Source organism: Fundulus heteroclitus, chromosome 18 (assembly GCF_011125445.2).
Source record: "Fundulus heteroclitus isolate FHET01 chromosome 18, MU-UCD_Fhet_4.1, whole genome shotgun sequence".
NCBI lineage: Eukaryota > Metazoa > Chordata > Actinopteri > Cyprinodontiformes > Fundulidae > Fundulus > Fundulus heteroclitus.
In genome coordinates this window covers 3,916,065-4,056,080 of record NC_046378.1, presented here as the reverse complement: position 1 = coordinate 4,056,080, position 140,016 = coordinate 3,916,065, and the positions used below count along the sequence as shown (strand labels likewise).

The 140,016-nt window shown below is 41.2% G+C and overlaps 6 protein-coding genes across 12 annotated transcripts; 4 read left to right on the top strand and 2 right to left on the bottom strand.

Annotated features, from left to right (window-relative positions):
* Positions 1-4,838: 4,838 nt before the first annotated feature.
* On the bottom strand, positions 4,839-9,452 carry LOC105926777 (E3 ubiquitin-protein ligase RNF182). Its single transcript, XM_012863231.3, has one exon. It carries the CDS (start codon positions 8,903-8,905, stop codon positions 8,144-8,146), a length of 762 nt encoding a protein of 253 aa, XP_012718685.1. The 5' UTR covers positions 8,906-9,452; the 3' UTR covers positions 4,839-8,143.
* A 16,565-nt stretch (positions 9,453-26,017) lies between these two features.
* sgpp2 (sphingosine-1-phosphate phosphatase 2) lies at positions 26,018-39,311 on the top strand. 6 transcript variants are annotated; one of them, XM_036150071.1, is made up of 6 exons: positions 26,018-26,402; positions 28,852-29,013; positions 32,635-32,692; positions 36,062-36,241; positions 37,858-37,947; positions 38,621-38,996. In XM_036150071.1, exons 1-6 carry the CDS (start codon positions 26,076-26,078, stop codon positions 38,875-38,877), a joined length of 1,074 nt encoding a protein of 357 aa, XP_036005964.1. In that variant the 5' UTR covers positions 26,018-26,075; the 3' UTR covers positions 38,878-38,996. The 6 variants fall into 6 exon arrangements, with proteins under 6 accessions (XP_036005964.1, XP_021172528.2, XP_012718686.2 ...); XM_012863232.3 differs by lacking the exon at positions 32,635-32,692 and having other exon boundaries at positions 26,026-26,402; positions 38,621-39,311; XM_021316853.2 differs by lacking the exons at positions 28,852-29,013; positions 32,635-32,692 and having other exon boundaries at positions 26,024-26,402; positions 38,621-39,311.
* Positions 39,312-41,416: 2,105 nt separating this feature from the next.
* On the bottom strand, positions 41,417-60,519 carry farsb (phenylalanyl-tRNA synthetase subunit beta). Its single transcript, XM_012863222.3, has 18 exons — positions 60,381-60,519; positions 59,929-59,984; positions 56,745-56,899; positions 56,528-56,600; positions 56,311-56,426; positions 55,073-55,223; positions 54,869-54,977; positions 54,712-54,782; positions 54,576-54,637; positions 52,967-53,018; positions 52,820-52,881; positions 52,456-52,663; positions 52,277-52,357; positions 52,094-52,186; positions 50,530-50,647; positions 50,195-50,347; positions 42,671-42,818; positions 41,417-42,337 (listed from the first exon to the last, which is right to left on the bottom strand). The coding sequence occupies exons 1-18, from the start codon at positions 60,436-60,438 to the stop codon at positions 41,566-41,568; spliced, it is 2,538 nt and encodes an 845-aa protein (XP_012718676.2). The 5' UTR covers positions 60,439-60,519; the 3' UTR covers positions 41,417-41,565.
* Positions 60,520-71,550: 11,031 nt separating this feature from the next.
* On the top strand, positions 71,551-73,860 carry LOC118566753. Its single transcript, XM_036150121.1, has 3 exons — positions 71,551-72,177; positions 72,270-73,574; positions 73,835-73,860. The coding sequence occupies exons 2-3, from the start codon at positions 72,443-72,445 to the stop codon at positions 73,858-73,860; spliced, it is 1,158 nt and encodes a 385-aa protein (XP_036006014.1). The 5' UTR covers positions 71,551-72,177; positions 72,270-72,442.
* A 7,810-nt stretch (positions 73,861-81,670) lies between these two features.
* On the top strand, positions 81,671-124,617 carry acsl3a (acyl-CoA synthetase long chain family member 3a). 2 transcript variants are annotated; one of them, XM_012863226.3, is made up of 15 exons: positions 81,671-81,935; positions 93,231-93,733; positions 97,867-98,044; positions 104,094-104,203; positions 104,589-104,727; positions 110,598-110,748; positions 111,694-111,817; positions 113,420-113,491; positions 117,947-118,086; positions 118,182-118,354; positions 120,708-120,782; positions 121,197-121,388; positions 121,705-121,819; positions 123,618-123,775; positions 123,863-124,617. In XM_012863226.3, exons 2-15 carry the CDS (start codon positions 93,359-93,361, stop codon positions 124,018-124,020), a joined length of 2,160 nt encoding a protein of 719 aa, XP_012718680.2. In that variant the 5' UTR covers positions 81,671-81,935; positions 93,231-93,358; the 3' UTR covers positions 124,021-124,617. The 2 variants fall into 2 exon arrangements, with proteins under 2 accessions (XP_012718680.2, XP_036005825.1); XM_036149932.1 differs by lacking the exon at positions 81,671-81,935 and adding an exon at positions 89,905-89,915.
* A 4,921-nt stretch (positions 124,618-129,538) lies between these two features.
* LOC105926745 (potassium voltage-gated channel, Isk-related family, member 4) lies at positions 129,539-132,164 on the top strand. The gene is made up of 2 exons (XM_012863181.3): positions 129,539-129,618; positions 130,237-132,164. The coding sequence occupies exon 2, from the start codon at positions 130,263-130,265 to the stop codon at positions 130,821-130,823; it is 561 nt and encodes a 186-aa protein (XP_012718635.2). The 5' UTR covers positions 129,539-129,618; positions 130,237-130,262; the 3' UTR covers positions 130,824-132,164.
* Positions 132,165-140,016: the final 7,852 nt, after the last annotated feature.

Sequence of the window (140,016 nt, the reverse complement as noted above, 5' to 3'; positions counted from 1 at the left end):
ATAACTCATAAGTATATGTGTGTGTGGTGTGGGGTGTGGTGCACATACATACGTAGATGTATAGATATAGATATGAATGATAGAGATATAGATAGATATAGTAGAGGATAGAGATATAGATACAGATATAGCAGATAGAGATATAGATATATATATATATATATATAGATATAGTATATATTATATATATATATATATATATATATATATATATATATATATATCAACTCATAGGTTCCAATAAATCTGGGACATCACAGAGTTTCGGGAGATCTGTCAGGACCTTGATAGAGGTAGTTTGGGCCAGTAATGTAATGTACTTAAATGTTGTAAGCTGTGAAGGACATAAAGATGACAATAAAAATAAATTCGTTAATACATAATTTTCCAGATCATTAAAACATGTGATGTCTTCTTCTGAAGGGATCTTATACTTCAAATACTGTCTGACTAAGAGGAGGGCTAAGAAGCTGTTGCCCCTTGGCCCCCTCCCCGTCCCACTCGGCGACGCCCCTGCTTATATTTAGGGGATTGCACCCTCTAGAAAAATTGAAGTTAATTACAGCCATTACTTTATTCAAAGGCACTCTGTCCTGACTACATTGAATCATTTACATTTTTAAAATAAAGGTTGACCAGTTCTAATTTTGCAGGATTTCCACTAATGTCTGTACATCACACAGGAAAAAAGACTTTTTAAAAAACTAATTGTGTGAAAATGTGTGTAATTTTGAAGGCTCCTTGTTGGATTTAGGGCGCTACGTGGCTGCTTGGTTCGCGCACAGGCATGGGTCGGATCAGGATCTCCCTGATCAGCTGCTCTTTTGGTAAAAAGGATTCGTTTGAGCTAAAAATCACTCAAACGTCAGTCTGTAGTAGACTTGTATTTGTGTGGAAAATATTGTCTTGAACCGGCATGCGCATCATATCTTGGGTGTTCCCGGAAAAAAAAAAAAAAAAACCTCGGACTCCTTTTTGTATCTTTAACATCTCCGTCCGCTCACCTGTGGGGTGTGTGGAGGACAGCGGGAGGCCCCTGTCACTCACCATCATTTAGCTACCCAAGGAAGAGGGCATCAATGGTGTCTGTTAGACTCCCCTTTTTTTTTTTTTTTTTTTGGATAGAGAAGACTTTCAGATGTTGCGTTGCTGTCAAAAAGGTGACTTCAAACTAAGCTGGACTAACGGGGGGCTTTCACCTGCCAAAGAGGGTCTTTTAGCCTTTTATTATAATGCAAGGAGTGGAAGCTTATTTTGAATTTCACGTTTAATGTGACAAACATTACGGCCATGCGTATTTTGATTGTGGGCTGTTAGACGAACGATTAAACGTGGATTTTAAAGGTCAAATGTTAATAACGGTTTAATAAAAAAAAAAAAAAAAAAGAAATATTAGAAATGATGGTAAACTTACAAAATGGAGACGTAAAAACTAAACTAGATGTTTTACCAACAGAAAGACGCGTAGCTTCCTTATACACGCAGGGGACAAATAGAAAACAGAGATTGAGGCTTGATGCTCAAACCTCGATCCTTTTTTTTTTTTCTTTCTTTCTTTCAAACGGGGAAACTGAATCCCCGTGTCCAATCCATTACCGGGGGGACGAAACTCAAAGTCAGAAATCTCTCCTGATGAGAAATAAATAAGTTGCATCACATGCTCTGCGTGGAGGAGGACATTCAAAGAGCGCTTATTGGTTAAATGAATTTCTTTTACGCAGGCTAATTCACAGAAGAGCCAGGAAACGGATGTCGTTTTTGCGTAAAAGTGTAACTTCTCAAAGTTTTGCCAAAGCGCTTCTTCTCTCTTAGAGCACAACGTTTGTGGATTTTTCGGACTTTTAACATATTTTCTATGGCCCGTGAATACTGGTCATGCAAAGTGCTCTTATTTTTAAAGGGGGAAAAAAACAATGACATCCACCCATACTGGCCTAAAATCAAAGCAGATCACCCAGGGTATAATGAAATGCATGATGCATTTAGATCAACTCATTAAAACTCGTTCAAGTTAGCTGTTTGTTCTGGCCGTCTCATATTTTATTCTGCCACAAAATAGATATATAAACCGAAGCCTGTGAGAAACAACGCAAACCCATAACTGTGGTTGTTTTATACAAAGGTAAATGTTTGAAAAGTTTATTTGTTGCCAGATGTTGAAATCACTCACCGCTGTCGACAGTGACGTCATAGTGTGAGGCATATACTTTGTTAGCCAAAGTAAGCTGTGGAAACGGGGTAACTTTTCCTTTCTATTGGACACACACACACACACACACACATACATACATACATACATACATATATATATATATATATATATATATATATATATATATATATATATATATATATATATATATATATATATATATATATATATATATATATATATATATATATATATATATGTATGATAAATACAAAAAGGAAAGTCAAGCCAAATTGGAATTTCTGTTCATCCTTCTTTGACCATTGTACATAGGAACAATTAGCATTTTAACTATTTTGTCCCAAATACAAATCACTTTTTCGTTTGTGTAGTTTTTCTGGTTTCTGAGGACAAAATCCATTGATTAAAATTAATTGACTTTCAATTAATTCTTAGTATAAATAGGCTTAAGATTACTACAATTACTACAGGTTCTGTGCAGGCATAGCATTGTTTCATGTATTTTTTCTGCATGAGTCAACAACTTTTTGTTCAAGTCATGTATACGTGTGTTAAAACGTTATAACCTTAAAATTACTCATTTGTACCAACATTGCAATGTTATTCGTATTTCTTATCATTAAATGCACATCTTAGTAGCTCAGTGTAATGTACTCAGCAGCTTTAATGATATGTACCTGGCTCGCACTATGACTGTAGGGGGCGCTATTTCCTCTATATACCTCAAATGTGTTGTCTTTTGACCACACAAAAAAATAAAAGAAATATAAACAGATTAAAAGGAACACATAAAACAACCACATACAGGGAATTTTGATATTGGAAGAGAATAAATACATGCCATTTAAAAAAAAAAAATGGGTCATTTGACATTGCATGGTAAATCCCCTCATCCCTACCATATGGGTTGTGATGTCACGTGGTGAAGCCTATCCTTTGCCAGCACAAGTTAAGATGTGGAACATGTCAGAACATGGGATGACAGGCATGCTTTTCATTTGCCTTTGGTGGTGATTTTATACTTCATTTTTATACTATAATTTTAAATACTAAAAAAAGATCTTACCAAATGTAAGTCTCTTTTCCTTTATTGACCAATAAAAAGAATAACATCTCATATTTCAATTTAATATTTTGGTTTCAATTAGTGGTTTAAGATGAGGATATCCAATTACGAAAACACACAGGTACCAGACGCAGCTGTTTTGTGTGAAGATGGTGTTGGAGTACGATGCAGGAAAGCCAATGTCATAAATTTGCTTTTTAGCTTGCTAAAATACAGGTTGTCTAGGTCTATCTCCTGCTTTTGTTGGACATTTTAATACCACACATCCCCAAAACAGGTGGTTTAATTTGTTATAAATAAATGTAAAAAGAAATGGCTTGGAGCAAAGGTGAAATTTTTCATTCAAATTTATGCAAATTTCTAGTTTATTTTCCTTTTTCACAATTTTATAAAATAGACTCCATATACTGGAAACGGGTAGAGTGCCTTCTTTAGGTCAGGGAAGATGTCCTGCTCCAAGTGGAGGAGTTTAATCTCAGGGTCTTCACAGATCAGGAGAAAATGGAGTGAGAGATTGATAGGTAGATTGGTGCTGCGTCTGCAGTGAGGTGGATGCTGTACTGGTATGTCGTGGTGAAGAGAGAGCTCTCCATGCCGGTTCCTTCATCTATGGTAATGATCTTTGTGCCTGAAAAGTCAAACTGGTTTTATTATCAATTAGTAGGATAGGGAGCTTATCAAAGACTGGCCCAAGACCAGCGCTTTTACTATAGCTTTTGGTGTATCAATATAAAATATCAGTAATCTTGAACTACTTATTGTCTAGCTTTGTTTGGAATAATAACTCCAAATGATTGCTCATTTGTTTTCTATTTTTCTTGTAAGTAGCTTGCACCAAACTTTTTCTTTTGCATATTTCGCTAAAACAGCAGCCCCAGTTGGACCAGTTTGAACACTATACACAGTACACTATATTCTGTGTAACATACCTGGATACAACTGTACTCAGTTCCAGTAAGTACAGACTTTTTTTTTTTTTTAAATAAACTGTTGACATACCACGAAGGCAGAGTAGGCCTGTAAGTTATGCGACATCTTTAATAAATGCGTCATGCTGGTTATGGAACCTTATGGTCAAGCACGTGATCTGACGCACGCTTGCATCCGCAGTTAGCTTGTGAATGGTCCACTCTGGTTTTTTATCTGTCCTGCTCCTGAAAAGCTTGTTTTATTTCAGCCAACAGGGAGCCCTTGTACGAACAGGTATGACTAATCTCTGAGATATTAACGGAACATCGGCATTTACCTGACGGGGGGAAAAAAAAAATCTGTTTACTTTTCATCAGGTTTGCACCGCCAGAAGTTTACACTGCAAGGCCTCCGTGTGAGAAATGCAGCCACCCTGCTGCCTGACACTGGTGGGAAGGGATTTCCTGTTTTTTTTTTGTGTGTGTGTAGTAGCATGCAATGTCCTTGGTCATCCAGTAGGGGGCACGTTTGATGCACAGCAGGGAGTAATGTGTCAACTTGGATTATACTCAGTTTATTGTGAGCCATATTATGTAAGAGCTAACACGAGGGGGGGGGGAGAGCCGAAGTAGCAGGCCTCTTCATCAGCTGTTGTTTTCATCCCGCACAGAGACAAATGAAACCAATGCGACTGGTATGCATGTTTGCTTTATTACTGAAATGTGTTTATGCATGTAAAACAGCACATAAAGAACATTTCTCTGTGCAAATACATTTGGTACTCGAACAACAACCACAGAGCCTCATTAAAAACCGACGTTTTTCTAGGTCCTGGGAAATAAATACATTATGCTTACATTGGTCAAAGGTTTACCCCATTACTCGTGTCAAATAAGAGGGCGAAAGTGCATCGTACGTGTTGGGGAAAAGGTCGAGCAGGGTGATTGAAGCAATCGGATCGGCAGGGCTCAAGCTCAATAACCATCAATAGCCACGGTAAACTGGGCTTGCTGTTTCCCCCCCTTCACTACAGCCCGGGACACTTTTAAAGAAAAAGATCTGGAGAAAAACAATACGCTCACACCCTTTGTCAGTGTGAGACTAATACAATTCACGACATAACAGGCATTGACAATTTTTTTGCAAAAGATTTAGGACTGAAGCAACAGAACTGTACAGTCACAGCAGTACACCCTCCATTTTAAGCCACTTCCCTCACATTTCACATCGTCTGATCCTGGTTTCTGTCGGTTTTGCTGTATTCCATGCAGACCTGACGTGTATTCCAGAGTGCAAACATTTAAGGTGGAAATGTTTTTTTATTCCAACATCTGCAGGGTGTTAGTGTAGTTGCTGGAAAACACCAGCTTTCAACACCCATGATTTTAATGGATCTGTCCAACCTCAGCCCCATACACTGTAAAAATAAGTTTGGAGGGTATTAAATATTAGCCAATAAAACTCTCTTAAAGTTTAATCAAGTATATTAGTCTGTAAATGTGATGTTCAGTGAAGGTAAAATGCTAGCAACATTAGCTACTTTATTTTGGTAACAAATCCTACCTGGTCATTTAAAAGATGATTTTTAATGGAAGGTGTTGTTTCAGGTAACCAGTATTCTCCTTCACCTGGTGTGGCATCGAGAGGATGAGAGTGATAAGGGGTTGCGTTGTCAGTGAACATATCAGCTTAGTAAACGCTAAGGATTGTTATAAGACTTGCAGTTATGACAGTTTTTGTGCTGGAGCAAGAATTAAAGTTGGTACTCAGTTCTGACTAGTTTAGCTTTGCCGCTAAAGCTAAAGATCGGCTTGCTAGCTAGCTAGCTAGCTAGCTAGCTGAACATCTTAGCGTTGACTCAGCACAATGAGCTGTTGAAATGGAAAAGGTTTACATGGGACTCTGTTAGAATACATTTTAAATGATTTAAAAAATGTATTACTATTTCACTAACCGTTTCTTTTTTCTTTTTTTTTTTCTTTTTTTTGTTTACTAGCTAAGCTTCTTGTTCACATGGAGACCAAGAAAGATGAGCAAAATGATTTTAATAAATGGTCAGAATATAATTTATTTAGTTAAGTAACGTCATCTTCAATCATAGGATTTCTGCTCAGAAATATTGATTAACAGCTACTTTTAAAAAGTTCTGCCAAAGTTTTGCTGGTAAAATTTGAAAAGCCATATGCGTTCTCTAAAGCAGAGAACAGTAAGGCTGATATGTGTTGAATTACGAATGACTATATCAACTTAGTAGCTAACAGTGTAGGACGGTTGACTTGTGGTTCAGGAAGTTTTTGTGCTGGAACAAGAATTAAAGATTGCATCTTTATCTAGATTAGCAACAAGCATTTATAGCAGCTACCAAGCTGAGTTTCGTAACCCCAAGGCTGTCTATGTTCGTAAACTTCACAGTTTAGCCTTCGGGATTGAGGGGAATTTTTACGTCATCTTAGAATGGATTAGAAATGTGCATTACCATTTTGGTAATGTCCTATGCCTTAATAGAAATGATAAATTGTATTGTTTGTTTCATATTAGCAAGAATGACAAACCAGAAGAGCAAAATGATCTCAGCACATTTTTGAAATGGCTGGAATTTCAGTTTTCACGCAAGAAATTCATTCTAACATTCTAAGCCTCAATTTTACACATTTAAGTGTCTCTTAACTCTATTCCAATACATTTTATTCAACATAGTACACCAGTTTCATTCAGTTTGTTTTATGATTATAGTTAATTGGGCTCTTTGAGTGAGCAGACCTAATCATCACTCATGAGGAGCTCAAATGGGCCAGCTTGACAGTAAATTAACCCATTTAAAACCTATTCCCTGCACCTGTAAAGGTGATTGAATCCTTAATTATGGCTTTGAAGGAAGCAGAGAGGGGAACTTGGAAACAGCTGCACCTGCACGTTTCTCTCCTTCTCCAAAGCAACATGGAAAAGCTTTTACATTAATCTTACCTACAAAAAAAGGTGCTATACCTTGGGAAACCCTGTCTTTGTCTTTCGGTGTGAATAAATGGTGAGAGCAGATAAGGGAATCCTCACTTACACCCAAGCTTAGATGCTGCCTGATTCTGATTATGACAGAAGTGAAGTTTAACTCACTTTAGAAACACGGTGAGGCACAAAAGTCATGAGACAAACTGTCTCTTTCATTATAAAGTAAAGAGAGGAATAGAATGACCTCACATGCACAAGAGTAGCAAAACACGGGTTCAAAATCACAAGCTGTCTCTTTGTATCCTTTTATACTTGGAAGAGGTGGACAGTTAAAAACAGTGCTGTCCTGCAAGATAAAGGTAAAGCACAAAGGAAGGTCTCTAAAAAAAAAAAAAAGGCGGATCACACTAAATGTCACCCAGCAGTTCTCCATTCTTGTGACCTATTTACATGATTCCATTGTGGACACGGCTTAGCTGAGATCTGATTTAAAGATTCACTGCATAAACACACAGTAAGCCTCCATCAAAGCCAAACCCTTTCAACCAAAACTCAGACGTGAGCGTATCTGTACAAAAACACTGGTGCTTTTTTTTTTGGAGATATGAGTGGATCACCGTGGACAGTTATCATACAGTGAGTGACATAGTGGGGGTTAATGCATATTATATAGCTAAACGGTGAGGGAAAGGGTATCAGACCCAGATCTAAGCACTTCATGTTCAAATACGCCCCAACAAGGGAGTCAAAGTATACGGAGTTCACTCATCAACCAACAGTCAGCTCCCACCTCAAAGTCAAGTGCATATGTTTAGGAAAAGATTATCCAGGATCAAGGTGGCCTATATTGCTCCAAACAACATGAAGGCCTTTGGGTGTTTGCTAAAAGGCCATTTTGGGCGAGATTTATTCCCTAAAAAAAAAGTAAAGGGAGGAGGAGAATCGGTTGCCAGAAGGCTTCTATGTACACGATCTCTCTCTCACTCTCACACACACACACACACACATACACACACACAGAGCACCGGCACATCAGAGCCAGCAACCAATCAGGCATTCCTCCTGGAGTTACTGGTGGCGGACGCGCGGCCCGTCTCGTGGTCAGGTCTGTATTTGAGCCAGCAGATGAGCCACGTGACGACCACCGAGAACATGGCCAGGATGCTGGCCACCGACAGGCAGATGGGTCCGGCCGGGGAGGGCGGGATGCTGTGGCTGTGCACAAAGATCAGGCCCATGAACAGCAGCACCAGCATGGACAGGAAGGAGAAAATCACGCACACGCAGCCGGTGGTCAGCGCCACCCTCTTGCAGCTTTGGCAGCTGTCGTAGCGCACCGAGTCCTGAGAGAGGGTCGTGGCCGTGGACACCGTGGTGGACGGGGTCGCCTGGCTGGCGCCGGACGCCTCCTCCCGGCGCAGGGCGACGAGAGCCGGGTGCAGCGGCGGGGGGTACGGCGGCAGCGCGTCCTGCGGCAGGGGGTCCGAGTCGATGTAGAGCGGGAAGTCCTCCGTCACCTTGGTGTTGTTGGGCAGGTTCTGGATCCGGTAGTCCGGGACGGGCGTCCGGTGGCGGCACACGGGGCAGCTGATGCGCCATGGCCGCTCCTCCCGGAGGTGAAGCGTGTTCAGGCACTCCTCGCAAAACGTGTGCAAACATTCCAGGATCTTCGGAGCCCTCCGGTCAAGGTCGAAGTAATTGTAACAGATCTTGCATTCGTACTCCTCGTAGGGGAAGGCCGGGGAGGCTTCGCCGGGGGGCTCCGCTGCGCTTGACGGCAAGTCTACCTCTGCCATGTCATCTCTCGCCATTCGCGTTCTCCGGTGAAAACAAAGGGAGCTGGCGGACAGATGCTGATGACGGCGCACGTCTCTCCTGCTCTCCCCCTCCCCTCCGCTGAGCTCATTGAAACGCCGTCGCCATCGCGTGCTTTGATAGCCCTCCGCTCCTCGGTCCACACGGCCGGAATCCCGGTTAACGGCGATCAAACGCGTCTAGTGTGATGAGGGGGAAAGAAATGACGTAATGGCGGTGAATCCTGCGGAGCGTGGGGCGCATCATCCACCGGGTCCCAGCAGCATCCCTCAGTCAGTCCCGACTGCGCGTTGTTGTTCTCGGCGCTCCGGCAGCCAGAGCACGTAGACGCTGCGTACAGTGGGATGCGCTCATTTGGACCACCGGGGGCGGCACTTCATTGTTTCCCGGAACAAAAGAGCGTCGAAGCTCACCGACTGGGTGGCAGCAGGACGTCGGATGGGCCCAGCTGTTTCTCTGACACATTTCTCTTTGTCTGACCTTTGACAGCCAGCCTGCCGGTGTTTAATGTTTTGACTTGCTTTCATCGCCTCTTGGTGCTGATTTCAGAGTCAGACTTTATAATAATTTGGCTAAATTCTTTTTATTATTATATTATATTTATTTATTTTTTTTGGGACAAACTCTGTGGTGGATAAGTCTGATCCAAAACATGAGTAGAAAAAAATACAATTAGAAACCGAAAACGAACTATCAATCATAGCTAAACGTGCTTCGATTATTTCGTTCAAATAACTAATTAATTCATTTAAAAGCCAATTCTACCATTGACCGGGTGAACATCCCAACTTATGGGACCATAAATCTAAATATAATATGCAGAACCTTGCATCTTAATACCTTTGAGGATTTCACATACTGTAAGGTGGAAGAACAACAATAAAGGGTTTTTTAAGCATAAATCTAAAAAAAAAAAATATGTCATGCATTTCTAATAATTCTGGTCCAATATGTATGTAGAGCTGAACACTGTTTTTTTATAAACGTTTTTTTTGACAAAAAACTGATTTATTGCAGTTTACTATTTTGTTTAGTTCAATATCTACATAGAAACTCCACAACAGAATTAGACCAAAGGGATAATAAACACAGGTTTTGTTCTGTCATTTGTTTTTTTATTATCCTTTTTTCTTTATTTTCCATAAACATGGGATTTTACGTTCATCTTATCAACTGAAATGAAATTTAATGTTAAACTTAAACAAGAAAAACAACATTGCGTTGAATCTTGGATTTAAATGAACGTAACAGAGATGAATAGAAACATCCTTTTTTGTCTCACAGTGGAGACATTCAGGTGTGCAGCAGCAAAGTGATGCACAAATGGGCCACATGTGGGTTTAGCAGGCCAAAAAGCTCACTTTTGGTCTCCTCTGACCAGGGGACATCCGTCCACATGCTCCCAGTATCCCTTTCAAGGCTATTGGAAAACTGCAAATGGGAGTTCTTTACGCATTCTAACCACAATGCCTTTTTGTCTCTTTCCACAACTGAATAAAGGCCAGATTTGTGACACACACACACACACACACACACACACACACACACACACACACACACACAAGTTGTTGCCAAGTTGTTGGTCCTTCAGTTAATACAGGCCTGGCTGCTTCTCCGTTTAATGCTGCCCTTACCCAGCCTCTCAGTTCAGGTGGATGGCCACGTCTTGGCAGGTTCTAAGTTAATGGAAACTTTCCACTTTTGACTAACTTATTGAACTTTGCTCCATGAGATTGTCAAAGCTTGAGACTATTGATTTCCAACCAAACCCCGCTTTAATCTTCTCCCCAACTTCACCCCCGACCTGCCTGCTGTGTTCGTGGCTGTAAGCTGAAGAACTGTGTCAAAGTTTAAGGGCATGACAAATTTTGCAAAGCACCGTGTAGCTTACAACAGCACTGGACCCGCTGGGGTTAACCGACGCAGTGACAAACGGGCGGATGCAGCCAGACGAATTTGTGTCTGTTTAGGGACGGAAGAAATACAGACGAGCAGAACAGAAAGGACAGATGGATATTGACTCAAAAGAAACACAGCAGCCATTTCAGAAGCTACAGGAACTGAATATTCTACAGTGTCTGGGTTTGTGATCTGATCCGATGATTAAACTATCTTCCTCCAAAATAATATTGAACTATAATTTATGTTGTGGTAGACAGCTGTATATACTGTGCAATAGACGTCAGCTCTTCATGCTAGACGTCTATTACTGGGCACAGCTGAGACATTGAGGTATAAATAGCTCTTACTTCCTGATAAGATGCTTCATTCACACGCTGCGGTTAAAGTTCTTTGCTGATGTAACATCTGGAGAGCATCATCCCTTGTTCTTAACACATGTCAGAGAAACAATTATGGGTCAAGACTTAATTTTTAATATGAAGCCACCGAATGGCTCATCAAGCCGATAATCAGAGTGGTTCTGCTGCTGCTGCTGCTGATTGTTAAGATGATGATGGTAAATTCATCTTGGAACGGAAATCATTATCATTCAGCAAACGTATTAACCTTGGAACTCATGCAGGAAGTTATTTTGCTATTTGACATATTGTTACAGTAAAACAATAAACTAACACCACCAAGTGCATTTTTTTCAGCTCAGAAAAAGAGCGGGTGTCCAATTTTGTATGTGTGAAAATGAAAATGTACCTGATCAAATGAATTTATTGCCCCCTAATAGTTTGCTAAATAGTACGCAGCATGTTAATGCAGAAGCACAAATATTACAAAACACAAAACAGAGACAACGTTGAAATAAGTGTAACAATTAAATAGTGCATGATACTGACAGTGGCTCTGCTGTTTAACAGCTTAAAGTCTAAAACCTGTGCTGCAATCTGCCGGTTCTTCTTTGTATTTCTCTGTACTGTTTACCTGATGGTAGCAGTTCAGAAAGTTCACGGAAAGCCTGTGAGGGGTCTTAGATGGAATAGATGATGGAAAGAGGGTAGAGCCATGCCAATGACTTTCTCAGCTCCCCTCAGTTTTCTCTATAGGGCCTTCTTGCTGGAAATAGGGCACTGAGAGACAGTACGTTAACACATTTTCACCTACAGCTCTGTAGAATCTGTGAGGATGCTAGAACATAGGGGCTTGTTGCGGTTTCAATAGAAAGTACTGTCCTCTTTCAGCCCGTTTCAGTATCATTCTTCAATGTGGTGGGTTCTGCCGCTTCAAGGATTGTGTTGCTATCATCCACCTTGCACTACCAGTAGTTGATGTTGAGGGGTGTGTTCTAATAACCTGACTCCGCCAGATGGATTTGCTCCGCATATCCATCTGGAAACCTTCCTGTTGTGCCAGTTCAGACGTGACAGAAAGCGGTAACGGACTACGTTACCCACGATGCAATGTGGTCAAAATGGCCACCAACTCATGTGGTCAAAATGGCCACCAACTCCCATCACGCAACACGGCAAAATGGCCGCCGATCAAGGAAACAGCATCAATTCGGGACGTAACGGACTGCGTTACCCATGATGCAATGTGGTCAAAATGGCCACCAACTCCCATCACGCAACACGGCAAAATGGCCGCCGATCAAGATAAGGTTGCTATGATGATGGCTATAAAAGCCGATCACACACGATGAGCTTCCTTCTTCCCTGGCTTTAGCCAACCCGAGAAGACACGCACACACACAGCTGTTTCCGTTGGGGTGATCCCACAACACGTGCTCGAATTCCTCGCTGGACCGAGAGTTTTTCGAAGCCAAACTATTCCCTGTGCAGACAGGAGGTCGACTAAAATAAGTACTTTTAAATTCCCTCTGATCAAAAGACTGAGAGACGCCATATCTCCCAGTGATCGAAGAGGACCCCGCTTTGTCTGGCCAACAAAGCGACTGTGGACCCGGAGGAAGAAACGAAGCAGCTTCTTCCCATCCCGGTCCCGCTGCAGCCTGCGGATAACTACGCTCGTCAAGACGCATCCAGAAAGCCGCAACACTCGGGAGCGCTCCGGACCAGCCCCGAGGCATCTCAAAGTAACGGACTCTCCCCTTTTATTTCTGTCTCACCAACAGGGTGTTTAGAAGTGCCTGGGCAGGCGTAGAACTTTGTAGGTGTTGGTTAATGCTTTTATTCCACGACGAAGTTGGAATTATTTTGCTGAACATTTTCTTTGTCTGTGCATGTATTTTACAATTGATTTTGCTGTGTTGATTTGTGATTCATCAATAACCCCGCCGTGGGTTACCGCCTTATTTCTTTGCATCTTTTCCCTGCTCCCCCCCCCCTCTCTCTTTTCGCTTCTCCTTATCAGTTTAATCTCTTTGTCCGAGCAAGTCGCGGGCTTTGCTTTAAACTCCCAGTTAGCTACGCCCCTCGAAGCGAGGCATTACCCCATCAGCGTAAGCGTGGTTACGTCATTAGGACCTCCCCTCATACGTCATCGTAGCAGCCATCTTGGGAGGGTCACGTGTATCTGAACTGTAGGTAGCTTAGCTGAATTAGCTTTCGTAAGATATCAAAGCGTCCAGTGAGATTCCCGAAGCTGTTCTGTCTATCAAGGCTGATACGTGAAATGCCGGTGTTTCGAGGGCGGTGTTAAACAACTTTGAGTTAAGTTAAGATCTGCTAACCGCTCATTTTAATCCATTGTTTATTTTGTTTTGTTCTTTATTTCCACATATATATTTTGCATGTTTTAGTTTAGTAATGAGTAAGAATTCCAAAGTTGTTTGAATCAGAGAATTACTGTAACAGGGAATTGCTTTTGGTTCAATAAAACCAACCACTGCGGAATAGACATTGTTTTGTGTTCAGTCCAATTCACAGTTGCCTGGGTATTCAGAAATCAGAGCTAACCTCCTTTGGAGTTAACATCTGACATTAATACAGAGACAATATCATTGGATGGTGATAAGGAATAAGGATTTAAACTCTAATTGCAGTTACATTGGGGTTCTCACAGCCTGCTGGATAAACCTGGTCGGTGAACAGTCCGACCTGATCATTTATTCCAGCATAAATGAGTTCATAACAGCAAGTTAACTAATGCATTAGTGGTATAAATACTTATAAGCTTATAGCTAACATCACCACCATTTGAACTATATTTGTTATAGCGAAATTTTGAGTTGAATGATTTATTATTTAAATTATAATACCAAATTATAATTAATAATAATAATAAGCATATTCAACCAGCTTATGGCATAGCATAAATTGGCGTTTCCCTGGGTGGGCGAGTCTACTTATTGGCGTTCCTTTAGACTAAATCGAATAACCAGCAACTTATGAATTTAATGAACACAATCCATATTCCAGCATTTTGACTGCTCACCTTGCCAAAAGGACTATTCAGTCATAATTGATTAAGGAGGTATCATTACTAAATATATACGTGTTTGTGGTGGTTTGAGGTTGTTAACCTGAGGTTTGAATATTGATTTCTGGACTGGAAGTCAGCTAGATTGAAATACACAGCAGCCAGCGTCTGCTACTTGTCAATCAGAGTCTGTGTCGTGTTCTGCTTTGAAAAGAGAGACCCTGCCTCCATCTGGTGGCCAGGATAGGTAGTTGCAGTCACGGTTTTAAAGACAGCTTAGATCGCTCAGTGTCCCGGAAGGACAGTTTTGAAAGTCAGTTTCTTTAAACTTACCTTACGGTTACGCCCTTTTTGTTTTTTTTTTTTTTTTATTTTATTTTATTCATATTTTTTTTTTTTACTTATTATCATATCTTAATTTTTTTTTTTCCTTTTTGAATTTTTATTTTATTTTACTTTTACTATTATTTTATTTTGAACATTTTTCTTTTTTTTTTTTTCCTCCTTTATCCCCTTCTGCTCATCATAAGTGGTCAAAATTGAGCTGTGATTTTGAAACTAAGGTTGCAATTTAGCGGTTTTTAACTGTCATTCTTTGCCACCTCTGAAGCTCCAAAACACTTTGCTATTTTCCACACATGTGTAGAGCACCTGTTCTTAAATAACTTACATCACAAACAAAGCCACAGCTTTATCACTTAATTACTGGCCGAAAGGTTAGTGGTCCATGTCACTCAAAGTTAATTTTCTCAAAGTTAAACAAGCATATTAACCGTTCCTAAAACTAAGGAGTTGTAAGTCGCAGGGTTGATTTTCCCCTGCGCAGCCTAATTAAACGCACGTATTTGAATCCACTTACTGCAGTTAAAGTGAGTCATAGTGCGTGTTTGCTGTTAACAGTTAAAGTGAAGCCACTTAACAGTTGTTGTTAGCAGTTGTTGTTTAGCGCCGAGCTAAATTAAAGTGTATGCGTTGTTACCTAGTGCTAAGCTAGAATACAGCGTTGTTATTTGTTGTCTGTTGTTTAGCGCTGAGCTAAACTACAGGTTGTTACCTGTTGTGTTGTTATCCATAGCTGACAAAGAATGGATAGTAGCGGTTCTTCAGCTGAAGGAGCTGAAGGTCCAAACCATTCCATTGGAATGGAGGCCCAGGATGTCATTAGCTCACTGCTTAAAATGACACCGGACGAACAAACCCGTCTGAATCAGTTTAGCATAGAAGACTGTGAGAGGAGAATTCAGGAATTGGTGGAGGAGGTCCAGAGCAAACCTAAACATAGATTGGTAGCAGATGTTTTGGGTGAATTAACTGCGTTATACCACCGAAGGTTAACGCTAGAGACCAATCTGTGTAACAGAGAGGTTGAGAGGCGTGCTTTAGCTGAGGAAAGAATCAGGGAGCTAGAACAGAGAAGTGTTCAGGGCAGCTGTCATCCCACAGAGGAGCGAGAGGAGGATCGCATTAGCTTGCAGACAGAAGGATCTGAGTGTGAGAACTCCAAAGGAAAACATGGAGATCACACCTGGAGGACATTGGATGAACTGGGCCCTCAGACACCTTCTGAGCGAAGGGTAAGCGAAGGTCAGGACAGATATAGCAGTGTGATACAGAAAGAAATGCCTAAAAAACTTACGGTGGCAATCAGGACTGATCCACATGATGTAAATCATGGGAAAACACCTGCTTCCCACCTGACCCCTGACACGGCTCGCTATGATCTTTTCCCCCCACCAGGGCGACGAGAGCACCGTTCCTGGGACACAGGTGAACCCCACTCCTCTGAACTGCGTCCACAGACAAGAGTTCATGACAGGGATGGTCCCCCTGAGTCCCACGAACGGCCGCCGATGCCAGGTAGGTGGTCAGAACTGGAGCCTCCCTCCCACCGTGGTTACCACAGGCAAGAGTCGTCAGGAGAGGACTCAGATGGACCAGCTCCGATCCCTGAACAGGGACTGCGGATGCGTCAACTTGAGTCCCTGGCCCGAGACATAGAGCGTTTTGATCCTAGCAATACAGAATCCACCATTGATGACTATCTCAGAGAGGTAGAGCGCTGTCTGCTAGACTTATATAGCCCCTCAGCTCGAGAAAAGTTGAAGCTTATCTGGAAAACCACGTCCAGAAGTGTCCATGTTTTCATAGAAAGCCTCCCTCCAGCTACACGTGACCGTTATTCAGCTCTTTGTCAGGCTTTAAGAGAAGAATATTCTGTGTTTACAGACCCAGCTTCTGCAACTCTTGGAGCTTTTGCAATTCAGCAAAAGAGAACTGAAGCACCAAAAGCGTACTACCGTCGCTTGCGGGCTGCTTACCTTCAGGGACGAAATGCTCCCGGCTTGGAGGAAGACCACACTTTCAAATCTTTGTTCCTCCATAATCTTCATGAAAGCGTGCGTTATGAGGTTACCATGCATTGTAGAACCAAGAAACTTACCATGCAGGAAATCAGGAAATACGCGCAGGTGGCATGGGAAACACGTGTCCGGCCCAACAAAGGAGCCGATAGTGATAAAAAGGTTCTGCAGATTCGAGCCAAACCAGAAAAGAGTTTAGGTCTGGAGGGACATGAGATGCCTCCCTTCAAACCTAAAACTAGATTTGGTCCTAAGAAGCAACATGGTTTTGAGCCGCAGCAGAAGAAAGCTTCTCAGGATAGGAGAGGTCAGCATGGCAGCATGGAAGGTGAGAGGTTTCAAAAATGGCACAGGCCGGATCCAGCTCGATACGGTAAGCAAGCTGACAGGCCGGAAAGGTCGAAAAGCACACATGACCACAAAGGCTGGAACCTGTGCATAGAGGAGTCAATGAGAAAGGAGATGGAGGAGACTTTTCGCAGGTCGCTCGCCGAAACAGTGCGTCAGATCGCGCCGCAGCCGTCCCAGCCATCATCCAATCCTGCCGACCCTCCAGGTAAGCCAGGCCCAAAACCCCAGCCAGCATGACTAGGCGTGGAACAGGCTTCCCCTTCTAACAGAGTTTATCTGATTAAGGGGGGGGACCAACCGAAAAATCACCAACAACCCTCTAAGATCCCATCAGCAGGTGATCAGAAAGCCCCTTTTCTAAGGTTTCTAGGTGAGCTAAACCATCATGAAAATGCACACCGCTTATACTGCTCGACAGTTATCGGAGGATGTGTAACTGCAAATGCTCTTTTAGACACGGGTTCCGAGATCAGTCTAATGTGCTCAGATTTGTTTGATGAGGTGACCAGAGCTATGGTGTCTCTTGGGAAACCGTTCCAGGTGGAGACCTGTGACGTGGGCATCACCAGCTACACTCAGGATCAGTCATGCATCACCAAACGGGCGTGGTTAGACATCACTTTCCGTGACATGACCCTGGTGCACCCCATCTACATATGTACTTTGGACACAGAACCTTTTCTTGTGGGTCAGGACCTGTTGAACAGGTTAGCCCCACTCATTGACTGCTATCATGGTCATCTTTGGGCCCAAGTGGGGACTCCCAAGCCCCTCACTTCTGGAAGTGGACTGTCCGTCCCTATCAACCAGGTGACATGCTCCGAGGAGCCCAAAGAACTTTTAGCACCATTTCTGCCTTCCACAGAGCCGATTTCCAAATCCTCTGACACACCCCTGCTTGAGCTGAACAACCGCTCAGCTTACCTTTTAGTGGAGAATCCAACTCGCATGCCGATCCAAGTGGTGGCGAAGAAACCTCTTGGGGTGCTCATCGAAAGCTCTTTCCACAACTTTGAGCTGAGCATTCCCGTCATCGGAGACCTGCCCTTATCCTTGACCGGCAGACAGGACTCTCCAGACACCGTGTTTACTTTTCCTTCCAACATGATCCAAATCAGGCGACATGAAGCTTTGCCTGCTGGATCTATTTGTGGTGCAACGCTTGAAGCTGAAGGAAATCTGTTGGGGTATGCGACAGCAACCGACCCAACAGAACCAGCACCGAATCAACCAGAGAACCGGGACTCACCCACTGAGCCCTGCCCTGGCTTTGAAACAGAAATCATGCAACAGCTGGAAAAAGCTGATGCACTGACCACTGAAACGGAGGAAACAGCACTTAAGGAGCTGTTTTATGAGTTTCAGCCCATTCAGCCCAAAGATTCAAACGAACTTGGGATCACACTGACACACGTCCATGACTCACCAGTAGGAGAACACAGAAGCTGCAAAGCTAATCTGAAAACTCCCCAACAGGTGATGTCCCGGCCTTCAGCGGCCCAGGACACCCAGGAGTATGTACGAGGCTGCTTAACCTGCAGCCAGTTACAACCCACACGGCCACTAGACCGAGCCCTGCTTCAGCAAAGGGGGGTTATATTTCCGTGGTCACATTTGCAGACTGACTGGATCGGTCCAGTCCCCGAATCGTTAAGAGATAACAAATATCTTTTGACAATAACAGGCAGTTTCACAGAATGGGTCGAATGTTTGCCGGCACCGAATGACACCGCTGTCACCACAGCAGCCCTGCTGCCAAATCACATTTTCAGCCGGTGGGGCCTTCCCCTGTCCATTGACTCGGACAGAGGAACGCATTTCACGTCAAACATTCTGACCGTGCTTTCTGACATGTTGGGCGTGGAAGTTAAATTCCACATTCCCTACCGCCCACAGTCATCCGGACAGGTGGAGCAAATGAACTGCACCGTGGCCAGCATGTCAAAGGAACATGCCAGCAGCCATGACAGGGACCGGGATACAAAGCTTCCCCTGGTCCTAATGCTAGTCCGCTCTACCTCACCATGCTCCACAGGGGTGACACTTTTCCAGATGATGACAGGAAGACAAAGGACACTTCCCCTGAATCTCATCTACCAGCTCAAAGACGTCAGTGTGACAACCGTCTACACTGCACACCAGTGCGTCACTGACTTAAAAGACCGTCTCCGAACGACTTTCGCGTGGCCTCGAAAGAACCTAGAAGCCAGCGTGCAAAGTCCAGAGTACACATGGGTTCAGGCGAACCAAACTAAACCGTCCACTAAACTCTCCTCACAGGGAACGGAGCCTAACTCCGCCCCCGCCGAAGAGAACAATGCATAGCATTAAATAGGACAGGTGCACGTTTAATTAGGACATTTTAAACATGCACTAACAAAGCAAATGTCCATACATAACTTCACGTCTATAATTTCACACTCAGCCATAACACCATGCATTGCTTTGGAAACGCTCACAGAAGTGGTAAAGAATGACATGATGTATACTCAGGTTGTTAGAGATTTAATGCAGGACCTCACTCGAGAGGTTAGCTCATCCATAAATAGCCTTGCTGAAGGACGGATTCCTCCGTACCTGGTACCAGTAGATTTGGTTGAAAAGGTTCTCAAATCTGCCTCTAGTGAAACACTGCAACCACCACAAATACACCTGGCGTACAGCCTAGGTAGTGCAATTCCGATATTTGTAAATCCTGACAACTTGGAGATAGGATTTATGCTAAACCTTCCCATCATTGAAAGAGCTAATGTGTATAGGCTTAAATCAGTATTGAATGTCGGTTTTTGGCAAGGTGAGACCCACGTACACCTACAAACTCCCTCAATATTGGCCTATCATGATGCTGACCCCAAACTTTATTTAGTCCCTAATTTGGATTTGTGTACCAAAACCAAAGACATCCACTGGGTATGCCCAAGCAACCCATTTATCAGAGACGTTACCAATTACCTGTGTGGTCTAATGAATCTCCTGAACAAAACTGTCAGGCTAGAATGACCCTTAAAGATGCAGGTGTGGAAACCAAAATTGAGCGGGCAGGTAACCGCTGGCTCGTTAGCACCCCAGAGGCAGAAGCCCTGTTATCCTACGAGCAGCATGACACAGTTACTAGACTAAAACTGCCCAACCAAACCATTTTCTGTTCCCCACCTCAAGGTGCTCCAGTCCACATTGGAAACATGGTTCTGCATCACCTTGACGTTGATAAATATGACTCAGAGATTGAAATAATAGATGTCTTTAAGGGATACAATTTCAGCATTGATGTCGGCATTGAAAGACAGCTTCTACTTGCAGGCACCCAGCTGATTAAATTCAGTCTCACTCCATCAGAGTTGAGCTCGGTCCCTCTGCTTCGCTTCCCCAGAGCTACAGAGCCGACCGACACTCACATTATGACCATTATTGTGGTTCTCCTTGTATTTGGATGGGCCATCACTACCGCGATGGCGTATGCAGCATACAAACAGATCAAACAGTTGCAAACCAGGATTGACGCCCTCACCTTTGTCGCTCCCAGGTTCGTAGCACCAGCTCCTTGAAGGCCATAAGCTGATTAAAGTACGAACCGCTGTCTCTTTCCTTTCCCTTTTTCCCTCTCTCCTTTCTTTGGTTCAAAGTTCAAACCTGATGACCAATGAATGTATTGACAATGGTGATTGTGAAGTTTGCATTTCTTTTTTTTTATTACTTTATTGTTGCCTAATTAGCCAATAGAAATGACTAGCTATAGCTTAGTCCTGCCCAGGCTAGGTCACTGACCCAGGCACAATGAATGCTTTGTTTTTCCTCCTCTTGGATGATGAACTGAACTGCATGAATCCCAATGGACTACTAGAAAGACTATTAGGTTGTTCCACTCATGCACAACGGATTTTCGTCACGCCAGAATGGACTTGGTTGTAGCTTTAAAGACTGTGACCAGCATCCCACTCTTCAAAGCTAAAGGGGGGTATGTTGTGCCAGTTCAGACGTGACAGAAAGCGGTAACGGACTACGTTACCCACGATGCAATGTGGTCAAAATGGCCACCAACTCATGTGGTCAAAATGGCCACCAACTCCCATCACGCAACACGGCAAAATGGCCGCCGATCAAGGAAACAGCATCAATTCGGGACGTAACGGACTGCGTTACCCATGATGCAATGTGGTCAAAATGGCCACCAACTCCCATCACGCAACACGGCAAAATGGCCGCCGATCAAGATAAGGTTGCTATGATGATGGCTATAAAAGCCGATCACACACGATGAGCTTCCTTCTTCCCTGGCTTTAGCCAACCCGAGAAGACACGCACACACACAGCTGTTTCCGTTGGGGTGATCCCACAACACGTGCTCGAATTCCTCGCTGGACCGAGAGTTTTTCGAAGCCAAACTATTCCCTGTGCAGACAGGAGGTCGACTAAAATAAGTACTTTTAAATTCCCTCTGATCAAAAGACTGAGAGACGCCATATCTCCCAGTGATCGAAGAGGACCCCGCTTTGTCTGGCCAACAAAGCGACTGTGGACCCGGAGGAAGAAACGAAGCAGCTTCTTCCCATCCCGGTCCCGCTGCAGCCTGCGGATAACTACGCTCGTCAAGACGCATCCAGAAAGCCGCAACACTCGGGAGCGCTCCGGACCAGCCCCGAGGCATCTCAAAGTAACGGACTCTCCCCTTTTATTTCTGTCTCACCAACAGGGTGTTTAGAAGTGCCTGGGCAGGCGTAGAACTTTGTAGGTGTTGGTTAATGCTTTTATTCCACGACGAAGTTGGAATTATTTTGCTGAACATTTTCTTTGTCTGTGCATGTATTTTACAATTGATTTTGCTGTGTTGATTTGTGATTCATCAATAACCCCGCCGTGGGTTACCGCCTTATTTCTTTGCATCTTTTCCCTGCTCCCCCCCCCTCTCTCTTTTCGCTTCTCCTTATCAGTTTAATCTCTTTGTCCGAGCAAGTCGCGGGCTTTGCTTTAAACTCCCAGTTAGCTACGCCCCTCGAAGCGAGGCATTACCCCATCAGCGTAAGCGTGGTTACGTCATTAGGACCTCCCCTCATACGTCATCGTAGCAGCCATCTTGGGAGGGTCACGTGTATCTGAACTGTAGGTAGCTTAGCTGAATTAGCTTTCGTAAGATATCAAAGCGTCCAGTGAGATTCCCGAAGCTGTTCTGTCTATCAAGGCTGATACGTGAAATGCCGGTGTTTCGAGGGCGGTGTTAAACAACTTTGAGTTAAGTTAAGATCTGCTAACCGCTCATTTTAATCCATTGTTTATTTTGTTTTGTTCTTTATTTCCACATATATATTTTGCATGTTTTAGTTTAGTAATGAGTAAGAATTCCAAAGTTGTTTGAATCAGAGAATTACTGTAACAGGGAATTGCTTTTGGTTCAATAAAACCAACCACTGCGGAATAGACATTGTTTTGTGTTCAGTCCAATTCACAGTTGCCTGGGTATTCAGAAATCAGAGCTAACCTCCTTTGGAGTTAACATCTGACATTAATACAGAGACAATATCATTGGATGGTGATAAGGAATAAGGATTTAAACTCTAATTGCAGTTACATTGGGGTTCTCACAGCCTGCTGGATAAACCTGGTCGGTGAACAGTCCGACCTGATCATTTATTCCAGCATAAATGAGTTCATAACAGCAAGTTAACTAATGCATTAGTGGTATAAATACTTATAAGCTTATAGCTAACATCACCACCATTTGAACTATATTTGTTATAGCGAAATTTTGAGTTGAATGATTTATTATTTAAATTATAATACCAAATTATAATTAATAATAATAATAAGCATATTCAACCAGCTTATGGCATAGCATTCCGTTGAAGTAATTTTGGGAAGGGGTGAAAATACTGGTTAGCTGATTGGCCTATGTTGGTGATAGACGGGCCAAATGAACCAATCAGATCAACGAAGCATATGACGTACTCGTCAACATGCTTAACGGAAAGTAGCCAGACTGATCTGCGAGTGAAACCTTGAAAGCTCGCGAGATCAGGATGGTCTCACGAGGCTAGTGTTCTAAGGTCCATGACTTCCAGAAGTTGATTTTTTTTTTTTTGTCCTCACCTACCAGTTTATTATCTCTGCACCAGTCCTCCAGCTGTTTGAACTCCTTACTTGATTCATCCTTCCCGTCAATGAGTCCCACTGCTGCGGTCTTAGCCATAAATTTAATGATCAGGTTTTTCCCATGTGTGGATGCACAGCTGTGTGTTAACAGAGTGAACAGCAGTGGGCTGAGTAGCCAACCTTGAGGGACTCCAGTGCTCATCGGATGGTGTTGGAGGTGTGTCCTCCTGATGGCTGCTGTTTTATGGTTCTCCAGTGACACTTTGAACTAAAGAAACACATCAACCTGTAACAAGGTTTTATTCTGTGGCATAATATTCTTTGAAAATAAAAGCTTTTAACTGAGAACATCTTAACAAAGTAAACAGCCACTGAACGCAGGGTTTAAGCCAGATTTAGCTTTTATATGTTGTGGTTTGCTGTACTGAAGGAAGATTAACCAAACAGCTAAAGAATCAAATTGTCTACCGTAGGAGATTCAGGGTGTTGGGATCAGCTTTAACTGATTCAACTCTAACCCTTTTTACCTGTGGTTTTCTGGCCACTCCTACAGTTTGTAAAGGTAGACTGTGAGTTTTCAGTTATCCGGCTCCTCTCCTGTGGAACCATATTTTTAAGACCAGGGTAAATTCTATTATTTTAGATCAATTATTTTAGATCAATGCAAAGCTATCTCTGTATTCCATTTGCTGTAGGCATACAGTAGGTTGCTGAAGAACACACTGGTCTCATTGCCTCAATCTGCTCTCTTCACTTGTGATGTATGGATTTGGAATTATTATAGTAATTAACTTTGTTGCTGTTGTTTATCTTTCCATAGAAGCAAACTTGGCCCCAGTTCTTCTGTATCTCGCTCCTATCCTCTCGACGCCCAGCTAATCGAGGCAGATGAACAATTATCCCCAGCCCGGTTCTGCTGGAAGTGTTTTTATGTTAAAGGGAGCGGTTCCTCCTCCCTGCCACCCCATTAATAGCTTTAGTGGAGGGACGACAGCCAAGTAAAGATTAGATGCCATTGCTGGTTTCCAGATAAACAACTTTTTTTTAACTAATGGTACGATGTAATGAACCTGACTAAATTTGACTGTATTGTGTTATAACTCTATGAACAGAACTCCGTCTGTATTAGATTACGCCATATTGCTGTTCATTTGTTTTATACAAAAAGATTATAGATCGATTATACAGTGGCTTGCAAAGGTATTCATATTAATTGAAATTTGTTACATTTTGTTACATTACAGCTTCAAACTACAATGAATTTTCTTGTGATTTGATGTGTAGACGTGCATAGTAAGGGAGTGTAAAACAATTTATAGTTTTAAATGTGTATCCTCTAGTACATTTGTCTCTCTAGTATTCTGTCCTCTTTAATCCGATTCCCTTAATTAAAAATGGGCAACCTATTGCTGTTTGAAGTCACCTGATTAGTAAATAGCTTCCATCTGTGTGCAGTTTCATCTCAGCACAAATGCAGCAGTTTTCTGAAGACCTTAGAGGTTTGTCAGAGAACATTAGAGAGCAAACAACCTCACAAAGACCAAGACACTCAGCAGACATGGTCAGGGAGAACATTACAGAGGGGTTTAGAGCAGAGGGAAAAACAAGGGGGAAAACAATATGCTAAGCTACAGACATCTCACAGAGCTCTGGTTAGGCCATCATTGGAAAATGCAGAGTATGACACAACTGTAAACCTACCAATACATGACCGTCCACCCAAACTGACAGGCTGGGCAGCTAAAGTGGAAATACTGCAGGGATCCAAAATGTCTGCCCAAAGGACAACCATTGGTTACACACACAACAAATCTGGCCTTTCTGGAAGTGTAGCAAGAAGGAAGCAATGTTGAGAGGAAAGTTTAAGAAGTCCTGTTCAAAGTTGAAGCCAGCCTCTGGTCACCTGTTCACCGGCCTACATAGACCTGCCTCAGCCAACTCATCCCTACCAGAACGCCTCTTCTCTTCTTGTCCAGTGTGATGTGTCCTGCCATTACCAGATCCTGTGTGCTCAGCCAGCTGGACTCTTCTATTAAGGTCACCTGTGTCTGAATGCTGCAGTTCTGCCTGTTTCCTCCATGAGTCCCAGCTGCTTGTTCTGCCCGTTCTGGTGGTGTAATGGTCTACATTGCCTGTTCTGGTCTTTCACTACCTACATCCTCTGGTCTCCTGCTCATCCCTGACTGCCTTCACCTTCAGCCATAATTCATCTGCCTGGTCTGGTCCTGTTTCTCTGCCTCACCTGTCATTATTCATCTTCTTCACAATAAACCTTTTAAACGTACCTCTGTGTCCGGCTGAATATCGGGTTCACCAGCAGTAATCATTACAAGGGACAAGGGAGCTGTTTAAGAGGAGATTGGAAGCTGGAAGGATCTAAATACAGAGCAATCATATTAGAGGCCCCAAAAGACTTGAGACTGGGTTGGAGGCGCACCTTCCAGCAGGACAACCCAGAACACACAGCCAGAGCTACGATGGGGTGATTTAAGCAAACACAGGTTTATGTCTTAAAACGGCACAGTCAAAGTTCAGACCTAAATCCAATTAAGAATTTGTAGCAAAACTTGCAGGAATGCAGTCCTCAGCCACTCTCCACCCAGTCTGACAGAGCTCGAGATGTCATGAAAAGAAGAATGCAGAGAACCTTTAAGGTCCAATGTGGGTGGAGACGTGTTCCAAACACATACCCACCCACCGCATGTAAGATATTAACTGCTTACAACCTTTTAACAGAACATTACTTCAAAGACTCTGAGTTAGCTGCAGTTATTCTCTCTCTCTCTCTCTCTCTCTCTCTCTCTCTCTCTCTCTCTCTCTCTCTCTCTCTCTCTCTCTCTCTCTCCCACACCCACACACACGCTGGTGCACTGAGAGTGAGTTTATCGAACGGAGCCGGTATCCCCCTGCAATCCTGTATTGGCAAATAAATGCTTCCCACTTGCTATAAATACTTTATGACAGCACCTGAACAGTTCTGGTATAAAGGTCGCACAAACACCTGCCGCCACCGAGCCGCAACAATCGACTGCTCCCTCTGTTGTAGCCCCGCCCCCACCGAGCTCACCTGGGACACACGCCGCGGCCGCACCTGGCCAGGATGCGGCCCCGCCTGCCGGAGCAACAGCGTTACGCTCTCATTTTCCGTGACCTCCTCCACAGCAGGCTGCCGCAGATCATCCCCATCGCTCACCGACGCTTCCTGCTCCGCTTACCTGACATGCAGGACCTACTGGCTTACCTGCAGGACCCGGAGCTCGTGGCCCGCTTCCAGAGACGATGCGGGCTGTACCTGATGGAGGGGTCGAACCGCGGCTCCGGCAGGATCACCGGGGAGAAACCACGTGGGCAGCAGGAGGGAAGCTGGGACCATCAGGACAGAAACTCCAACTATGAATACAAGGAGAATCCCGCAGGTCCTGTTCAGGTAGGTCTGTAAATGTCTCTAGATTTGTAGACATGTGTCTTCTTTTCTAATTAAAGGATCTGTTGTATGTATGTATGTTTGTGTGCAGGTAGTTCCTACTTTAGGATAATAGGGAATCAATATAAAGTATCTGTGCATTAATCTCCACGTTACGTAGACAACTGTTTGGCACCAGCCAGATTACAAAACATGCCTAAACAAAGCTTGAGATTTATTCAGGGGTTTTGCAAGCCAAAGTGGGACTGGCTTTTCTCGTTTGTCAGGTGTTTGTCAGATCCTCCTAGACTGACAAGCTGTGCGCAGGAGTTTGTCTCCCTTCTCTTTCAGTTGACTGTGAACATGGTGAAGATACGTCAGGAATTAAAAGGTTTTTTTTAGATTAGCTTGAGTTTTTATTCAGAGAGATCATTTGCTGCTGCATTGCTTCCAGGTTTCTGATATGAATGATTATATGGCCTGTATTATTCGTATGGAGCCTACTTTTTAAATTGAAAGTATGAAAAGTAGGAAGTTCATGTCGTAGGCGGATATACAGGTGTATTTTATTTGGGCAGGTTCTGTCAGGTTATCTGATTAGACATCAACAGCTAACAAACACCCACATGAATGATTTTTTTTTAAATCTACTGACTAACCAAAACCAGTTACGTTTCCAAAAATGGTCAGATCATTTGAATAGAAATAATTAAACCAGTAATTAGATAAGCTAGTTGGATACTTAAACCTTACAGACAGCAACATTTGTCCATTCATATTTTCTAAATCAAATGGAGATAGAAACTATCTGCTACAAATGAACAGTTAATAAACAGCAAAATATTACAGATTTCTCAATGCGGGATAATCTTGCTTAAGATATATTTAAACTCAGCTTCGTCCAACCAACCACACCTTTATTAACAACTAGATGGCTTCACAGCGGTTGTCAGGCAGGTTATCTGGATGCAGAGCAGAACCTCTCACAGCAGATAACGCTGCTCGGGCCTCTATGGCTGTACAGCAAGCCCTGCCCTTGTTTTTACGTCATATCATCTGGTTTGAAATTAGCTTGTGATTAAAGCTCACGGTACGTTTAAACGTACCGTAAATGGGCGGTACGAGGTTCTCATGGTGTGACAACTGCAAGAAAAAATGGCACTGTCTTACAGAATCGCTGTTTAGCTAAGATTGCATAACACATTAATTACTACACTTGCAATGGTATATATAAAATGTTATTTTCATTTGGATACATTTACATAGGCAAAAATATTAAATATACATCTGCTAAATATAGTAAACGTTTTCAAGTTCAGCCCTTTTTTTGTCCAATTTAACCAATATGCTACTCGTAGCTTGCCAGCTGTACTTGTAAGACATGCTACGACGGGTCATTTAACTGTTTGCAACAGGTGATATGTGATGCTCCTATATTCTCCAGAAGTATTTCCTAACACCCAAGAGAAAAGCCTTCTTCCAGCCAGCTGACTGACAAAGAAAAGCAAGGGAACATATTCTGATACATGTGGCATAAAACTAACAGCATTTAAAGCCTTAAACAGGTAATTATGAAGAAACTTCACGTTTAAAAAAAATATTTTTGGATTGATTTAAAAATATAAATAAATAAAACGTCAGGCTTTGAAATCTTCTTTGTGTTGTAGCTGTCCAAATTACATTTTACTCATGTTTTCTGCATTTATATATAGGGTGTGTAAAATATATTCATTAGTATGTTTTATATTGTATGATCAGAAAAACACTGACCTTGTTGAAGAGGTAGAGGTCTCAGAAATATTTGTATCAAAAATGAGACATTTGGAGTTATAGGGTTATGGAAAAAAACACTGTGACAGTCAAACATGGTGGTGGTGGTATGATGGTCTGGGGTTACTTCTTCTAGACCCAGACGCCTTGCTGTATTTGATGGAACCATGAATTCTGGTCTCCACCAGAAAAGAAGAATCTAAGAAGAACATCCAGCCAACAGTTTGGACCTTAAGCTCAAGCACACATGGGTTATGCAATGGGAATTTTTTTCTAAAGAACACCAGAAAGTCTATCTATGAATGAAACAAACTTAAAATTCAGAATTATGGAGTGAAATCTGTTTGAGATGATATGCAATGACTTTAGTCGGGACGGTATCATGCAAACAACTGCTAACATATCTGAATAAAAAGTATTTTGTAAACAAGTGTGTGCCAAAATACCTTCAAGGGATGCTAATAAATAAAATGGTCATTTTAAGCTACACTTAGCAAGGTTACGCAGGTTATCTTTGTCTCATATTAAACATTCTTTGAGGATCTGCAATAATAAAATGGGACCAAAAAAAGTTACATTTGTGAGGGGGCAAATATGCATTATCTACTGGGAGTTAGTGGTCTCTAAGCTTCAGCTGTATAAACTCATATTATACCCGGAAGTGGTAACCAACCCAAACCAAATGTGTGTCTACTCTGTGTAGGACTGCAGGAAGCCTCGGTATGAGGTAAGGAACTGGCTGCTCCACTTCCTCTTCCTGTTGTCGGCCGGTCTAGGGCACGAAGTCTTTTACATCACCTGCCTGCCCTGCATACACTGGAACCTGGATCCGTTCCTCTGCCGCCGCCTCGTCAATATGTGGGCCGTAAGTTTCATCTGAGCAGACATCACCTCTGGGCGTGCGTCACAGTGAGTTCACCTCGGCGAGCCTAAACGCCAGCCTTCAGGACGATGTCCCTCTCCTTCATAATGCCGCCTTTCTTCTCGCTTGTTGCTCAGTCTCCCTTCCCTTCACCTTTCAACCTCCTCTCTATCCTTACCCGTGACCTGTCTCTGACACCACCATATATCCTCAGGCCTGTAGGCAGCGACACAGAGGCCAGCCTGGCCAGGGCCCCTGACATGGTGAGAGGCCACGTACGAGGACTGCTGAGGGACCGCTGTTAGATGTTTATTCTGACACAGTCCAGCCCTGTATGACAAGAGACCCTGAAAACATGCCACATGCGACCACTGAAGCAGCCTACATGACATTTCCAGTGACACACATGCAGCCATGCCCCCTCACTCCCTCAGTGTGTGTGATGGGCAGTGTGTTTTTGTGCCCTTTATGTCTCTGCCCCAAGCGCTTGGTGGGTGCCCTGTGTCTGAACCTCTTGTTTGCATCCCCCCACCCCCCACCCCCCGGGGGGAAGAGATACCATTCTTCTGGCATCCTGGGTGCACCATGGCCCCCGTGTGAACCCCTTTCAAACGCACACATAAACCCCAACACACACATGCCTGCAATCTCTGTGTCGCCCTGCTAAACACACTCATGGCCCTCCCTTTAGTTAGACATTACCAGCGTCCCTCTGTAGAGCGTTTTATTGGCCCCATCAGCGTTTGAGCAGTCTCTCTCTCTCTCTCTGGAGCGGCCATTTGGTCAGTCGGCCCCCGGGGTGCATCACCCGGCACCTCTCACTTCTTCCAGCGCCCTACCATTGTGATGCTGGAGTTAGCTAAGGTCAAGGCTGAGTGACAGGACACACACACACACACAAATACACACATGCTAAACTTGTGTCCTTGGCTGTTCTTTCTTGGTTTCCATTGCGTGTCGACCTTGGTCGACTTAGAAAACAATAGTCGTCATGAACCATATGGTCAGGAATTATATTATAGTCTCATCATATTCCAGCATAATGCTATGCAAATCATGGGCCTACTTAGCCAGGCATTATATTTCGAAGTATAGTTAAAGGGTTGTTGAGTCAGTTTGCGATTCTGGTAAATTAAGTATTAAGAAAATATTTTTAAAATATCTGAGGGGCTTAAGAAGTCTGATTTACAGGTATCGTATTTGTTTTAACGGATTGGTATGATTAATAAAGCCCATGAATGTGGCGCCTCAACATGCGAAGGAAGCAAAAGGAGCAGGACATAGAAACAAGTAAAGTTGGCAATGTATTTCAAAAAAACAAAAAACAAAATTTAAAGGTTGATTAGGTTGATCAAAACCCAAAGTCCTCCCAAAACTCCCAAAACTTAAGGGGTGAATAATGGACCCAGGGAGGAGTGGCTCCTCCATTCATGTGGTTTAGACATGCGTGATGAGTTTCCAGTTGCTTCAGGGAACATTACTGCATTTGGTGAACATTGCTTGGTAAGCGGCTCTCACAATGAGGAACTGACGCTGGTTTTGAATGTGATTTCGATCCAACACAGGACGTCATTCTCTGGGATCTGTGTCGTTTGTCTGTTGTTTGAGTTTAAATGTCAGATGGCTGTCGTGAACTGGGTCGCCGGTAAAGAGGGATCCCCGCTGCAACATTCCAACGTAGCTAGCAGTCGTTTGCCCACATCCTGTAAAACAATTCTTTATTTTATTTAATTTTCTCGTTGTCGAATAAAACTTTTCACCATCTTCTGGTGTAGGGGGCGATTGTGGTTCAGTGGGTAGCGTCTCATAATCAGAAGTCGATGTACCGCTGGTTGGCAAGTTGCCCATCGATCTGCATCAGTATCGATGTGTGAATGTGTGCACATTAGTGAGTGCGAATAGGTGAATGTAGCTTTAGTGTAAAGCGTTTTGAGCGGCTGGTATGACTAGAAAAATGCTATATAGTTTCAGTCCAGTTACCATTGTTGGTTAATAGGCTGCGGCTTGACATTAGTTAGGGCCCCATGTGAGTCGGGGATGTGCCTGTGCCTTCATGGATGGTTAACTAGACTTCTGATCAGCACAGGTGAATATTTTATTGGCCTTACCTCATCAGGGTTGTATTTGTATTCGTAGCTGTCTTGCTGACATGATCTGAACCCCAGATTAGTTTTGTTTTTTTAGGGCTGTGGTTGTAGACTTTTGATAAGATGAAATGCCTGTTAGAGTTTCAGGTGCAGTTTTCCATTATTTGCCTATCCTGTTTGTTTTGTTTGTTTTCCTCGTTGCATTTTATGACTTACAATCTACTTACAATCAAGTTCTGAGGCCCCAACACTCCACATGAATACTTGTCATTTCTTCCCCAGTCGATTTTGAGCGGTGTTGATCTGTCTGTAGAAAACTCACCAACCAGTCCTACACAGGTCATATTATCGCTATCAAACATTGCTATCCCCTGGGCAGCACGCCACGCTCAAAATCTGTCCCATCTGATAATCATACTTTGCTCTTGGACGTATTTTCCGCCCTCGTGTTTTCAGTCGACTTCAGCTGAAGCTTAATGAAGATTTATTTTCTGTTCTGAACTTCTACCTTCAGCATGTGAAATATTACTATCACTGCCTTTTTTTTGTGCTAATACACATACAGTAGATGGACTGACTAGAGTTCCAACATTTTACCAGTGTAATCCTTTTGCCTTGACAACGCTTCATAAACCTAAAAATTCGTAACAAACCCATTTATTAATTTGTCACGTCACTGTGGAACAACAACACACATCACACCTGCTCAGTGACTCATCTTGTCTCAATAGACGCACAGCAACGGTCTTATCCGCGCGCGGAAGGATCAAAGTCCGGAGCGGCTTTCGGCTCGATCAATACGCTCATTCAAAAGGTCAGACAGCCTTTAACTCTTCCCATAATGCGAGGAGACTGTCTGTGGGTCAGGCCTTTTGATGCGAATGTCACAGAGCCACCCCTGAGGCGGCTCAGTGGGATGTTTGCGTAGAAGATGGGGGTGTCGTATCACTCTAGCTCTCGAGGAGGCTGGTAGACTCGGTGTGTGAGGGAGGCGGCGTCCGCACATTATGGTATATCCAAGGGTGGAAATTCAATCGCATTGTTTTGAAGGGACAATAAACAGAGAGATTTCTGTGGGTGGGCACCAGAGATACAGAGATTTTGTGTGCTTTGGGTGTTTTTCGCTCTGCTCTCTGCTTTCCCTCCCTTCAGCCTCAGCTCTCTCACGCGCCACGTGGCGCTCAGCTTCCTCCCGTCTGAAACTCTTCTGAAAAACGTGTGTCTTTGAAAAAAAATATTGCTCAGCGGCTTAAATGTTATACAAATATTTGTCACAATCAAAAAAATTTAAAATCTATCCAATGGATTTTAGCTAGTTGAGCTAGCTTTTATTTCCATGGCGTTACAACTGCAGTGTGTCGCAAGATTTAAGCAAAGTAATGAGGGGAACAAAATACGGTCTAATTCATTCACTGTTGAGAGGTGGTAGTAGAAAGTATGTGCGATATGTGTTTTGCTTCCGGCTTCTACTTCCTGGAGCTTAGTTATTTGTTCTTTATAGACGCTGCTCCTATGTTCTGCTGCTGTCTGTTTGCAGGTGTTAGCTGTTGCTATAATGGACCAAACCATTGTACCCACAATGGGGGGCAGGCAAGGTAAAAATGCATTGTTTTGTCTAGATTAATAGCACATTTGCTGTTTCGCATCTTAACTTTTAGATTATAAAAAAATATAGGTTCCTCTAATGATTTATTGGCAGGGGCAAATCTGCATTTCCCTCAGAAGGTAGGGGTCCTGAAGATCCTGTCCTCGTTGATTTCTGCCTATGAGATTATTGTGCCGCCAACTGTTACTGTTGGCCGCATTAAAATCAGTTTTACTAGAGATCTTATGTAAGAGTGTGATTTTCTGACACTCAATGTGTGATAGATCTGTCTAATATATAAGATTTATTTTGTGAAATGAGACTTTCCCTTTTTCACAGTATTCAGGTTTTTTTACCCGTATATTTAGCTAAAAGGCCGGGCCAAGAGTCTCCCCGGTTTCACTTCCCTGTATTCTGTGGGTCAGAAGGTGAAATACTTGGGACGCAGTGGGATAAATAAGGAGTAGCTATAGATGTAAAAAGAAATGAAAGACCTAAATACTATACATACTGTCAACCTACATTCAAGAGTATATGTGTGCTTGATTTAAATACATTTAAAACTAAACAAATTAGCTTTTTACTACTGAGTGGTGCAACATTGGCACAGAGGTTAGGGAGTTTGTCCTGCAATTAGCGGGTTGCCGGTTAGATCCCCTGCTTTGACTGTCTCAGTCGTTGTGTCCTTGGGCAAGACATTTCACCCGCATTGCCTGCTGGCAGTGGTCAGAGGGCCCGGTAGCGCCGGTGTATGGCAGCCTCGCTTCTGTCAGTCTGCCCCAGGGCAGCTGTGGCTGCTAACATAGCTCACCACCGTCAGGGTGTGAATGTGTGAATGACTGATTGTAGTTTGAAGTACTTTGGGGTTATCAGACTGGTTAAAAGTGCTAAACAAGCACAAGCCATTTACCATTGAGATGAGTTCTGGATTGTTTCTAATCTCCAAAGATAGTCCAGGTAGTTACTTTTCTTTGCTTCCTATCTTTAACCAAGTTCTAGTTTTTTTCCCCCATACTTATTTCATCACTGGGCTAAGATCAACATGTTTTAGTAAACAGGTGATTTTTGTTTTTATTAATCAGAATTGTAAAACTCAGGCGTAAATCAAACACACACTGTGTTCAGTTTACAGCTCCGGCAGAAAAGATTTTGATAGCTATAGAAGAAGCAGATTGGCCTTTAAAAAAATAAAGTAAAATCTCGCTGCAGTCCCATCTACTATTTATGTGAGGAGCCAAGATGAAGAGTGTGTGATTTTTTTCAGGTCTTGTTTCCGACGGTCACCGATTACCCTCAATAACGCTTTTGTGGCTAAAACAGAGTGAATCTCTGCACCCTGGTTACATCCTTTTCATTTTCTGCCTGAAGTCCTAAAAGATCAGTGTGTCTCCACATCTGTGTCTCTTGGGTTTATGGCAGAAACAATGAATCAGTAGAGGGTTCTTCACGTCTCACTCACCATGGCAACAAAGTCTTGCTGATTGCAGTGTCAATGAGGATCCTGATAACAACCTCTGTTCTTCTCCTTAAACACATACATTAGCAGCCCGCTGCCTCTGCTCGCTGCCTCCCTCCTTCGCCCTGAGACAACCATTCATTAAATATACAAGGCCTGGCTTTAAATAAACCTGGAGGCCGGTCGATCCACGCGCTACTGGGATCTGAAGAAAAAGAATATATAGCAGTAAATCTGGACACACACACTCACACACACACACATACACTATATGCCGCCACACAGGAACACACCTTGGGTGGGTTCTTGTCAGGTGAAGAGCCCGGTCTCACCCAAAGATGCTGAAGACGACATGTCAGCAAAGTCTGCTGTCTTCGACACTCTTTCTTATAATAGATTTGGTTACTGCACGCCTGCAGCATCGGCACTTTATGCTGTGTGGGATCTGCACTTTTGTGCAGCTGTTTGTTTTTTGTTGTTTTTTGTCTGAGTCAGATGTTGATTAGATATTTATGAGAGCCTGAGGTTAATTTTAAAGCAAATGCTAATCAGGATTTTTACTTCTTTCTTTCTTTCTTTCTTTCTTTCTTTCTTTCTTTCTTTCTGTTTTCTTTTACCCCATTTGTTGTATTTCGTTGTTAAAAGTGGAGGTCTAAGTGATTATTCTGTACTGTGTGAACAAGGCAGTAGTTGATTACTGGTATCAAGGTATACCAAGCTTTTAAAAACACATGGTTTCACGCCACGTAAGGTTTTCCATCGCACCATCACCGTCACCGTGGCCCAGCTTTACGGATCACAGAGTAGCGACACGCTCCCCGTCCATCCACCTCCTGCTGTGCAATGGTGGTGAGCTGGCTGAGAGAGGTCTGATGATTAACCAGCTAGCTTTCCTCACAAGTTGATAAGGAGTAGAAAGGTTAAAAGGGTTAATGTAAAATTCTTTGGAAGAAGAAAGTTTACTTGAAGATCACTGAAAAGTAAGTTTATTCAATGTACGTGATGTAGTCTATGCAATGAAATCAGAATAAGAAAAAAATATTCTAATCATAGAAGCTCTGTGGTAAGCTTTGCCGTGCTTCATAAGGCAAACTTCAAAGGCAGCGCTGGACAGTGGTTGAACTTTTTTTTTTTTACGAATGCTCATATTTTCCTCGAGCAGCCTCTGACCCAACTCACGACAGGATACACCCTGGCACGATCTTTCAGGCAAACGTTTGCCTGTCCCTCGGATGTCCCACGCATGTCCTTTAAAATCATCGGTACCAAGAGGCCGCTGCAGTCCCTTGATGTCATTTTAGGGATTTTGGAGACTTCTTTTAGCATGTTGCGGTCCGCTCTCCCTGCTTGGACAGCCAGACCTGGCTAGTTGTTTTGAATTCCCCCACACTTGTATTTTTTGTTGTATAGTGGAGTGGCTGATTTCAGAGTCTCTTTCAATTTCTCACCAGACTCCTAAGCTGATACAATCTTCTTCCCGAAGACCTCTGTCCGCTCTTACAGTCTTTCCATGGTCTCCACTCTCAGTTCAACAGTCTGATGTTTGACTCCTGCTGTGATACACGATGTGTTTGATTTTAGCCATTTTACTTAGGAGTAAATGTTGAGATGTTCTAATTTTTCCCTTACCACAAACATCATTTTCTTTACAGTTTCTAAGAACATTTAAATAGGTATCCCTCTGACTTTTGTTGCCAAAAAGGATTATAAGAGATCCAAACAGTAAGCATAGAAGGGTAAAAACTGGAATGGCTGTTGCGGCTGTTTGTGTTGTCCTCGTTTGTCTCGTTAGGATGGCTCGGACCTCAGCCAGCAACAGATGGGATTACAGGTGTCTGCCAACATTTTCTGTGGTTGAAACGTAGGTGAGCTGCTGTCGCAGAGCGCTAATAAAAAACACTTTAAAATCTCTCCCTGCTCCAGTTGGTGATGTACATCGGCCAGGCGATGAAGGACCTGCTGAAGCTTCCTCGCCCTCCCTCGCCGCCTGTGGTCAAGCTGGAGATGCGCGTGGACGCGGAGTACGGACTGCCGTCCACCCACGCCATGGCCGCCACCGCCATCTCCTTCACGCTTCTGCTCAGCGCTCCCTCCAGAGTACAGGTGAGCAGGAGAGGGTGGGCTTAGATCATCTTCCAGATGTCGGTAAATGGAATCCAGTTCAATGCGTTCAGATTGCACCAATTGACAGCACAACTGAAGGTGCTTTCGAAGAAAAAGAGGGCTCTCTTAGTTTCAGCTCTACAAGACACATCAGACATCCAATTCAATACAGTCCGCTGGGCTGTATCGTTTTATCATTATCGGGAAGAAATTCTTGTCACGATATCTTGACGATCCAAGTTTTTTTGTTGCTTCAAAAAATATATATGCTGTACATCATTTTGGAAAGTGTAAACGGTATTTTAATTAGCATATAATTAGCATATTATACAAAAAAAAAACATAATTAAACAACAATAACAGTGATTGCTGCTGATACCAGTGATGAAATAATGTTGACTTCTTACTGGAGCTGTCGTCAGTAGTTTTATCTACTGCTTAATTAGCTTCTTTAATTAGCAAGAGCAGAGGTTGGGGTTAAATTAGTGCAGCCAAATCGCCGTCCTCCCAGACAGATGCTTTGGATTTGAGACACGCGGGATACGAGGCTGAAACGGAGGGAGTGGCCGCGCTGTCCGTCACCAGCCGTCCTGCCTGGTGGACAATAGGCCGTGAAGGACAGCAGCAGCGGTCGCCATCAGTCACAAACCAGCCACACCCTTTGAGCTGCTGCTCCATCCTCTGATAGACTGCAACGAGTCAATGACTGTCAGACCACTTCTCCGCCTCCCTCCCTCTTCCTCCTCTTCCCTCTTTCTCCCTTTATCTCCGCGACTCGACTGCCAAGTCAATAAAACACTCAGAGGCTCAATCATTAGCCGTCTTAATCAAGCGCTATGTTGTCGCGAGGACGAGCACGGATGAGGAACGGCCTCAGCTGGCAAGTTTTTTTTTTTCCAGGCTCCGGAGCCGTCAGACTGATTTGTGGTCGGATCATTTCCACTTGATCTCTGTTCCCAGGGTCAGAGAAATTGGATCAAGAACTGAGACACCAAAGTACAGTAGAGCGCTCGACTCTGCCCTAAAATTCCTCCAGGAATCCCCCGACAGAGGAGAGCACGCACATAGGCGGGAAGCGGGCCGCTACAGAGGACCTTGAAAAGCCCTCAAGTCCTCGGGGCAACTCAGCCTTTTCCCCCAAGCAGGTCGGAGGTCACGGCAGTCAATCACTGACTGCCCCCCCGTCTCTGGCATCCTTTGTGGTCATTCAGGAAAAATCCTTCTCTTCATGAACTACCACTGAATAGGCCTCCAGCTGCAAAGGACAGGAAAGAAAATAGGGACAGTGGGGTTTGGAGGGGGGGGGGGCTAACAGGGCGGCGGAGCTGGGTGAATGCACGAGGGTTCTCTTCTCACTGTTATTTAAATGGAGGGGGAGCAGAAGCTGCTGCCATAGGTAGGAGCAGGAGGGGGAGAACGCGGAGAGACAGTGGCGAGATGAAGGAGCAGCGAGGTGATGTCAGGCAGGCACGCCGGCAGGGAGAGGAGTTACACATCCCCGATGTGTAAGGGTTGATTCAAACCGGAAAAGTTTGTATTTAATTATTGATTTGTTTTTTGTATTTGGGAGAAGTAACTGTGGTGGCTAGTGGTAAATGTGTGTTTTTGTGTCCCAGTTCTGCTTCCAGACGGGTCTGCTGATCGCTGCGACGCTGTCATCTATGGTGTCTCTGAGCCGGCTCTATACTGGCATGCACTCAGTTCTGGTGAGCAGGTCGCCACACACACACACACACACACACACACACACACACACACACACACTGCGAAAAGGGAATTAAAATAAGTACAAAAAATTGTTAAATGATTGTCCTTGATTTGAGCAGGTAAATAAGATGATCTGCCAGTGAAATATGATTTTTGCACTTTAAAGAGAAACAACTCGTCTCCATCATCTTATTTCAAGTGCAGTATATCTAATCTTCTTATTGTAGGGGTCAAAATACTCATTGAATTTACCTGCTCAAATCAAGGACAAATCCACAAATTTCAAGAAAAAAAATCCTTATTCTTAGTTCAGCTTTTGCAGCGCACACACATCACATCAAAGGGGGAAATTTTACTTTGAAAATATTAACTAGGATCTCCCATTGTTCTGTCTTAAAAACCTAGCTTTTTATAAAGCACTTTTTAGATCTACTCCTCCTTATCTTTACCAACAGTGTTTTGTACTGTATATCAGAAAGTAGCATGAATGAGCAACCCTTGATTTTCCCTAAAATGATCCCCGTCACAGCAAACGTTAGCAGCAGAACATGGTCTCCATGTTATGTCGCACGTCTTTGTTTTCGGTGCTGGATGCAGGGATTCTGGCCTCTAACCATTTGACACCACGCCACCTGGCATGCTGACTAAACGCTGTCATCGCTGTGCTTTCAGGACGTGGTCTGTGGCATTTTGATCACCGCGGTCCTGATTCTGCTCACCTACCCTTGGTGGGAATCCTTCGACAGCTTCCAGCTCTACAGCCCCCTGTCCCCCATCGTTGCTCTGTCGCTGCTGCTCCTCCTGAGCTACACGTACCCAGAGCTGGACCATTACAGCACCACACGGGGGGACACCACCACCATTCTCGGCGCGTGCGCCGGCTCCTCGGTGGGATACTGGCTGAACGCCCAGCTGGGCAACACGTTTGACCTCCAGGGGTCGTTGCCCGTCCCTCTGCCCGCACTGACAGCGCAGGCCGTGGCCAGAGGTGCCGCACGCAGCCTGGTTGGAGTCGTTGCCCTGGTGGGGACTCGGCAGGTAGTGAGAACGCTGAGCCTGGACGCGTTATATTCTTGGTACAAGCTTCCGAAAACGGATAAAGAAGCCAGGAGGAGGAAGGAGATCGAGGTGCCGTCCAAGTTCGTCACATACACAGCTGTTGGACTGGTTAACACTATAGTAGTCAACAGAGTCTTTGTTTTACTCGGGCTTCTATGACCATGTGGCATCTGATGCATCAGACTGATGTGTGTTTATGTTAACAGCAAACCTCATATTTATCCGATTGTACATTACTGATCTTTTTTACACTGGAAAAGGGCCGAATGTGTGACACAGAAATAAAGCTTTTATTGCGTTCTAAGTTTGATTGTTTGAACCCGAGGCTAGAGGTGTGCAGTACGGTGCAGCCATTTATGTTTCAAACTGAAGCAAATTCACTTTACTTCTTTACCTGCAAAAAGTTTTCATACCCTTGAACTTCCTTTACATTTTGCCACCTAACCACACACCTTTATTACATGACAGAGCAACACAAAGGGCTTTGGGAGAAAAAGGGATGCAACGTTCTCCAAATGTTTTACTAAGTGTGAATATATATGCCGAGCATTCGTATTCAATCCGAAACCCCTGAACAAGATCCAGTGCAAGCTAGGGCTCAAGTCGTGGAATTAGTGATTGACGCCCATGTGGAGAGATTATTGCTCAGTAGGAAAAATCTGTAGACAGGATAACTATTAAATGTGCACTTCACATATCCGACTGAAGAGGGGCAAGACGGTTGGACCAAAACTGAACATGTTGGCCTACAGAAGTAAGACTACGCCATCATCCTGAAACATGGTGGTGGCAGCCAGGGGTGGATTTAGGAAATTTGGTGCCCTAGGCAAATAAAGGCATGGGACCCTCTGAATTGTGAAGACAACACATAAAACAGACCCATTATATACAGATACAAAAATTTTAATAGAATAGACATACATTATTTTCTCTACCTTTTGTCCCTCTCTAATCCCTTTTCTTGTTGTTTTCCTCTATGTTTTCATTTGTGCCTTTTTCTAGTAGACAAGCCATGATCTACTTATCTGTTCTCTATTTTTTGTATTTGAATGAAATAATAGCTGGAAGTAAATCTGCGCCCGTCTCCATTTCTTGGCAAGATCCTGTTCTTCACCTGGAGCGGTCCTCTCAGTACTATAGAGCAGCGTGGATGATCAGACAGCTGATTGGTCAGAGCTGGGTCATCTTCAGGAAGTACACTGTGCTGACTGCTTACCAGCAGAGTGGATGATGCTGGACTCTCTGTCTGGTGGAACAACATCATTATCAAAGCCTGGCTGGATAATCAGGGCCCCCAGGAACTTGGGGGCCCTAGGCAACTGCCTAGTTTCGCCTAATGGTAAATCCGTCCCTGGTGGCAGCATCATGCTATGGAGACACTTGTCTTTTGGCAGGTAAAGGGAAGCCAGCCAAAGTTAATGGGAGGATGGATCCAGATGCTGTTTCATCCCAAAATACGCCATTGCCCGGGTGGATTTAGCAATTGCAGGAACTACAAATCATATGCATATTAGGCCTCCAGCGGAAAAACAGGAACCACCAGCTAATGATGTTTAGCTCAACTGCAACTGAAGGAAAACGCTAGAAAGGTTAGCATTTACCTTCAGTTACTCTGCAACACATAAGAAACTCCTAGGAGAGCATCCACTTATACCCACTCGTCCTTGCAGTGGGGCTGATGCACATCTCCAGCAATCAACGGCGCTAGGCGTGGTACATCCTGGACAGGTTGCCACGGCAACACAACAACACACGGCACTCACTCCTTGGGAAACTTTAGGGAGACGGAATAACCTTACACTGCCATTGTTAAACTGAGGGAGGAAGCCAGAGTACCCGGAGAGAACGAACACACACACACACACACAGGGAATCCCTCCAAACTCCATGCAGAAAGACCTCAGGCCAGGATGAGGAAATCTAATAGGGAAATCATTTAAACATTTCCTTATCCACTTGCATTTGAGCTCCAAACTATCCATAACTGAAGATTTAGATTTAAATGTGGTTTTATTTAAGCAAAGACCTTTTCTGAATGTGAATGAGGACCTGCATCTGTCAAAGGACAAAAGAATATGAAAGTACAGTCAATTATTAAAAACAATAAATGAAAACATTTAAGAATCCTTTCTGAATGCTTAAACCCCTCATCCATATGCAGGAGTGGACTGGCCATGTGTTTGCCTGCGTGTTGAGCGCTGTGTCAGGCTGGGCAGCAGTACAGTTTGAAGGAATGCCGGCACACCTGCCAGACTTCCTTTACTAGACGGATTGCTTTCTGCACAGTCGGCTTTAATATGACACTTCACCGACTCCAAGTTTCCCTTGGAACAGCCACTAACGCATCGACAGAATCAGTGCAAACGCCGCATTAGGCCGGATAAACAGATGCACTCAGGAGAAAGCTCAAACCGAACACAACGCTTTTATTTGAAGTTTCAAACAACGGAGGTTTTATACTTGTGTCAAAGAATAAGGGGTCTCTGGTCAGTGGCGCCCCCTGAGTGTCTGTGGAGAGCCCCTGCACGGACTCACATGAGGTAATCCCGCTCTGTGATTCAGATCTTATTGAAGGCTGCCACGTCCACAGATTGAACATATTCCTCGAAGGCAGTGATGGCTTCCTCCAGCAGATCCGTGCCCACTTTCTCGTCCTCCACCACGCAGCCGATCTGCAGCTTCCTGATGCCGTAGCCCACTGGCACCAGCTTGGCCTGCCCCCACAGCAGGCCCTCCATGACCACGCTGCGCACGCACTCCTCCAGCTTGGCCATGTCGGTCTCGTCGTCCCAGGGCTTGACATCCAGCAGGATGGAGGACTTGGCGACCAGCGCCGGCTTCTTGGACTTCTTGGCGGCGTAGTCGGCGAGGCGCTGCTCCCGGATCCTCGCCGCCTCCGTGCTCTCCTCCTCGTCGTCGGAGCCGAAGAGGTCCACGTCGTCTTCGCCGGCGTCGCTTGCGGGGGGAGCGGGTGGGAGGACGAACTGACTCTTGGCTGGCGGGAGACGCGCTCTCTCCGTCTGGAAGGACTTGATGTGGCTCCACCAGCGCCGGAGGTGGCAGAAGGCCGGCGGGGGAGGAGAGGGGATGGCGTCGAACACCGCCGCGTCAGCTTGGGACGCCGTGAAGCCCTCCACGTAGCTCCTGTCGGCCAGGAAGCCGTCGAGCGCTTCGAGGCCCGCCTGCGAGCTCATGTCACCAAACACCGTTTTGGTGGTGGGCGGGCGAGACGGCAGGGCTGGCCGGGATTGGCTGCGAGCTGGAAACTGGTGCTTAAAGGTTTCCTGCATGGGAACGTCATGTGTGAGGAGGACTTCAGCGGTGAAGCCACTGAAAGAATCAAAACAACACACAGGTCACTGAGTTTATTCACCGTGCACGGACCAAGGCATGAGCATGCACGCGCAGATCCACACACACAGACTCACAAACACAAAGAACTCTTGTTCATTTTTAATTTAGTATAAACGGCCTGGTTATATAAAACACACTGGATCAACATTAGGAAGCTGAACACGCTGGTGGGTCAGCTGTTTCATGCACCAGCTGCAGGCAGCCTACATTCTTACATCCCATAATCACACAAACCACACTGCAGGTCTGATTAGTTCAGCAATTTGGTGCTTAGCAACGTCGGGTAGAGGTTTAGGAAGGAGAAATCACAGGAAAGGCTCGACGTCCATCTCCAGGGCAGAGCAGGGCATGGTCAGCTCGAAGCGGCTGACGACGTCGGGGTGGAGGACTCCGAGGCGTCCGACGCTCTTCCTGCCGACAAAGATCTCAGCACAGCGACCCGGGAAGAAGGTAGAATCTGGAAGAAAGGTTTGACGTTTACGAGTTGCCTGAAGTCGGCTTTCAGATGTACGCTGATGACGCTGTGGTTTATGTGTCCGGTCAATGCCCTGCAGCTATTGGCTGACCAAAAGTCTTGAAGAGAAACAAATCCTGTTCACCATTAAACTTAAAGAAAACCTAATCTGTGTGTTTTTCTATAAAAACTATTCAAACAACAAATGATTTAAACATAAAGATGAATGGAGAACTTATAGAACAGGTGGAATAAGGAAAGTATTTGAGTAATATTAGATTCTCAGTTAAGTTTTAAAAGTTAGATTAATAGTATAAGGTTCAGAATGATCAGGCGTTGTCTTTTTGAATACAGTGATCCTGTCACATCTGTCGTCCTGCACTACTGCAACAGTGTTTCTCACAGGTCTGCCTAAAAAGTGGGTCAGACAGCTGCAGCTGATCCAGAACGCTGCTTGCCCACGTCCTCACTAAGACTAAGAAAGTAGAGCACATCACCCCAGTTCTAAAGTCCTTACACTGGCTCCCTGTATCTCAGAGAATAGACTTTAAAATACTTCTGTTAGTCTATAAATCCCTGAATGGCTTAGCACCTAAATACATCACAGACTTGTTATCAGTGTATCAACCCTCCAGACCACTAAGGTCTTCTGGCTCCAGCCTACTCTGCATACCTAGAACCAGAACTAAACACAGAGAAGCAGCATTTAGTTCCTATGCTCCACTTATCTGGAACAAACTTCCAGAAAACTGTAAAAGTGCTGAAAGCCTGAGTTCCTTTAAATCGAGATTAAAAACACATTTGTTTTAAATTGCCTTTGAATGTTCCAGTTAAACTGTTTTACTGTTTTTAAAATGTTCTTTTTTGTTTCTACATTCTATCCCTACTTGCTTTTATTCCTATATTTTAATCATGTAAAGCACTTTGCATTGTCTCTGTACTGAATTGTGCTATATAAATATAGCAATATTTGCCTTGCCTTGCCTTAGTCTCAGACGAGCTAATCTACCTTTGAACCTATAGAAAGACTTCATAATCGGGCCTTAAACTGTTTTAATTAAAAGCCCATCCGATTCCATCACTGCTCCATTTTAAGAAAACATAAAAGTTCTCTTAATTTCTTCTATATAAAGTTGTTCTTTTAGCTTTTAACTAGACTTTCACATAAGCCACTTTGGAAAGGTGTTAACAGACTGGAAAGCTCCAGATCAACAAGAGCTGCTGCATGTGGAGACTTATGTTCCAGTTTGTAAAACATCTTTTGCTAAAAATCTTTTTTTTTTCCTGCGAAAGGAACCAACCTGTGAATTGGTCTTCCGCAAATAATGTATAAGTGTATCTGAGGCGCATTTATTTGATCTTGAGTAGATTTTATTAGCCCTAAATGCATTTATGGACATTTCTGATTGCATTTATTTTTTTCTATTTATTTTAACTGTTAAAAGCCCTTCAAGGACACGCTGGTGGAGCAGCGGGTAGCGTGACCCACACAGAGGCCTTAGTCCTCGACGCGGTCGACCCGGGTTCGACTCCGACCCGCGGTCCTTTGCTACGGGTCTCTCCCCCTCTTCCACCCCCTTCCTGTCAGCCTACTGTGTTGAAAAGCGAGCCACTAGAGTCGCAAAAACATCTAAAAAAAAAAAAGAAGCCCTTCAGGGGACAGGGGTTGCGAATTAGCCATGGCTATAGGCACTACGATACAGACATCAGATTAGTTTTTATATAATGATCTATGTTTATTGTATCTGTCCCTACCAAACGAACAGTATCCAGAGCAGATCCAGAATCAGTGCAGAAGCTAGTTGACGGCCCTGTAACTCGCTATGGGACGTTAACCCAAACATTAGTGGGAGTGGATGGGAGAATGTACAGTTCTGACCCATTTTGGATCAAAGAAAACTTCCAACTCATGCAAACAGTTCTTGTTTAGTAGTTCATCAGCCCACCTTGGAGAAAAAACAAAGCGTTTAAAGCAGAAGCTCCAAATGAATACTTCTCATCTAGCGCTCCATCTGTGGTCTCCGTTATCAGAGTTCTGCCACTTGTCTCCCTGAGATGCTTTTTTTCTTCCACATCACAGATACTCAGAGAGAAATCACACGGTGTGGGTGAAACTGTTCGCTCTTTGTTCCGTCTTTTGACGACCATCGTTCGCTCGCCCACGTTCATTATCGACAACCGCGTCTTCAGCTGCTGTTCCAAACAAACGGAAAACCCAAGGCGCCACTTCCTGTGTACCACAGAACCCTCAGAGGCTCCCTGATCGCTCCCTCAATCCTGCTGGACTCTGGTCGTATCCAAATCTGAATGCTCACTTTCCCCCCCCACCCCCCACCAAACAGACTGGCAGACAGACTTGTCAAGAGATGACAGGAAGCAGTGGTTACTACAGCAACCCCCGCCCCCTTCCCACACGCACCAACATGGCAGGCTCCCATAATGCATTGCTCCTTCCCACGCTGTCTTGCTAATGGGTTCCAGAGCCCACAGCCTGGACGTTCACTCATCACCGAGGGGGGATAATAACCGGAGCAGAGCGAGAGGGGACGCCGCAGTGGCGGGGAAATTCTACCTCTCACTTCAGCCCCGTGTCCATTAGCCGGACCGGATCAGCGGGGGTTGCTTGCGTCGGTTCACGCGTCATCGGCTCGCACCATAAATGGGATGCCATGGCAACTATATAAATAGCTCTGGGCATATCCTAAATGATCAGTCAATGAAAATCCTCCACTTGAGCCTGGCAACGTTCCACCCACTCCTCTCCCAACTTTCAGCGGAGCAGAAAAGGAAGTCAGATCGATTATTTCCTGGCTGCCCGCTGCTGTCAGATTTGAGACTGTTAAACAAAAAGCTGAGTCTCCCTTTTTCACAGGTGAGAAGAACAATCGCTTCGTTCTTCAAACTTATATTAGTTTGAATCGAGGATAATGAATTTGGGTTATCTGGTACTGTTTGGAGAAATAAAGGAGGAGAATTTCCTAGGAAGATAAAAAAAAAATCCTTTTTCAGTACCACTTAAGGTAAGAGTAAACAGCCACGGCTTTGCATGCTGGAGAGAACGAGGGACAGCGGTCGTATATTGGATTAATTCAAAAACATTGATTTTCTGAGAAAATAAAAATGGAGATATAAACAGAACATGGAATACAAGTTGCCTCGGGATGTTTCTATGCTTTCCCTTGGTACACTGCAAAAACAGAACTAAAAATAAGTAAAATGTTCTCAAAATTTGTGTATTTTTCACTGATTTTAGCAGGTAAATAAGATCATCTGCCAATATAATAAGATTTTTCCACTTAAAATAGAAACAAATCATCTCCATCATCCTATTTCCAGTGCAATATATCTAATTATCTTATTTTAGGGGTCAAAATACTGGCAGATAATCTTATATATCTGCTCAAATCTAGGACAAAAACACAAATTTTAAGAACTTTTTACTTATTTTTAGATCCTTTTTTGCAGTGTACCGCTCAGATGAATATGTAGATTTTAAGAAAAGATCAACATTATCCTAGTGTTAGCTTATAAAACGAGTGACAACAAGAAACTGAACCCAGAAAGCCAACCGGTTCTGGAAGAAGCGACCCGAGTTGTTAATGAAATGCTTCATACGGGGTTTTAAGGCAAGAGCCTCTGCAACACTGAGGGAGACTGTGCCTCTGGGTTAGTTAACATCAGCAAGGTTTGCCCAAATCCGTTCATTTCATTCAATTAAAAGTAAAAATCTGAAAACCCAAAGTTCTGTGCCGGGTTTTACAGTTTGTTTCATTTTCTGTAGACTTGGGGGAACTAAAGAAGAGCAACACAGAGTCTGAATCCAGAAAATGGGCTAATTTTCCTGTCTTGGATGAAAGGGCTTTGTGTGTGTGAGGCGTTCAGGGAGCGTTGGTTAATTATAAAACGCTGCTGCGGTGAGAGGAGGGAGGCAGTTATAAGAAGATAAGGTTGGAAAACATTTGCATTTTAGAAAAAGCAAAAACTGGAATTCATCCAGTTCTGAGCAGCTGCTTAAGGATTAACGCTGCCCCTTGGGCTCGCTTATGTCGGCACATTTTCTGGGACTAGTCGGGCTGTACGTGCCCCGCGGCAACGGCTGTTAAACTTTTTATGGGAGTAACACCTCATTAAATACAAGTTTAGGGTGTTTTTCACCACAGAGGTCCTAGTTCTTAACCAGGAGTGGTGCTGAAGCCAGTTCTGGACAGGTTCTGTAAAGGTAGCACCAGAGGACCACGTCAGAACGACATCGTCATGGACATTCAGTCATTGTCTGACCCTCCATGCTTCATTCATTCTGTTCTCACTGAGCACGGAGACCATTTAGCCACATAAATAATATTATTTATCCCGTTTTTTCCTGCAAACAGCCACTTTTGTTTAACCGATGCAGACAAACATTAGAACCACCTGGCGACACGAAAAGACCAACAGTGCTAAAGAACCGGGCCAGAAATGGTGTGGAGTGTACATAATCAGCTGAAAGCTGCACATTTACGCAACTACACCAACTCAGTCATTTCAAAATAAACTCCAGGAAGATGACAAACAGTAAGATTGTGTTATTCTGATGCTAATCCCAGTTTTCCTTGTGTTACTGTGTCTCTGTTTCATATTCGCTCAACTGAAAACAAAACTCTAGAGTTTTAAATTTTGATTGCACCACTATCATGACGTTTTAAAAAGGATAGCACAACCACCAAACAAAAATTATACACAATGCGCCGTAATACTGGCCTAAGTATCTGGGCTATCTACGTCCTCCATTTTTACTCAAAGCTTAAAATTTCCAGTTTTCAAGTCAGACAAATAAGCAGAAAGCTCCCCAGAATTTGTTATTCAGGGTAGGAAGGCTGGAGGTTTTCCACCAATCAACATGCAATATAGATGCCTTGTATATAAAAAAACGATTTATTTATATCTACAGCTCTTGTCTCTTTTAATCTGCATTTAGTGCAACACAGCCTACTTTAGTGAACAAGCTGCTAGACTGAGTCCTCACATGCAGGAACATTTGTCTTCTGGTGAGTTTAACAGCGGGACTTTCAGTAAATTGTTTTTGCTTCTCTAGTTTTCAGCTCTCTTTGAGCTCGAAAAAAAAAACAGATGGTCTATGGTCTGGATACATTTCAAACAATGTTGCAAACAATATTCAGTAAGAAGCATTTTAATCCTACAAAACGGACTGATGGGATCCAATCAATGACGGAGTTGACCGGGATCAAAGCCTCTGCCTGGACGAGCGGGCCGAGTCTTTGCATTGGACACAGTTGTTAAGCGAAACATGGGCATCTGTCTCCTAAGTGATTCTGGCTCCAGCGTGGATCCCCCCGGCTCCACGCCTCGTCCACTTTTGCACGTTTAGAGTCGGAAGCTAACCTGACGTGGAGTCCCCTGGAGTGGGGCGGCCTCGACCTTCTGATGGACGTTTCCTGGGGACGCACGAGTCCGGTGAGCCGTTCCACCGGGTCACGACCTCGTAATGGGGTTAAGGACACGCTGACATATGAAGTGGCTGACATGCCTTCCGTGGCCCATCTGCACGCTCCCCTCAAGCTTACGTTGCCCGGTCACAGCTCCTCTTTTGCTCCCCCACCCGCCTTCCCTCTCCACTCTGCTCTCATTTCTCATTCACCGATACTCGAGCCCATTGATTTGAAGTCTGAATGGAGCTGCTCGGAGACGGCTAAAATATCCGGCCGGGCGACCTTGGAGGGAAGCAAGCCGGGCAGCGAGGCGAGGGGAGACGGAGAAATCCAACACTGATGTGGATGAGAGCCTCAGCGGGGCAAGCAGAAGCCGAGACGCACGTAGCTCAACCTGAGAAGTGTTTTTAGCGCTGAGCTGGAATCTTTCTGATTGCAGGTTTCACAGGGATGGACGTGACGGGGAGATAACGCCAGCCCCGCTCATTCTGCTGCTTTTTAACTTAACATTCTTCTGCAGATATTATTGTTCTGGCGACGCATCGACCCCATTTGCCCTCTGCAAGCGCAGAGGTGTGGTCTGTGGTTCAGATAGAAAATAAATAAAGCCTTTCAGACTAAAGGTCCTAAGAAATGCTTTGGTTCTGAATTTCTTACTTCCTCCCTTATCGGGACGGACGGCCCTTAGAAAACTCGTTCAGACACGTTTCATCGTAGAGTGACGTTTTATTGTTTGGCCTCCAGCCCCATTAACACTGAAGCTGAGGTGACAAGTTTCAACGTTGTTGAGTAAAATGATAGCACAAACATTTAAAGTCAATAATATCTGGTTTCCGGATATTATTGAAGCCTTTTTTGTAAAATGGGTGAAGCCATTTGATACGGCGATAAGCAATATTTTATCCTTTTAGCTAAAAACCCCTGATTCTTACAGAATACAATACTAAGAAATAATGATTTTTGATTATTTTACGAAACCACCACCATCATAACATGCACAGTACTCCGCACCTGTTCCTACACATTTATCAGGAGAACCTTGCAGTGGTGTAGGTGCTCATGGATGGAGGCCATGGTATTCCTAAGCACTTTAATGGGATCCATGAATAGCTGAACCTAAATTGTTGGACTAAATATGTTGTAATTATCCTATTAACTTGAAAATTGCTGTTTGTGATATGTAAAAACTCAGAATTTCTTCAAAAATTGTGTATCCTTTATTATATTCTTCACCCACGGAGGTTGCCATGGTTTCACCTGTGCAATGCATGCTGCGTTGATGACGCGGTTAGGACCTACCTGCATAGAACCTACAGTCACCAGGGTTGTTTATTTAATTGTGTTTGACTGGTGTAAATTTAAAATAGTTTTTTTTTTTTTCAAAACAAAACTGACTTTAATTAAATGATTGGATGACAAAACGTTGATCCTCTGCCCAGCTCTGCTCCTTAACCACAGAGCTTCTCCTAAAAGCTGCTCTTGTACCTAAATGATTATCCGCCTAATGACATCACATGGTCAAAATAACATTAGTACCGCTTTATTGCTAACTTTTTTTGTTTTTGAATGCGAGAAACTAAATGAAGTGAACAAGACAACAGGAAGCCTCTTATAATCTAAGTAGATGAGTTGTTCTGACTTGTGTTGTGTAAACTTATGTAATGCTCCAGAGTTTAGACCATATTTAGAACATGGAAATGCGCTCTTAAGTGTCTTCACTAAACTGTTTTCTCTTATGTCTGCCATGGAAACAGTTCCAGCCAGAGCAACAATCATCATTAAAAAAAACAAAGCTGGTGAGAGATGTACATAATCCCCACAAAAGCTGCCTTTAATCCCTCATTAAACACATTTTGATCGCTATACCTCAGATATTAAACGCCTATGCCTGGATTTTTCTGTTTTAAATGTACTCAGAACCAGTAGAGCGCTCTCCAAGTCCAGCGTTCTTACCGTCTGCAGCCTGGATGTGGTAGCCCTCTCCACGGGCCGGCTTCACGTCCAGCAGCTGCATGGTCCGGTCCAGCAGGCCGTGGATCACCTCGAAGCCCGGAGTTTTGTTGTAATAAATGGCACAGAAGCGCCGACTGTTCCTCGCCCCGACGTCTGGGTGGTGGGAAACGTGAAGAACACTTGTAAAAAGGACTTTTATGTGGCAAGAGTATTTCTGTGTGTCTAGCAGGTAGTTCCAGTCCAACATAAAATAAATTACAATTATGTGCCTATAGAGTTTACTCAGGCAACAGCAACAGATCACTCCACTGTTTCCAGCAAATACGGATTCCAACCTTTGCTCTCGTCCTTCAGCACCACATCAGATATCTCAAACAGTTTGAGGGGAAGGGGCATCTTCCTGTTGGCAGCTACAGTTTTCAGCAGGCCAGGCAGTACAGTGGTGCGCGCCACCTGGTGGAGGAAAAAAGAAAATGGTTCGAGCTGGAAACATCTCAGCGCTTTGTTAAAGGGGAAACGGGCACCACCTAGTGGGCAAAGACTGCTAGTGGCAAGGCTGAACGGGCCAGCAGAAAGTTTGAAATGAGAAGATGGTTTTTAGTCTGGTGTAGGATCAGTAATAACTTCAGATAAAGGAAAGGGATGCTTTTTTTAACCCATCTAAATCCATGCAGTGAATAACGTTATTGTGCTGTCAGCTATACAATTCTAGGGTTTAACCCTAGAACTAGACTGGATGAACTATACAGGTACTGGTCATATCATTAGAATATCATGAAAAAGTTGTTTTTTTTCCCCCCAGTGATATCAATAATTTTTTTAACTTTTGTATTATATTCATTCAATACACACAGACTGACTCAAGTGTTTTCTTTTCATTTTGATGATTATAACTGACAACTACTGAAAAGCCCAAATTCAGTATCTCAGAAAATTAGAATATTACTTAAGACCAATACAAAAAAAAGATTTCTAGAAATGTTGGTGAAGACATGTGCATTGCTCTATGAGGGGTCGGTGCATATAAGGTTGAAGGGAAGATGTCTTTGTTCATGAAGCAGTTAGAATTATTATTATAATTTTTATAATTATAATAATTATTGTCATTATTCATGAAGCATTTAGAATCGTATTATCATCTTTGTTCATGAATCATTTATAATAATAATAATAATAATAATAATAATAATAATAATAATAATATTTATTGTTATTATTATTATTATTATTATTATTATTATTATTATTATTATTATTATTATTATTATTATTATTATTATTATCATTATCATTATTAATTAAGATTTAGAAGCATTTAGAATTATATTATTATTATTATTCATGAAGGATTTAGAATCATATTATTATTATTATTATTATTATTATTATTATTATTATTATTATTAATAATGAAACATTTAGAAATGCACAGATCAGTTTTTGCAAAGCTTTGACCTGCAGATACCAACTTCAGCTGATTCTAATTTCTCCTGAATTATAATTCATATTTTTGCCAATATTTTCCTCAAACGCTCCTGCTGAGAGAATACAACTTACATTATTTATGTTTATTTTTACTACCTAATAATAATTTATTTTATGCCATATTATTTTTATAGTATTAGAACACCTAACACCATGTCTACAAGCGACTCTACTTGTAATGATGCAATAAAAACATCATAGCAGAGACTAAGATGGTAGAATGCAAGATAATCCTTATAGATGCATTTGTGTTTGAAATTGAATCTGCATCATCCTTTATCCTGAAGCGGGTTAGGTGAGATTTAAGCACAGAGGAGCTAAAAGGTGTGGAAAGCCCACTAGAGGGTGGAATCATGAGTGGGCTCAGTGCTGCAGGCACTAACCAAAATGTGTTTCTGTCATGTTCCATCTCACCTGAAACTCTGCAGTCTTGGGGTTGGAAATATGAATAGCACGAGTCTCTGAGATCTTTTTTCCAAGCTTGTCTGCTATGTCTTCTTGAGAACACTAAAGAAATGAAAAAGTGAAACGAGGAAAATTATTACACATTAATAACAACCAGCCAAAGATTAGATTGATGTCATTTTGGGTTCTGACCAAAGCAAAGTTGAGCGCCTCGGTGAATCCAGCGGCTGCCAGGTCTTGTCTCAGCAGCTCTGTCAGCTTGTTGAGAGGAAACTGCAAACAGATACAAAGTAGAAACAAAGTCCAACCAGATGGAACGATTTTAGTTTTTTTTTAAAGGCACGGGTTCAACGGGAACCAAAGCGCGGCACCTGGTTGGCTACAGTGTAGGTCCGTGGCGTTGTGCGGGTGATGTTGTTGAAACCGTAGGCGATGGCGGCGTCCTCCATGATGTCACAGGCGTGGATGACGTCTGGACGGGTGGGGGGGATCTCCACCTCGATCTCGTCGCCGACACCGGTGGGCTGGGAGAGGAGGCACATCCGGGTCAGGAGCTGAGCAATTCTGTCCGTCGACTCCCTGAGAGGAGGAGGAGAAAAGGAAACAGAGCGGCCTTCTTTAGGAAAAACAAGTGCAAACATGGATGTAGTTTGCAAAGTGAGTACAGCTCACTATTCCTTGAAAACATTTCTGGTTTTAATGCACACTGAAACACATCACATCCAAATGAGTTACCTAATGCCAACTTTTCTGTTGATGAACTCGCCGGACAGCTTCTCCTTCCTGTAAGCCAGCTCCTGCAACACGGAGCAGGAAACAACAGGGACATTTAGAAACCGTGCCAATAAAGCGAATATCACTCAGAAGAAGCAGAAGCCGTACGGGGTATACGCAGGTCTTTCCATCCGGGTAAACCACTTCAGCCTGCTCCACCCTGCAGAACAGACAAGATCCAGGAGAGAAATCAATATTTCACCATAACCTAACCAGCCTTTGCCAGCGAGTGTGAGCTTAGCAACACACAGGAAGCAGACGTGGAACGTAATGGAAGGCGCCCAAATGTTTGACTTTGGAGAATTCTTCAAAGAATTCTCAGACAGATTTAACTTCAATTTAATCAAACCTCAGAAAATTCAGATAACTTGAAAATTTCTACAATTGGTCACGTTACAAAACCATTCGAATTCAAGACGCTATATTGGAACTCTGTGTGAATTAACACCAAGTAGCTGTGCAGTGGAAGAACACTGACGCATGGCTCTCATCAGTTTTTTGTTTCACAAAAAGAAAACTGATGAGTAAAATATACATTTCAGCGTTGATGTTTGCGAGTGACATAAAACGGTCAGTAAAGAAAACCTCCTGGTGTAAACAAGTTAACTCGCTAGCTGTTGGTAGTTCACCATGTTCACGCTGCGCCCCTCCTTTGAGCACGACAGTTCAGCAAACCTAGATGTGTGTGTTCTCTGGTTGTAAACAAAAAATCTTTTTGATCTAGCAGGAACATTCTGCGCGGCAGAAAACAAACGCTTCACATCTCAGTGAGCGTGCCATCCCAGTGGTTAACCAAGGTGGTGGCAGCATCATGCTTCACCTACACCATACCAGTGTAGGTGCCAGGTCGGCTCAGGTGGCCTGCGCTTCACGATGACATCATCATATGGCAACTCCACTCAAACAAACTACATTACGCCCCCGATCTCCATTTGTTACAAATCAATTTTATTTTGTTAATTTACGGTTATTTTCCAGTAACTTAATCGAGGCATGAAAACTTTAACATCATTTTGGAATGCTTGTGTGGTAGTCTGACAATTTAATCGGTAATTTTGCAGGATCAAAGTTACATCTTAAGAGAAATTTCCTTCCTCCAATTTAAAAAAAAAAAAAAAAAAAAAAGGGAGGGAAACTAAACCATAAACTCTTTTCATTTTTAATATAAGTCTGCAGCCATTTTAATTTTATCATGGCATTCATCACTTTCAAATCAATAACGTTTATTCCTCCTTTTTCTACTGATATTACTGTCGTTTTTCCTGATCACATGTTTTTTATTATTCCAGATGAAATTGGGACAATATTCTTCCAAAAATTTAGCCAACTGTCAAATACTTGTTGATGCTTTTGTAAAATGGCTTGAATATTTGTTCTGTCATTTTCAGTGTGGTCCTTGTTAATCATTATACCTAAATATTTTACCTCATTTGTATCAATTAAAGTGGGTTGATTATTTTGAATGGCTAAGATTTCACATTTTTCTACGTTCATCTTTAAGCCTGAAGCTTTTGAGAAAAAAGAAACCGCTAAATTAACAAAATAAACTTGATTCGTTACAAATGCAGACCGTGGGCTCTATGTAGTTTGTTGAGTGGCGTTGCCATAATGTGACGTCACTGGGAAGCGCAGGGACCATGGAGAATTTCTTCGTAAAGTTGTCCGTTTACAAACCGCAATCAAAGTTACATCAAAGGCTGAGAGAACAGGGACTTACGTGAAAGGCTGTGCGCAGTACTCACTGAACATGGTCACCATCATGTCCAACACGATCTTCGCCTGCAGGGAACAACACGGTCAGGTCTGAGACACTTTTTCAGGCGACGGCTTTATATGTCGTCCTGCAGCGGTACCTTAGTGAGATCGGTGGCCGTGCACTCGATGAAGACGTTCTTCGTCTGTAAACTGATTTTTGAATGGTCCCCTGGAGCCAAAGTGAAACCGTTATTCTCTGAACTGCACGTTTTAAGGCGGCGCACGCGACACAGGGGGAAGAGAAAAAGAGCTCACCGTTGATTATAGGAGGCATGGACAGGACGACGCCGTTGCTGTCGTAGATAACTGGATACACGAGCTTGTCTTCAATAATAGGGAGATAATGCCTCAGGTGACTGTCTGTCTGTGTGAACGACACCATCGACACCACGTTAGCCCTGCTTAGGATGAAGAGCCGCTCTTAGGGCTGAAGTCCCAGCAGCTCAGCCAGCTGTTTACCTTGTAGAGGCTCATGAGCTGAGTGGCTGTGTACTCTTTGGTCTGGTTCAGCGGTCTGAAGCAGATGTCTCCGGGAGCTTTGGCCGTGTAGGTGAACGGGCCGGAGATGGTGTCCAGGTCGTGGGTGCCGATGGCCACCAGGCTCCTCTTCCTGTCAGTAACGACGAAGAAAAACGAACCGATAACTTAGACGTTAAAAACAGCACATTTGACCACAGTAGGTTTTTCTGCTTTGGTCCATTCTATAACAACAACGATGGCATCTTTACACACAAGTTTGCAACACAAAGTGGTTTATAAGTTTAGTAACTTGCTGAGAAAAAATTATTTAATGTTTTACCTCTAAAAGGACTAAATAGCTGCTCCACGTCAGCCCTTGAATTCAGAGTGTGGAGCCGTGTTTATTAAACTGTTTGTGTTGAACATTTACTTTATTACGCATTAGTAACATATGAGGTGACAACTGTACTTGCACCTACACAGAGCGCTGTCCAGCCTGTGAGTGGATCACAGGGTTCCTACAGCATAAGGCAAGTTAAATTTAAAGACTTAAGACTTTTTAATGCCACTTGAAATAAAAAGTTAAGACCAACTTCACGATAAACAAGATAAACCTGGTTGCAACAACTTTACCCAAATGATTATTTTAACATTACTTTCTGGCTCAGTAGACATGTTAAAGATTTTGAAAAACATTCCATATAGGAAGAAAGCTAAAAAACACACAAATTACAGATATATTTTTAACAACTACTGAACTGAATTCACAAACTTTGTTTTGTTCCCTACTAAAATAAACTATAAATCAGTGCCAATTCTTTTTCACAGCTATGGTCCGGCCGCAACAGTTTTTATTGGTTCCGCTATCGGGACGGAACCAATAATGGTTACATTGATCCGTTCGGTAAATTTAAAAAAAATATAATTGTATCAATTCTTTACTGTTTGGTAAGGATTACAAAAATAAAATCCTTTTTATCACCTAGTAACAATTTTAAGACCTAAGAAAGACTGATTTAAGACATTTTAATGCCAATTAAGGCCTTAGTTTTATATTACAGAATTCAATGCCTTTTAAGACTTTTTAAGGATCCGCAGGAACCCTGGATCAGCTGGGAGCCACACTGGTACCAGACGTATATACAGCACTGAGGACAGCACAGAACTGACAGAAAGCTGCAACACTGCGGTCAGCGTGTCCTGGAGGGGCTCGGGCTTCACATTTCCTCCGCACCCACCTGCAGATGTTCTGATGCAGCTTCTCCTGCAGCTCGATGAAGCTGTCGTAGCGCTCCTGAGTGAAAGTGATGTTCCTCAGCACCGCGGCCACGGCGTGAGGTCGCACCGCTGCTGTCTGCACAGAAACAAAGCGTCCGAAACACTCCATTCCCAGACAACAGCAAGGGGATGTGGGGAACTTCAGACTACAGAACAGATCCGCTTGCACACACACACCTCTTTGGTGATGATCAACCTCTGAGGCTCCCCGCCGTCCGGGCTCACGCGTCTGTATCGAGGGGCCTCCAGCCTAAAACACAAGGTATGAAAAGTGAAGCGATTCAAGAGAAAGATTTCTCCAACAAACTTCATGTGTTTATTTACATTTAAATAGATCCATTTTGATCACTGTGGGAAATAACATCCCCGTTCCATGAAGCCGGACGAGACTCACTTGTTCTTGAAGACCTGCAGGCCACGGACGAGCCCCTCCAGACACAGCAGGTCATAGCGGTTAGCGGGTACGTCGATCTTGTACAGAATAAGATCGGAGGCACCCGAAGCCTTGGAGTCGCCCTGCTCCCTGCTGATTATCTCCTTCTCTGACGTCTGGCACAGACACAGCAAGGACAGTTCCACATTTTACTAATTATATGCAACAATAAACAGGTTGAAGTGACGGGATGCGTTCTCTTATTTTCGATAGTTGTTACATTTCCTCCTGCCTGCAAGTCCTTTTGAACTCCATCCTTTTTTCAAGAGAAAATAAGACACCTGAATGGACAGTCTCTAGGTTCCTTCTGAGGATTTTCATACTGATACTCCTTTATTCTGTTTCCAATCGCGATGATCTAAAATCTTCAACATTACTGATATGAAAGCTTGAGTCGGCGGGTCCATAAAAGACCTGCCTTGGGTGCTCCTGCCCAGCTAAAGGCCTCTTGATGAGGTTTAGAATGTGAATAAAGCTGAATCAATCTTTTAGATTTGCTATTTCTAGCCAAGGAAGAGAGAATAATCGTTTTAGGAGTACTTGGGTATCCGGATGGATGATAGACCTTCTTTTAGAGTACATGTTGAGAATTTGGTAAAAATAAATAAAAAGGTTTGACTGGATGATTAGAATACAAATAGAGGCTTATTTATCAGTGAGGAAAACCATCTTAGCTACATTTAGTTAAATATAGTTATTTCTCTATATGCACGCTGCTCCCTCCACACATCTTTGTATCAATGTTCATTATGTTTTATAACAAGTCGCTGTGTAACTTTATAATCCGTTAACTTTCCTAATAAGCTTTATTGGCTGAACTTTGGCATTTCAGCACACGTTTAAACTTCCAGCTAATGATGGACCTGAAACTGATCCCAGTATTTTGTGGTATTTATTGGATTAACATGATCGTAGGATTGGGCCTTTATCGGATCTTTTTATCGTTATTGTGAAAACATTTTTTATGGTAAGAATTTGGGTTTATCTTGACATCAATAAATTCCAGTTAGTAATGTCTGAAAACCCCAAAACTTACCAGTAAGGTCAGGATTGTTACTTTTGCTATTTTCTCCACTGCTGGGTTCTTGAAAGCATCAAAATTCTAAATAGATTCAGAAATATATTTAAATGCAGTTACTGCCTGTAGTTTAGAGAATAAAAATCACTTCTTTACTTGAGTCTTGATGAAACTTATTTGGAATTTTGTTTTATAGTTAAATTTGTGTTTAATAGGCTATAATTGACATATGGTCACAGCCACAACAAAAAAGACTGCAAGAAGCTGTAAATCCTTTTATCACTTTTATCGTTACCACAATAGTACAATACATTGTGATACATTTTTTATTCCATAATCGCCCACTACTGGATGAGAATAATTTTCATCACTGCACAGTCACAGCCCAACAAACTCCACTTTAGCAATAAATCTTACCCTTTAGAAAACAGGCAACCAAAGTACACTGGTCACACAAGGCAGTGGGATTTTACCGTTAAATAGCATGAGAATTGCAGTCAAATGTTTCAAACATATTGCTATTTAGTGTCAGTTATTAGGGTTTGCAAACATCCTTACAGTTTATCATTACCATTAAAAAAAAAAAACTATGTATGATAGGTTAATTGCCCTACGCCTACCTTCAGTCATCCGTTATGATTCTAGGTTCTCTAGTTGGCTTTACTTTTGGAGTACCCAGATTTTTCAGGAACTTGGTGGTCATAAAAATCTTCTTCAGAGTACACTAAAGCTAAATCCTGTTATCTTTCTGGGACACTTCAAAACACTTCTTCAATCTGTAACTAAACTTGCAGCTGATTTTCTAAAGCTGGACTTTTATACTAAGTGGAATAGTTTGATTTTGGACAAGAATTTGGATTTCAGTGTCAAACTTTCCGCTTGCAACTTGTAGTGATACGTCTTCTTGGCCAGGTCTACCCTAAAAAGAGGGCTCTTTATCCCAAGGGTCTTCCTTTTTGGATAAAAGATGGAAAAAATAAATAAATAAATAAATCAACAATGCTTTTGATTTTCAGCTAAGAACGCTTTCTTTTTGATAAATAACATCCACATGGTCCATGTTTTAAGTAACTGAGATCCACTGAGAATCTTTGAAACGATAAATGGGGGGGGGGGGGGGGGGGTGTCTGATCTTTCAGTGTTAAAGACAGCGTTAAAGACTGGCAGAGTCTAGTCAGGCCATTTAGTTCCAATCCAAGTAGAAACACCTTATTAACCCCAAAGGCAAATCAAACAAAATCACTGATGATCAGTCTCTACAATATATAATATTCTGCAGTGACAATCCTTGCTATATGGCTCAATAAATTCCAAAATCTATGATGGATTTGGCTATTCCAAATCCAGTGTTTTCCCAAACATTCTGGCAGATCTAAATGTTAAAGAGATTTTCATTCAATCAAGTAGGAAGGCATGTAGCCTTCAAAATATTACCATGTATAAATTTACTCGATAGAGACAGAAACATAAAAAAGAGAAACAGAAAGAGAGATAAATAAAAAAAAGGTTAAGAGAGACGGCTGCTCACATAGAGCTGTATTCTGTGAAATTAATGAAAAACTAACTTAAGTGGAAGAAAGTAGAAACACTGAATTCTTTTACCGGCAAATTATTTTAGAAACAAATTAAAATATTCATCAAAGTCTATTTGGTAAACATTTCAGGGCAAATATCAAAACTTTTACTTAAAAACTGAGCCACTTTTGAATTTGGGTCACAGCTCTTTAAAGATTGCAATGTAAATCAAAGACACAAATACACCAGAGTATCCCATCTTAGAATGCTGGAAAGATCCTCTCTTTACCAAACACATGATCTTGCTATCTTTTGAATGAATCGCTTGTGTCCTTTTCAGTGAAATAAGTTGTTTTGAAATCAACTTTTTCGCAACCACACATTCAGAAAGTCTGTTGATTCAGATCCCACTAAAAAAAAAGAAATGACCCAAAAAAATTATAATTCTGATGCCTTGCAAAAAAAGCATCGGTAAGGTATAGATTAATATGGGTCTGTGAAGGATTAGAACACCAGTACACCAGTAAAGCTAGTGTGGTTGTGTATTAAACATGAACAAGCATTTCTGATTTGTGTTAATGAAAGTTAAAAAAAAAAAAACGAAAAACTTACAATTTCATCCAGCTCCAGGCCAAACTCAAAGCACAACTCGTCAAACTCTTCATCAGCTAAAACAAGAGAAAACTCGTCAGTAATAATTTATAGTCAGCTCATCAACCATCAGCTGCTTATTTTGACAGGATGATGCAACCAGACCGACATAAAGTGGAGGATTGCTAAACGTATATTATATTAATCCAACACAAACACCAGACGAAACTGCCTCCTGTTTAAATAAGCATGAAACTACCCTCAGTTAGTTTTATCTTTTTCCAGGCTGTGAAAGACCTGAATTAAAGCCTGGTTGGCACCAACTAGCTGTTAGCACACAATCAATGAACTGTCAGGCAGCAAGTTCAGCCTCTGCTACGGTGATTTCTACCCTCTTTCAGACTTTAAATGACACGCAGAAACAAAGAGGGACAACTTCTGGGTTAATTATAAACGTAGCCGATATAACTCACTGTATGTTCTGCCCAAAGCATTAAAGAGAAAGTCTCTTTTAACTCCGACAGTCGGCATGTTAGCTGCTAATCCCAACCAGCTCAGCGAGAAAAGGACCCTTCTAGTCAAGCGTAGCTGTCTGCAGCAGTGCCTGATTCAAATCCATGCCGACCAACCCACTGATCTTCTTCTTCTTATTATTATTATTTTTGTTTTATGGCGGTTGGCAAACAACTTTCAGGTGCATTACCGCCACCTTCTGGACTGGAGTATGAACCAGATGTCTAATCCCTATAATCTCCCTATTAGACCTGTTTTCCTAAGAAACCTAAACACAGATTTAAAAACCACATCTCCAGAAGATTTTTGTAGCAGATCTCTAATATTTAATTTAACTTTATTCCTATTTAACTCTTCTACTAATTCCTCTCTTTCTAGATTATATTTATTACATTCCATAAAAATATGTATAACTGTTTCCAACTTTCCACAAAAATTACATAACCCCGTACTATGTTTATTTATTATTTTCAAAGTACTATTTAACCCTACATGTCCAAATCTTAATCTAGATATAATATCTTCCTCTTGTTTATTCCTATTTTCTTTTCTACACTCCCCCACTTTTTTTTGAATATTATAATAAAACCTTGCCTTCTTTTCACCCTCCCATTTTTCCTGCCACTTCTTTTTGTAATATATTTTACTTATACTCCTTATCTCATTTTTACTATATTTACCTTCCAGTTCGACTTCATTTCTCTTACTCGCACTCTTTGCAAATGTATCTGCTAATTCATTTCCAACTATTCCGGTATGAGCCGGAATCCAAATAAATTTAACAGTAGATCCATTTTTTCCCATTTTACGTATTGATTTATTTATATCTATCAGAATGTCTTGTCTTGCTTCCGACTCTTGTTCCATAATACTTATTAATGCACTACTTGAATCAGAACAAATTAACACTTTCTTTTCGCTTAATTCTTCACTCCATTTTAACGCCATTGAAATAGCCAGTAACTCTCCTGTGTATACATTCAAACTATCCATTAATCTTTTATTTTCCATAATGTTTAAATCTGGAATTATAAATGCTATCCCTACTCTATCATTTACCATCTTTGATGCATCTGTATATATTTGTAAGTATTCTCCATATACCCTTCTTATGTATCTTTCCACCTCTCCTTCTACCGTTTGTCTTCCTTCTTCCAACAATGTTAAATCAACTTTTATCTCTTTTTGTATCCAAGGCGGATTACATGAAAAATCCACGACCGGGCTAATTAAACATTGATTTAATCCTATTTCCTTTATTTCTTTATTTATTATCCATCCAAAACTATTTATTTTTACATTCTTAACACAACCCACTGATCTCTATTTATTCTATGAATAAATAGAGATCAGTGGGCCAACCAGACTGAATTACGCCATGTGTATTCAATACATAGCTTGTGTGATATGCCGTGTTCACGGTGTTCAGTCAGTCTGGCCAGCTAAGGAGGAGGAAAACAACAAAACAGAAACAAAGCACAGAGAAGTGTTTAGGATGTAACATGCTATCTGATCATGGTATAAAGAAAGTTTAATAGCAAATGATCAGGAACTTAAAGGATTCATCAAAAACAGCATAAACAAACCAGATATACCTTGCATTCAGCAAACATGGCTTGAATGTAATCTAGATTGGAGGATATGTCTCTGTCAATAAAAGTAGAGATCGAGATGAGGGTCAGGTAGGAGGCTGTATTAAATTAAGGAATTAATAATAGAGTATTAACAAAAGGATTACATTAGATAATTTTATAATTATACTTTGGGTTTATAATTATTGAAATATGGACAAGAAATAAAAATATTACAATTACACATTTTTTTAACCCAGGTAAAAGACTATCCGTAGAATCACTGGGTAACCTGATTGTGCATCTTGAAAGGAAATTCATTTGTTGTGGGGATCTTAATGGGCATAATACATCATGGGATAGGTATAATGATCATAATGGTTTATTAATCAAAAAAGTTATGGACAATAAAAACTTGAATGTCTGAATGATAGGAACAGTACAAGAATTAATATAACAACAGGTAGAGAATCAGCAGTAGATCTTACGAGTTTCGGCCTCTTTGGCAAATATCCGTTCATGGCATGTCATCAAATATACAACAAGGAGAATACTATTAGAGAGAACAGAGAATTGTTAGAAGAGGGAAAGGAAAACAATATATTAAATATACCATATACTAAGAATGAATCAAACCCAGTACTTCAAAAATGTGAGATATCAGCATCAGGAAAAGATTATTTTTTTTTACAGCAGTAAAACATCTCAGTGAATCATCAAAAAATATTCTTTTAGAGTTTGAGAGGAAGGAAAACAACCAAAGTCTTGGAAGGGGGCCAATGTGATACCAATAAGAACACCAGGAAAACTATAGACCACTTGAATTAACATCTAATATCGACTTAAAAAAAGGATGAATAAAAGATTATCATGCTTTGTAGAAAAGAATATCTTTCAGAGTGGTTTTAAAAAAGGAAAAAAAAAATACAATGGATCCAGTCTTGTCTCTTGAGCATGAAATCAGGGAAGCTCAGATGAACAAAGACGGTGTTGTGGCTGTGTTTTTTGACATAGAATAAGTATGCGACATGATGTGGTGAGAGGGTTTGCTGGTAAAATTGAAAAAAAAAATAAAAAATAAACTAACAACGGAATCACTGGTCGAATATTTAACATTTTCTGTTAAAAAGACAAAAGTTAGTGACAATATGACAAAATTACTCCAATAAATATTTCACACAAAATGGAACACCACAAGGGAGCACAGTGAGTCCTTTATGTCTTCTAATGGTAGATATCTTTTTTGATGACAGCGAGTGGAATGGGACGTTCACTAGTTGCTGACGATGGGGCGTTGTGGAAAAGGGAAGCAATTAGAGTTTCCAAGTAAAAAATTACAATTTCTATTGAAAGGTTATCAGATTATGGGGATTTAAATTCTGACTAGATGAATCCAAAATAGTCCTTTTTTGCAAGAAAGGGGAGAAATATTCAAAGATTATTTATTGTCACTGTGAGTTACCGTGGTGAAATTTCTTTTTGGATACTGAACTCAAGTAATCACAAACTTGGAAGAGTGAAACAAATTCTTATTTGGTGAAAGAATAACAGGGACAGCACACATTCAAAAAGTTAGTGATAAATGTAAAAAAAGATACAGAACATTATGAGGTGTTTAGCTGGAAGAGCTTGTGAAGCAGACAGGAAATCACCCGAGGACACAGGATTAATCAGATCAGTTCTAGGTTATTTGAGTATTGTATACAATTCAGCTTCAAATACATCTTTTGAAAAATGAAATAATATTAAATATCAGGCATTGGGAATTATTACTGGAGCATTTAAAACAACACCTACAGCATCTTTATTGGTAGAGATGGGAGAAACTATTAACTATTAACCATAAGAATTTATCAGTTTGCTATAACTCATTGAGCAAATTTAGAAAGGAACAAAACCATCCAACACCAGAAGTGTTGAGACCAGGCAGGGAAAGAGACAAAAAACAGAAATCAGATCTTTGGGAATCCAGATCAGATTAGTTAATATCAGTTCAACAGTATCATTACCAATCATACTACAGAGACAACTTCCTGGGGCCCGTTCTTCGTACGTCGCTAACTCAGTTAGCTGGATTTGATTGTTGACGATTTGGCATGATCTTGGATCATTTGGTTCTTCAAAACTCATCCTGGACTTGCTGTCATAGCAACATGTGCGCAAATTTAAGCCTGTTTGTTTTCATGTAAACAGGTTTAGATCTCAGTTTTATAAGCGGAGGAGATAGGGTCCAAGCCAGTGCACTTGGACCACCTAGTGGCAGAGGACGGGGCACCATTTTTTAATGTTTAATAAAAGACGAAAGAAATAATGCTTAGTTCCTGTCATTTTGTTTAAACAATTCTTTATAAAGAAAAGACAGCAAGTCATCTTTGCCTGCAATAAGAGATAGTTATGTAAAGTCAGCAATACTACTGTCAAATGAAGTATTAGAACTTACTCTGAAGGTCCTTTTGTAGCAACTCGATCTCTAATGCAATTTTTCTCTTTTTTAAGTTGTGGAGTTAAATTTCTCTTCTTAATTTGTGTTTTTTTAGGTCAAAATACTATTTTTTTGTTGAAGATGTCGTTTATATAGGGAACGGATGGCACCCTGTGTCATTTTGTGAAAGAAAAAGAAAGGGTGAAACATGCCTCATGCAACAAAAGTAAAAAGAACCTGTTTTTTCAGCCTTTTTCTTGGTGGCTGTTATAAACAGACAAACACATCATTTAACAGTGGCTTTTAAAAAAGAGGAAGAAGTTGCTTTTTAAAATAGAGTACAAAAGAGGCTACAATTTTGTAGAATATTCTTGTACTTCACTTTTTTCCCCATGTTCTAGTGGCTCCCGTGGAGGCTCTGACATAAAAGAACAAAGTAAAAATGAGATTATTAAAATGCAGAAATACATACTGTAGAAAGTGATAGAAACATCTAACATGGACAGTATTTACACATTAATTTGTCTGCTGCTTTTTGCCAGCCCTCTCTCCTGGTTTTAGCAGACTTTGAGGTGTTCCCTGCAGTTATCTCAGATAACTCAATCCAGCCATACTAATCATAAACAACAGGTGTGTTCGAAAGAACCCAATTAGCCGGATAAAGTCATCTTGTATGTGTCATTTGATCTCAGATGTTTTAAGCAACGTACGAAGAACGGACCCCTGAAATTACTAGAAAAGAAGGTAGGAAAATAAAATATTTTGAATTCGGAGACAGTTATAGAATATATAAAATTCTGAGTAAGTTAAAATATATACATAGCCAGAACCAAAAACAAGTACTAAAGTAAGTTTTAAAATTATTTCATATTGTTCATAATTACTACCCCTGTTTTAAAAATTGCAGAAGTCAAAATTTTTCCCCTCAAATAATTCAGCAATGAAAACCAGAGCCGGCCTAAGTTCTTCTAAGGTCAGATTTGGGAACCTGTTCGGATGGATGGGGTCATGATTTGGGTTTTTGTTGGTTTATTTTGGACTTTTCTTGGATCATCCTTCACCTCTCAGCCATCATCCAATCAGCTCAGTCTCCTTCCAGCCAACACCTTGCTCTTAATCAGATCCACCTGCTGTGCTAATTAGTCAACTCTGTTCACTTGTCTTCATAGACCTGCCTCAGCCAATTCAACCCTGTCAGAATGTCTCTTCTCCTCCAGTGTGACGTGCCCTGCCCCTACCGGTTCCTATATGCTCAGCGAGCTGGACTCTTCAGTTAAAGTTGCCTGTGTCTAGTGATGGTGAGATGAAGCCTCATGAGGCATTGAACCACTTGAGCCAACTGGTTCGAGAAAGGGTTCATTTCTTGGAGCTTCATGTGCACAGGAAACCACCTACTGGCCAGGTGTATAATCACAGCCAGCTGTATCATAACACGTACGATGCTTCGATTTTTTTGTCTATTATGGCTCTTGGGAATGACTTCACAAAAGGTGTATGATGAAATCATTTGTCTACATAAATTATGTATACACATATGTGTATAATAAAATATTGTTTGAATGTATTCTCTGTGTGTAATTATTCCCAAAATAGTAGTGTCATATGTGATATGGCATGGTGTGTAATAGTCAGACCTCTCAACTTTGATCAAAAGTTAAGAGTGAGATTATGCTAATTTTGGGGGCGGGTGGGATTATGGTCAATAATTTACCCTTAGCAGCAACACTGAAGCACACAGAGGTTCACGCTGCGTCTTTACGCACGATCCAGCTGCTGATGTCTCCCTCCTTTCAGCTCAATGCACTTCTAGACTGTTACAGTTTATAACATTCTCATCACCTTTCACAGCGACAGGTTTCTCAGTCAGTCGCCGCGCTGACCAATTCAATTCAATTCAATTTTATTTATATAGCGCCAAATCATGAAACATGTCATCTCAAGGCACTTTACAAAATCAAGTTCAATCATATTATACAGATTGGGTCAGATTATACAGATTGGTCAAAAATGTCCTATATAAGGAAACCAGTTGATTGCATCAAAGTCCCGACAAGCAGCATTTACTCCTGGAGAACCGTAGAGCCACAGGGAGAGTCGTCTGCATTGTACATGGCTTTGCTACAATCCCTCATACTGAGCAAGCATGAAGCGACAGTGGGAAGAAAAACTCCCCATTAACGGGAAGGAAAACCTCCGGCAGAACCGGGCTCAGTATGAACGGCCATCTGCCCCGACCGACTGGGGTTACAGAAGACAGAGCAGAGACACAACAAGACAGACAAAAAAGCACAGAAGCACACATTGATCTAGTAATCTGTTCTACATTAGATGGTAGTAGCGGGAGAGCCGTCTTCTCTGGATGATGTCACAGTTAACAGAACGCCAGACCAGGTGTACCTACTATGAAGAAAAAGAGAGAGAGCAAAAAGTTAAAAGCTGAAATGACGACAGGCATTTCAATGTAATACAATGCATTGTATTACATTGAATACAATGCATTGTAGACCAGACAAATTTCTATTGCTCTCGTCAGTGCGGCGGTGCGGTGGGTGGATTTTACTCCGTTGGTGTGCTGCGTGCGACGGATAAACAGTGGGGAAAATGCATAACTAAATACTGTAAAGGGCTCCTATAAAGGGAACAGGGGTACTGACAGGTCTGAGATGAAGCCCCTGATGTTGCAAGTTCTTTAAAATGACCCTTAAAAGTGCGCACCTGAATTAAAGCGCGAGGCAGCAGCCCACCGAAGCGCCACTGATTCTATGTTGTTAAAAACAAAAGATCATGAAACACAGCCCTAACTCTCCTATTGACTTTAACTGGCACACGTTGCTACCGATGTGAGGACATTAAACGTAGTGATTCACGTTTTGAATGGTGAACGATGATAAAAGCACCTGCTCCGAGGGAAAGGGGGGGGGGGGGAAGAGGAGCAAGCGCTGAGGCACAGAAATACGGTGCATGTAGTTAAAAAATGCAGAATTAATAAAAACGAAACTTATAAACAGACCAAGTGGCGTTTTAAACTGCATCTGGTTAGCAGAACTGTTTTATGATCCAGCGTGCAGCCATGACTGGTTCTGAATGAACCGGTCATCTGGCAAGATCTGAGCCACTTCCCGAAGCAGTCACGTGGTACAGCCGGGCAGCGATGCTTCGGACGTCATCGTTTTCGGCTCCTCCCTTAAATGAAGCAAGCTTTACGGAAACGCCCCCTCCATTACTCGACACACGCCTCGAAGCCTCGGCACATCACGTAACATCACTACCTGTGTCTGAATGCTGCAGTTTAGCCTGTTTCCCTGTGAGTTCCAGCTGCTTGCTCTGGCCGTTCTGCTGGTTCCCCACATCGTCTGTTCTAGTCTGTCACTACCTGCATTCTCTGGTCTCCTGCTTATCAGCCATTGTTCATTCTGTTAAGTCTGATTCTGCTTTTTTTTTCTTTTTTTTTAAATGTTCAGCTGAATATCAGGTTCACCAGCAGTTATCATTACAGTATGGATGCTTATCCAGAACTGGAACACTTAAAGCCCCAGTGTGTAAGATTTTCACAGTTGTGCACCATCTAGTGATGCGCTGAATGAATTACAAACGACCTCACCATTAAGAGTGTAGTATCTACAACAGGTGCCGTGGAGCAGAGGTGTCAAACTCATTTTCACATTGGGCCACTTTGGCATCATGAAGTCGTTACAAGGGCCGGTTGCACCTATAGAGATGATACTTTTGATTTAATAATTTCATTTCAGTTCATATAAAACTAAAGAATTTCACTGTAACATAAAAGTAGCATCCCTAGGCCCAGTTTATACAGTTTATCTGCAAAAAAAAGTTGATATTGGGGTGAGTTACACTTCAAACTCATCATTCTGCATCACTTTTTCTGTTTATGGACGTTTCTGGGTTGTTTTAATGTATTGTGGAAGAACTGACATCTAGTGGCAGGATACTGTTACTACACAGTTAAAAATAATCAACGTTCACTACAGGAGGCACAGTTTTAGCCACTTGATACACTTTAAAAGAATACATGCCTCTACTTTATCACATGATATGCCTTTTTTAGCCCTTGAGGGCCAGATAAATTGTCTTGACGGGCCGGATTTGGCACGCGGGCCTTAAGTTTGACACGTGTGCCGTGGAGTATCATAAATGACGATGTCAACATTTCCTCCATGCATGAGCTACTGCTAACAGCCACGGTCATGCTTGAAATGTTTTGGCACTGTTGCCAAGTCTGTTTGTTTTTTCTACAGTCGCTTGTAAATTCCGCGTGTCGCAGTTTTTTTGGCTCGTTTCTGAATGTGTTGTCGCTTTTTTGGGGTCTAAAAACAAGCGACCACAAACACGAGTAAAGAGACCCGCTTTTGCGCTACAGAAAGCGTGAACCGGCCGGCTGTTGTTAAATTATTGTATATATATATATATATATATATATATATATATATATATATATATATATATATATATATACATATATATGTTGTTACAGCCCTGTGTAGAGCTTCTAATTGGTGCTGAATGGAAGTGGAGGCAGCTGGCCAGAATGACGTCAGCAAGCTTCCTATATATATATATATATATATACACATACATACATATATTATTCACCAATGTCTAAAGCTCTGATGTCTTCTTGGAGTAGATGCAATTTTGGACAGAAGTCACAAAAACTTGGACGTGTAGACCTGTATCTCTCTATCTAATAGAAAAATCACAATCTAATATAAACAATGGACATCATGCCACCTTAGTAACCTCATTTGCTTATTGTGCAAAGTCCACTTTAACCAAATCTGGTAGTTCCATTGACAATTCCTGTATCTCTCCCACCTTCCAGCTTCAGAGCCTTGGCGCCATCCTGGACAGCCCTCTCCATAATCTCCTTCACTTTCCACATCCATAACATCACCTGGTTAACTTTCATATTCACAGCATCAAGCAAGTTCTTCCTTCGCACTTTTCCAAACTGGTCCACAGTCCACTCACCTTTCCACTTTACAATTTCAAAACCCTCCATAAACTGCAGGTAATTCAAAAGACAGCAGCTTGCGCCATTACATCATCTTCTTCACACCTGTACATTAACTCCACTGTCACATTCAATATAAATCAATCCTATGATCATACAAGGCCAATAATAGCCATGAACAAAGAGGGACACAAAACCAACACGACACAGATCGCACATTACAATAATCAGTGTCTGCTTTGCCCATATTGCTCACCAATTAATTATCACAACTCATAAGTTTATAAAAAGGCATTAACTTTTTTTAAGTTTATAAAAACGGTTATATTTTAGCCCAGTGACATTTCCAGGATGGACTCTGTGTCCCTCATTGACTGCTGGAGATAGTCAACCAAGACCCTGTGTTACGTCAAGCCGCGTTTCCCCGTCAGATACGGCATGACGTAACACCTGTACGGAAAAGCAGGTATAGAAAATCCATAGATGGGAGGTCAGATTTTTAAAAAGTTTAGTAAAATTGCTTAACGTTTATCAGAAAAAAAACGTACCTTGCTTTTAAAGATGAACATTTCTCATTAGAAAATTTTTTATTAAACTTCTGAGTTAAGTTAAATACTGTTTAAGGTAACCTTGGCTGGTTTAGCTTGTCTGTCTGGGAGGTGTTTTTGGGTTGGAGTAAAATTACTCCATAGATCCACAGGAGGCTTTTTAACATGTTTCTGGTGTGACTCGCTTCTACAGCGTCGCTTCACATCGCGCTCCACTCTGTGTAAAAATAATAAATAACTACAAAAAGTCTCTGGGAATAGCCTTGCTCTGGTTTCACACAGTTAGAACCCGTTCTCCAGTCCATGTTGTAGCTGCAGTTTATTTGTTTTAGTTTTCATGTAGTTTCCTTAATAATCTGTATGCATCAAAATCCTTGTCATTTTATGTTATGAGTGTCCTTGTTCAACTGCTCATGAGGTGGAGGCTGCTGCTTTGACTGACAGCCACTCTGACTGCAGCTCTGCCTTCTTTGTTCTTTGTTCTTTGTGTTTTTTTTAACCTTTTCCGAATCAGACCCAGTCAAACCGGGACATCGTTTCACATGCCGACCCTTCTTCTTCTTCAAAAAAAAAAAAGCGTGTCATGCTAAATTAGCTGATCTAGAGCATTACTCTTTCAGTTTTAAATAAAACATAACTGAATCATGGGGAGATCCCTGGTTAGTTGCTGCGTTTATCAGCTCAATTACTGGAAGCGAGGGAATAAACACTGACAGGTGACATGGCCACAGGTGGAAATAACTCATCAATTAACTGTAAGAGCAGCAACAGACACGCTTACCGAGGAATATTGTTGTCAGCTGTTCTATCAGCTGAACTTTCTGACCTGGTGGTTCGCATAAATCCAAAGAAAACCTTTGACCACCGCTACTTTCATTCATGCATCTGTGGTCAGTTTGAGATGTTCTTCCAAAGATTAAAATGATTAAACAGCGATAAACCTCAGACTGGCAGATCTCCGCTTTGCAAAGACCAACCCTACTCTCTTTCTGATTGGCTAAATTCCTGGCTCTGCCAGATTTCATTGGTTGAGAGCAGTTTCCGTTTAAAACCTTGAATAAAAGGTCTACAGGGAACATCCGTCGCAGTGACAGAGAACTTTAACCCTTGCTAAAAGTGTATTTAAATGTTCATTTATACCGGCTCTACTAGGATTAGGCCAGGAGCAGAGTAACTGCTTTTCTACACTGTCTCAGTTTTCTAGTCGATTGCTTGGTCTTCACAAGCTTTTCACAGTTCCTTTGACTTCATCAAACCTCTCTAATCCAGAACATTTCAACAACTACTACTATATCAAACAACCAGGGTTTCCTTATTAAAATCCACTTTTACATTTTACCTTTTTAAAAAAGTAGATTTAGACAAAAAGGGTCCAAATCAAGTCAAAATTTGATTGACTATATTGTGAGAATAACTGCTGACGCTAAACCAAGACAGCGGGTATAGTTAATCAGAACCGTGGCCTTTGTTGTTGTTAAAAGCTCGGTGTAGACATAAGCACAGTTGAAATACCTGCATGACTTCTTACGTTTCCATAGCAACTGTAAGAAAACAAGAACTTGCCTTAGAACCTTGATGAGGTCATCATGCTGTGATCTCATTGGTGATGTCATAGAGGTTCAGAGAGTTTTTTAATTCTGCAAAGAACTTTTCACTCTGTCCAGTGTTCAGAAGCAAACGGATTGCTTGCAGAGAGATTGTCAGTGGATTTATTTTACAATCGATTCAAGTGGAATATACAGTAAACATGTCTTTTACTGCTAGATTTAGAGCCAAGGTTAGGAAGGCAGCGAGAAAGATCTTTACCTGCTGCTGTGCAGAAGATGATTCTGACAACGATAGCGCGGACGTGTCACAAATATGTTCAGAAATCCCAGCTAACACGGACGTCGAACCTAGGTGTGAGGATGAGAAAGTTAACTCTGAAACTCTGGCTAATGCTTTGACTGTGCAGACATCTGAAAACCTTTCTTTTCCCGCCAGTGTTCCTGAAACCAAAATGACTGGCACTGAACATGATCAAAGCGATACTGGAAAGAAAGAAAATCTCTTGATCAACCCAGATCTTCTTAGTAATGATTTTATCACTGAGGAGGAAACTGGAACCAAGGATGAAAAATTCATACATGGAACCTATCAAGACCCTTTTCAAAGCAAGACGGCCACCGAGGAAGAACCTAGCGCCTGTTTTGAAGTTGAAATTATAGATGACGTAGATCATTTCTTCGCAGAAGACGACAGTAGGTCTGAAAGTAACCCTTTGACTGTGCAGACATCTGAAAACTTTTTTTTTGCCGCCAATGTTCCTGAAACCAAAATGACTGGCACTGAAATAGGTCAGGGCGATGCTGAAAAGAAAGAAAACGTGACGGAAATAAATAACTATGGAGCCACAAATCTCTTGATCAACCCAGATCTTCTTAGCAATGATTTTATCACTGAGGAGGAAAGTGGAACCAAGGATGAAAAATTCATACATGGAACCTATCAAGACCCTTTTCAATACAAGATGGCCACAGAGGAAGAACCTAGAACCCATCCAGCCCCTCAAATAGATGAAAACATAACACAGAATGATCCGAGCCACCCCTTTCAAGCTAAAGAAATTAACAAGGAACGTACAGGTAATATAATAATTTCTGAAGTGCTGAATCAAACAGATTGTTGCTACCAAGGAGAAGACAGTCAAACAAATCAGGATCCTGACCCCACCATGTTCTTTTGCAAATTTCCCAACTCTTTTCAGAACTCTTGGCTGAATGCCTCCATGCAGAGCATCCTGCACCTGAGCACAGCTAGGAAGGTTGTGGCTCAGCATTCCGAAAAGATTTTTAAAGGCTTGTCAGCAACGCCAATATGTGCCAAACTTCTCTGCTCTGCCATGCAGCACCCAGGGAAACATTTCACCTTATGGGAAATCTACCAAGTTGTTATGGAAATACTAGCAAATGTGCCGTCACTTGACTTGACAGAGCAGAACGACCCAGGAAACTTTTTGAATTTTATTTTGCCCACGTTACATTGTTCTGGTATCAAAACACTTTCCAAGGCGTATGCAGCTTCAATTTGTGAACAATGTCAGACTGTCTGCTATGAGGAGTGTTTAGCTGGTCCCATCTTTGAACTACCAGAGCCAGAACCATACGACAGTACCACTTCTCTTCTTAACTGTATGGTTGCTGACGTCCACCACGATCATTGTATCGACTGCAATTCCATCTTTAAGAAAACATTTTTTATCCATGACAATAATGTAATAGTCCTTTACCGCAGATTTCCAACCAGTGACATGGGTTTAAACTGTCCTGTTATTCCTAGTAATACCATTGACATTCCTGTAAAAGATGGAACCCAGTTGTACCGTCTTTCCTCAGTCATTTGCAGCAAAATCATGCGTCCGGAGTATGTACACTTTTACACATATCTGATGTGTGGACAAATGACATATAAGGTTGAAGATACCAAGGTAACAGCTTCAAATAGAGACTGTGTAGCAGATATTTGCCACAATGGGTTTATCTACTTCTACGAGAAGTACACCGAAGGAGATGACGAATTTAGTGTTTGGATCAAAGCTACCCCTGAACAAGAACATTGCAACCCTGAAAATACAGCAAATATACCAACAAGGACAAGATATGGTAGGGAGCTGAAAGCTTTAACCCATCCAGCCCCTCAAATAGATGAAAACATAACACAGAATGAACCGAGCCACCCCTTTCAAGCTAAAGAAATTAACAAGGAACGTACAGGTAATATAATAATTTCTGAAGTGCTGAATCAAACAGATTGTTGCTACCAAGGAGAAGACAGTCAAACAAATCAGGATCCTGACCCCACCATGTTCTTTTGCAAATTTCCCAACTCTTTTCAGAACTCTTGGCTGAATGCCTCCATGCAGAGCATCCTGCACCTGAGCACAGCTAGGAAGGTTGTGGCTCAGCATCCGAAAAGATTTTTAAAGGCTTGTCAGCAACGCCAATATGTGCCAAACTTCTCTGCTCTGCCATGCAGCACCCAGGGAAACATTTCACCTTATGGGAAATCTACCAAGTTGTTATGGAAATACTAGCAAATGTGCCGTCACTTGACTTGACAGAGCAGAACGACCCAGGAAACTTTTTGAATTTTATTTTGCCCACGTTACATTGTTCTGGTATCAAAACACTTTCCAAGGCGTATGCAGCTTCAATTTGTGAACAATGTCAGACTGTCTGCTATGAGGAGTGTTTAGCTGGTCCCATCTTTGAACTACCAGAGCCAGAACCATACGACAGTACCACTTCTCTTCTTAACTGTATGGTTGCTGACGTCCACCACGATCATTGTATCGACTGCAATTCCATCTTTAAGAAAACATTTTTTTATCCATGACAATAATGTAATAGTCCTTTACCGCAGATTTCCAACCAGTGACATGGGTTTTAAACTGTCCTGTTATTCCTAGTAATACCATTGACATTCCTGTAAAAGATGGAACCCAGTTGTACCGTCTTTCCTCAGTCATTTGCAGCAAAATCATGCGTCCGGAGTATGTACACTTTTACACATATCTGATGTGTGGACAAATGACATATAAGGTTGAAGATACCAAGGTAACAGCTTCAAATAGAGACTGTGTAGCAGATATTTGCCACAATGGGTTTATCTACTTCTACGAGAAGTACACCGAAGGAGATGACGAATTTAGTGTTTGGATCAAAGCTACCCCTGAACAAGAACATTGCAACCCTGAAAATACAGCAAATATACCAACAAGGACAAGATATGGTAGGGAGCTGAAAGCTTTAACCCATCCAGCCCCTCAAATAGATGAAAACATAACACAGAATGAACCGAGCCACCCCTTTCAAGCTAAAGAAATTAACAAGGAACGTACAGGTAATATAATAATTTCTGAAGTGCTGAATCAAACAGATTGTTGCTACCAAGGAGAAGACAGTCAAACAAATCAGGATCCTGACCCCACCATGTTCTTTTGCAAATTTCCCAACTCTTTTCAGAACTCTTGGCTGAATGCCTCCATGCAGAGCATCCTGCACCTGAGCACAGCTAGGAAGGTTGTGGCTCAGCATCCCGAAAAGATTTTTAAAGGCTTGTCAGCAACGCCAATATGTGCCAAACTTCTCTGCTCTGCCATGCAGCACCCAGGGAAACATTTCACCTTATGGGAAATCTACCAAGTTGTTATGGAAATACTAGCAAATGTGCCGTCACTTGACTTGACAGAGCAGAACGACCCAGGAAACTTTTTGAATTTTATTTTGCCCACGTTACATTGTTCTGGTATCAAAACACTTTCCAAGGCGTATGCAGCTTCAATTTGTGAACAATGTCAGACTGTCTGCTATGAGGAGTGTTTAGCTGGTCCCATCTTTGAACTACCAGAGCCAGAACCATACGACAGTACCACTTCTCTTCTTAACTGTATGGTTGCTGACGTCCACCACGATCATTGTATCGACTGCAATTCCATCTTTAAGAAAAATTTTTTTATCCATGACAATAATGTAATAGTCCTTTACCGCAGATTTCCAACCAGTGACATGGGTTTAAACTGTCCTGTTATTCCTAGTAATACCATTGACATTCCTGTAAAAGATGGAACCCAGTTGTACCGTCTTTCCTCAGTCATTTGCAGCAAAATCATGCGTCCGGAGTATGTACACTTTTACACATATCTGATGTGTGGACAAATGACATATAAGGTTGAAGATACCAAGGTAACAGCTTCAAATAGAGACTGTGTAGCAGATATTTGCCACAATGGGTTTATCTACTTCTACGAGAAGTACACCGAAGGAGATGACGAATTTAGTGTTTGGATCAAAGCTACCCCTGAACAAGAACATGAAAGTACAGCAAGAAGAAGAAGACAGTCAAGCCAAATATAATCTCTATCACACCATGTTCTCAAATTAATTCAGAAAATGCTGGATAAGTTCAACAATTCAAGAACTTCATCAAAGTTGGTATGCTTCTTTGTAACTGGGAACAAAACAAAAGAAAGAAAGAAATATAATATACTGTACCCTCAACAAAAAAACAGACATAGAGGGAAAAAAAGCTAATGGGGCTGCATGGTGGAACATGTTTTAGGGCTGGTGTGTCTTAACAGAAAGGTCCCTGATCTGAAACCTAGCTGGGATCTTTCTGTATGGAGTTTACATGTTCTCCCCATGCATGCAAGGGTTCTCTCCGGGTGCTCCGGCTTTTCCCTCAAAGTCCAAAGATATGCATATTAGGTTAATTGGGCACGTAAGATTGTCTATAGGTGTAAATATATTCATGCTTTCTTTGGTTTTGTAATCTTTTAAAAATTGACAAAGAAGTAACCCCAAAAACAAACGAGACAAAAGAAAATCTATTTATCTATCACTCTACTGATTTCTACTGTTCTCCAGTTTTGCATCGCTTGTTGTCATTTCAGCTTTTAACTTTTTGTTCTCTCTCCTTTTTCTTCATAGTAGGTACACCTGGTCTAGAGTTTTGTTAGCTTTGACATCATCCAGAGAAGACAGATCACCCGCTACTACCATCTAATGTAGAACAGATTACTGGATCAATGTGTGCTTCTGTGCTTTTTTGTCTCTCTTGTTGTGTCTCTGCTCTGTCTTCTGTAACCCCCAGTCGGTCGAGGCAGATGACCGTTCATACTGAGCCTGGTTCTGCTGGAGGTTTTCCTTCCCGTTAAAGGGGAGTTTTTCTTTTCACTGTCGCTTCATGCTTGCTCAGTATAAAGGATTGCTGCAAAGCCATGGACAATGCAGACGACTCTCCCTGTGGCTCGATGCTTCTCCAGGAGTAAATGCTGCTTGTCGGGACTTTGATGCTATCAATTGGTTCCCTTATACAGGAAATGTTTTTGAGCAATCAATATAGTTTGACCCAATCTGTATAATGGGGCTACATGGTGGAACATGTTTTAGGGCTGGTGTGTCTTAACAGAAAGGTCCCTGATCTGAAACCTAGCTGGGATCTTTCTGTATGGAGTTTACATGTTCTCCCCATGCATGCAAGGGTTCTCTCCGGGTGCTCCGGCTTTTCCCTCAAAGTCCAAAGATATGCATATTAGGTTAATTGGGCATGTAAGATTGTCTATAGGTGTAAATATATTCATGCTTTCTTTGGTTTTGTAATCTTTTAAAAATTGACAAAGAAGTAACCCCAAAAACAAACGAGACAAAAGAAAATCTATTGCATGGTGGTACCCTTGTTAAACCAAAATAAAGGGGGTAAAACTTTAAAACTTTCCTTTTTGACAAAGCTTATAGTTAGAGCTGCTCATGTTACTCTGAGCTACCTCTATAGTTATGCTGCTATAGGCTTAGGCTGCTGGAGGACATCAGGGCCTATTTTTCTCACTCTACTGATTTCTACTGTTCTCCAGTTTTGCATCGCTTGTTGTCATTTCAGCTTTTAACTTTTTGTTCTCTCTCCTTTTTCTTCATAGTAGGTACACCTGGTCTGATGTTCTGTTAACTATGACATCATCCGGAGAAGACAGATCACCTGCTATTACCATCTAATGTAGAACAGATTACTGGATCAATGTGTGCTTCTGTGCTTTTTTGTCTCTCTTGTTGTGTCTCTGCTCTGTCTTCTGTAACCCCCAGTCGGTCGAGGCAGATGACCGTTCATACTGAGCCTGGTCCTGCTGGAGGTTTTTCCTTTCCGTTAAAGGGGAGATTTTCTTTTCACTGTTGCTTCATGCTTGCTCAGTATGAAGGATTGCTGCAAAGCCATGGACAATGCAGACGACTCTCCCTGTGGCTCGACGCTTCTCCAGGAGTGAATACTGCTTGTCAAGACTTTGATGCAATCAATTCGTTCCCTTTATACAGGAAATGTTTTTGAGCAATCAATATAGTTTGACCCAATCTGTATAATGGGGCTACATGGTAGCTCATGTTTTAGGGCTGGTGTGTCTTAACAGAAAGGTCCCTGATCTGAAACCTAGCTGGGATCTTTCTGTATGGAGTTTACATGTTCTCCCCATGCATGCAAGGGTTCTCTCCGGGTGCTCCGGCTTCCCCCTCAAAGTCCAAAGATATGCATTTTAGGTTAATTGGGCACGTAAGATTGTCTATAGGTGTAAATATATTCATGCTTTCTTTGGTTTTGTAATCTTTTAAAAATTGACAAAGAAGTAACCCCAAAAACAAATGAGACAAAAGAAAATCTATTGCATGGTGGTACCCTTGTTAAACCAAAATAAAGGGGGTAAAACTTTAAAACTTTCCTTTTTGACAAAGCTTATAGTTAGAGCTGCTCATGTTACTCTGAGCTACCTCTATAGTTATGCTGCTATAGGCTTAGGCTGCTGGAGGACATCAGGGCCTATTTTTCTCACTCTACTGATTTCTACTGTTCTCCAGTTTTGCATCGCTTGTTGTCATTTCAGCTTTTAACTTTTTGTTCTCTCTCCTTTTTCTTCATAGTAGGTACACCTGGTCTGATGTTCTGTTAACTATGACATCATCCAGAGAAGACAGATCACCTGCTATTACCATCTAATGTAGAACAGATTACTGGATCAATGTGTGCTTCTGTGCTTTTTTGTCTGTCTTGTGTCTCTGCTCTGTCTTCTGTAACCCCCAGTCGGTCGAGGCAGATGACCGTTCATACTGAGGCTGGTCCTGCTGGAGGTTTTTCCTTTCCGTTAAAGGGGAGATTTTCTTTTCACTGTTGCTTCATGCTTGCTCAGTATGAGGGATTGCTGCAAAGCCATGGACAATGCAGACGACTCTCCCTGTGGCTCGACGCTTCTCCAGGAGTGAATACTGCTTGTCAGGACTTTGATGCAATCAATTCGTTCCCTTTATACAGGAAATGTTTTTGAGCAATCAATATAGTTTGACCCAATCTGTATAATGGGGCTACATGGTAGCTCATGTTTTAGGGCTGGTGTGTCTTAACAGAAAGGTCCCTGATCTGAAACCTAGCTGGGATCTTTCTGTATGGAGTTTACATGTTCTCCCCATGCATGCAAGGGTTCTCTCCGGGTGCTCCGGCTTCCCCCTCAAAGTCCAAAGATATGCATTTTAGGTTAATTGGGCACGTAAGATTGTCTATAGGTGTAAATATATTCATGCTTTCTTTGGTTTTGTAATCTTTTAAAAATTGACAAAGAAGTAACCCCAAAAACAAATGAGACAAAAGAAAATCTATTGCATGGTGGTACCCTTGTTAAACCAAAATAAAGGGGGTAAAACTTTAAAACTTTCCTTTTTGACAAAGCTTATAGTTAGAGCTGCTCATGTTACTCTGAGCTACCTCTATAGTTATGCTGCTATAGGCTTAGGCTACTGGAGGACATCAGGGCCTATTTTTCTCACTCTACTGATTTCTACTGTTCTCCAGTTTTGCATCGCTTGTTGTCATTTCAGCTTTTAACTTTTTGTTCTCTCTCCTTTTTCTTCATAGTAGGTACACCTGGTCTAGAGTTTTGTTAACTATGACATCATCCAGAGAAGACAGATCACCTGCTAAAACCGAATGTAGAACAGATTACTGGATCAATGTGTGCTTCTGTGCTTTTTTGTCTCTCTTGTTGTGTCTCTGCTCTGTCTTCTCTAACCCCCAGTCGGTCGAGGCAGATGACCGTTCATACTGAGCCCGGTTCTGCTGGAGGTTTTCCTTCCCGTTAATGGGGAGTTTTTCTTTCCACTGTCGCTTCATGCTTGCTCAGTATGAAGGATTGCTGCAAAGCCATGGACAATGCAGACGACTCTCCCTGTGGCTCGACGCTTCTCCAGGAGTAAATGCTGCTTGTCGGGACTTTGATGCTATCAATTGGTTCCCTTATACAGGAAATGTTTTTGAGCAATCAATATAGTTTGACCCAATCTGTATAATGGGGCTACATGGTGGAACATGTTTTAGGGCTGGTGTGTCTTAACAGAAAGGTCCCTGATCTGAAACCTAGCTGGGATCTTTCTGTATGGAGTTTACATGTTCTCCCCATGCATGCAAGGGTTCTCTCCGGGTGCTCCGGCTTTTCCCTCAAAGTCCAAAGATATGCATATTAGGTTAATTGGGCACGTAAGATTGTCTATAGGTGTAAATATATTCATGCTTTCTTTGGTTTTATAATCTTTTAAAAATTGACAAAGAAGTTACGACAAAAACAAACGAGACAAAAAATAAAAATCTATTGCATGGTGGTACCCTTGTTACACCAAAATAAAAGGGGGAAAACCTTAAAACCTTCCTTTTTGACAAAGCTTATAGTTAGAGCTGCTCATGTTACCCTGAGCTACCTCTATAGTTATGCTGCTATATGAAGCACCCGTATCACACCACTACTGCGCTACTGGACCAGTTGTAGGCTAAGGAGTGGGGAGCAAGAGTAATTACACCAGAGACCGCTGCTTTATATGGAACCTTTGCCGGCTATTTACTGAATGCAGAACACACACATAAAATACAACACATGAACTTAAAAATACCCTGCAGATTCTTAATAATGAGGTAAATATAAATGGGAAAAAGAGGGAAGGAAAAAAAGTATATCACTCTTTTTTTCTTTTTTACTCTTTAATTCACGTAGTTTGTTTTAATAAGACTAATCTAATTTAATTAGACCAATCTCGGTTCTCCTAGGTTATTTTAGGCGGACTAATTTGAGTAAATTAGATCAGTCTCTTTTTTTTCCTAGGTTGCACCTATTTAAAGATTCCTGTTTTTCTTCCTGAGTTAACTCGTTATCCTTTCTTTTACAGGTAGGGAAATACCTTCAAACACAATTTAAATCAACACGGACCACAATTGTTCAAATCACATTCAGAGACACAAACATATGAAAATCAAAGTATGGCACTTTAAATTCAAGTTCAAGTCCCAATGTAAGTTCAGATGTTCAGTTCAACGAAAAGTCTCAGTTTGATTCAGTCCAAAAAATAATAATTCAATCAGTTCTCAGTTCTGTTCAATTCGATTCGAACTAGTTCCTGATATTCCTACTGCTCCGGCAGCGCATTACCACACGCAGGAGAATCTCTTGTTGATGCGATGGAGAAGATGAATTGAAGGTCTAGGTCTGGCTCGCCATCTAGAATCCCGTCTGTGAATGTGCACACCGCACACTGCAGACCAATCTTCGCTCCGACCGAGCTTCCAACCGAACAAAAAAACCCGACCTGCGTAACAGGCCACAACACAATAAAACTCTTTTTAAATCCTCAAATTGTACAAATAAATTCTTCTTTCATAAACCCAACATATTAATCTGATAACAGTTTAAATATTGCTAATACCGCTGCTAATTCTAAGGTATGAGAACGCTTCCGTTTTCGATGTGAGGTTATTCGACTTTGACAGAATGTGTATAAAGCAATCCTTGATTTTCTCTTATTAAAAGCTAAATTAGTTACACACTGTCCCTCAAAACAAAGTCCATGCTTTTCCAGGAGGTGTACACACCCTGTGACTGCGTGTTCGTCAACAGAGCCTGTGTGGATTTAAACGCAAGCAGCGCCCCCTAAGCAGTCTGTAGTTCGGGCTGGCTCTGTTAACAACAGGAAACATTTAACAGAAGAACACAATCCCATTTTACCAACCTAACAAAACGAACAGTCAGTGTGCTGCTGTCCTCCGTCTCTCACATACAAGCGTGTGGCAAGGGAACCCTGCCAGAACCACTTCTGTTGATGATGATTTAAATAAGCTGCGGGTCATGGGTGCGCGTGGCTCTGCGTTTCTTGTGACCGCCAGTAAACCCGTGCAGTCACCTCGAGACCTCCTTCCATAGCGCTGGTCGGCCTCTAGCACGCGCCACTTTCACGAGTCCAATCACAACGCAGAGAAGCCCTCCTCCCTTTCTCTTTCTCCCTCCCCACGCGACCTGCCATCCACACACGCGAGGTCCACACCACAACACGAACGTACGTGGGCACCCACAGCTCGCGGGCCGCGCAGCATCCACGGACAGAGGTGGTACGGAGTCAGGGAGCGAATAAAGCTCCGCTGAGAAAGTGGCAGCTGGGTGAAAACCGTCGCCGGTGAGTTTCCTCTTCGTTTTCCCGGGATGCTACAAGTTACCTACAAATGACATATGAAGTAACCAATTTTGTAATTTTTAAAAAACATTTCTAACATTTTAGAGGGAGCGGGTAATTGATAAATTGTAGAACACGGATAAACTCCTTATTGCGTTATGTTAAATGCGAATTTGTCTGGTTTCCATAAATAGCATGGCACTATCAGTGTTTATTATTATTATTATTATTATTATTATTATTATTATTATTGTTATTGTTGTTATTATTATTATTCAGCTATGAGATGGGAGTTTCAGACACTTTGGTTCAAAACAGCAGTTTTATTTCATCATTGAAAAACCAGAAGTGCTTGTCTGTTGTCAGTGTATTTGGATGTTTTTGCAGCTGGAACATCTGCGGTGCTCTACAGAGACCACTAATGGGATCTAAATAGCAAAGCATGCATTCATTCATACGCACTTTTGGCCTCTCAGAGGTGTTATATTGTTCTTCAGCATTCACAAATAATGGGTTCTTTTTGATATGTGACCAGGGGCGTTTTTAGGGTCTTGTATACCCAAAATGGTATACTTTTCTCTAGACAGAGGCTTTGTTTATTAGTCATTTAAAATTAAAATGATGTAAGACATGTTGTATCAGCTATGCCTGGTTGGATTTTTATTTAATGTAAATTATAATGTGATTTTGTAAATAGCTGAAGTAAAGGATAAGAAACAGAGAAACAGAGTTTAGGATGGAAGAAAGAAAAACATTTTACTTTAAGAGATAATGAAAGCTTTTAGGATATTTAGGAAAAAATGCTTAATTCTTAGGCAAATGGTGAGGTTCTAAAAACACATTTACTTATTTTAGTTTTAATGAAAGCTTTACAAACATTTGATTAAAACTCATTCTGTAAATATGTTCCTTCTTTCATGAACCTGCTCTGTTTTGTTGCCATCTTTCCAGCTCCACTTATGAAGATTTAATTTGGCCATCTCAAAATAATAAATAAAACATTATACAACAATCTGTTCTCCACTTAATATGTGAGCCATTAGTCTTTCCTATTAAGCACTTCTGTAGAAAAAAAGGTTTGAACTTGTATCGAACTATATAAATAAAATTGGAAAAATTCTTTAATTCATAATAAAACTATGTACCATAATCCATTCCTAGTAATAGAAATAGCACAAGACTGCAAATATTTTCTAAATAAAAAAATCTTAACAGACTTTGGGTATTACTTGTTTTAGGTTTTGTAAGAATGCAAAAGGTTTGATAAAGAGAAAATAAGCAATAAACTTCTAATAACTTAAGGTAAGAATAAGTATAATGACACAGTGGTTAAAATTGTATAAACACATACACAATGCCTTTAGGGAGACCCATTTATCCAATGGTCCTGCAGCTGTGAAACTCCACTGAGTTTTTACTAACACGGGATGGGGCTATGACGTTGTAATCTGTTCTATTTCTGGTCCGCTTCTCTTACTGGCTTCCATGTTTGCAGGCGGCTGCTCTTTTGCCAAATTAAATACCAAATGCTGCATTCTGTTTTGGGAACTTTCATATGATTGACTCAGAAACCATGAAGTAAACACGGGCTACACACTGCACCAAAGTAGCTCTGGACTGTACCTCTAGGTTTGAAAAGAGAAAAACATTGATGGAGAAGACTGATTGTTTATAGGGAATGTTACTCCCATCCTAGGTGACAAATGAGAATGATTTAGGTTGACTTTACAGTAAATAAATTACTTATAGCTCCTTTAAGACAGAAGAGGAAGAATGTGAAACAAAAGGAAGGAGGAAGAGGAGATAAGCTTACTTCTGCTCTTGCTACCGTGTCCTAGTGATGTCAGTCGACACTTCATATTTTCCCAGTTAATGGAGAAGCACCTTTTTCTGTCTACATATAGAATTGGACCAGGTGCAAATGAAAGAAAAGCAATTTGGTGATCTCAAGGACCTTTTAATGTGTTAGCAGTAATTGCTCTGATTTTCACTGAACTAAGAGCCATATATTTTTCACATCATGATGCAAATCCTGCTGGAAGCTCCCAAAAGTAGATTCCTACTATTTTCTATTGTAGCTGGAGCTTTTAAGTCTAACTGTAGTTCAGGTGGAAGTTCCTCCGCTCTCTGTTCCTTGTGATGACCATGATGATGCTTATTAGAGTTAACCTCCACCTCATTTCTTGGGGTCTGAATAAGTGCTTAGCTGTAACTTGGAGTAAGTCCATTCTGAGTCGATATTCAGGCTAACTTCAGCCTGGGTTATGTCGCTGTGCTTTTGCCTGTTCCTGTTTGGACACTCGCACCGGGCTTACTTTCTCCAGTTGGCTCCACGGTACTGCTCTAAAGTGAACTGTGTTCCCTCCTGTTTCTCTTTTCGAGTAATAAAGAACGCAGGCAGACAGCTCAGGACTGCCAGTCCATCCCTGGCTATACGCTTAGTTGCGCCGTCACGGTGCCGTGTATTGCACAAATAATGTTTTCAGTCCTCATTTTCCTTTTTGACTCATTGCCACGTTATGTTGAAGCAGGTAGCATTGGTTTTAAGTAAAAATATTAAATCTAATATCAGTTGGGCGCTTAAGGGTAGAGTCTGCAATTTTCCCAGAGACTTGGGTAAGAAACGCCCAAGTCCCTTTTTGAATAACTGCACTCGCTCTTCTGCTCCTCGCGTGAAAGAATCTACCAAATCCACTCTGGTCTTATTTCTTTCTACTGAGGTCTTCCTCTTCTTCTCATAAACTTGTAAGACAGTTTGCTTCTTGCAACTCTCATCCATTTTCAAAGTATACGGTGAGAGCAGCGGCTCTACAATGAACAGAAGCTCACTGGATACATAAACACTAGAAGTGCGGCAAGAGGAGACTAACTAAGAACGTGAACGCACACTGGCGTTACGTGAGCTCGTCAGAATACAATGATTTTCCTACAATACCAGCCCTTGTCATGATTTTTGGGTGTTAGGTTTTGGGTTTCTACTGTGTTTCTGTTTTCATCCTTTCTCTCTTTATGTTTTCTAGGTGTTGCTATATTAGTTCATTCCTTTAGGTTTAGTTTCTTGCTTCTTCCATTCTTTTCCCTGTCTATTCTAGATTATTTTTTTGATACTCTCCTTTCCTCAGTCTCCCTGCACTCCTTCTGCCCCAGCTGCTTCTAATAATCTCCTGATTAATTTACCTACTTTCAGTGCCATTGTCTACTTGTATACTCACTGCTGCCCATTGCTCTCTGCTGGATTCTTCCAATGGCCTGCCTGATGGTCTGTTTCCCCGTCTGTTCCTTGCCAATTACTCTGGTTCTCTGTCAGCTTGTATCCCCAGCTGTGCTCTTTGTCGTGTTGTCATTGTGTCACAAGTTTGCCTTTTACTTTTTAAATCTTTGCACCATGCTGTTTCCGAACTACTGTGTGGACTTTGGTCCTTATACAATTATAAAATGTTACATTTTAACATTTATTATATTTAATACATAGGCCCGCAAAGGCGGAATGGCAGTAGTTTTAAACATGTTTATTCTTACAGATATTATACTTTTTTTGCCATTCTGCAAGATGATTGTTAATTACTCTGGCTCATTGCCTGGAGAGCCAGGCCGTGGACCAAATGTAGCTTTAGAACAGTGCTACTAAGAGTGAAAAGATGGTGCTGGGAGCGGGGTTGTCTTTTTGCTACTGGAAGCATTTTCAAACGGCAAAGTTTGTCTTTTATCTAAGTAAGGACGTGCTCAGCAACAGGTGGGGAAGGAGCAACACTCCACTACTGTATGTGAGTGAGAACAGCACAGAACTGGAAAATACTCCAGTTGCTTCTCTGGCATCTCAATGAAATGACAAGCTTGGCAGCTTTGAACCGTTCATTTCTTTAAACCTTGGTATGCCTTGGTAACCTTCCCATGTCTAATTGGGATAGTGTGTTTCTTAATTTATCCACCAAACACATTTCAGAGACCACAGCATATGTTTTTCTTAAAGAAAAACACCTTGTTTATGCCAACAGTACAGCCTTAATGTTTCTCAACATCAAGTTCGGCAATACTATAGTCTTAAATAAACTCTCATCTCAGTCCTGCTTGATGATGTTCTAATGTTGAAAAATAACTTAGGTACTAAAGTTAGCATATTGCCGTCTATGTTGATGTAACTTATTGATAATTCAGGTTATGCCATTTCAGTGTGGTTCCAGTTGATCACTAGTGGTTCTGACAGAAAAGAGTTGTTTCTCTCTTTCATGATATTTTGGACTATTTTAGCTGCCTTCTTTGTTATTCTTTTCTTCATAAACATGAAAAAAATCGCATAAAGTGCGACCAAATAAAGCGCTAGAGGTGCAGTTAAAAACAAACAGCACACTAACAACAGGTATCAGAAAATGTATTGATCAGGACTCCAAACCAATATTTTGGATCACTCCGGAATATCTCTAATTATTTATAACTAAATCTGTTTTAACAAATCCAGACATCTCTCAAAAACACTGACTGTAAGTCTAAACTGCTAGCTGCTTGACAGTTGGTGCCTAGCCTGGACCCGCGGTGCTTGGAGTAGGCTTGATGTGAATATAAAACACACAGGCGTGCTCTCCATCCCTAGGAGGCAGGTTTCCCAGAACTGCCCCTGAAAAAGACACACGGGTGTTCTAATGTGCCATTATAAGACACATCTGATTTTAAGATTTGTAATATTTTAAATGTGGAAGGATTTTTCCAAATTTATTTATTTGCCTTCAAATGGGCAATGAATACCCTTCAGATGGTTTTATGACATGTTTAGATCCAGTTCTTGCACCAAAGGAAAGTTTTGTGACTGGCATGTCTGCCAACAGTTTGTGTCAACATGTGCTTACAAAAATAGAGTAAAGCTGCGGTCTAATCCACACAATCCAAACAATTGTGTCTTTGGCATTGAGTGAAATCCCCACAAAATCAGTTCAGTTGTTTTGCAAGCTTCAGATTATGTCATTATTTCAAAAGGGCAAATCCGTCCTGCAACACCAGTGCACCCTACACATACCAACTAACCACACACAATGTCCTCTTTCTCCTCACACACCTACACAGAAGCACGAACGCAGACACGGTCCGACCCGCGGGGCCAACTCCTGTGTCACTGCGTCGTCTTCTCCACAGGGCCTGTGTCAAAGTTTCTGCGAGACATCCGCCTGCCCGCTCAGCTGAGAGGGTGTCAGCACCATGACGTCGGCACACAAAAGACCTCATTCAGTCCATCTCTCAAGGAAGCAATGATTCCCCCCCACACACACACACACACACACATACACACACACACACACACACACACACACACACACACACACACACACACGCCTGCTCACCCCACCACTACGTAGACCATAACACGATATTATTCAGTTAACCCTGAGAGAGGAGGCTAGCTGCAAAGCTCCTGCTAGTTACATAAAACCAACCATTGAGCAACTACACTAAGGGTGCTTATTTGTTACAAATTAATGGTGGATGTGTTTTTTTTTTTTGTTTTTTTTTTTTACACTAAATAGTGCTGCATCCAGGTATTCTAAACAATAAGATCTACAATATAATAATCCCAGTGCTGGGGAAATACTTTTCTCCGTTTACTGATTTCTTCTGTTTTTGTTTTTTCTCACAATTAAATGATTCATATCATCAAATTAAAGGTAACAATGAGAGATAGCCGCAGCAAACACAAAAAGCAGTTTGTCAAATGATAATTTGACCAGTTTACGGAGGAAAAGCTACCCAAGCCAACCTGCCGCTATGTAATTGTCCCCTAAAGGTAATCACTGGTTGAGTCACCCTTCACAGAAATACAGTCCATTAGGTAAGTGTGTAACATCACTTTGGAGGAATCTTGACCTGTTCTTCTCTACAGAATTATTCTTATATGGGCACACTGGGGTTTTTAGATTGAATGGCCTGCTAAAGGTCACGTCTTAGCAGCTCATACAGTTTAAAGTCCAGACTCTGACAAGGCTGCTATAAAGCTGTTTAGCTTTTTTTTTTTTCATGGCATACTGCTAAATAGAGCATAGTATCAATTGCCTGATCCTAGTCATTTATGCTACTACATCATCTGCAAATGATGTACTTAAAACACTCTATTTAATAAGAACAGAGCTTAAAAACCTTTGGGTATCACAGATCTTCTGTGCAGGACAGTTCCACATCCAGGTTATTTTGTTCTATTGTGGTACATGTATACACATGTATATGAACCTAATTATTGCACATTTTCTTCACTTTCACCAGTTATGTTGAAAAAACATATCCAACCTTCTAATTATATGTCATTCTATAGTTTTTTTTTTTTTAATTCAAAGGTTTGTAACACTAATGCTTCTGCAACCACGTGCTTTCTTGTTTTGTTTCACTGGCTGTGAAATGGCCTCCTCTGCTCCAATCATTATTCAAGCAGCTCCACCTGTGCTGAGCTCATTAGCTCTGAATGAGCTTCTCCTTGCCATGCAGACTATTTAAGCATGTTGCTCACAGTCAGTCCCTGCCAGATTCTTGAAAACCACCGTGTGAGTAAACCAACCAGCCTTCCTTGATTGTCTTGTCAAGTTTTGAGAATCTGTTTGTGAATTTCTTACCTTGCCCTTGTCGGACTCCCCTGTTGGCCTCTGTAATTTGGACATCGACCCTCATTTCTGCCTCACATCCAAGCCCTTAGCCCAGCCCTCTGGATACCTCTGCCTGCATCTGTCTCATGGTTCGGACCCTTGCCTCTATTCTGGATTCCCATCTGCCTAGCCCTGTTTCTGCTTGTGCTGAGATCAACGTCTGTGCTGCCAGCTGCATCCATCCTTCCTATCATTGACTTGGAGCCCTCGGACCCACGGATCAGGACTTTGAGAAGGTTAATGGCTTTTTCTTGGTGTCTTGTCTTCTCCACTGAGTTTGTCTCAGCCACTAACCTCAGTAGTTCCTGTGTGCGCTCCTGGCAGCTTCCTGGTCGAGCTTAACTTGCTTTTTCTAAATAAATTGTATTACACTCCTGTTGTCTGGTTGATAATCAGGTCCAAACTATTGGCAATTACAGTGACATTTATGAGATAAGCTCTTAATAAAAAGAACTGAGTTGGTAGATAAAAGTAACTATTCTGCATTGCCTGGTCTAAGTCAGGTGTGTTTTATTTTTGTTTTGTGGTCAGCAACAAACAGTGGAAAAACAAAATGGAGGGTACATGTAGCGTTGACGATCTTCAGTAGTATGAACTGGTATACTGTAACATTCAGAATTGGAGAAATACATTATGGGTCAGTGATGAGACTAGCTGCTAAAAGGAACAGATGAAAATCTGGGATGGCAATGAAGATAACATTTTTGTGGTTCAATCTTAGAGCCACTTGAAAGATGACTGTATGGAGAAGCAGGAAATGTCAGTTTGTGGGGAACCATGTGATCCTTCAGAAAGGCTAGATGAGCCTCTCTCTCATGAATAATGAATCTCTGTTCTTAAAATGGACTACTGAGGGACTTTAAAGTGTGTATACAGTGCCATACAAAGGTTTTGGCAGTTATTGAAGTTTTCTGCATTTTGTTACATTAAATCCAATGAGCCCCAATGTATTTTACTGTCATTTAATGTGATAGTCAAGAAGCTGTGCATAATTGTAAAGTACAAGGAAAAGGAATGTGAGTTTTTGACATTTCTGTAAAAATCTCACACAGCCAACTGTCTTTAACAGTCACCTTATCAGTGACTGGAGTCAACCTGTGTTTTTATACTTGCGGCTTTTCTGCAAAGGCCTGTCTTTTTTTAATTTTTATTATTATTTTTTAGACAGCATCAGAAGACAAACTATGGAGCTAGAAGAGTATTACTTACAAATTCACGTATGATTCCTGCATGCACAGAACAACATCCACACACACACACAGGATGATTCAAACAAGCACACAAGACGTACAAAAGTATTTCTGATCCATACACAATTATATATTGATTTACTAACTACCTCTGGTCTTTAAACTTCACAGCATTTGTGTGAGACTCCACTGACTTGACTTGATACACAAATGCATTGTTTTAACCGAATGATTTGCAACCTGTCAGAAATCTCCCTTGTCTCTGCCAAACGCAAGAATGTACTCTGCGTGGGTGATAGATTTACTTATAAGCCAATCACATGAACCTGTTCACCGAGTGTCATGCATGTATTATGAGCACAGGGTGCAACTGGTATCAGTGTTAGTATCTCCAAAGCCCTGTATTCTCTCCATCTGGTGATGGTTTTCTCTATCCATTCCCAGTTACAACAGATTACTATGGCAGCCATATTGGAAGTCTTAAGGAGTATTGCACCTGTTCAGGACTATGGACAGCTCCCAATTTCCTCCAGGCAGGGAGATGAGATGATTATAGTAAATAAATTTTTTTGACAAGAATGATTTACCATAGTCTCTGGTTGGGATCCTGACTTAGCACTCTGCAGTTTAGCTCCCTCATGACCAACGAGGATCCATGATACATAAGCAGCCGCTTCAGAAGTTTTTCTAATGAAAAATGTCAAGGTTGGCAGCTTCTGTGGCTGATTTCTTCTTATTGTCCTCTTCTTCCCAGCCTTGAGTGCTCCCAAAGCTGTCTCCTTTTTTCCTCATTCTCCTCCTAATAATTGAAGCATTGACCCCATTACCTGCTTTCCATTCCGTGTTCGACATATATAGCTGCCAAATACTTATAACACACGTCAGCTGCAGCAAAAGAAATTGTGTACACTTACATTACCTCCTACATTGTACATTACAACACAGGGTAGTTTCAAGATTTTGTAACGAAATGTGATACAAACAAGTCTTTTACAATTTCTGAAAGTACACACATCCCCTGGCCTGCTGTTAGTCAGTGTGTCCAGAAACAATTTTTCAGAGTTAAAAATCTTCACATAACTTTAATTTTTTGCATCTTTTTGCCATGTTACAAGAACAAACTTCAGTGTACTGTTTTGGAGCATCAGGAGTAGGGTTAAACTACATTGAGCACAATAGTGAAGTGGGAGGAAAATCATCCAACAAGTGAGGCATGCCTTTGTGTTCAGCCACCTTTATTCTGATACTCATAAGTAAAACCAAGAGCAAAGGGCTGCCTTCCAAATGGGGAAACGGTGAAAAGGTTCCAGGGGATTAAATACTTTCTCCAGACAGTTTATGTGCATCTACAACATTTTTGTAATTTACAATCATATTATTTCTACTTACAGTTCTCTGCCCTTTCACCTTTGCAGTATATCTGTTTTTTGTTTTGATGTCATTGGGGAGTGGATAAGCAACTCTGAACTGGTGCCAATCGGTGAAGGAATACTGGATGCAAATATTGCCACAAATGGTTTTGTGGCAAACAATTAAATGGAGCCTTCAGCTAAAGTCAAATAAAGCAATGCTGGAAAACATTTTTTCTTCTCAGTGAGGAGGAGGTTCAAAAGAAAACAAAAACACTATTATCTACAGTATGCTCAATAGCCTTGGATACAGATGGTGTGTATACCAGTAAAGATTGGCTGGTGCCACAGTCTCTGATAGAGCACTTATCAAGAACAGAGTAGAAGCAAATGGTCATCTTGACATAGCTCTCAGAATTGCTTGATTCTCTTCAAAGAAACTGAGTCTTTTTAAACTTTGCTAAAATAATATATATACACTCGTACAGCACGTACACCGCCTTCATATACATTTGACAAGAGTCATTATTCATTTTTTCCAACTCTACAGTGTAAAAACCTAAACAAACTCAAGACCTGGCCAAGGAAAGGAAATCTGAAACCCAACTAGCACTGAACGAGACACATAAGTTGAAACATCAAGATTGGGCCAAAGGAATACCTGAAGATGACTTAGACTTAGACAACTTTATTTGTCATTCTGTATGCACAAAGTGTGTGCAACAGAACAAAGATCAATTTTTGTCAGGTTTTATGGTCTGAGACGACAGTGACTCTTGACTGACCAGGGGCCTCATTTATTGTGAGGTCCCTGGATTGTGTAAGGCACACCACAGTTGCCGCTTCCTCGTCATATAAATGTAGTTTTTAAAGTAGTCTTTTTTTTTGCCTCTGAAACTGTTGCAAAATAATTCCCTGAATTTGATTCACACACAGCTTCAATCACTTATTCACCTTCAGATTCAGGCAATGTATCAAAATTCATAAATATATATTTTAAATTAAATGTTTAATTCCAAACACAATCACTATTTTTAATAAAAAAAAATGTATCTTGGCAAAAGCTCTCCTACAGCCTGGGTCCCAAGTGTATGAACAAATACGCAAATTAGATGATGATGTCATCCCAACCACCTCCACCACCACCACGGTTTAAATAAACCCTGGAGGAAACCTTGTTCATGATTAAAAATGACACAATGATAACAAATCTTACACAAGTGTCAATTTAAACAAAAAAAAGAAACATTTATTAAAGGAGCATAGCACAAGTTCCAGAGTTTTTTGCAGAAGTTTCCCCCCTCTGTCCAGAAGTTGAAGTTTTTTTTATTTATTTTTTTTACATTATAAACAATGATCCTGTCCCACTGATTACTGTGAACATAGAGCTACACAGCAACATCTGGTGTGGCCGGGCCCCACTGGCCCCAAATGCAGATACGCCACAGGTGGCCAATCTGAATCTATGTGTTTTTTACACCAGGTCATCACTACACATGACCTTCCTGAGAACATCTTCTGTTTGATTTGTATATTAAACGGGTTTTTTTTCTACTTAATAAAATGCCATGTTTTATTTTCCCTAATTGGCCTTAAGGAAGCTGTTATAGACGGACACAGAGAGTGGAGAGAAGGAGCGGGGCATGGGTAGGACAAGACATGAAGGCGACTGATTGGTTCTTTCCATTCGGACTGAATGACAGGATTGGTCAGTTTTTACAGGCTTGCAGCTTTCACAGAGATCTAATTTTTCAACCTCCTTTTTTGAATATATAATGTATTTACTACTGTCAGGATGGAAGGACCATTTCACCGAGTGAAAAAAGTACCAAAACGAGTTGCTCTCAGGCACACCTCAGAACAGGTGTAAAAAGGGGGAATGTGGAGGTAAATTAACGCATTGCAGAGATTTTAATATTTTGAATTCAGTGCTCTTTCGGCGTTCAATAATTAAACAAATTCTTAAAAGCACAGCTTGCCTAATAATTGTGCACATAATTTATGAATGATGATTGTCTTATTTCTAAACATGTCTGCACAAACTCAACCGAAAATTAAACTTGATGGCATTTTAAAACTGTAATTGTGCTTTAATATCAGCTTTTAATATTTTGTGTGTGTGTTGTTGTTGTTTTTTTTAAGGAGGAGTGGACATTACCTTTCAGGAAAGGAATCTGAAACTCCAGAGGAGAACAAGAAACAGAATAAAGCCAGAGAACCTTAACATTAGTGTCTTCTTCCTCACCTCATCACCCCTCATCTCCACCAAAATGAAGCTCAAAGAAGACTTGAACCCCATGCTGCTGCTCCTCTTCCACCTCATGGTGTGGATCTACACCACAATTACCTTCCTGCCATCCTACCTGCTCAGCTGGGTCTCCAGGTCCCACAGGGATTTTTATGGATCAGAGGAGGAACGGGCCAAGAGACCTAAGGCTTGTTCAGTTCTGGGACGCCCAGAGGGACCCTACAGAGCAGTCAGCGCCACTAAAAGACTACTTTCATCACTACACCCAGGAGTAGACACACTGGATAAGATGTTTGAGTATGCAGCAATGAGGTTCCCCCATAGACCCTGTCTTGGGACAAGGGAAGTAGTTGCAGAGGAAGATGAGCGACAGAGCAATGGGAAGGTGTTCAAGAAGGTAATCTGAAGGTGGTTGTATGAGCAATGTCACGAAATTGCATTACTAATGGAAGTCAGTGGATGTAAATAAAAAGCAAAAAACTTTCATCAAAGCAAATGTAAACCCAACTACCAATATATGTCTGGCAATTTGGTGACATCTTGTGTAAAACTGGCAAAACTAAAGCTAAATGTTGCCGAAGAGTTGCCTTTTTTCTTTCAGAATAGTTGAATTTATCCAAAAAAAATTTGTTAAAATTTTAAATCTGATTTAAATATTAAACATTTTTGTTTTCAAAATGCCCAAATTTATTTTTGTAGTTTTAAAACATAAAAATCTTTGGTAGTTTTTATCCAATTGCTTTGAAGGTTTATTGCTTATTAAATGTCCAGATCATTCAAAACATCGTTTGTTCTCCCCATCTCCTGGTGGCTATGAAAAAAAAAAGAAAAAGAAAGGTTTTTCTCTAGTACTTATTTCTGAAAGGTAGAAAAAAGGCTCAAAATTAGATAAGTTATCAAAGCAAGGATAATCTAGTTACTCTGAGTATCCATTAAGGCTTGACAGCAGTGTTTTTACTATTTTGATCCATCTGGTCATAAGACCTTTCTAACTAAGGTTTTATGTCCCTTAACTCCACTTTGTTTAGATTATATCTCAGCATGAACAAGCAAGGGACTGGTAGACTTTGGATCAGCCAGTGGTCCATCACTGTAAGAAGCCCGAGACATACGAGACAAGCGGACTGGCAAGCTCACACCTACATGTCAGGTCAGCTTAGAGTCAGCATTTAACCCAACATTAATGACTTTAGACGGGGAGAGGAAATCAGACTCTCCGGAAAAAACCTGCAGCGATGGGGCAAACTTCACACAAACACAGGAAGTCTCCAACCAAACTTCAAACTATTGACAGCCCGACATCCATCCCCTACAAACTGTTTGACAGGAAACATTTACTGCAGTTAGCTTTACTCCTAATATAGTTTTAAATCCCTAAAAAACACCTGCTACATGAAAGGTTAAGCTACAAAGGTTCTGGTAAGCAGTGGAGGTGAAATTCATTTTAGCTTTTGTGTTGAAGGATTCCCAGCTGCAGGTTGGTATGGAACACCGTCAGGTTATTCCAGTGTGTTTTAAGACAAGTTTAGAAATGGAAGATAGAATAGAAGATGCAAGGTATGGAGTACAACTTATTTAAAGCTGTCAGGGAAAGATGGCTATAGTTCAGGGTGTAATAAGTTAATTGATAGAAACAGCTTTTTGGTTGGATTATTAGATAAATAAACATAGAGAATAATTTACATTGTGACCTAGGAGGCTCAGAGTCCTGAAACCTACAATATCTCTTGTGCATTTTTCTAAATAAATTAGTGAAATCGTCATGGCCTTTGCTGCTCTGTGATATAACCTGTTGTTCTCAGTGTCGCTTATACTCCCATTTCAAATGTTAGGAGAAAAGAGAAACGTTATGCATCCACACTGTTGTTGTGTGCAGTGCAGTGAGAAGTTTGACGTGCGGCGATTTACCCCTGAATTCCAGCAGTAATCCTGGCAGCCTGATCCTTTCAATCCATCTAATACTTGCTGTTGAAATGCTTGGTGTCGCAAGACTAAATGCCCTAGCTATTTATTTCCCAGGGATTGCATCCATCCAACAAGTGAAAAGTCTCTCTAATGAGTAAACGCTCTGTTTCTGCACTAGCATCTGTGAACCAATAGGAGTCGGTATAACCTCCTTAATACGTGTGCAGGAAGCTCCGGTCTTTGCTGTGAACACAGTGTGGGTGTAAGAGAGATATGGAAATAACAACATGCCGGTAGTTATTTACTATGGTTTTCTCCCTTACTGAGATGTTTGGATGAATAATGGGACTCAATGTACTTTGAGTTGTAAATACAGCGAGGGTTACCTAAATGTTCTGGCTTTAACTTTGATGTAATACCTGTTAATTGAGTGGCTTTTTGTCCAAGCAAACACTCTGAAACCTTCTTAACAATCAAGCGACATAAAACTGTTGATTTTATGGAGCACTGCAGAATCTAAAAGCTTTACTTAAACTGCACCATTGACCTTTGGATCTTTTGCCAATAAATTGCTTTCTGCAGTTTGGCGTAAACCTTGCAGCTCACATTAACTTTGATGAGGACAAAATCTTTAGGTAGGTAAGGTAATCCAATCCACAGCCACTAAATCGTCAGAAAAGTAATGCTGTTTAATTAAACTAGCTATTGAAAATAATATTCAAATACATCTTTTTACTCCTGCATATTAAAGCAAAAGCAAAAAGGAAGTAGTTACAGCTAGAAACATCTTGCATGCATTGTTGTTTCAGCTGCAGGTCAGTGTCTTGCTGAAAAGTGCATCTGTGACCCAGTTTTCATTCTCCTAAGATTAGGGATTTGGCAGCACAGCAGTACACAGGCTAGGTTTTTAGCCATGTTCAAGTCTTAGCCATGCAGAGCTTTCTGTTAAGAGTTGCCGTGTTCCTCTAAAAATGTGTTGGTATTGTGAAGCTTCCTCCTGGTTCCCTAGTTGCTGTAAGGTTGGCCGCATTGGTATTTGTCTCTGTGATGGAATGGTGACATGTCCAAAGTATACATCCTCCCATAAGGGCTGTACAATTTCAGTAATATATTTGATTGCGACAGAACTGCTGTAAATTATGCTAACATTATCCATTACAATTAACCCTAAATCTCCAGACTCTTCTTTCTTTGCCTCTATATAAAGTCCCTACCACTCTCCATGAGCGTTATCAGCACAGTCAACAAATAAATATACCAGGTTTGGGCATAAAGGGAGGTGAATGTTCATTCATCTGACCAGATATGTTGTAGATATCCAGAGAGTGAACGTTAAATTTTACCAAATATTGCATCCAAGTAGTCCTGTGTGATTGCAATATTGCTGGACTGCAGGGAAAGGTTTCAGCCTCCTTTGTCCCAGATAGGTCCATCTTTTGTAGCTGTTTTGCTGGCCATTAATGTGTGGGTAGAGGTTAAGGTCTGGACTTTGAAAGGGCAACAGCAACACTTTGTTTCTTTTCTGTTTTAACAATTGTTTATCAGCTGCCACTTTGGTCACCAACTCAGGACGTAAATTCAAGCAAGTATCAGTGTTAAAGGAACAATAAGTAATAATGACACCTAGTGGTTAGAATAGGAATAACACATACTAACAGCCTGCCATTTTTAAACGGTCTGTTGCTGTTGGGAAACACCACTGAATTTTTACTTATACGGGATAAGTCTAGGATGTTGTATTCGGTTGTATTTCTGGTCCTCTTCTCTAACTGGCTTCCATGTTTGCAGGCTGCAGCTCTTTTACAAAAATAAAATGCCAAATGCTGCGTTCTGTTTTGGGAACCCTGGGAACTCTCATAGGCTTGGCTCCGGAACCAGGAAGTAAACACGTGCTTCACACTGCAATGAAGTAGTACCTATAGGTTTGAAAGGAGAAAAAATGTGACTAAGACATTGTTGATGGAGAGGACCAATTGTTTATAGGGAATGTTTCTTCCATCCCGGGTGACAAATGAGAATGATTTAGGTTGATTTTTAAAGTAAACAGCTTACTTATTGCTCCTTTAAAGCCAGTTCCTATATTATGTATCAGATAAAGTAAAGAAAACTGGAGTCTCTTGAAGTTTATTCATAGTTCAGTGTCCAGGTATGAGTCCAGGTATTCCCTATAAGTTTTGGGGATGCACCTGGGTTCAAAAGGTGGCTAGAACCAGGAGTTGCCAAGTTGAAACGGCAAAGGCAGGTGAGGGAAGTTGGGAGCCAAGCTAAGGCGTGCCACAGTTATAGTAACAGGTTTCAATAGGAAGAATTTGGAGAGGAAAATCCAGGGTGATGAAAACTAGAGTTTAAATCAAAATTATCAGGCAGTGAAAACAGTGAAAATACCACCAGCCAACTGCATTAAATAAATCACTGTAGAATGATAACTGAGTCTGGAAACAGCTGACAGCTTGACAGCTGAAGTTTATAAAGTAAAACAAAAGACAGAAACTCAGGGCCAGGAAGGTAAGCAAAGCTGGCAGGGGCCCCGACAAGAGCTGTCCTTCATGTAAAAAGCAATCTTTTACATATTTGCTAGCAATGTTTTTGCTCTGTTTCTCATAACTTGTACCCAACCATCCGCAGGTAGCCTTTGGAGAGTACCGCTGGCTCTCCTATAGGGAGGCCCTGACGGCAGCGACTCAGCTTGGCAGCGGTTTGGCATCTTTGGGTCAGCGGCCCAAAACCAACATCGCCATCTTCTGTGAGACCCGAGCAGAGTGGTTGATCGCTGCCCAGGCCTGCTTTGCATACAACTTCCCATGTAAGTTAATTCTGAGCTCCCTCTAAAACCTCAGCGGCTTCAGTAAAACAAAGTCTGTTTGTTTCTCAAATACAATGTTATCAGAATTATTACAGAGATGCATTGTTTACTTTTATTGTAAATTACCCTCATATTTAGGAATCTTAAAAAAAAAAACAGGAAGATGTTAGATGTGTTACTCCAGTCTTTGAGATGAAAAACCATCTGCTCATTAAAGAATATCTTCATTTTGTTTCCAATTGACTAAAGTAATGAAATACCTTATTCCTCTAATTATCAGTGTGACTTGTTTTAATCTTTTCTTCTAAATAAGAATGTTTAGACAAAGTCAAATTAATAATTTTTGTTTGTTTTTACTATTACATGTTAAACAAATAGAGCATTTTTAGCAGTTTTCTTAAATTTAAGGACAAGCAAAACTAGCAGGAAAGTCTAAAAAGTAACTAGTAAAATGTGAGCCACTCCTGCATTTCTGCACTATTGCAGGGTGCATGGCTTCTATTCTCTTTTTATATGAGTCTGACCCCCACGCACACGCCAACCCCTGCCACTCATTAATGTGGTCTTCACTGGCTCTTTCATTGGCTCGCGCTTTAGCCTACTCTGTGTTTATAACCCATAAAATCAACTTACGACACAAACAAAACCAGAAGCATCAGCCAATAATACGCAGAGTAGAGACATGTCGACATTTATGATAAATGGAATCATTTCATGCATATATAATTGCACTTATAATTTAACATTTGCCGTTTAATCTTTATTGACATTGAGTATCCTCCATAGTTTAAATTCACTGTTGACTTTTCTACCTTTTCAGAGTATCTGAGAAAGTGTAAAGGAGGAAAAATGGGGTATTTATGTCAGAGTGAAGCAAAAGGGACAGCGTGACCTCCTTCTGTTTGAGCTGGGCCACTGATGTTGTAGACTGGAAACAATAACATGTGCTGATGCACGACCACACAAACGTCGCAGAGTTTAGACGCTTTATCGTAAAAAAGCTGCTCAGTGGAAAAACATCCAACAGAGCAACCCAAGAGTCATTCTCTCATATCTTTCTTTCTCAAAGAAACTTTTTAAGCATACGTGGTCTCTAGAGTGTACAGTGCTTCGCATTCCTAGCCCTTGAACTTCTCCACATCTTGTCATCTTACAACCGCAAACCTCATTATTTTATGTGTATTTAGTGGGAATGAACACAACGAAGTAGCAGAAGGAAGATGATATATGGGTTTTAAAGAGTTTTACAGATGAAATCTGAAAAGTGTTGTTAGCCTCTGTATTTAACCAGCCTTTAGTATCAAGACAGATACAGGCCTGTGGGGGTATGCCTTCACTTGCTTTATATCCAAAGACTGACATTTTTGCCCGTTCTTTTTAGCAAAGTAAACTTCAGTCAGATTGGATGAAGATCATCCATCATAACAATATGGTTTTAGGTCTTGCCTGAGATTTTCAACTTGACTTTGTCTGGGCCATTCTCACACAAGTTCTTCGATCAGAACCATCCTATTGTAGCCCCTGTTGTGTGATTAGAGTCCTAGTGCAGGGCTCAGCAACCTTTACAACCCGCAGAGCCATTTTTACCCTCGGTCCAGCTAAACACATTTTTAGAGCCACAAAACTTGCACATCTCTTTGAAACAAGAGCTTGTTTTCATTGTATACTATAGGACATTTGTTGACATTTTTTTGATTAAAGATCAGCAGTTTTCATTATTTAATCAACAGTATTTTTATGTTTAGGTTTCATGCATTTTCTTCAATTGGATATTTGATTTTTATAGTAAATGGCATCAAAATGATGAAAAAGCAAGTTGTTTTATATTCTATACACCATTAGTTTCTTTCTCTCTGGAAATGTTATGCATATATTGCAGGATTAAATGCATCCTAAAGCTAGCAATTTTAAATTACCTTTACATTTAGAAACATTGACCAATTTTTTCCCCTCGCAATTTTGGTCTAAGTTTTTAAGAGCCAAAGCTGAAGGTAAAGAGCCACATGCGGCTCTGGAGCCACAGGTTGCAGACCCCTGTCATAGTGGAAGGTGAATCTCCACCTTCTTCTAGCTCTGTCCATCTTCACTTTAACTCTGAACAGCTTCCGCTTATCTGCTAAAGAAAACGTCCCTCTAACATGATGTTACCACCAGCATGTCTTAAGTTGGGCATAGTGTTTTGAGGGTGATGGGCTGAGAGTTGTTACCATATGTCCTGTTTTACATGCAGGCCAAATCGTTGAGATTTGGTGTTATCTGACAAGAACACCTTCTTCCACATGTTTTGATGTGTCCCCCTACATGACTTGTGACAAACTGCAAACATTGTGGCTTTCTTTCAACAATGGGCCTAGATTCATTGGGTGCATGACTAATACCCCGTTTACACTACCCCTTTTTAACCGTGCCGAGACCAGTCCGAGCTCGGTAACCGAGATAACTATCGAGTGTAAATGGAACGCAAACTGACCTGAACCGAGCCAGACACAACCGGACCGCGCTAAATGCAGACCAGTTCCATGTGTGGGCTCGGCTCGGTTTTTCCTTATCTCAGTTATCTGATAACGAAGAGCGCATGAGCAGACCGCGTCATCTCCTTAAAGCCAGCTGACTTTTCAGACATTCATAAAAATACTAGCTTTCCTACCGTGACACATGATTTTGAAACTGTGTCACCTCCGGGGTGGTATCTGATAGATATGTGCCAATCTTTTGGGTCAGTGCCATCTAAGTGTGCCATGCAGTTCTGGGATAAACAGCTCGTTCTACTTGACCTCATTGATATCCTAACAATTTCCAGAGATGATTCTGCTTAGCAGTGTGATGAACCTCAGCGTCTGTCGTTGTTTCCTGCTTCTGTAAATCCTTATTAGACGTTAGTTTGTCTTATCCACTTCCCAGAAGCCGACTCTGTCAAGTAAATTCACTAAAAGTTGCCGTCTTCGCCTGACTCTCCGCAAACAAAGAAATATAACCAAACATAACTTCCTGAATGTTACGGGCGCCGCCATTTTTATTTGCTTGATTTCCTCCTTCAATCCCAGAGAGCAGTAATACCGCAGATCGTCACTGGGAGGTGAGGAAACCAAGGAACCGAGATGGCGTGATGTGTGAATGGTCGTAAGAACCAAGCTCGGCTTGGTTAACTGATCCAAGCTCGGACCGAGCTTGGCCTGGATCAGTTTAACAAGGGTAGTGTAAATGGGGCTTAACAATCGGCCGTTGACTGATTCTACTGCAGGAGTTGATCTCTGCAGCTCCTCAAGAGTCACTATAGGCGTCTTAGCTGCTAGTAATCATCTCCTTGCTTGTCAATTTAGTTGAGCGGCAAAGTCTTCGTAGGTTTGTCATTGTGCCATATTCTTCTCATTTCTAGATGATGGACTGAACAGAGCTTAGTTCAGTTTTCTAATCCAACCCTGCTTTAAATTTCTACACAATTTTCTCCCCGACATGTCTGATACATCTTTGGTCTTCAGGATGCTGTTTGTTCAATGATGTTCTATAACAAATCTCTGAGGCCTTCAGGACAAAAATGGATTGGACAAAAAGCAAACGCACAACAAACCTTTCCAATTTTCTATTGAAAGTCATGTATGCATGTTTGTCATAAAAATTATGCACTGCTTTGTGTTGGTCTATCACATAAAATCACATTCAAATAAATTCATGTTTGTGGTTGGAATGACACAAGGCGAATTATTTTGCAATGTGCTATAAATTTCCTAACATTTTCTTTCTTGTTATGGGAACTGGTTTCTCTTGTCAGGTGAAGTTAATCATTTAAAACTAGGTTACATTGTTTCTAAATAAGAAACTTTTCACTCAGTAAAAAGAGCAGCAGATTTTCCCCTGAGGGTCTCTGTGCTGATTTATTCTTTAATATGTTCTATATTAAAGAGTTCAGTGCTTTTTAGTTTATGTGTCAGCAGCACTTCATTAAATTGTTTTGATCGTCTACAAAGTGACTTTCATTTCGTCCGTGCGCTCTGGTTTAGGCTCCATTAAACTGTCAGGACTTTTAAAAAATGGTGTCAGTGTGAGCCAAGAAAGCATCTTTGTAAAGCACCCTGCTCTCTTTACAAACAAACAGTGGAAAAAGCCAGGGGCAGTCTATAATGCATGGTGTGGGGAGCAGAGAGGAATTAAGGTTTTTGGAAAGAGCAACAGTGGGGAGGAAACAGGACAAGGCAAGTGAGGGGTAATGGCGTCAGAAGAGGGGCGAGAGGGACTACGTGAGCATCTGATGTTGACAGAGGCACCACGGAGTCAGCCAAGGCCCCCAATGAACTCAGACAGTGTGTGTGTTTGTGTGTATGTGTGTGTGTGTGTGTGTGCACGTGCGAGCGGCATACGATGTGCAGCACATGCATCGCTAAAGTGTCTGCGTAAATAAAAATGAAATTTGTTTTTAAACTGTTGAGATCATTTTAAGCTAAGATGTTCAGCACGTGCTTCTCTGTTTTTTGCTGTTCGTGTCCCGCATTAAAATGACTTTTCCTAAGTCGTGTGTGGATGGGAGCAGCCGCGTTAATCTGGGGTCTGTTTGCGTGTTTAGATCTTGGGGCTGGAGGTGTCACGGCCTTCATTCAGACACATGCGAACATACACAGAGATACAGGCCTAGCAACAACGCAGGAAGCAGAATACTCCATGACGCAAGAATGTGAAGTCACAAACTTCTGCCTCCCAAACTTCTGTGTGTGTGTTTTTGTGTGTGTGTGTGTGTGTGTGTGTGTGTCAGAGTAGGAACACAGGGTTAGAATGTGTTACGGCGTGTCAGCCTGACTTCCTGTGTCTTATGTTGTTTCCTCCTATCACTTTGCTTCTTTCTCTTTCACTTTTGTCCCTTTCTTCTCTGTCTCTCCATTTTAGATGCCTTATCTGAGCTGAAGTCTGTATCGTCCCATCTCTTACTAGCCTTGACTCTCTTGATATTAGCTACGCGTTGGTGCTCTCTCTTGTCTCTAACAGCAGGCTGGCCACATACAGCTCTATCCATAGGACCATGGTGTCCTCTGACCAACAGCTCTGTCCTCTACAAGTCCTCCATAAATGATTAGTAGATTAATAAATTACAGGGGTTGATTATTTGACTTCTGTAATTAACCAGGGGAGGAAACACCAAAGACTTTCCAAGCAGCTACAAAACCATTTACAAGCCTTTTATTCACTTCACACAATTTTTCCCAGTTTCCTCTCAACTTCTTCCTTATTATTCAGGCTTGATGACATCTTATTCCTTATCTTTTTTTTTTTTTTTTTTTGCTCATCCAACCTCATTACTATTTATTCACAATATTAATCCACAATAAACGATCTGGATTAACCTGAAAGACATTTTCTTTTTGCTAAATGTGTCCCTTGCCCTCCACATGTCTCCATGAATGAAGAATGGACGTTTTGGTGCAGCCTCACCAGATTCCAGAAATAAAATTGACACAAAATTTTTGGGATCACCTTGGCTGTTGACAGGAGTTTTCACAATCTGGTGGATTTGAAGAAGTTTTGTGTGGGAGAGCGGAAATATATTTTTCCAAGGGTAGCTGATATGCTCCTACCAAAACAAACCGAATGTTAAAGTTGACTGAAAAAGGTGGTGTGACAGGGTGTTAGTGTTAGCTGAGCACACTTAGGACCACCAGGTTACTGCACATTTTCCTTCTAAAAGATTTGTTGGCAGGATAAAGGTTACATAACACGTGTCAAAGTTTGGGAATTATTTTTCACCTTCTCTTTATTTACATTACAAAAATGGGTGTGAAGGCTTTTGCATTCATGTAAGCACACATTCCTATGGTCTATCTCATATGTACACTCAGTCATGACATCACACCCTCTCACAAAGTAAAAGTGTTTATATCCTGTTGTACATTGTCATACATCTACCCGTCAAGGGTTTTGTTTCCACCTGAAAACAGACTGGTCCATATGCACGTTATAAACAAGGTGTAGATACGTGTTCATTCACAAGTGTAATTGATGTAAGCCTGCTTGCTGTTTATGCAGTCTATTTATTTAACTTCTTAGATGATAATTTTTCTTTCAGTGGTCACACTGTACTCCACCCTGGGAGGTCCAGCCATTGCTCACGGACTGAATGAGGCTCAAGTCACTCACATTATCACCAGCAGAGATCTCCTGGAGAGCAGACTGAAGGTTAGAGCCATCCCAAAAAAGGGAATATTTTTAGTGGCGCTCATAACAGAGAGAAATATAGCATCCATGACAACAACCACCGATTTAGTGGTTCTGTACTGACTTAGTTTCAATGACACCTTGTGGCTAAACAGAACTATTGCATGTTGTGTCTACATAAAATATTTAGTCCACACAGGCCACTCTAATATTTTTTAATAATTCCACATCATGGTTTATTCCTAATCATGTCCTTTTATCTTTGTCTAAACATTTAGTATACTTCTTTAAAAAAGGTCAGATATTTCAGTTATTCGGGCAATGGTGCAGGTGAGATGGACCCTGTCTCTGCTCTAAGATAGTTGTGCTTACATTTCTATGTTGTCTCTTTGAATGTGTGTGCCAGGCTATCTTATCTGAGGTTCCAAGGCTGCAGCATATCATCGTGGTGGACAACACACCGACCACATGGCCAGGCTATCCACGAGGCATCAGCATCTACAACATGGCGGCTGTTCAGAAGCTGGGAGCCAGACCAGAGAATGGTACATGATAGTGTATATCTGTCCCCATTTAAAAAAATAAAATAAAAAAAAACAAATTCCTCAACTTCCCTAAGTTGTAAAGTCCAGTTTGGCAAGATTATGTTTGTGTGAATGCCGAGCAGTTTACTGAAGTGGTAGCCTAACACTAGCATGCTTACTCCGGGTTTTGACATGACCCATTCATAGTTTGGTTTGCAAGATTTCAACATAGCTCTTGTTAATTGTGTGTTAATAACACTGGTTTTGAACAGGGGGAAAGATTCAATTATGCGGAGGTCAGGAGTGAGTGAGTTCCAGAGCTGGGGAGCAGAGCGGCTGAAGGCTCTGCTTCCCATGGTGACGAGTCGAGCTGGGGGTACAGTGAGGCGGATGGAGGAGGAGGATCTGAGGGAGCGGGAGGAGGTGGTGATGTGAAGAAGGTCTGACAGATATGGAGGAGCAAAAGGTTATGGATGGCTTTGAAAGTATGCAGAAGGATTTTAAATTGTATTCTGAACTGAACTGGGAGCCAGTGGAGCTGCTGAAGGACAGGGGCAATATGATGAAAAGAGGGGGTTCTGGTGACGACACGAGCTGCTGAGTTCTGAAGAAGTTGGAGTTTATGGAGGGATTTATGAGGGAGGCCGAAAAGAAGAGAGTTACAATAATCAAGTCGGGAGGTGATGAAGCTGTGGATAAAGACAGAGGCAGTGTGAGTGGTGAGGGAGGAACGGATGTGGTTAATGTTGCGTAGGTGGAAGTATGCAGACCGGCTAATGTTATTTATGTGTGACTGAAAGGATAGGGAAGAGTCAAGGATGACACCCAGACTCTTGACCTGAGGGGAGGGGGAGACCAAGGAGTTTTCAATGGGTAGTGAGAAACTATTGATTTTGGATAGGGTGGATTTGGTGGCGATGAGGAGGAGTTTGGTTTTTTCACTGTTTAGTTTATGGAAGTTTGAGGTGAACCAGTCTTTAATTTCAAGTAAGCAGTTAGTAAGGGACAAGGGGGGGGGGGGGGGGGGGGAGTGAGGAAGTAAGTTTACTGGATAAATGAAGCTGGGTGTCATCCACGTAACAGTGAAAATTAATGTTGAATTTGTGAAAAATACTGCCAAGGGATAGGAGGTAGGTGATGAAAAGGAGGGGCCAAGAACTGAGCCTTGAGGGACACCAGTAGTGACAGAAGAAGGGTGGGATGTGAAAGATTTGAGTTGAATAAAGTGAGTGCGGTCAGAGAGATATGAGCGGAACCAGTCAAGTGTGAGAGATGCCAAGAGAGGATAATCTATTGAGGAGAATGGAGTGAGGAATCAAAGGTATCAAAGGCTGCATTAAGATTGAGGAGGATGCGGATGGAGAGGAGTCCAGAATCAGCAGCTACGAGGAGATCATTTGTGTTTTTTATTAGGGCAGTTTCAGTACCAGACTGGAAAGGCTCGTAAAGACTGTTGAGGGTAAGATTGGTGTGGAGTTGAGCAGACACTATTTTTCAGAGTATTTTCGAAATAAAAGGAAGATTTGAGATGGGACGACGATTATTAAAGTTAGTGGGATCTGAGCCAGATTTTTTCAGAATTGAGGAGACAGATGCAGTTTTAAAAGGCAGGGGACAATACCAGAGAGAGAGGAATGAATAATGGAAGTAATGAAGTAATGAAGTAACAGAAGTAACAGTAACTTACAGAAAAAGTTTTTCTGCTATGGCACTCCCCATATAGAGGAGTGACTTCCATGTAGAGGAGGTCACATGAGCCAGAGAGACCAGGGGTCTCATTATAAAGCTTGTGTACACAGAAAATAGGGCCTGAAACTTGCGTACGTCACTTTCCACACAAAAGTTGGGATATATAGAACAAAAACCTGATGTGAAAATGTGCAGACCTCACGGCAGCTCTGACCCAGGCGTGCGCTCATTTTGGAGACGAGGAAATAGGCAACGCACATGGTAAAGTGCTGAACTGAAGCCAACTGAAGTCATAAAAAAAGTCTGCACAACATTGAGTTTTCAACCATCATATCTCCCAATGATCACCAGGGTGACGTGTACCACAAATTAATGGATCATTGTGACAAGGTGTGCAGAAATTACTATATTTTGTTGTAATGCTGCGCGGTGGATGCATTGGTACTGCTGGAAGACCTGGTAAAGGGGAATATTATGAAGGAACGCGGTTTCAGCGAACAAAGATTTTCTGACCAATGATGCAGACTGGCTAATACGCTGCTTTTGACTCTGAGAATTGCATTCTGCTATAAATGATACAGGGTGGGTACAGCCCCCCAGTTTCTGGTTCCAAACCCCAGGGCACAGAGAAGGGGCACAGCCCACATGCAGTGCTCAGCGGCGCGTCCCGTCAGCCACTAAACTGCTTTTTGCTGGGGTTTTTGTGTGGGGCTGGGTGGGAGGGTCTCCCTCCTCAGATTATTGATCTGAGGAGGGATCATGTTAAACTCAGAGGAGTTTAACATGGAACACGGTGTGAGGTTGGCATCCGGCATATAAAACTGCAATCAAGTTTACTTTTTAACAACTTATTTTAATGTGGGCAACATATGTGCTTTTATCTGTGAGTTACACATTTAATAAACTTCTCTATGTGATTTCTTTTCATTGTTTCTTCTATTTTTTTTTCTCCGTGGTTGCCATTTCACCATGGAAAAAAAAACTGATCAGCGGACTCATTTTTAATCCACATTAACATTCATGAGGTGCTTTGCATCGACCGTTTATGGTTGAATGCTGGCGTGTAGAGGGCAGAACCTGAGGCGGAACCTGGTACGCCAACGTTCAGCTACAGCTGTGATTTATAAAGGAAAATTACGTGCTGGTGTGCATGCATGATTTTATAAATCTCAATATTTTTTTGCACACGCCATTTTCTTTTTCTTGGTGAATGTACATCTTTAGTATGGATTCCAGGCAAAGTTTTATAAATGAGACCCCTGGAGTTTCAACAGCCAGCACAATCTCATTTTCATTTCACATCTTTTAGACCATGCATTCCCTAATAATGGTGCCATTCTTTAGTTTTCTAAAATTAAAAACTCTTGATCTCAATACATTTTTTGGACCAATCTGTTAGCTATTAGTTACTGTCATGAATACTGAAGAGATTAAAATACAAGTAAAGATGCTTTGAAGTTATGGACAACATTATATTCGAGCAAATGACATTATGCTAATAGTTGTTTTTTTTTTGTTTTTTTTTTTTTTTGGGGGGGGGGGGGGGTATGTCGCTTTCTAAATAGATTATTATGATATATATAATATAATATTATAATCAGTTTCATGTGAAGCCCTCAACAGACTGTCCTTCTCCAAATATCACATGTTGCCTTGCATATAAATATTTTTCAACAAATATGCAAACATGAATCATTTCAGGGAAACAAAACTGCTGCCAACAGTTAAGCGTCATCCACCAATCTAGTAAATAAGAGCTAACTAAAAGATCAAGTAACAGACTCCCAATGCTAGTTAAACTGTATGTGGGAGCTTCATTGTTATTTCCTCGCGAAATGTAAATTATTATTTATCTAAAAACCTCTGCCAGTCACGCTTCATCTCTCTGATCCGCTTTGTCAGCGTAACATTTTCTAAAGATCCTGGCACTTAACAGACTCTGTCGATGATCTAAATAATTAAACATCATTGGGTTTCCTATGGGCATCGGGGTGCGGGTGGATTGGTAGAAGTCGTGTTAGGTCATGTGAATGAGGAAGTTCTGACATCTGTGTCAGATTAAGTTTGATACCATACATTCTGTACTAGTGGACGGATGTGAAAAAGTCATTGCCTCCCCACCCTTTCCCTCACTCTGCTCGCCTTTTGTTGAAGCCCTTTGAGCCAGCTGACCCTCAACATGACCAGCTGCTACTGTCATGTATAGATAAAGGGAGAAAGAGGTAGGATTAGGAAGGGAGTTTGGAGCGCTGGGATCTGGGGGAGGGTCCTGTTTACACACAGCGCCGTTAACTTCACATGACATCAGCTCTCTGGATGTTGATGTATGGGAGGATGCCGAGAGATGAAAGATCCTTCAGTGGTTGCTTAGTGATACTTTAACATTTATCCTCTATTTGATTTACTAGACATCTGTTCTTCAGATTTTTAACCACATTAAATGCTGCAGACTGTGAAAGAAAAAGCCTCACTTAAAAATACTATTCTCAGAGTATAATAAACTTAGGTAAAAAAAAAAACAGTGTACCATAGTATCACTTTATTAATCTGAAAAATTTATTGATCCACGTACTGACAATTCCAGTTATAAAAAAATATTTTTTTAATTTATTTTTTGCTGTTTTTGATTTTCATTCATCCACTTACAGAATAATAAAGAACAAATACTCACTACATTTAAAAGTAGTTATGAATGCAGAATAATAACAATTGTCTTCCATTATGTTGTTTATAGAGTAGCAGAAGTCCAACAAACTGATATTAGCAGGTTAATTAGTTGGGACTCATAGTTTGCTGCCTTAAGGCCAGCTGACCAACAGTGTGCAGCAACAGGTGGGGGAAGAGGAACCCCATGTAGAGGAAAGTTTGATCACTCCAGCATCTCATCCACAGTTTTCTCAACCATAGGAAGAGTACTATGGATAATTCAGGTTTTCTCCTTTAATTCTTTTTTCGTTTTTGCTATTTGTGCAAACTTTTGCCGGTGATTTGGTACAACTTTAGCTGAGCTGTGCATAATTTCGCCAGTCTCACACAGATACATATTTTCATGTGCCAATAAGAAAGAAGATTTTAGTTATGTGTTTACTGACTGATACTTTCTCCGATTTGAAGTAAAACGGGGTACATTAGTTATAAATTAGCCTACATTCGGTTGCGACTAGCCATAATAAGACAATAACGTAAATAAAAAAAACCACTTTTTCTATATGATGATGTTTAAAAGATTATGAAAAGATTTCAAATTTCTTTTTCATTTTTTTTTTCTTTTTTTTCACAGTTGAACTTATTCAGCTATAAAAACTGTGTGAGTGAGTAGGGATCTCTAAATTAGGTAAATCTTTTTCTAAATTCATTTTTTTTAATGAATATTTTTCTAAACAGGAATGTGTTTTTTTTCTCACTTGAAAAGTGTCTAATCTTAAGATTTCTCCCCACATCACGGTATACATAGAGTTTTGTTTTTATTGGTTTGTTTTAAGATCTGGGTTTATAGCACCATCTGTTGGAATATGGGCAAACAAAAAACAAAAAACAAAAAACAAAAAACAAAAACAGCAACAACAGGATTTTAAATGCAGTTTAATGAGTATTCCTATGAAATCAGTAGCAACTTTGTGATTTAACTTAATAGATGGTTTGACACAAAATTGCTCCTCCTACCACATGAATAGCTTTGAAGTTTGGACAGGAGAAGATACTGAATTAAACTACAAAGGAGCCACTGCTGAGTGGAAGGAAATGATCAGAAACCAAGAGAGGAATGAAGATGGATAAACAGGCTAAAACATTACAAAGAAAATCCTCAAGAACTAAATAAAATGGATAAGTGAGGACTACACCCATAATATGGTACTTCTGATTAGTAAGGTCTGTGAACACAGTTTGCTGCACCCTTAAATGGAAAAGGAGACTGTAGCACACAAGGAGGAAGCCATTTATCAGCACTACTCAGATTAACTGGCAAGTTCTCTGGACCTGATTTTATCTCATAAGAACAAGGAGAAAGTGTAAATACTGTGTTCAACAGCCAGAGGAGCTCAGATCGAAGCATGACTCTTTTTCTTGCTAAATGGGGCTATTTTAAGGTAGAAGTTGCTGTTGTGGTTTTAGAAAGCATCAGAGAAATGATGTTTTACACCAGTAATCTCTGTGTCATGACAAACATCTGTCCCATTCTTGTGTTTTCAATCTCGCTGCAGCAACGTTTGAGCGCAAGCAGCCTCTGTCTTCAGACATAGCAGTCATCATGTACACCAGTGGGTCCACGGGCATTCCTAAGGGCGTCATGATCTCCCATAGCAACATCATTGCCAGCATCACAGGCATGGAGGAGAGGATACCCAACCTGAGGTGCTAACATTATCCTAACATCATTTATCAAGTTGTGTAATGTTTTTAATTTGTTACACAATGCTTATTTATTGATAACTAGTGATTTCGTAATGTATTTACATAATTCTGTAGTTCATTTTGTGCAATGGACATTTTGGTAAATACTGTATGTAATAATATCAGTAATAAAATATTTTATATTTTAAAAACACTGAGGGACAACTTATAGTAAAGCCAGAAACCACCAAACACAGACAAAAGACAGAATTAAAACTAATTGAAGCTGCAACCTGAAAATATTTAACCCTTTGCAGTTTCTTACGTCAAATCAAAGAAATACGTTGGAGAAAAGGAAACTTCAACTCAGCAAGCCTGGACCATCTTGCAGCTCCGGTGTTTACATTAAACAATAAATAAGTCTTCTCTGTTGGGACTGATAGGAGTCCAGAGGAAACGTGCTCAAGAGGAAGTCCAGCATGAATGGAGGAACGGTCCGGGAGAATGGGAGTCACATTGGAGGCTTTAATGATCTGTATCTGACTTCATGCTGTAGATAATAATGTTTGGAAATCAAATAAATTCACAGTGTTAACTTCCTCCTGATGCAAGAGCACCTTACCAAGTTATTTATACCCTTGGATTTTCCACATTTTGTCCCCATACAAACTTTACTGTGTTGTATCAAGTGATACATGACAAACAGAAAGTAGTGTTTAGCTGTGAAGATTAAGGAAGACCTATGGATTCAGATCTGAGAAAATATGAATAAATAAAATCCAATTCATTTTATTTAGAGGTCAGTTGCTGAGTGAAAGAGCACTCGCCAAATTAACAGCAATAGGACAAGAATTCACCTTAAACTGTAAATACAAGTATTGCTCTGAATCACTTTAATAGCTAATGAAGCTCATGTGTTTTAGGAACATCACTTTCTATGTGAGAACACTGTCTTTGTGTTTATAGTGAAGAGGATACCTACATCGGGTACCTCCCTCTTGCTCATGTGCTTGAGCTGTGTGCAGAGCTCGTATGCATTTCTCACGGCTGCCGGATCGGCTATTCCTCACCTCAAACACTCGCTGACCAGGTAACACCACCTTACACTGACGATGAAGTAACTTTAGTTAAGCTTGATACTACTGTCACTTTAAAACACTAGACCCAGGTGTTAAGAGGCATGTCATCACAATTAGCACCATACAAGTCGACTTTAGCTCATCCAAAGCATCCTCATCAGCGTTTCTGAAGTATAACAGCTTAGATTTATGAATAAACCAAATGCAGATCCTTTTTCATATAATTAGTGAGCTTCTAGATGACATGTATACCTTTTTAGGTCCTGTGATAGTTTGTTTTTGTCTATGACAGCAATCATCCTTCATTTTCATGAGAAACTGCAGACCTCACAGTAAAATTTGTTTTTATTCCTCTTGACAATTAAATATGTAGCTATTGTTTTTATTTCAACAGACACAGTCAATTTGGTGTGCAGTCATGGTAAAAGAAAGTGCACCCCCTTTAAATTCTAGGGTTATTCAGGTTTTGTACATATACATTTTTTATGAATCTTTTCAATTTTGGATTCTTCTCTGATTAATGGTGACATTTAATAAATGGAGGAATATGTGGTGTGGGATTTTGTACACCTGAGGTTAGACTGAAATCATTCTCAAAGCTCATTTATACAGACAGCTCTCACAAGCCAACACAACCCTGTTAAAATGGCAGTTTTTTATGTGTGGAAAAAATTCGACTGATAAATAATTTGTGCATTTTTTTTGCTGCACAATTCAACTAGAAAACAAATTAATTAGAGGAGGAAATACAAAACTTCAATAATCTGGCTACATAAATGTGTACAGCCTAAACTAAAATGTTGTTGAAGCAATTTTTAATTGAGATTGATTGATTGATTGATTGATTGATTGATTGATTGATTGATTGATTGATTGATTGATTGATTGATTGATTGATTGATTGGAAATAAATGTTGATAGATTTTGACATGGAGTTTATTGTTATCCTTTAACTTCCATCATTCAGCTTGATCCATCATTTAAAGAGACACTACAAGGAATTTAATATCACGGTGTAAAGGTATCCATCAGGAGTAAGGCACCAAAAAAATCCATAGTACAGTACAGGATGTACACCATGTCAGAGGGAAGGCAGACACTAGTAATTTCAGAATTGATTGGACAATAGTACCAAACAAATACCAGTCAATCTTTGCCCAAAACCTTTAGGTGCCTGCCAGAAAGTTGAAAATAAAGAGAAGTATATTTTTTAGCATCAAGGTGAGTACAAACATGCCTCCAAATGAACAATGAATGACTCTATGAAAGAAAAATGTTCTGGAATGACCTAACCAGAGTCCAGAGCTACATGTGACAGGGAATCTGTGGGGTCACCTGATCAGAGACGTCCTCTATCAGAGGGAGATGTCCAAATCTATCCTAGGGAGGACAAGATGTCCTCCCTAGGATAGATTTGCTGAACCTTTGCAGCGAGTGGACAACCATTACAGGATGTGGGCTGCAAAAATGGTTTGTTTCTTTTTCCATCACTTGGCATTAAGCAGGGGTATGTATACTTTTTTGAGCGACTGGTGGTCCATGCATGGTCAAAGCATAGACGTGGCTGTATGTGATCAGTTCCCTTTGTAACATTTAGTCTTTTTTTCACGCAGTCAACCAAGATCAAGAAAGGAAGCAGGGGAGACACCAGTGTCCTCCGGCCAACTCTGATGGCAGCTGTCCCGGTATGTCATGAGAATTCGCTCCGAGCATCATAGCACATTGTTTGGCTCCATGCATGAGAAGCCTTAAGGTTTGCAGTCCCCCCCCCCCCCTCCTTTCTGTCAACTGGAGCACCCTGAAGATTTTGTAGATCGAGTTTGACTTCATGGCCAAAAAGATCAGATTTCATTCTGACTTTGTTCAAAGGCTGACTGAGGAATCGTTGTGACTTAAGCCCCACAGGCTTGGACCTGCTTGGTTTATCTAAACTTACTATCACTGCATCACTGAGCAAAATAAGACATTTTAATATGGGACATTTTCATACATAATCTATCAAAGAAGGATGCTGACATGTTTCTTTCAGCTCTTGAAGAATTGCACTAACTACTCTAATAGAGTGTTTTCAATGACGCCATCGAATTCCAAAAACTCCCAGATGTGTGGAGATACTTACATTCTCACATACTAATATTTTTAAATTACTCCTGGTGAAAATAGTTTGATAAAACCACCCGACTGACCAAAATTTACAGAGACAGACTGGAAAGAAGAGAGAAGTTATGAACACCTACATTTAACTGAGAATGTAGACCCTTATGAAATCCATATTGATTTGAATGTGAACTTAGAGCTTATTTATCCAGTTAACTATTTGGTCCTCGGATAAAGATTTAGACACCAGCACAAGTTTAAATAAATAAATCAGAAGCACAAAGTAAAATGTGTATGTGTTGTGCTTGTCATGAAAGTAGAGCTTGGAGCACACAAGCAGCTTGCATGCCGCGCAGCAGGGCAGACGCAAACCAAGGTGGGAGAATCAGCTGTGTGCCCAGGGCTCTCCTTCCTGCCTTTATTTCAATGTTCCTTACGTCAAGACACTGGCCTTAACTCGATCAGTCGTTAGCAGTTATCTGGGGACTCTAATAACATGTGGGAGAAACATGTTAAACATCCGCATGTGTTAGAGCAGGAAAACATAAAATATGTGCAGCACAGTCGGACTGATGACCGGGGTCAATAGTTCATAAAACGTCAAAGGTTTTTCAGTGTGGGGGTGATTTGAAGTGTGGCCTTGCTTTATAATTTTTGCTTCTTTTTGTTAGGCTGAGGATAATTGTTTATGTTTCCTATACCTCAAATATTGCAGCAACCGCTTTGATTATGCTTTGTGAAGGCACTATAATAATAGTTTTTGAGTTAGACCTTTGTTGTTTATTTAGAAAGTTTACAGTATGATGAGAATCTATGAGATTAGTAATGTGGGATAACAGCTTTAGAGTCTTATCATGTGTTAAATATAAAAGAACACAATTAATAGATTGGATCTGCTATTTAGTAATCACATTTTCATTTATATAATGAATGACATAAGCTGTTTGGGGACAGGGTAAAAACTGGGCCTCATGTCATTTGCTTGAGTATTTTATCTTATTTAGAGCTCACCATAACTAGTCTTACCGCAGAATCCCTCTAGCTGTTGCATCGGCCGACCCTCTCTGTGGTGTCACGAGAACAGCCCCTCACCTCCCACCACCCCACATATCCCAGTGGTGGTGATGTAAAGGCCAGAGGGCCCCAGTCTCTGGAAGCGTTCACATCTGTAAACAGAACGTGAGAAAGCCCCATGTGGTGTTCCCCACGGCACGCACACACATCCAGATTGTTTGCTGTGATCTGACAACTAGCTGCTGCGTGGATCCTGCATCTACTTCCTCTTTCTCAGTGCTTTAACTTTACATGTAAACATCCAGCAGGACCAGCTGCTTTTTATTACTTTTTATTGGTGTCCTTTCCCCCAATTACACTTTAGACGATTTCAAGGGACACTCTGCAGCTCCTTTGTCATATCACACTAAAATAAAATTTTTGACTTCTCATGCCATCTTCAGTTCCCTATATTTTATAATTTTCACCACCAACAACAACAACAACAAAAAAAGTAATAGTTCTCCAGATTTGCAAGTTTTCATGTTTTTACCCTCTTGAGGTCATTATTGGTGTTTTTTGGTCCAGTGACCTTTGGGCTGGTCAAGGAAAAACAATCAGATAAATCAGTTTTGGCTTTTTATGCAAAATAAATGAAGATTTATTTTAAATCAGTATCTTCGAGTGAGTGTAATGCTCTATTAAAATAACATGGGATATCATTAGAAAAAAAAACGTATGATGTCATGTAGAATTATGTCTCATTAGTGTAGAATTTTGTACAAAAAAAAAATCCATGTTTTTTTCTATTAAACTAATCCTGCTGTTGCTCCATTTCTTTAGAGTTTTAGTTTTTCTTTCAGTAAATGTTTACTGTATTGGATCATTTAGGAAATAGTTTAATCTGTACAAGTGGTCTGAATTAAAGATGCAACAATCAGAATTTTGTAGTCAAGATCCGATCTTCAGTTCTTGTAATTTTTTTAACCAGCACTGCCTCTTTCTATCCAAAGAACAGCATTCAAATTATGAGCACATTTTGCTGAGTCTTTTTAGATTGATCCCTGAGCCAGGCAATGGTGTTGCTGGATTACAGTGGTCAAAGAAGTCAGGAAGCTTTTAAGGTTTTTCTGCTCATTTCTGTGCAGGCCCCCTAGCTTCAGTCAGCCACAGCTAGTGTAATTGGCTTTTAAAATCCCACATTAGCACAGGATGGGAGTTGACTTCTGAGTAGTGCTGACCAATAAAATAATTTTAATTATTTGTCCATAAAATGTCACTAACAATGATAATGATAGGCTTTAACAGGAAGTGTGTGGGGTCACCATTATTTAAGCGTTTTTTTTTTGTTTTTATTTACAAGATGGAGAAAGGATTGTAAACGGTAATTAGAACTTGATCACCACAATTTTCTGCTTGTAGTCAAACATACTGGATTTGCAAATGGAATTTGAACTGCAATAAATTTTTAGTACAGAGAGTGTGATTATTAATCTATAAAGTCCTGCAATTCTTATGAGAATTCACGGTTTTTTGAAAACCTTAGCAACTCTCAATAGTTAATTTTAAGGTTTTATTACTTCCTTACCTTTATTTGTTCTTTACGCTTAATAGAAACAGATATTATCTTAGGAAATAGGACTCCTACTGTTTTGATATATATATATATATATATATATATATATATATATATATATATATATATATATATATATATATATATATATATATATATATATATATATATATATATATATGTGTATATATGTATATATATATATATATATATATATATATATAAAGTTAGTGGGACCTTGGTAGCCATGGCAAGATAGGAGCATGCGGTCCACAGGAACACATATGGGTGTTTGAAGACCGTACAGTGGCCTGTCTAAGGAGGACAAAGATGTGTTGACAAAGGCTGTCCCTAACTAGCACACACATCCGAGGGCTCCTCATATCCGAATTCCTGTCTTGTCTTTCCAAAGCAGTGGCAAGATTGCTCACCCCCTCTTGTAGCTGCCAAATGTGCTCCCAATGGTCATCAGTGGTGATGCATAATTAATCACTGAACATTAATCCCATCATCATTAGTTCTGCTGTTTCTGTTTTAGTCTTAATGGCAGCCTATGCATCAGACTGTACTCTGGTAGATATCAGTTGTCATCTTGTCGAGATACTGGGCAAGAAAAGATTAGGTGTGAAGAGTCCAAGACGTGTCTAGATGAAAAGTACAGATGTCATGGCGTCTGTGTGGGGGACGTGTGGATAAATGGTTTTCACCATCAAGCCAAAGTAATATCCATATGCACAGCATGCCAAATATGTGCAATCCCACAGTAAGACTCACATCAATCTCCATCAAGTCCTGCTGATTATATCTGATATCGTCATATCTATTGTACCTCACTTAGTTTATTAATTTGGTCACGTTATAAAAGTAGAGGATTTGGGTCACGTTAGAATACACACAGTTCTAGCTCTGACTGCAGCTGTTGAGCGTTTAATTTAATGTAACCACAGATTCTCTCATGAGCATTTCTGGTTTTTCTCCATTTTTTAAGGTCATGTACTATTTGGAATCAACTGAGGCACCCAATTGTTATGCAACCAAGTGACAAGCTGATCCAGGACCGATGAATTTGGTTTTGTTATGTTACTCCCAGCTCAAAGTGAGCATAAATAAATTAAACTCAAAGTATTTTATAAAGAGCAGAAACTACCAACAAATCATTTTTTTCTTTGCTGTTTAAACAGAAACACCACCAGTGACCATTAAGAAAAATCAGTACCTTATTTCTCTTAATGGTAATTGTTAGCAGTGCAGTGTAACGATGGTCAGGACCGTGGTTGTAGCTTTGCAATAAACGGCGTACGAAGGTTCTCCAACATGATCAATATTCTCTTGACTTCTATCAGTACGTGGATGGAACTAAAAGCTAGACTCAGTATAAAAGTAGAATTTGGGTTTTGTTGCACCTTTTCCCTGTGCTGTTTTATATTGTTTCTTTTTATGTAACCCCCCCCCCCTCCACTACTCCTTTCTGCAGGAGATTATGGACCGCATCTATAAGAATGTGATGACCAAGGTAGAGGAGATGAACAGTTTCCAGCGAACACTCTTCATTCTGGCATATAACTACAAACTGGAACAGCTTTCAAAAGGATACAGCACACCACTGTGTGACAGGTAAGTCAGCTTGCCGGATGGGTTTTTGTACAGGTCAGTTTAAGAATGGTAGAGATGAATATGACCTCACCATCCTTTCCCTTCTGTTTAACCAGGTTTGTGTTCAGGAAAGTTCGTTCTCTGCTCGGAGGTCGAACGCGAGTCCTGTTGTCAGGCGGAGCTCCGCTTTCTGCCGCCACACAGCGCTTCATGAATGTGTGTTTATGTTGCCCAGTGGGTCAGGGATATGGCCTGACGGAGACCTGCGGTGCTGGGACTATATGTGAATGTAAGCCGAAAGGGTTTTCAGTGTCCACAATTGTTTAACCACACATTTGTCTTACATTGTATTAGAGTTGTTAAGCGGTTGTTATGCAAGACAAACACACAGGGGGGAGATGTGGGTTTCTTTTTCCTGTCCTCATAAAACAACCTCTACCCACAAGTGAAATTCCACTCTTGGAGTTATCTAACAAAGCACAATTGTTAAAAAAAAAATAAATAAAAAAAACATGTATTATTTTTGTCATGTGGCAAATTTCTCCACTGACAGTTACATGCAGTGTCTTATAAAAGCGTCCGGTACTTGGTTTCTTCTATCTTTCACTAATCAGATGGTTTATTCAAGTAGACTGCAGAAAAAATATATTCTTATAAGATATTCAAAGTTTTATATTGACCTTTAGAAAATGGCCTCTTATTACTTCAGACCAACTACTACAGAGCAGTGTGAGGTATAAGGCAGGATCAGTCAGGGTTTGGGGTGCCCTATAACTTAGTTGAACTAATTGGTCATCAGACTACATAATAACTTACAACCATTTACATTGCTCTGGCTGCATTAGGTTCAATGTCCTGCTAGCAGGTAAACCTCCACTCCCCTACAGCCTCTACTGGGTTTTCCTCCAGGACTGAACTTTATTTAGCTCCATCCAGTTTCTATCAACTCTGACCAACATCCATGTCCCAGCTGAAAAAAAAGCATTTCCATATGATGCTGTCACCACCGTGCTTTATCGTGGGGATGGTGTTTTCAGGAAGAATTACTCTTAGTTTTCTGCCAAACATGGCATTTTGTAAATCAGGGAAAAGTTCAGCTGTGGTCCCATCTGACCTGTTTTCTTGTTATACGTTTGCAGTTCCCCCTGTGTGGCTTGCTGCTGACTGCAAATAAAACTTGATGCGCTTTTTCTGTAATTATCTTTACCCCTGTCAGTCTTACACGAAGCCAGATTTAAGCGCACAATGATTAGTTGCCCACTGAACAGATTCTACCAGCTGAGCTGTGGATCTTTGCAGCTCCTCCTTAGTCCTCATCAGCTTTTGTCAACGTTTTCAATAAAATCTTGTTTTTGAGATGGAATCAAATATTTTTTTTCTAGTAACTAGACTACTTATTACCTGGGGTCTATATGTGCTATGCATCCAATAGAAATACATCAATGGTGTTTACGTGCTTTAGTTATTGCAAGTTATAACCTTATTGTGGCATTCTCCAACATTGTCCCATTTAAACATCTTCATAACTTTCTCCCTGACCTGTCTGCTGTTTCTTGGTCTTTAAGGTGACGTTTGTTCACTTGTATTCTCTAACGAACCCAGAGACCTTCATAGAACAGCTGCATTTATACTGATATTAAATGACACACAGGTGGACTCTGTTTAAAAATCTAAAAGCCAGTTTCCCATGAAGAGTTGTTGATGTCACAGCTAAAGGGGGTGAATACTTATCTACCTATTATGTTTGAATGTTTACATTTTTATATATTGTCAAAAAACATATCTGAAAGCAGCTTTTCACTTTGTCATTATGGTCTATTTGTAGCTCTCGTCTTAAAGAAAACTCGCCACAATCTGTTCTTAGAATAACTCTGTGATGGAACAAAGCGTAAAGAGGTAAATGGAGATGAAAATGTTCTCATTGAACTGTATTTGCTTACCTTTTCAGCATAAGGACATCAGAGCACTGGCAGGGAGCTATTGATTTAGAACATAACCAGATCTTAAATAGTGAAATGGCACCATTAAAGGTTTGGAATCTGGAGACGTTGCATGCTACTGAGCAATTGCTGAAAGTTTGCAGAATGATGGGGTTTGAACAGTCTGAAAGCTGAGATCAAATAAAAAGGAGGACCTGAAAAGTGGAAGAGAAAACTAGGTTACAACCTGGATGGTAAAACTGATGAGATAACAGGAGTTACTGGACCTACTATGGGCCTGCAGCGAAAATATTATAATAATATTAATATTAAGTCCCTTATAGTCTTGAATGTGAATGAAAGAAATTGTGTTCATCCTTTTTGGTAAAAACCAAGGGAGGCACCCTATCAAAAATGCAGATGTTTCTCACAAGCAGCAGCTCTTTCTCTTTCATCTGTGTAACAGGTTATCAATCAGATCTGTTCTCAAACATGCAGTACAGGGTTTCGCTTATTTATCAGAAATTTGATCAGGCTTTCCCAGGCAGACTCATACCCACTGTGGTCATTCGAGTCGGGAAAACACTCCGCTATCACAGTTCCTTTGGGAAGAGGTTTCCATGGCGAGGGAGCAAGTGAGGTCGTGTTGCCATGGCAATAAATGCAGGGCCTTGATGCTTGTGGGCTTTCTGATCATGTTTGTTTGGCTGTTCTCTCTTCCAGACTGGGATTACAGCACTGGTAGAGTGGGAGGGCCGCTGGTTTGCTGTGAGATCAAACTCAAAGACTGGGTGGAGGGTAAGTGGGACTATCAGCCACGGTCATCATGCTTCTCCATCAGGCAATCCTCTCTTTTGCACAGAAAGTACCGCGCTATCAGCTTATTCAGCACTGCTTTCCAAATTTACAAGGCTTGTCTGGCTGTTAGTCTTCTAGGAAAGCTCCCAGTAGTCTCTCCATAACCTTGTAAGGAAATCACACCACATTTCTCTCCCCATGTGCTCGACTTCCATCTTTTCATGACAGGGTTCATAACTTATTTTTATTATCCTCTGCCGAATCTTGATGTGTCTCAGGTCGAGTTTACCTCTTGCTTCACTCGCCAAGCAGAACTTACATTTAAAGCTAACACGGCCTTAATCACAGTCACCAGAAAATGTCTGCAGCAAGCAGTTCTGATGTCAATCCGCTGACTTTTGACCTTGCCCGTAGGCGGTTACCGAAGTACTGACAAGCCTCATCCCAGGGGAGAGATCGTTATTGGCGGACCCAACGTCACCATGGGATATTACAACTGTGAGGCAAAAAAGCAGGAGGACTTTTTTGTTGATGAAAACGGCCAGCGGTGGTTCTACACTGGAGACATCGGAGAGACTCATGAAGACGGGTGTCTCAAGATTATTGGTGAGAAGCCAAGGGTACCAGAGATGCCTGGCAGCAGGGGAGTATGGCGTAGATGCGGCACTGAGAAAACATTCCTTTAAGAAGAAATAAACCGTGTGCCACAAGTACTTGGACTTCATCCACACACCCATTTTAGTTAGGAGTGTGGTAGTAAAGCATTTAACTAATCAGATTGCATTATTGTGCCAGGAATTATTCCAGTTTGTTAACCCAATCCCCCCCCCCTCCCTAGATGTCAGTTTCATTGTGAACTCAGCATTTCCTCAGTTCATTTTGTGCACACGTGTTACCAGCTGCCCTCTGTGCTGCGTTCCAGATCGTAAGAAGGACCTGGTGAAGCTGCAGGCAGGCGAGTACGTCTCCCTGGGAAAAGTGGAGGCCGCGTTGAAGAACTGCCCTCTGGTTGACAACATATGTGTCTATGCCAACAGGTTTGTCTCGTAGTAATTAACTAAGCAAAGTACCAGTGGTTGAATTTGTCACTTTTTGATGTTTTAAGTAACCCATGTTAGTTACAATGACACCTTTGTACATCTGGAGTCTGTCATTTAACCTTAGACGTCCAGACTAAGTCAGAATCCAGACATGTGCAAAGCTGTTCGTATAACGGCAGCTGTCAGATGTGTCAGAGATGGACGTGAGGCTGAGTACCCAGAGCTAGTGGTGTGGTGGGGAAGCAGTCATCTTAGATGGAATCTGGACAAAAGATGATGATTGTGGAGTTTAGGGGAAGCAGGAATATGTCAAAAAAGTGGAGGTGGTGAAGGAGTTTAAATACCTTGATGTTCACATGCAAAACATACTGGATTTTAGATGCATTATAATAGAATGATAAAATAATCCTTTATTGTCCCAGTGTTGGGAAATTCGTAAGTGCCAGAGACATAAAAAAAAGCTAAACAAGGTGATGATGAAGGCTGAGTGTTCTGAAGCCTCTTGAGAAGATTTTGTAAAGAGAGATGCTCCATAAAATAAACATGATGAACAATCCAGAGCATTCTTCTAACAAGACAACAACAATGCATATTCAGTTAGAGGCATCTTTAAACTGGTTGCAGCACAGATCAAGAGGATCCTCCCATCCCACAGCTGTAACCATCTGTAATGACTTTTTGTGGAAACTTAGAGAGTGAGAGCAGTGCAATGTTTCATTTCCCTCTATCATTAATATAGTATTTATAAATTGCAATGAAGTAAATATTTCACTGTGATTTTAGGTTTAGGCGCAGTGTTAGTTTTTGGCCACACATAGTGTTTTTTTCCATGAAAAAAATTTTAAAGTTCAGTCTCATCTGACCAAAACACTTTCTTCCACATTGCCTGTGGTAAACTACAAGCTGGACTTCCTTTAAGCAAAGACCTACTTTCTTGCCACACAGATTTGTAAAGAGCCCAATGACATTGTCCCATCTACAGATTTCCCCACCTGAGCCCACCTGAGCAGTGGCTCTCTTATTATGAGCCTCTTGGTTACAACCTGAGGCCTGTCAGTTTTGGCGGGTTTGCAGAGGTACCACTCGCTTTGCATTTTCAGATGATGGACTGAACAGTGCGGTGATGCTTGGTCTTCATGGTGCTTTTTGTTCACTAATATTCACCAACAAACACCTGATGCCTTCAGAGAACAGTTGGATTTGTATACTAAGATACATTTACAATCTTATTCACTGATAGGTGACTTCTGAACTTTGGGGTATCAGTGTAAATGGGGCTGAATGCTAAAGCGCACAATAGTTCAGTTGGAAAACACTGAAAACCTTGTATCAATAGTCTTTCACTTCCCAGTTATGCACAACTTTGTCTTAATCTGTCATAAAAAAATACATTGAAGTTTGTTGTTGTAAGGTGACAAAATTCTTTAAAAACAAAGTTAAGGGCTGTGAATACTTTTGCTAAGGAATATGATGTCTAGCTCCTCTTGTTCTGAGCATATTTCTGTTGCTTGAGTGTTTATTCAGCTCTGTGTTGCCGTAACATACCGTTTCCTTCAGTTTTTGAAGTTTTTACAATCTGTTCACACTCACTTTGGACATGTGTTGCTCCCAGCGCCTTATAAGGATACACATTCCACTGGAATAATGCACATGCATGCATATCTTTGTGGCTCCATCACCTTATTCGGCCCACTGTACAGTTGCTCAGGGTCTTTTCCATTCGATAGCAGTACCATGTTGTATTTTTTTTTCCCCTCTCCTCAACACCGCTTCATCTGATGCTTCCACCTTGCAGCGGTGAGACATACGTGATTGGCTTCGTGGTGCCCAGTCAGAAGCAGCTGCTGGCTCTGGCTGGCCAGTACGGTATCCGAGGGTCATGGGAGGAGCTGTGCAACAGCAAGGCCATGGAGGAGCTGGTTCTGAAGGTCCTCACTGAGGCTGCGTTAGCAGGTGAGGGCACGCTGAAGACCACCTCTGATGAGGGCTGGCATGGACCTAACCAGGCTACCAGTTACCTTGTTCTTCCTTTCATTGTAGCCCAGCTGGAGCGCTTTGAGATACCTCGCAAGATCCGACTGAGCCCAGACCCCTGGACCCCTGAGACAGGATTAGTGACCGACGCGTTCAAGCTCAAACGCAAGGAGCTGAAGACACATTATAAAGACGATATCGAGAGGATGTATGGTGGAAAATAACGGCCAGGGGCAGCAGAGCACCATGCTTACAGTTGACTGAAATAATCTCAGTGCCATCTGAGCGACTCTCCCCTCCACCACTCCTTCACCAGCAGTCGTAATATTTATGAGGTCTCAATTACCTAGCTGAACAATGGGGAAAGCTTTTGATTGTGCTATGAGTCAGTGCTTACAAGAAATCCTACAGCTTATGATCCTGCCAGCTGATTTTTTTTAAATCAATATGAGATCTTTGGTGAAATCTTTATTATTGTATGCGAGTTATGAAACAGAGCAGATGTTATCTCATCTGTTGAACTCTGGTGCGAAGGCTACAGTAAAATTACAGCTTTGCTGCCTCATTCCTACGGGCTCACCAACAAGACACTAGATTGAGGTTCTGGATATCGCAAAATCAGGTTTTTTTTTTAACACATTCTTTCTTTTAACTTAGAAAATGTTCCTCCTCCAGTTCTTACTTTGCTTATCCTGCAGGCCAGGAGGCAGTTAATGTTCTTGTTCCTTTTCTTTTTGTCTCCACATTGTTTGGGTTTCTTGTCTTGGTTTATTTTGTCTCCCACCCACACTCCGACTGTGACTCTGCCTAATCGCGGGACGTCTCACATCACAATGTTCTGACACAGAAAGCACAAAGTCATCTTAGGTCAAATGAAGGCAGGTTGGTAATAAACAAAATCAGAGCTTTCTATCTTTCATAATGGTTGTAACTGACCTGAGCCGTATTTAGGAAACTTACATTATTTAAAGAAACACCCTCCACAGTTGTTTAAACTGTTGAGCTTTCCTGCAGCGACAGAGAACAATTGCTTGCATAACAGATGAAATGACTGTTTAATCATCACTGCCTGATAGATGGAACACAACATTAAAATTTATTTTTTCTGCCCAAGTAAGGCAGCTGATTACAGACTGGACTAAAAAAGAATCCAACTTCCCCAGTATGTGTGGAGCAGTGGTTGGAGTATAAACACAGAGTTTTGTGCTGCGTGTCTGGTATTTGGCTTCAGTGGCACCTAAGACCGCCCTCAAACCCGATTAGGACCACAGAGGCACTCAAAATAAGATTAGCAAGAATGTGGATGGTATATGCAGAGTCTTGGAGAAGTCATCTTGGGTGCATGAAGGGCAGTGTGCACCCATTATGATGGAGGTAGAGAGTTTCCCGGCTATTTTCAACATGCACAAAACTTCTGTGATGAGATTGTACTGTTTCATTGCTGTGGTGTCAGCATATCCAGGTCCTGTGTGATGTAGTCAGGTAGCAGCTGTGGTAGTTTATCCATGACGGGTAAGAGTATGTGATGCATGAATGGCCACATGGCCCCTACCCAAGGATACTTTAGCATCATATCCACACGAGGCTGCCAGCGCTCCAAGTAGATTTTAATGCTCCTACCCGTCCCACCTCTGCTCAGGCTCGAACCTCTAGGATCACAACAAGTATCTTTAATGATTCCCTCCGCAGGAAAACTCCCTTTGGAAAACCACACACACACACCTCCAAATTGGGCATGCAGGCTAGCTGCCGAGAGGCTAAGAGAAGTTGTGTGTTTTTTTTTCTGGCTGCTGTTCAAATGCAAAGGGCAGCAGGTAACAGGGTTTATTATATCCTTTTAAAATAGTCGCAGTGTTACTTATATAAGCTGCTTCAAGCTTCAGAGCCTCGGTGTGACCCATCTCAGTGCATAGTCGGAATCTGAGTAGATGATTTCTACTGACTGTACCAATTGTATAACCTGACTCCGCCAGATAGATTTGCTCCGCATATCCATCTGGAAACCTTCCGTTGAAGTAATTTTGGGAAGGGGCGAAAATACTGGTTAGCTGATTGGCCTATGTTGGTGATAGACGGGCCAAATAAACCAATCAGATTTGTCGTCGCTCGTAACAGAGCGACGACGAAAACACAACCACAAGCCAAGCTACTCTTGCTGCTGCAGGTAAAGGCTCGTTAGCTCAGCAGAGAAATACTCTGTAATTCCGATAAAACTTGCTCGATAGCCACGCTAACGCTAGTTTCATCGGCTGAAGCCGCCATGTTCTTTAGACTGAACTGTCGCGCTTCCCGTTGCGTCACACCTCAACCCGCCTCAAAGCCAACGCTGATTGGACGTTCGTTTGGTGAACGGCTCCAAATTTTCTTTAACGGAGAGTATCCAGACTGATCTGCGAGTGAAACCTTGAAAGCTCGCGAGATCAGGGTGGTCTCACGAGGCTACCAATTGTAGAAGAAAATGAGGAAATTGGGCAACTGGAGATGCGATATCCATGTCAGTAGTATTGTGGTAGGACAGTTATGAAAGCAGCAATGACAAATCAGTTTGGTGAGGAGTAAGAGCATACATAGTTGTGCCATGCTTGCCTTCACACTGAAATTCCTATTTCCCAAAATTACCAACACATCAAGCAGACATGCAAGGACCCAACTTCAGTGTCCCTCACAGACTGCCACCTGTTGCCTTTTTGAGGTTATGAAACAAGCCTTTTGTCATTTGAACTGATTCTTGAATCATAGCTAATCACACGTCCAGGTTTGTGGATAGGCAGAGAAAGCAAATGCATGGCTGCTGTAGCATCTTGACTCCCTCTCTGTATTAGAGCTGCCTCAAGACATGACCACATTCAATTATTTATTTTGTAATTTACTTTTAGAAATAAGGAAATCAAATAAATTGAATAAAGTTTGTGTTGAATCTGAATGTTATTTAATGTAATTTCTGTAAATGATTTTATTAAATTGATTTAAACTGTTTTCTATGGAGTCCATCACATGTGAAAGCAAGGCTAGAGCAACACGTCTGGAACATCATTCTTTGGACAGACAAGACCAAAGCAGAGACTTTTGGTGATGCTGCACTTCATTACATATGAAGAAAAAACCAAATGCATAATTTGAATAGGGAATAATGCTGTTAGTCAATAGGACAGTTATGAACCTCCCAGGAATACCAAAAGTATTGTAGGGTTTCTAGAGCAGGAGAGTGACTCTGAACACAGCAGCAAATCTACAGCAGAATGTCTAAAAAGGTAAAGAACCAATGTTTTACGATGCTCCAGCACGGTGTAATAAGTGTACAAAGTGTGATGCACCATTCCTTGACAAAAATGTCAAAAGGTGATCTGGTCATACAGAAGTGATCAAAGTTTTGCTGCTAAAATTTGGGTCTACAAGTTAATTAATCACACGCTAGCTGATCACAACTGTGAGCTGATACACTTCCTTTAATGGTGTCACACATTTGTAAGACATGTTTTTGCTCAATAATCATAGACGGAGAGAAGAAATCTTGCACAGTCTCAGAAGCAGACACGCCCGTGGGTCAAATGCAGTTATTAAGGCTCACTTTCATTATGTTGTGCTTGCTGGAGGTCTGCTTTAGTCGGTAGATGTTAGACGGAAAGGATACTTATATTTTAAGTAAAATGCTAAATTAGATCTGGTTTTCTTCTGAATGGAATGGGTTACTGGAAATGTGGAAATATTGACCAAGACCAAACATTGTGATAAAGAAATTACACTCTTGGAGGGTTAAAGGTTGCCCAGTCCTGTGTTATGTTAAGTGAGGTTTAGGTACACAAAAGAAAAAATAAACAGGCTGAGATGTCTAATGTTAAGGCCACCATAGAGTAGACTGACTAGAATAACCCAGAACCCCTGGATTACTAGTCCCTCAGGAGAATGATGGAGTCCCTGCCTCAAGAGGAGGAGATTAAGTATCTTGGGGCGTTGTTTGTGAGTGAAAGGCAAATGGAGAGGGAGATCAATAGATGGATTGGTGCAGCCATAGCAGTAGTGGTAATGGTGTGTTCACTGCAAGAACAAACTCTCTGATCCAAGCAGCTGAAATGATCTTCCTCCACAAGGTGGCTGAGCGCTCCCTTAGAGGGGTGAGGAGTCAGCTGAGGTGGCTTGGACATTTCTCTTGGGAGGTGTTCCAGGCGCAATCCACGCTTGGAGACTGTCTTTCGACTGGCCTGGAAACGTCCCGGTCTTCCCCTAGAGGATCTGAAGGAGGTGTCTGGGGAGAAAGAACTCTCTGCTTAGTCTGATGTCCCTGCAACCTGGTCCCAGATAAGCGCAAGACGACAAGTACGAGTTGAAAAACATAACATGCATAATTGCTAAAAAAAAAAAAAAAAAAAACTTTAAGTAGATAAACATTGGTTTTGAGTCAAAATGTAAATGTTTGCCTTGACCACTCAGTAGCTGAAACACTAATGTTAATTTAAGTGACCAAACTTGTATCTCCGGTATAAGCTTTGGTCATGAACACAACTCATTGACATAAAGGTTATTATGCAGCATCATTTGACTATCTTACCATTATGTCCTTTGGGAGAGGTTCTGGAAAGTCTGACCAGGCCCTTATATGGTTCCAAATGCTGGTCTGAGAATAATGTTGAGCCTTCTTGTAGTCTTTTCGGCAACCCAATAAACTGGGTCTCAATTTCTGACCCTGGGTTTGGTTAAACCTGCCCTTCTTGTGTCCCAGCAACAAACTTAGAATTTGGGTAAAAGTTAAACCCAAGCTGTTTATGTGTGCGCAGCAAACACAGTTTTCTTAATTTACTTTTACATTAGAAATAGTTCAACTGACATAACTTCAGAATCATGAAAAACAGAGGTAAATACGAAACAGGTGGTTCTCAATGGTGTTAAAGAGCATCTTTTAGAGTAATTGCTGTATTAGTAATCCCCTGCTGTGGTAGATTGTAGCCACTTTTCAAAGACAATTTTACCTCGTTTTAACAGAACATTCCCACAGTGAAACATGTTGGTGCTTTTCTTCAGCAAGTGTAGGAGCAATTCTGGAAGAAAACCTGTTAGAGTCTGCAAAAGACTTGAGACCTTGTTGAAGGTTCACCTTTCAGCAAGACCTAAGCTCTTAACAAACAACCAGAGATACAATAATGGGGTTTAGATCAAAACATATCCAAGTGTTAAAATGGATATGCTCAAACCAGTTAAGACTTGGAAATTACTATTCATCCAATCTGTTTAGGCAAACGAGAATGAGAATGAGAGGGAAGTTTCTCTCTCTAGATGTGCAAAGCTGGTTGAACCATAGTTCAAAAGTTTGCATGAAACACTTTTAAGATTTTTATTTGCAAATATATTTATTTATTTCCAGATCACAATTTGCTCTACTCTGAGTTAGTCTATCAAAATAATTGAAAAAAAAAACTCATATGATATGATTGTAATGTGCAAAATATGACATAAAAGGGTATGAATACTTTTGTTTTTACTTTTCATCACCAGCTTTTAAGTGCTTGCCACTTTTCTGTAAATGTATTAGTTGTTCAACCACTTCTTCTGGATACGGGATCTTTAGTAAGAATCTGCACATGACCTCACAATTTTATAAGGTGGGAAACATCTTAAATTTTTGTTTTGATTTATTTTTTTTTAAAAAAAAAGTATTATTCCTTTGTGAGTCTTCCACATGCTCAGGGTTCATCTCATAATCGGACCAGGCCATGTGAGTCATGATGACGCTAAAAGGTCTCTGTATAAATAACTGCGTCTGAACTCAGTTCTGCCCAAACCTCAGAGGGGATAGAAGAGGCTCACATAAGATACAGTTCTGCAGTTTGGTGAGTTCATTTGTTCATCGTTTTTTACAGCTGTTAGTTGTTCTTTCAGTTTGAATTAACTTTCTCAAACTTATTTGCCTAGTTGGTAAGAAGTTTTCCAGGAAAGAAAAAAAGTAAAAAAAAGTAAAAAAAAAAAGTTAACGATATAATTATATATATATATATATATATATATATATATATATATATATATATATATATATATATATATATATATATATATATATGTATATGTCAAACTTTATTGATGGTGTTCTCTTTGAACATGCACATTTGAATGGCACCAGAGAAATAAATGGCAAAAAATTCAATAAAAATACATCTATCTATATACAGAGAAAGATGCAGTGCTCTTTTTTGTGGATTTTGAATTATCCATCAAGTTAAATCGATAGAGTTAGACAATCAATTGTTGGAACGCTATTAATTATGTAAGTGACTACGTGTTTGCATTTATCATCTTTAACTGTGTTGTACAAAGTGCAAAACTCCGTCAATATACGTGCGTAAAACGCGCGTAAGGGTGCTTGGAGGTACCAACGCCGTCTCTTTATAGATAGAAAAATAAACGTTACCCCTTTAACATTTGTATCTGTGCTTCTTTTGTGCATTTTACAGGATTTCATCGCAAACTTCACAAAAAAATGGAACGCCTAGAAAACTTCACAGCAGCACCAGCGAGCCTCTTCTTGAACACGGATGTGCGCGCGGCGGAGTCCCAGGCCGCCGCCGTCGAAGGCGACGGGAGCGCATACCTCTACATGCTGATAGTCATGTCATTCTACGCGGTGTTCCTCTGCGGTATCATGCTGGGCTACTTTCGCTCCAAGAGGAAGGAGAAGAGGAGGATCAACATCTTCACGCGCCTGGTGCACGAGGTGGAGCAGAGGGAGTGGGGCGCTCTGCCCAAGAAGCATAGCGCCACCTTCCCGGCCGCAGTCTCGGGGCTGCGCGCCGTGCAAGTTTCCTTGCCGTTCTGCGGTTACCACGGCAACCACTCCGGAGCCCTCAGTCACGAGGGTTTTCTGCCGTCTCCACTGGCGTGCGCGCTGTGCGCGGAGCAAAGCAGCGTCAGCTCCCTGTGCTCCTCCGCGGACACGCGCCTGACCATTGAGGAGGAGGAGGCCGACAGCGGCGCGGCAGAGGGACCGCAGGGGAACCTGAAGGCTGCACCAGCGGGGCACGGCGGAGACGATTCAGGCTGAACCTTACCCTGGCTTTAGATCCAAAGAGTGAAAATTAGCTCCGAGATAAAAGATGAGAAAAACAGCTTGAGGGAAAACATGAGTGGCCCTTAAATGCGTTATTATTGGGCCTCCAAAGGGGACAGTCGGCAGCTGTGAAGCCCTAAATTTGTTCGTGAAACTCCATAACCAACATCTGTGACGCGCCACACGCAAGGAAGAGAAACAACGTGGGCTGATATTCATAATCCACACATTATTATAATTTTTTAATGTACCTATCGACGATTGCTACTTTCAGCTTTATGACAAGTTAAGCACAATGCCACACCTAAACGTACACACAGCTCATGTCAAATCTCTTAAGAACGCATTGCTACCGTGGTTTAAAAAGCAGAATAACAGGAAATGTTCATTGTAAGTTTGTTGCCTTCTGGTTTTAAATGTGGTTCTTTGTTTTTTGGAGAACGCTGAGCTGATTCAGAGTAGACTAGTTATTATTTTTACAGTGTGTGAATGAATTGGGCTCTTTTTGCGGTGTCCCCCTCGTTGCTGTTGAACCCCCTCCCCGCCCCTTCCTGCTGCTGCCACCTCACTGGTTTGGGCTGATGACTCATCCTGCAGGAGGCTTGAATGGAAGACTGGTTCTGTGTTTTGCTCTTCAGCAGAACTCGACTTGCTCTGACCGACACAGGTGTCAAGAACTGAAAAATACCTGGAACCCACTTGAAAGGTTGTCTGAAATAAAGGTCGTCTGTTGTAGCCTCATGGCGGACAGATATCTGTTCACAAGCAATAGATTAGGTTTACTTGATGAAAAAAAATGCACTATAGGATATATGTGTGTGTGTATTGGTCACTTTTACAGCTTTAATTTAACATGGAGAGCTGGGAAGCGTTAAAGGAAACAATAAATGCATTTGGAATGAAAACAGCTTCTCTTTTCTTTGAATTTAACTTTGTTAAATCGCCAGTAGAGGGCAGTGTTGATGTGGTTGTTTAGAAATAGGCAAATGAATGGGAGACACAATTAGGAATCTGTTTTCATTATTTTTTTAAGAATACTTTTATCATTAAAATAGTCCCGGAAAGATCTCTTTCCTAGTTAAATCTACTCAGACATCAGACTGTCTCAAGTATCTTTGTTGCGATTCATAACTCCTGATGCCTTTTAGTTTAGAAAATAAAAGTGAACCCGAGGGGATCGTGAACAGCATTTATAAATCCATCAGTATGTATTAGCACATGTGGATTTGATGCAAACCCAGCAGACCATAGAAGTGATTCACCAACACTTTTTCCTTTTCACTTTCAATCAACTTCCATCCTGTCTGACAGGAGACAGGATGCCTACAGGCAGCTTTAAGGTTATTTTTTGTGTGTGTGTGTGTGTGTGTGTGTGTGTGTGTGTGTGTGTGTGTACGTGTGTGTTGTTGATGTTCAATCTTTTACATTTTCTTTCGACAGCAAAACTCAGCTCTGCCCCTCATTTGTTTCTTTTTCTCTCTTTGTCTCCCTCTAACACACACACACAGACACACACACACACACACACACACACACACACAAACACGGTCTATCAGCAGCGCTGCAGGCTCTCAATCCACTGACACAACAGCTCGCCACACCACCAATGACAATAATGGCTTCTGGGAATACATGCAGACTTTATGACGTGCATGCATTGACAGTGAAGTAACCCCGACAATCCCAGCGGTGTCTATAACAGCCTGTCTGAGAATTCACGAGGGTGTGGAACTCTTGGTTCCTTTCACTCACTTTATATTGTGCATCTATGTGAACTGTATGAATAAATATATAGGGCTTTGATGTAAACACAGGTTTATGTGTTTCTTTAAGACGAGAGACACCAGGAACAATTAACTAAACAGGAAACGAAAGGATCTGACAAAGAAGCAGTACAGTAAATTTGGTGTTGAAGTGCTGGACTAATAAAGATAGATTAGCCTGAGGAACTGTTTTCTGTTATGTTCTACAAGGTTTTAGTAGGACCAAAACACAGACTGGAACTCTGAAACCCCATGATGAAAATGTGGGTTTAACTGAAGATACAAAAGCAAACTAACAGCAGACATAAAGAGGAAAAAAAAACTGGCAAAATCCAACAGAACAACAGAGCAGCAGGGAGGACGAAATCAAACATAAGAAAGCAGAGAAATAAAAACCGGGGAGTTTAGATAGAAAGAGAGGTGTGGAGAAAAGTGAGGCTGAAACAAGTGGAGGCAGTCAGAAGAAAATGAGGAACAGCTGAGACAGATGAAAAATAGATGAGCTGAGGGGTGGGGTGCAACGAACAAGAACTGGAGGAAAACACATGAAAGGAATCTAATAGAAATAATACAAAATGTACAAAAAATAAACTAAGCACAATATAATCCACAGTATGAATGTCTGTCCTAGTATGAACTAAAATGGTAGCAATATAATAATAATAATAAAAAGGAAAACCATAGAAACATAAAGATGGGTTGAGTAGTCGTCTGGCAATTGGAAGTTGTGGGTTTGATTCCAGCTTCCCCTTGCCACATGTCGATGTGCCCCTGGGCAAGGCACTTAACCGCAAGTTGCCTACCGAGCTGTATCTCGGTGTATGAATTTGAGCGTGTAAGTGAGAGCGATTGGGTGAATGTGGCTATAGTGTACAGCGCATTGGGTGGTCAGCATGACTGGAAAAGCGCTCTATAAGTTCAGTCCATTTACCATTTACATGCTGCCCCGAGATAACTCTCCATTTGTTTATGTATGCCACATCTGTGATGTCCTCAGTGTCAGTGAGTTAGCTGTTGTTTCCCAGTAACCGTTTTCTGCAGCTACAGCATCTGTGATCTCATAATCTCTCACAGCAGGCTGCTAAAGATAGCCTACCAATCTGAGGCTAGTTTGAAAAGTAAGAGTAAAGGAGAGCTTCTATTTCCTCCACGCATAGTAGATTAATTTAGACATTACATCATAAATTGTCTTAATTCCTTGGAGGTTATCTGTAAAATTTAGTTATAACTGTGGTAATTTTAAAAGTAATAACAGGCATGTGTGTTTCTCAAAACCTGTTATCCTGTTTCACACTGAGCTTTTAGCAGGTTGCTAGCCTAGCCAGCTAGCACTAGCCTAGCCTGCTAAGGTTAGCAGACAAAGTGAAGGTAAAGGAGATCCTTTGTGAATATTCCCTGCTTCATAAATAAATTAAACAATGAGCCCCTAAATATTTCCAACATAAATGCAGAGTGGACGAAAACTTTGGAGATCCCAGACCTAACCAAAGCTGCTTTCTCCATGAACATTTCTGAATTATTCACATATATAAAAACTAACTCCATTGACCAGATAGAAAGCAAGCTCAGCTCTGAGAATGGCAATGGGTAGCAGCAAGTCATGTAAATCCATTATACATCTATCATGCTCATATAGAGCAATCCCATGGATCCTGAAGATTTTTTCAAGATAACAAACCTTCAGAATGGGTCTAGCTTGTCTCGGTACAGTCCATTGCTTATGTCTTTTGTACGGTCCATTTTACAAGCACTTTTCATCTCCTTCTCTCGCAGCACGGCATCCAAATCAGCAATGCAAAAAAAAAAAAGATGTTGCCTGACAAAATGGCGACTCATCCTACAATGCATTGCAAACTCACGTGCACTTTGGAGACCCATATACACAAAAGAAAATCTCATCCCAGGAGATTGTGACACTTTCACTGACATGATTAGGAGGGTCTACAGCTGGTGTTTTATTACCGTTTGAGACAATTCATTAAACACGATAAACACTTTTCCAGCCAGAGTTAGGAATGAGCTAATATTGATTTGATCATCAGTTCTTGAATAGCTCTCCACACCCCTTGCAAATCCCATGTGTGGTGAACAGAGAATGCCAAGAACCCACCAGGCCCATGAAGAAATTTGGTGGTAGCAGAATGTTATCTCAGAATACTTTTCTTCAGCAGATAGTTAGCTAAACACCCAACAATCCTGGGAGACAACCTGTGAGATGCAGCAAAACAGTTGAGACTTAGGCAGAGTTTGCAAAAAGGACAAAAACCCTAAACATACAGCCAAAGTGATGATCATACAGCCAAAGATTTAGATCAGAACATATCCATTTGTTAAAACGGTCTAGTCAAAGTCTAGATCTTAATCCAATTGGAAATCTGAGACTAGAATTGAGAATTTACCTTAAAATGGACCTCCATATTATCTGAGTGGACTAAAACTGTTTTGCTTAGATAAATGGGCAAAATGTTGCTCTCTAGATGTGCAAAGCTGGTAGAGATGTATGCCAAAAATATTTGCAATTGCAATCAGTTAAATGTGACTCTATAATCTTCTAATTCAGTAAGTGGAATACAAATGTGCGGCACACTTCTTTTGAGGTTCTTTCAAGCACAGAGGTCTGAATTTTAAAGTTCCTAGTCAGAAAATTCAATAGGACTCCTGAAGACAGGATTTTGTCTTCAGAATTGTCTTCAATCGCTGTCTTCAGCAACTGATTGTCCCACGTCACAATGATTGGCATGTGGGACAATCAATAGATAAGGCAATCCCCAGGAACTCAAAGTCGAAAAAAGAACTTCCAGAATACCTTTAATTTGGACTTCTGACATTTTGTATCTTGTTAAATCAGTACTAATTAGATTTTTAATGGCATACTGAAAGACATTTATTACTGGACGCATAACTCTGGTGTTAGAATACCTAAAATGCAGAGAAAATGTAATGTTTCCGGTTTATCTGGAGCTAGATGAGCAAGTCCTGCTAGCTTTCTGACCTGAGATGCCATTTCCAAATCCAAGTTCTGGCTTTGGATGTAAAATATTTCCTGAATGCGGTATAGCTTTCTTTACCAAGTTCAGATTGCAAGAAGGAAAATCAATGGGAATTACCAACCTTTGTACGTCATGACCTGGTAGGCTTCAACTCTCACTTCATCTCTTAAGAAAACACTAAACAATTATGTTTACTATGGCAATATTAAGTACCAGTACCTACTGCCAAAGGGTTTTATGCTTCCATCAAAACCATTTAATTTTGATGTTTCCATGACTTCCAGTATCTAGACATCCAGACTGCTTCCATAACCTTCTGTAAAAGAAAGAGTCGCTCTCAGGAGCTCAATGAATTCCTGTGTGGTACTGGTACCATGGCAGGATGCCACCTTTTCATTAAGTCCTATCATAAAATTTCATCTACACTAAATCCTCCACAGTTATTTGTCAGTGGTATTGGAGGCAACTGGAAGCACTATCAACTCAGCCACAAAGTGGTAGGCCAAACGAAATCAATTTTTCCAAGACCTTCAGGTGGGTCCTCCAGTTAGGAGTGGAAGAATTTGACTGGACAGCACAGAGTCCTGACTTCAACCCAATACAACACTTCTGGCATAAATTAGAGTGGACCTTTTCATCATACATTAGTGTCTGACCTCAAAAATGTACTTGTGGAAATGTAGTTAAAAATTGTCATAAATACAATCCTAAACTTTGGGCTAATCCTTCCCTGAAGAGTTAAAGAGTCATGTTTATTGGTTCATTTCAACTCTATTCAATTTATTGTTGTGGTACCAATTGACAACAAATAGTGTTTAAGGGCATCAGATCTATATTTAGATCTGATTGATCTAAATATATTTAGATCAATCTGATTATACAGACAGACTCAAAGTCAGGTACATACTGTGATGTGTGGACTTTATCATGTTTGATTAGTTACGTTTTTTGCATTCAGAGTTGTCTTTGGTTTCTTACGAGTATCGCTTACGGATTTATTTTGGTTACTCTGGCCCTTTCGGTTTTCTGTTCTGTATACTTCCTGTTCTCATACTGTTTCTGAGTTTCCCAGTCACAACGGAGCCCCCACACAGTAGTAGTGTGCAATGAAATGAGAAGTCTCTGAGAAGAATTTCCAGATGATACTGAGACAATCAATAGAGGAGCCAGATTGAAATTCAACTTCTCTGATCACTTCAGAAGAGTCACTAGAGGAACAAGATCTCAACCCCCTTGGAGAAGTCTGGAACATTTATATATTATCCTTTCAAACCTTTCTGTTTACATTTCAAAGAGGTCTTTTTCATAAGATTAGGTAACACTGGAGGGAGACAGTGCACTCATGTCCTCAGACCTGAAATGAAAAGACGCAGTCAATTTATCCTATGAATTCTAAACAAGTGGAGCAATTGATTATTAATTATAAATAAAATATCACAGCGAGGAATAATACTTTGAGGTGTTCCATTATGCACCTATACCTGTTGATTATAACGGCTTTATTGTAAAAAAAACAAAAAAAAAAACACAGCATTCTGGCCTTTTTATGAGGACAGATTTCTTATAACAGTAATTTTGGGTAAAAGGTTTCTTTTAGTTACACCCCAAAACAAGTATTTGTTTGCTTACTTTGCTCTCCATTCAATGAGCCCAGTACTTGTAGGTAAAGCAGATACGTCTGGAAACAGACTTGTGGAGATAATTGTGACGCTTATTCAGTGCTAAAATCTATTTTTCTATTCATCGGTCCATCCGTCCATCCTTCTGTCTCATGCATTTTGTTTATACTGGACTTAGAATTCAAGTCAAAAGAGAGCTGAAAAAAGCTAAAAAAAAAAAAAAGTTACTTAGAACCTGTTACTCATTTGGTAAACCTCTCAGTACAGACAAAGGCGTTCCCACAATGCTGGAAAACTGTAATTACACCAATCCACAAATCAGGTGATAAAGATCTACCAAGTAACTATAGCATATATAGCATGTGGGGTACCCCAAGGTTAGATGTAACAAACATTATATTTTATCAAAACCTAAAGAAAAGCACTAAAGTCAGCATGCAGCTTCAGTTATTACAACAACAAATTAGTGGTCAGGCCTGAAATCAGACCTGAACCTTCAAGGACATACTTGTATAGCACTTTAACTAGTCCGACGACCCCAAAGCGCTTTACATTAGAATCAGTCATTCACCTATTCACACAACCATTCACACCCTGACGGCGGTGAGCTATGTTAATAGCCACAGCTGCCCTGGGGCAGACTGACAGAGGCGAGGCTACCATGCATCGGCGCCACCACCAGCAGGCGATTTGGGTGAAATGTCTTGCCCAAGGACACAACGACTGAGACAGTCGGAGCAGGGGTATCAAAACTGGCAAACCGCCAATTGCAGGATCAAAGTCAGCCATCTATCACCTGAAGAACATTTCCAGTATTAAAGGACAGGAGAAACTTATCCATACCTTTATCTTTAGTTGCATTGATTACTGCAATGGTGTCTTCACAGGTCTGCCAAGAAACCAGACAACTCCGGCTGATCCAGAACACTGCTGCTCACGTTCTCACTAAAACCAGGAGGATAGAGCACATCTGCCCAGTTCTGAAGTCCTTACACTGGCTCCCTGTAGCTCACAGAACAGACTTTAAAATATTTCTGGTAGTTTATAAATCACTGAACGGCTTAGAAACAAAATACAATAAAGACCTGTTGTTGCTGTATCAACCCTCCAGACCACTCAAATCTTCTGGTTCTGGTCTACTCTGCATACCGAGAACCAGAACCAAACACGGAGAATCAGTATTCAGCTTCTATGCTCCACAAATCTGGAATAAATAAAAAACTTCCAGAAGACTGCAAAACAGCAGAAACACTGAGTTCCTTTAAATCCAGGCTGAAAACCCACCTGTTTACCCATAATAACAGGACCATTGACCAGGACCATTGATGTGTGTTGATGTTTTCACCGGATACAATTTAATGTGTGTTACTGGTCTCATAACCGGTGACTGTTTTGATGTTTTTATGATTTCGTGTTGTAAAGCACTTCGAACCGCCTTGCTGCTGAAATGTGCTATACATATAAACTTGACTTGAATTTTAAATGTGTGAACAATCATGTGTTGGCACTGTTTTCTTCTCTTATTGTCAGACTTCTTCTTCTCTGTGACAATTATCCTCATCTAAATCAGACATTTTAATTACCGCACTTTTTTTTAATTCATAGGTTTCTTAAAGTAAACCTTCACTTTACCAAACGAATGCGCATCTAGGTCATTTGTTGCATCACTGCTCCCAAAGGGATTAAATAAATGGGACTGACTGTGAAAAGACGAGCATCGGAGCAATACTTGCTTTCCTTTCCCCCGGACAAATCGACACAGATCCAGGCTTGTTGATGCACTCCAGAGCTCATTTCCTACACAACATAAACACAGTCCTTGAATAACTCATGAGCGACAAATACAGCAAATCACGCTGAGAAGCATTCATTTATTATCAACGAGGAAGCTGAAGAGGACACACCGCTGTGTTGTTGGTACAGAGCGTGAAAAATATTTCCACACTGTCTTGTTTCTGTTTTCCTGTGAAATGGGAGCAGTGTGTAAGTGCAGATGTGAAGGTGCAAGAGTGAGCCGAAGGAAGCTGAGGAGTAAATGTGATGCACGGAGCATCTCTTTCACCGTGGAGCAGGATGTTTGTCGTTAATGTCCCCCTGTGGGAGTCCGTGGTGGGCTCTGTGTGCAGCAGGACTCACACATGCACACAAATAATGAGTCTGGAAATGAGTCACATCAAAAACCACCGTCCCTCTCCCTGTATTCATCCTCACACCCTCCTTCCTGTCTTCCCCTCTCCTTTGTTTCATTTATCGTCTTTGTGTCACATGGGGTTTCAATAAGAGAGAGGTTCCAGTAATCTGCCTCTGTATCATTGATGATTCAATTGACATACAACCAGCTACGCTACCTGAGAAAAGTATTCATGCCCCGGGAGCCTTTTCCTGTTTATCACATTACAGGCATGTATGCCGTGAGGTTTATCTGAAATATCTAATCAAAGCAACGTCTAATTGGAAGAAAAGGAGAAAATACATGATTCAGAACATTTTTTTGCAAAAATAAAAATCTAAAAGTGCGGCATGCATCTCTTTGCTTTGCTATCCCTTAATAAAATCCAAGAATTCACAGAAATAATAAATAGCCGCAGTATAAAACCAGCTGTTTTGGGAAGGCCTCAGAGGATTGTTGGAGAACATTGAAGAACAAACAGCAGAGTGACTGTGGCTTGATGGGTCGAGTAGTTGTCTGGCAATCAGAAGGTTGTGGGTTTGATTCCAGCTTCCCCTTGCCACATGTCGGTGTGCCCCTGGGTAAGGCACTTAACCCCAAATTGCCTACCCAGCTGTGTCTCGGTATTTGGGGAGTGTTGGCCTA

Coding starts and splice junctions, on each gene's coding strand:
- LOC105926777 (XM_012863231.3), bottom strand. CDS start 8,905: ATGGCGAGAGATGACATGGCAGAGGTAGACTTGCCGTCAAGCGCAGCG.
- sgpp2 (XM_012863232.3), top strand. CDS start 26,076: ATGCGGCCCCGCCTGCCGGAGCAACAGCGTTACGCTCTCATTTTCCGT. Junction 29,014..36,061: donor GCCTCGTCAATATGTGGGCC/GTAAGTTTCATC, acceptor TCCCTGCTCCAG/TTGGTGATGTACATCGGCCA. Junction 37,948..38,620: donor CTGGCATGCACTCAGTTCTG/GTGAGCAGGTCG, acceptor CTGTGCTTTCAG/GACGTGGTCTGTGGCATTTT.
- farsb (XM_012863222.3), bottom strand. CDS start 60,438: ATGCCGACTGTCGGAGTTAAAAGAGACTTTCTCTTTAATGCTTTGGGC. Junction 52,358..52,455: donor CCTACACTGTAGCCAACCAG/GTGCCGCGCTTT, acceptor ATCTGTTTGCAG/TTTCCTCTCAACAAGCTGAC. Junction 50,648..52,093: donor CCAAGACTGCAGAGTTTCAG/GTGAGATGGAAC, acceptor TTCCTCCACCAG/GTGGCGCGCACCACTGTACT.
- LOC118566753 (XM_036150121.1), top strand. CDS start 72,443: ATGGCCACAGAGGAAGAACCTAGAACCCATCCAGCCCCTCAAATAGAT. Junction 73,575..73,834: donor ACCAACAAGGACAAGATATG/GTAGGGAGCTGA, acceptor GCCTCCATGCAG/AGCATCCTGCACCTGAGCAC.
- acsl3a (XM_012863226.3), top strand. CDS start 93,359: ATGAAGCTCAAAGAAGACTTGAACCCCATGCTGCTGCTCCTCTTCCAC. Junction 98,045..104,093: donor CTTTGCATACAACTTCCCAT/GTAAGTTAATTC, acceptor TTTTTCTTTCAG/TGGTCACACTGTACTCCACC. Junction 104,204..104,588: donor TCCTGGAGAGCAGACTGAAG/GTTAGAGCCATC, acceptor TGTGTGTGCCAG/GCTATCTTATCTGAGGTTCC.
- LOC105926745 (XM_012863181.3), top strand. CDS start 130,263: ATGGAACGCCTAGAAAACTTCACAGCAGCACCAGCGAGCCTCTTCTTG.